This window comes from Hyaena hyaena, unplaced genomic scaffold (genome assembly GCF_003009895.1).
Source record: "Hyaena hyaena isolate Hyena2069 unplaced genomic scaffold, ASM300989v1 scaffold_614, whole genome shotgun sequence".
NCBI classification, from domain to species: Eukaryota; Metazoa; Chordata; class Mammalia; order Carnivora; family Hyaenidae; genus Hyaena; species Hyaena hyaena.
Genome location: NW_024081244.1, coordinates 560,570 through 704,048, shown reverse-complemented (window position 1 = coordinate 704,048; position 143,479 = coordinate 560,570). Strand labels below are relative to the sequence as shown.

The following is a 143,479-nucleotide window of genomic DNA, read 5'->3' as shown; positions in this document are numbered from 1 at the left end:
TCTTCCTTTGAGTCACACTTTTCTTGTTCCAGTGATTCCTAAGAATTTTGCAGTGTTTGTTGCTAGAAAACGTTAAAAACTTCTACTCCATTCCTGGCTGGTTATTTCCACTGCTGGGGAAAGCAACTGATTAAAAGAAAAAAAAAATCTTTCCCGTGTTGGCAGCCAGTTCCCCAAATCCCCTTCCTGGATTTGCACTGTAATCTGTGGTGGTGTTGAACAATCGCAGTCTCCCTCACTGCGCCTCTATGCCTTTGCTCTTTCTAGAAGGACCTTTCAATTCTTCACTGACTCATCCACACCCCCTGGGAAGACTGACAACAGCTGTGTCTCCTCCTGGAAGGCCTCCCCGGAAGCAGAGAGGGCAGGATTCTTATCTACTCTTTCCTGGCATCCCCGTACATGCGCATCCTATTTGTTTTCAAGACTTTGCATCCCGGTTGTCTGTCTGGGAGTAGTCTCACTCATTGGACTCTGAACCATGTGCAGTCATGGGTTGGGTTTTAGACTGGTGTTCTCAGAAGCTAGCACTGCATCTGGAACAGAGTAAAGTCTCAATAAACAAACAAACAAACAAACAAACAAACAAATAAAAGAGGGTGGGATCAAACTGCTCTGACTGGAAGCAGCTGTTAATACCAGGCCCGAGAGACCTGAGTTTCTAAGGACCACCAATCTTTTCTGCTATCTTCCTGTTGCTATTTTTTTTTAATGTTTTATTTATTTCTAGGAGGGAGAGAGAGAGAGACAGCGTGAGCAGGGGAGGGTCAGAGAGAGAGGGAGTCACAGACTGAAACAGGCTCCAGGCTCTGAGCTGGCAGTCAGCACAGAGCCCGACGTGGGGCTCGAGCCCACGAACCGTGAGATCATGACCTAAGCGAAAGTCGGACGCTTAGGCTTAACCGACTAAGCCACCCAGGCGCCCCTTCCTGTTGCTATTTCTAAGGCTGTTACAGATATTCATTCTTTGAAGCGTCCAGCTCCCCGGGTTGATTTAACACTTTGTTTTGTGCAAATCGTGATGGAGGGTAGAGAGCTTCCACCAGCTACAGAAATCTTGATTCTTGGTGGTGAGTGTGACTCAAGAATTCATCGGTGCAACAACTTAATGTTTGATGAACACATACTATAGGCCAGAGACTGTGCCCAGAGCTGTGAATTAAGCAGTTTTCAAAATACGCAGGATCCCTTCAGGGGGCTTGGAAAACTCAACTATCACTGACACTATTTAAACAAAATATGCAGCTTGAAGACTATAGTTTGTCTCTTACTTGTGGCATGGGACACTTTGGGCCAGTTTTCCTTAGTATATTTATTCCTGTTTGGGGAAATCCACTATTGCCTGGTTTTACTACCAGGGTCACTGCTAAGTCATGCTGTGCCTTTGAGCAAATTAGAAAATATCACCTTCTTATGGGCAGACTAAGCAAAAAAAAAGTCCTAATTTGTCTTCTTCTTAACCATTTTTGTTGGCTTATCAGGTACCTGATGACTTTATAGTAAGTCAATAACCAGGATTTTCGTTAAAGGAAGAAAGGAACTATTATTTCAATTCTCCCTGCTACCCCTCCCCACCTTAAAAGTGGACTCAATAATGCCACTCAAAGACTTTCACATCTGGATCCTTGGAGCCAGTGAGTGTGTGACTTTGCAAAGGGCCCATGACATATGTGATTAACTTAAGAGTTTTGAGATGGTGTTTCCAAGTGAGCCCAATATAATTATAAGCATCCTTATAAAGGGAAAGGCAGGAGGGTCTGACTTAGAGAGAAAGATCTAAAGCTGTTTTGTTGCTGCCTTTAAGGATGTAGGAAGTGGCTGTGAGCCAAGGAAAGCTGGTGGCCTCTGGAAGGGAAATGGGTTCCCCAGGGAGAATGTGGCTCTTGCAGACACCTTGATTTTTGGTCATGTGAAACCTATTTTAGACTTTTGACCTCCAGAACCCTGAGAATAAATACGTGTTGCTTTAGGTCACTAAGCTTGGGTTAATTTGTTACAGCAGCAATAGGGAACTAATACAAAGGAACCAAGTAGCTACACTAAGGAGCTGACTCCAGTCGGCTCTTTGGGGGAGTCCTGGGAGTTGGACCTGACAGGAGACTCAACCGAGGCGATTTGAAGCTAATGAAGCAAGAGAGGGCAGGTGCCCGCCTCATTTATAAGGGCAGAGTCAAACTGGAAGGATCCAGTTGTAACCATGGGCCAAAAAATAAGAATCATAACTGAGACATAATCCAAGAATCAGGAGTCAAGCAGAGATTGGAGCACAAAAGGCTCAGATAAGAAACAGGAAGGAAGCGTTCAGGGTATTGGTTCACACCCCACTTGGGGACATCCTGAGCGCAATCGGAAACTGGCTTCTGTACTCAGGGCAGGGAGAGACGGAAGACAGAGGCAGGCCACTCCAGGTTGGTAGACGACGGTTTTGATAATAGCAAAGGAAGTGTACGTATGACGCTTGTCTTGGGCAGCAGCAAAATGAACGGATCTCCACACCCACCTCCAAATCTTAGAAGTTTATAACAAGGCCCTAACTGGTAGCTCTCAGCACCATGTCGCCATCTCAAGTCTCTCTCTGTCCTTGGAGCAGCCTCTGGGAGCAGGAAGGGCAAGCTGGACCCACATTCCCAGGAGAGAGGAGCAGGCGAGGAGACTCTGAGAGCCCAGGTCTAGCCCATGGGTCAGTCAGTGGGCATGGGTTTTTGATGACGTTGCCCACACAGGTAGCTTTGTGAGTAGATATTGGAATAGCCATTACATTATTAGAATGTGGGCACCAGGGGCGCCTGGGTGGCTTAGTCGGTTAAGCGTCCGACTTTCGCTCAGGTCATGATCTCGTGGTTCGTGGGTTCGAGCCCCGCGTCGGGCTCTGTGCTGACTGCCAGCTCAGAGCCTGGAGCCAATTTCAGAGTCTGTGTCTCCCTCTCTCTCTGACCCTCCCCTGCTCACGCTGTCTCTCTCTCTCTCTCCCCTAGAAATACAAAAAATAAGATAAAATAAAAGAATGTGGGCACCAAAAACTTAAGCAGGTCTAGTTGACTTCCCAGGATGCCTGGGAACATCTCAGTTATTGAGGACCCACCTCCAGTCAGCATAAGTATTTCATTTAATTTGTGCAAATGAGTTCGTTATTAGAACCTTGCTCTACTAATGTAGAAACCAATTCACAGAAGGTAAGTGACTTGTCCAAGGCCCCAGATAACACTAGGAAGTGAAGGGGGTTTGACATCATTTCTCCAGTCCCAAGAGCCTTGATGTGCCCTCCATGCCATGGCACCTTCCTTTGAGGAAAAATGTTCGTTGGCTTTTTTGGTTGTATGCACAGCTCAGAGCAGAAAAACATGATGTCACCTTTCGAGACACTCATTTTATCAGTGAGAACTTGAAAATGAAGTTAAAAATTAAGCAGCAGAGTCAAACCCAGGCTCCCTGCTCTGAGAATGTGGGGCCAAACCTGATGCTGTCTGACTGCCACGTGGCTCATTATTTATCCTTGTGAAACTGCAGAATTATTTGAAAGGGAGGAAGGGACAGAAACTTTTTCAAGTAGCCTTTTAGTCTAGGGCTTAAAATACTGGTTTAATGGCGAAGGTAAGTGCTTTTCTTCTTTTGGGGTCGGAGGATAATTACTAATCAATCAGAGATTCATTAAAGGGAGGGAACAGTCTGAGGGGAAGTCAGAGGAACACCATGAAAATAGCCTAAGGATTCCCATCTGGGAATGGTTTTTGGTTCCAAAATGAAGAAGTGACTTTCTAAAACGTGCGATCAAGTCAATCAATATTCTAGAGCATGGCTTGAGAGGCCACCGGTGCCAGTGGACACCGGGCAATGGCCCGTCCTCTGAGGATTCTGTATAAACTGTGGCCCCTTGATGAGCTGGGTGGGTTTCACTGAGGGACAAAATGCTGGATCAGAGCTAACAAGGCTTGGGTTCAGGGACCGTGACGGATGAGTCTTTTCAGATTTTTCTGTATATTTGAAATCGTCTCTAAAGAAAAGGAGAGATGAAGTTGTGAATGAGATAAAAGGGAAGAGAGCTTACATGCCATAGAGCTCCCCTTGCTCATTGCCCTCATGGTACAGCTCAGGGGAAGTGCTCAGAGGGTTTGGGATTAGCGCCCACTGGTGCTCCGATGGGAAGCTCTCGGTGAAGACTGAGTGAAGGTGCCTTCTCCCAACCTGCCCAGAAGGTCCCTAGTCCAAAGCACAGTTGGCCTGGAATGCAAGCCTGAGGCTGTCACTTGGAGGAAAGGATCAAGGGGAATCCTGCGCAACTCCTGGCGAGCCGAGCTGTGAGTCCCTGAAGGCACTGACCCAGCTGCACTTGATTTTGGCATTACCCTGCTTTCTAGGATCACCCACTGTTGTTGCTTGATACACTTTTTCTTTTTCTTTTCTTTCTTTCATGATTAAATCCATAAATGAATCGATAGCATGACATAAATGACGTACTGGAATAACTAGTTTTATTTCAGCACTACCCATCTTTCAGAAAGGTAGAGGCAGGTGATTAAAAGGGCCCTCAGTTTTGCTCACATGGAAGAAATTGCTTCTTCCCACGTTCTCTGATGTTTGCAGCAATATGTTTCCCTTCTTCCCCCATCCTGTGGATTCTAGTTCAGAAGACCCCGTGTAAAAATGCTGTTTTCTTTACTTGAGAGAGAGAGAGAGAGAGCCCACAAGCGGGGTGGGCGGGGGGAGACAAGGAGAGAGAGAGAATCCCAAGCAGCCTCCACGCTCAGCATGGAGCCTGATGCAGGGCTCGATCCCACAACCCTGGTATGGTGACCCGAGCCCAAATCGAGAGTTGTACACTCAACCGACTGAGCCCCCCAGGTGCCCCTGGAAAAACCTACCTTTAGAAGGAAAATGTTTAAAACTCATTTAACAAGGAATCAAAAGCACTTCTACAGAAATGTGTTTTATTTGCTATACATCTTTGCTGATTAGCCCGAGAGCTCCCGAGTGCCAGGCTTATTGTTGCTCTGGTTAATATCAATAGCACTGTACATTTTATTTATTTATTGTATATTTTACAATCAGAAGCCATGCCTCATATCTTTTTTTTCCACTCACAATAGTCCTGTGAAGTCATATTATCCCCATATTTCTTATTTTTTTCTATTTTGTATTCAGTTGAAGCTCTGGTAGCTGATGAAATCTGCCCTGGTTTACTCAGGTTGTGAACGGCAGAGAACATGGTCCCTGGATGCCCTTTGAACTGCAGGCTCATACTGTTTCAGCCACATGTAACATTTACTCTGAGTAAACTGGGGGACTGGACTAACAGATGATGCAAGACAGGCTGAGGATTGGGGGCAATCTAAGGGTGACAGAAAGACCACTCTAATGAAACAGTGAGGTCCAGACTGAGACAGATGGGAAAAAGTGGTTCTTTTGCTTGTGCATAAACCATATTGTCTATATTATTAATTTTATATCAAATACAACTCTATCTTGTATCATAAAATTATCTTTAGAAGACAGACTTTTCATTTAATGTGTATTTAAGTTTTCTATATTTATTTATACTTTTGGCTCTCTGACTCACGAGTTTTTAGAAGTGTCACTATTGAATGGGAAGATCCTCAACAATGCTTACAATTGGACTAAGACTCGAACCACTGTCTCTGAGTGTTTATCAGTCATGACAAGGCTCAGACCCCATTGTTTCATGGGCTTCCGTAATTACTTTAGAAAAATTGTTTCCATTACTACACCATGGAGAGAGCCTAGGTTAGAGTGGGTTGGGCTATCTGCCCGATTTCTCTGTTTGTCCCATGCAAAGGAAACAGGAAATTAACAATTGAAATCGGCTATTGAGACAAAATTCGAAACAGCATGTGAGGGTCGCCTGGGTGGCTCAGTTGTTTAAGTGTCTGACTTTGGCTCAGGTCATGATCTCGTGTTTTGTAGGTTCAAGCCCCGTGTTGGGCTCTGAGCTGACAGCTTCAGATTCTGTGTCTCTCTCTGTCTCTGCCCCTCCCCTGCTCGTGCTCTGTCTGTCTCTCTCTCAAAAATAAACACAAAATATTTTTTAAAAATTTTCTTTTATTTTTATTTATTTCTAGGAGAGAGAGAGAGAGACAGCGTGAGCAGGGGAGGGTCAGAGAGAGAGGGAGACACAGACTCTGAAATAGGCTCCAGGCTCTGCGCTGGCAGTCAGCACAGAGCCCGACGCGGGGCTCGAACCCACGAACCGCGAGATCATGACCTAAGCAAAAGTCGGACACTTAACCGACTAAGCCACCCAGGCGCCCCATCACAAAATATTTTTTAAAAACCAGCATGTGAAGTCGCATAAACTAAGCTAAAGGAAGGTTTGCGATATGATTCCACTCACAAAAAAAGCAAGAAAAAGCAGTCATTTTTATTCTCTTAAATACTCAAAGCTCAGCTGGAAAGTATTTTCACCATCAAACTTCCTTCTTGAAGAAATGATTAAAGCAAGGTAAAGCCATATAAATTCCCCTGTGGAATCTCCCTAAAAGAGGCTACCCAACTGCATTCTAAGCTGTGCTTAAAATATGAGCAGAAAGGGGAAGTGGTGCTAACAGACAGAAGCAGCAGCCGTCTGGGCGTCAGGAGACCTGCCGCTGGCTCGGTAAACGATGTGGCTTGTGCCCGCTTCTCAGGCTTCCCACACATCAGTTTTCTCAGCCGCACCGTGAATAGTTGGGCAGAGGATCTCGGAGTGTCTTTCAGCTCTGGAGCTCAGGGTTGGTAGGACTTATTGGAGAAGTTGGCGGGAAAGCAGTAGGTGGGGTATGACGACTTGTAGTGGCTCGTACAGTGAAAAAGTTGCCTTCAGGCAAGTCTTGGGGTCTTACCTAACAAGGGAAATCAGACAGAAGATGGTCAAAACTCTGGGTAAACGAGGTGTCCATTCCATTTTGCTTCAGCTAGGATCGGAGTGAAAAGCACTGACCCGGGCTCCTGATACTAGCCAGATGTTTGCAAGACTCCAAAGCCCTCCACGCAGGACAAAAGCCAACATGTTACCTGGTGCTGACCTTCTCTCATTTAGCAACTGGGCATCTATCTAGGTCCAGGTAAACAAAAAAAATTTCAAAACTTAGATGGGGAGATCATATTCTTAGAATTCTGGTGACACTTGGCGAGCAGAAGACTGGCCTGTCTATATTAATGAAGCCTAATCATCGATCTTTCCAACTAGCTGCTGCTGGGTATAAAATGAGTATCTACAATTTGTAAAACAAAACACTTAGTAGATATGGAAAATCCTTAAGATTAATGTGACCATCGTGTTCTACTAACCCAGAATTAGCCACTGCTGACACTTGTGTGAATCTGCCTTTCTTTCTGTGGATGTATGGGTACCAACACAGGCACGGTGAACGCTTTGTGCACGAGAGGGCACACATTTCCCTAATGGTAGTCATCATCTTGGGAATGTTATTTTAATAAAGTCCATCATAAGAATCTATTAAAACTGACTCACTAACCCCCTTCTTGTTAAGTTAATTTATCTCCAATATTATGCTGTAATAACTAGTATTGCAAAGAATTTTTTGGACAAAATCCTTCATCTTCTTGCTCTTTATGAGCCTTTATCCTGAAGTCATAGATTATGAATATCCTTAAGGGTGCAGATAAGTTCTTGTTAAATTTATGTGCAGGAAGAATGCAAAGTTTTGAATGATGAAAATACAAGCATGACACGGTATTTGTAAAGTTTAGGAATGGCTGTGAGGTTGACAGCGTTCTCAGGATGAAGATTGTTCCTAAAAGAAATCGATGTGTGTCACCACCAAGGGAGTTTGATTGCTACACAAATATCAGATTTGGGGTTCATGGATTCTCTCTTCCCATCAAAATAACTGGATATATTTGGAATTGTAGTAGAAAGCCTCCCTCAGTGTGATTTCACAGATGGTTTGAAGAACTTTGCAGTCCAATAAAGTGTCCAAATTGTGTGTAGTAAAGGCAACAGTAAACATTTTAGAGCCTCAAAGGTAATACTCATGAGGTGTCATGCGATGTCCCCTTTCCTATTCAGAGAAGACACAATATAGCCTCGTTCTGGTTGTACAGAAGGGACAGAAACATGATCATAAGGAGAGAAAGGGCTCTTCTGGAACTTTCTCCTCAGCTCTTGAGCTTTATTTAACTTTCCTGTCCTCTGACCCACCTTAAGTCACAGCACGCCTCACCTTTGGTTCTCTGTGGTTTGCAGTTTTCTCATTGAATTCTTGTGGCACATGCCAGTAAGAGAAGTGTTCTTGTTGGACAGACAGGGAATGCACGGTTGGAGAAGTTAAATGACGAGGCTCTAAGTCACATAGCTGGTGTGTACAGCCAGATTTTCTTATAAAAACTGAGTCTTTGTTAGCATAGCAATCAAGAGGCGGGCTGCAAAGTGTCAGTCATATAGCCCTGTTGTACCAAAACTCTTACTGATGCTGAGAGAGGACCACGTTAACGCGAGAAAGCTTTTTGTGTGTCGTGTTTCGGATCGTTGTTCACTCCGTAGGTCAAAACCAGTCGTGGGGAAAGCCATTCAGAACAGAGGGAAAGTCAACCCGGGAGCCTGCCACCACTTCCCAGAGGAGCCAAATGGACAAGAAGCCTTCGCCCAAGAAAGGTAAATCTGTCCCGTCAAGACTACTTGATAGAAGGGTAGAAGCTTGTCTCCAAAGCTCATTTTCCTTTCTCTTCCTTTATTTTTTTTTGTCATGTCACCCATGATAAAGACTCTCAGGACAGCATTGGGCCAGCTCTGGCCCCTCACCCTGTTACCTGTTGCTTTTTTTGGGGGGGGGAGGGCCCAACAGAAATCAAGACAAATGACCAACAAAACCTGGGACATAAGGAATGGAATAAGTATAGAAAAAGTCATTTTGTCTTGTGCATAAATTCCTGCCATAATTTGATTGCCAAGTGGCTGCTTATTTTCCTGAGCTTGGAGTCACTCGGAGTCCCTCAGTGGCATGGAAAGAATTCTTTTGCGGATAAACAATCCTGTCACTGAGCTGGTATGGCCATTACAAGTGATTTCTTTCCTTACATTTTTATCTGTTTGTTCACAGGCCTTCTTTCCAGTTCTCTTTAGTTCCATTTCTCCAAATCTACAGAAGAGCTTGAATCCATCATTTGCTTGGAAACCCTTGCAATATTGGTCCCTTGTTCCACTTTGTGGGGACTTTTTAAAGAATGTGTTGTTCTTGTAACATATTGAATACTCGTCCATCACCATATTGCCTCCAAACTCAGTAAAAGGGGCTCTCTGTGTTAGTTCTTTTTTTAATGTTTATTTTTGAGAGAGAGAGACAGTGGGAGAGAGAGAGAGAGAGAGAGAATGCATGTGAGCAGGGACGGGGCAGAGAAAGAGGAAGACACAGGATCCAAAGGAGGCTCCAGGCTCTGAGCTGTCAGCACAGAGTCTGACTCTAGGCTTGAACCCATGAACTGTGAGATCATGACCTGAGCTGAATTCAGATACTTGACTGCCTGAGCCAGCCAGGACCCCGCTGTTAGTTCTTAAAAGCTGGACATATGTGAAGGCAGGGTCTAGTGACACACGACCAAAGTGTTTCCAAGTGAGCACCACACTCAGGGGTCAGGGGAGATGCTCGTTCCCACACACTCTCTCTCTCAGATATTTAAAAGAAATCCTTGGAGATTCAGTCAGCTTCTCTCAAAGGCAGTTCAGTGGTGGCATGAACTTCCAAGCTTTATGGTAAATAAATATGCAAAATGGACAGGACCTGTGACTTGCAGCTGGGGGACGGGTATGTCACCAGCTCTGCCACCATCTCTCCCCTTCACTTTATTTGGGGACAATTTGACTTAAGTGGCTTCACTTAGGCTTTCCTATAGTTACCATCTGCATCTCACACCTCTGGGAAAAGGTCATCTTTGCTTTGCTTGACTGTAAGATCCTTAAAGTCAGTTGAAGACAAAGAGCATGGTAGTCGTGGTCATTTTGGTGAAAGAAGGCAGTGGGGGGGCGCCTGGGTGGCTTAGTCGGTTAAGCGTCCGACTTTCGCTTAGGTCATGATCTCGCGGTTCGTGGGTTCGAGCCCCGCGTCGGGCTCTGTGCTGACTGCCAGCTCAGAGCCTGGAGCCTGTTTCAGTCTGTGACTCCCTCTCTCTCTGACCCTCCCCTGCTCACGCTGTCTCTCTCTCTCTCCTAGAAATAAATAAAAAACATTAAAAAAATTAAAAAAAAAAAAAAAAAAAAAAAGAAGGCAGTGGGGCCAAGCGAGGTCCCTGATGTTTTTTCATGTGTAGCCATGGGAGAAATGGAAAGACCGAGGCCTTGGTCAGGATGCTCATTGCGTCCTTCCGTATTGTCCTCCAGCTCCAGATTTCTGTTCATTACGCTATGGACTGGCTCTCTTCATGCACTTCTCAAACTTCACCATGATAACCCAGCGAGTGAGTCTGAGCATCGCGATCATTGCCATGGTGAACAGCACCCAGCCCCATGGTCTAGCCAACACTTCCACAGAAGGGCCTCTTCCAGATACCCTCACCGACCCCAGCAGACCCATCAAAGAATTTAACACGGGCGTAAGTAAAATGAAGAATGAGGCTCTTTGTTGAGAGGGACAACCCAGTTTGAAAGGAAGGATCTTGGTTCTGTGAAGTAGAGAGGCATGAATCGTCAAGGACAAGCTGAAAAAAGACTGGAGTTTTGTTTTTGAGATATTGCCTACCTCTGTGATAAAAATAATCCTTCACTGAGATTGTTAGGATTACGGGAGGGGGTGGTGAATTATAGAAAAACATTGTGAAAATGTCTGAAAAGGATCAGACCACTAGGTGTCTCCAATGAAAACCTTGGCACATAGTGCACCCTTCTGCCAAATTCGCGTGAGTCTTGGCACCATTCCTTGTCTTTGGGCCATGCTGCAATTCTGTAAGTTCTGTAGAACAAATGGTGCAGGCCATGTTTGCCCCTGGCCCAGAAAATGAATTTTGGCCTGTGGGAAATCAGCTGATACTCTTCTCCACTGCCCTTCCGTTGAATAAGCCAATTTTGCCATGTATTTAAAATCCAGTTCATCATTACTTCCTGCTTACGGGTCTTTCACTTCTCTTTGGACCAGTTGTAACAGCTTACCAATCCTTTATTCATCAATGAGCTAAATAAAATCTTTATCACAAGATTGTATGAGAATCAGGATTATACCCTATCTAAAAAATGTTTCCTTTGAACTATTAATTACTGTAGTTTTTAAAAAATTTTTATTGATTTTTGACAGGGAGAGAGACAGAGCGCGAGCGGGATGGAGGGGGTGGAGAGAGAGGGAGTCACAGAATTGGAAGCAGTTTCCAGACTCCAGCTGACAAAACAAGGCCCGACGCGGGGCTCGAACCCACAAACCGTGAGATCATGATGTGAGCCGAAGTCAGATGCTTAACCAACTGAGCCATCCAGGAGCCCCTTACTATAGATTTCTAATGTTACCTTTGTATTTTATGATTTTATTAGCTTGGACCCAGCCTATTTATAATGACCTCTCTGCCTCCAGTCTGTTTTCCATCATTCATTCTACACATTCACATTCTTGTGCTCATGAATATAGGACAGCTTTGGGGCGCCTGGGTGGCTCAGTTGGTTAGATCTCTGACTCTTGGTTTCTGCTCAGGTCATGATCTCATGGTGGTGAGACTGAGCCCTGCATTGAGCCCCAGGTCGGGTGGGAAGCCCGCTTAAAATTATCTCCCTCCTTCTGTCCCTGTCCCCTGCTCACACACTCTCTCTCCCTCTCTCTCAGTGTGCTATGCTTCTCCAAAGTCTGGTCCCGCTTCTCAGTACACTCATGCCTACTGTCGGTGGCCCAGGGAAGGTCCAGGCTCTGAGTAACTCAGAGTCCTGGGAGTTTCTCTGCATTTGGGGTCCCTCCAAATGCTACGACTTTCCTTTTGCTTTTCAATAAAAATGAACTTTCCTATTTCTCTTTGTACAAATACTAATCATCCCTCAAAGAGTGGTTCAAGCATTGCTTCCTTCCTGGGACTTTTGCACATTGTTTTTCCCCTCTTCTCAGAGTCTTTATTTTACTGATATCTATCCTTAAACTTGCATTCTGATGTGAATCATATATCTTGCATTATTTATAGTTATTATAAGTGGGTAAAATATTTCATATTTTATACTTTTTTCTCTTACTTCCATTTATAGCAGATGGCACATATCTAGTAGGCTGCCAAAAATTATTTCTTGGCTTGCATCATAAGAATGTGATCTTATTATGGGGCACCTGGGGGGCTCAGTCAGTTAAGTGTCCGACTTTGGCTGTGCTGACAGCCAGCTCAGAGCCTGGAGCCTGTTTCAGATTCTGTATCTCCCTCTCTCTCTGACCCTCCCCTGCTCACACTGTCTCTCTTTCTCTCAGAAATAAATAAAAAAAAACATTTAAAAAAAGAAGAATGTCATCTTATTAAAGTGCAGTATGCATTTTGGGAAGTCATCTCTGCCAAGGCAGACCATAGTTCCTAATATTGATTTTAAGGACAGATTTTGATGAGAATTCGGTGAAGTTGTGCTTTTCTAATATTTTTGAAATGAAGTCAATGCGTCACCAAACTTTTCCCAGAAGCACATAGTTAAAGGCAGCTCTTTCTCAGATGAAATCTCTCTCAATGGCTGTTTTTCACATATGTCTTCCCATTGTGTAATCATTCATCTCTTTCCTTCTTCATTTCCTTTGTTTTTCCTCTCCTTCTGAAAGGAGTAAAATAGTGGTATAATTGGTTGTATGTTTGGAAGACGTGAAATATTTGTTAGGTAACAAATACAGATAAGTGGATTTTTATACTAGGATCCCACCAACCCCAAGCAGCACTGGTGTTAAAGTAGATTTTTGTGGGGCACCTGGGTGGCTCAGTTGGTTAAGCATCTGACTTTGGCTCAGGTCATGATCTCAAGGCTCATGAGTTTGAACCCCATGTCGGGCTCTGTGCTCACAGCTCAGAGCCTGGAGCCTGCTTCGGATTCTGTGTCTCCTTCTCTGTCCCCCACTCATGCTCTGTCTCTTTCTCAAAAATAAATAAACATTAAAAACATTTTTTTTAAATAAAAAAATAAAGTAGGTTTTCGTAAAAGAACTTCCTGGCAAAGAACTTTCTTTTTTTCCACTCCCAGGCCTCTGTCTATGAATGGAGCCCAGAGACTCAGGGTATCATCTTTAGCTCCATCAACTATGGGATAATAGTGACTCTGATCCCAAGTGGATACTTGGCGGGGATATTTGGAGCGAAACAGATGCTTGGTGCCGGTTTGCTGGCCTCCTCCCTTCTGACCCTTTTCACGCCGCTGGCTGCTGATTTTGGGGTTATTCTGGTTATTGTGATTCGGACGATCCAGGGCATGGCCCAGGTATCCAGCTACTTTCTCATTCTGAGTGGGGTAAGGGTGCCTGAAGTGTACTAAGATCAAAGGTCTTGATGATTTTCATTTCAGGGAATGGCGTGGACAGGTCAGTTTACAATCTGGGCAAAGTGGGCGCCCCCCCTCGAGCGAAGCAAACTCACCAGCATTGCGGGCTCAGGTAAGGATGTACATGTGTGTTCCGGCTTTGGGATATGGCTCACCCAGACACATCTTTCCTGTTTTGCATGGGACGTTTTGGAGGAGAAGTAGAAAGTGCTACCAAGAAATTTAACATGAGACGGTTGCAGAGCACCTGTAAGAGGGAGCTACATCAGTGCTGTAAAGCCACTGAGGTGTAGAAGTGGCTGTGAGCTGTGAGCTGGGGTCGTCAGAAAAGCATCATGGGAAAACATTTGGAACTTGAATTTGCAGAAATGTAAAAAAATCAAGTACATTTATATAATACTTGTCTAATGGTGTTTAAACACTATTTTAGCAAAGATACACAAGCGAGAAGTAAGACTATGAGATCACACAGTGGTAAGGAGAGAAGTCAGCTTGGAAAGTCGAGTTTAAAGAGCCCGTGTGGTTCTGAGCTTTTTGCTCTTCTGAGTTGATCTTCACCACACCTGTCTGATAACTGAGTATTTTTTTTACATTTATTTATTTTTGAGAGACAGAGTAAGACAGAGGGTGAGTGGGGAGGGGCAGAGAGAAAAGGAGACACAGAATCCAAAACAGGATCCAGGCTCTGAGCTAGCTGTCAGCAGAGAGCCTGACATGGGGCTCAAACCCACGAACCATGAGATCATGACCTGAGCCGAATTCAGATGCTTAACCAACCGAGCCTCTCAGGCACCTGCCCTGTAATAACTGTGTATTTTTTAAGCTCCCATTTTACAAAAGAGGGAATAAGCATATGTGGAGATTAAATGAATTGCCCAAATGCGAATAGCCAGCAGGTGGCCAGAGCGGCTGCCTCCCCACAGCAGTGATCAGGTCATAGGCCTCAAAGGCTTCATCACCGGTTACCCTGACTGGCAGCACTGGGAGTGCCTGCTTGCAGAAGCGAAGCGAGACTCGGCCAAGCCCCTCACTCCCAGCTCCAGTGTACGGCCGTGTCCTGCAGATGTTTTCTCCAAAGCAACCCTCCTGGGTTCTGGTTCCTTCCATTGTAGGTGTCCTGTCTCCTCTGTCTACAAATGCTCTCGGCTAATTTCTCTCCTCCAGCTTTGGGTCCTGTAGACTTCTCTTCCCGTCGAAGCTAAGTTCTCTCCCTAAGGCACAGATAAGGCATATTTGCTCATTTGCTTGGGCTGCAGTGTGTCCGTCCTTGACTGCAGATAAAGACTTATCCTTTCTGCCTCGAGACATATGGGCTGTCATATGGTCCGAGCCTGCTTTTCCACGCAGCGTCCCTCTGTAAGCCACACCACGTAGTCTGCACTTAGCTTCTCTCGGGCTCTACTCTGCTGGCCCATGTTCTTGGAAGCTTCTTTTACCAGAAGTCCACCCTACTCCCTGCTCAGCTCATGTAAATCATCTGTAAGTCTCACTGTCAGCTTTAATATTCTCCACGCGTATCCGTCCATACCATACTATATTATTATATATTATTATCCTAGTTATATTCCACATCCTTTTCCCCCCAAAGTGCATATTGGGACATTCGGGGGGGTCATAAAATCAATTTAGTGTGTCAAGACAATATTTAATAACATAAATTAATAGAATAGAATAGAATAGAATAGAAAATGTTGGAGTGTATTGCCCACAGTAAGGCTAAGTATTGATTCACGAACCTTTTGTTTGTGTGTATAGTGTCATCATGTAAAATGCATTTCTAATTGTGGGTCTCTGTGAAATATCTTCAGACTCCAAGGTCTACACTGTATTGTACTTGTAATAGTGAATTTCGCTCACGCTTTTCTCTCCAACTGGAGTGAAACCTCCTTGCGGACAGAGACTGTATCTTATTGCTTTGTGTAAGACTTTCCTTTCCCGCCCTCAACCCCATACTGTTCCCTGCCAGACTGAACTCTAATTATAAGGGTGTACAGGTGGGCTGTGATTGCAGAGTTTCTATGACAAACTAAGGGATCTGTGCTGGTCTCATTGGTGTTAAGGAGCCACCAAAGTGTCAGGAGGCATACTATGATTAGTGATCAATTCTAATTACTTCACATGACTTAATGGGGCCGATCGGTGAGCAGGAAGAGAGGCTGTCCTCACACAGTAGTTCTGAGTCGGCCTCCCCGCTGCCGGGCCTGTGTCCAGGGAGAACACTCGGACTTTTCATAAGTGTTTTTTCTCCCTCTTCAGGGGTGGCGTTTGGGTCCTTCATCATCCTCTGTGTGGGGGGACTCATCTCACAGGCCTTGGGCTGGCCGTTTATCTTCTACATCTTTGGTGAGTCACTTTCCCTTCTAGCCCGAGCCCTCCGTTTGCTGGCTGTTTGGTTTGATGTGCACATTATCTGTCCCCTATTCCCATATTAGAGAAAATGCCCTTTATGGAACAGAAGGTGACGAAGACCATTGAGGGCCAGTATTTCTGGTCCCTTACTCCAGTCTAGGAGACGATACTCTGCATGGGGTTGGCTTCTGAGGAATGGGGAGCACAGCCTTACTATTCCACATCTGGAAACTTCTATAAAATCCCCACCACCACATCTGAAATGCCGGGGTAGTTGCCATGTGGTTAAGATGTCAATGTCACCTAAAGTTGGTGACACACACTTTAAATGTGTCTCTTTTGTTATAATTATCATTACTTCAAAGATGCTTTAACCTGTTCTCTGCCAGGCAAATCTTGCAAAGCTTGATTTAAATGCACCCTTCCCTCAGGAGACATCCAAGGCTTATCGTGTCAGATGCCGTCTTTCTGCCCTGTGTCCTGCTCACGGATAATTTCTTCTCTAGGTTACACTGGCACATAACATACTTATCTATTTCTCCTTCTCCCTCTCCAATAGACTGTGAAATTTGGGGGCAAGGAATCTATTCTATAAATTTTTTTTTTTTTATCACTTTGGTACTATTGAAGTGCCTGGCTTATCACTTCATAAGTAAAAGAATGGATGGATCCAGTCATTACAGGGGGTTCAAAGAACATTGGTTCCCAGAGACTTTTACCATCGAAACTTCTTCAAATGATCAATCTCAGCCATGAGACACATGTCTGTTCTCTGGTTCTGACCAAATGATGTTATTCAATATGGTTCTGGCTGGTATGGCTTCCTCATGAATGATGCTAATCATGGGTCATTTTGGTCCACACACGTTAATCAGGTACTGTCAAGAAATATTTCTTCTGGAAATCCCTAATGGATGCATTACTTGAATGCAAATAACACCATCTTTTGCAAATGTGCTGGAAATTTGGCCTTGCCACACCAATTTTCTAGTAGGTGATTTCATGTATGTATGATCCCTGTCTTCTTCCATCCTGACTATTCAGATCTTCCAAAGTAAGACAATAATGCATGTAATAAGAAATAGCTGTCAATGATGCCTAACACTATAACCGTGGGGACCCAAGGGTAATTAACCAGCTGTGCAATGGTACGTTCATGCCCATGTTCTCCCATTCGGCTCTGACACTGACAGATGGCACTCTGTTTGAGCGGTGGAGTCTGGAGAGCCTTAGTTAAAAGGAGAATTTTAAAAGAATTGAAATAAGGAGAGTTTCCTCATGGTGGAATAACCATGAATTGATTAAGTGTATTTTGAGGGGGAGGTGTGCCATTTCAGAGGAAACTCCCTTCCCCCAGTGTACAAATCTACCTGAAAATTAACTCAGTCCCTGCTTCCCAGGTGGCATTGGCTGTGTCTGCTGTCTCCTGTGGTTCACGGTGATTTACGATGACCCCATGCATCACCCATGCATAAGTGTCCAGGAAAGGGAGCACATCGTGGCCTCACTGGCTCACCAGGTACAGTGCACCCTTCCTACCTGTGGACCCTAGGTCCCTAGGGTGGGGGTGGGGGGTGGGGGTGGGGCTCACAGGAGAGGTCCCCTTGGGCCCAACCCCACGTTGATGAGGTATTTCCTTTCAGTCCAGTTCTCGTAGACGATCTGTCCCCATAAAGGCTATGGCCAGATGCCTACCGCTTTGGGCCATTTTCACGGGGTTTTTCAGCCATTTCTGGTTATGCACCATCATCATAACATACCTCCCGACGTACATCAGCTCCGTGCTCCACGTTAACATCAGAGACGTGAGTGTGTTTCCGGTCCTCCTGGGGAAATGACGATGGCAATAAGGAGAAATGGCTCCATGCTGCCCACTGCATCCTGCCCTTGCACGTACCCCTCATACAACCTTCACAGTGATCTCAGGAGAGGCGCTGTAATGACTGTCATTGTACACAGGGACCCGTAGAGGTAGGATGATGTGCCTTGGTTTACACGACCCCTGAGTGGTAGATCTGTGCGACACTGCCACTCCGGCTGATTCCTCGGTTTCCCTCAGAGATTAATGTTACTTTTCTCCGGACACCAGTGTAATGCAGTGCGAGTGGCCCTCTCCCCGGAGACAGTGTCCTTCCCCTGTGGAAAAGGATGCTAATTCCCTGCAAATGACTCGGAACTTCGGGAGGGTGGGCTCTGCAGTCTGCTTGCCAGTTGCTGGTGCTCCATGAATGTCCGCACTCACCCAACACGCTTCCTTCCCTCAGAGTGGGGTTCTGTCATCCCTGCCCTTCATTGCTGCTTCAAGCTGCACAATTCTAGGAGGCCAGCTGGCAGACTTCCTTCTGTCCAGGAATCTTCTCAGATTAATCACTGTCCGAAAACTCTTTTCATCCCTAGGTAAGGACAGGGGCATGGGCGTGGTTAACGAATCCTTTTTTCCACATGTGGTCTGCGAGGCCCTGACGCTGTGACTTCATTGCCCAGGGCTCCTCCTTCCGTCGCTGTGTGCCGTGGCCCTGCCCTTTGTGGCTTCCAGTTACGTGACAACCATTATTTTGCTGATACTCATTCCTGGGACCAGCAACCTGTGTGACTCGGGGTTCATCGTCAACACCTTAGATGTCGCCCCCAGGTAAAACCCTACATCTGTTTGTTCCCCTCGCGTACGTCCTTCCAGAGGTGCTAGGCCTCAGTCTTCCTCTTGCAACTCCTCACATTGTGACATCTCGTGATGACACGCACAAGATGATAGTATGATAGATAATGACACATAACTAGAAATGTCACTACATGGCCATGACCTAAGGCTTTTAGAACAACAGTTTCCAATCTTGGCCAGGAATCGTTTAGATGAAAAGCTTCCCAGGCCTCCCCACCAGAGACGGAACTGCATGCCCTGGGACAGGGCCCCCCCAACACATGTATTTTGGAAAAGCTCCCAGAACGTTGATAATATTAGCTCCCTCATCTGTATGCATTTGCCATGAGCCAAGCCCTACTTGATAGATGGATATCAACACACCTGATCTCACAACTGCATGAGGTATGCCCTGTTATTGTCCTCACTTTAAATCATGATTTTTTTTTTTAAGTTTATTTAGTTATTCTGAGAGAGAGACAGAGAGCATGATCAGTGGAGAGGCAGAGAGTGAGGGAGAGAGAGAGTCCCAAGCAGGCTCTGTACTGTCAACACAGATCCTGACACGAGGCTCAATCCCACCAACCGTGACATCATGACCTGAGCTGAAATCAAGCTTCACACGCTTAACCGACCGAGCCACCCAGGCACGCCTACCACCCTCACTTTAAGCTGGAGAAGACTGAGGGACAAGAAGGTTAAGTGACATGCCTCAGGTCACACAAAGGCAGAGCCAGGATTTGGATTCAGGCAGTTTGTTCAGAGTTTGCTGTCCTGTGCACCACATGAACTGCCCGCCGTGCTGAGCAGCCTTGGGATGGGGACCAGGGTGGATCCTGGTCCCCTGAGGGAACTGAGGTCATCCCTGGTTGTTGACTTGGCAGAGAGATGATTTCAGGGTTGGCAAACAGACATCGCCCTGAATGTCATTAGGTGAACAAAACACAGCATTAAGCAAAATAACTTTCTATTATAACCGAACTGCAGTAAAGTTGAGTTGCTGAAAAGTCCTCAGCAGGTTTCTATATAAAATCATCTGTTGGGGCGCCCAGGTGGCTTGGTTGGTTGCATGTCCAACTCTTGATTTCGGCTCAGGTCATGATCCCAGGGTCATGGGATTGAGTCCCTTGTTGGGTTCTGTGCTGACAGTGTGGAGCCTGCTTGGGATTCTCCCTCTCTCTCTGTCCCTTTCCCCTCCTCTCTCTCTCTCTCCCTCCCTCTAAAATAAGTAAATTAATTAACTAAATTAACTTAAATAAAAAATAAAAATAAAACCGTCTGTGGATGGCCACCCCACAGGTACGCAAGTTTCCTCATGGGAATCTCACGGGGCTTCGGGCTCATCGCAGGGATCATCTCTTCCACGGCCACTGGATTCCTCATCAGTCAGGTTGGCCAATTTATTGACGTCTGCAAGTGGCAGGTATTGCTTTAGGCTCTGGGGCATCATGGCAGGGGCCTCCTGCTCTCCACGACCGCGTGCTCCAATGGAGACAACAGGCACGAGTGTCAACACAGTCACTGTATTCACAGAGGACTCTGAAGGACAGCCTGTTAGGTCAGGTTTCCCAGGGAAAGAACAGTATAAGCTGAACTTCTGCGAATGGATGGAGGTTCCATTGATGAGAGTGAGCAGTGCGGGTAGAGGACACAGCTCAGGTGACCTCCTGGGGGAACCGAAGCAGGAAGCCGTTCTTGGTTATGACCAGAGTGAATGGCACATGTCAAGGGATAGTGAGGGATGAAGACAGAGGGGGTAGAAGGCAAAAATTATGAAGCCTGTGCAGATTAATTCTACTTAGAAAAAAATTACAAAATGGAAACACAAGGTGTCCCAAGGCCAGTTTAAAAAGAGAGGTGAAGTCATGGTGAAAAGGTCCTGGCTGGGAGCATGGGCTGCGAGACTTGCTCGGTGGGAAGTGAGGGCTAGGAGGCCTCCAGACAACAGCAGAGCCAGAGGGGGTGGCAGGATGACAAGAGTCAACTTACAAAAAAGTTTTCTTTCTTTCTTTCTTCTTCCCTCCCTCCCTCTCTCTCCCCTCTTTCTTCCTTCTTTCCTTCCTTCCTTCCTTCCTTCCTTCTTTCTTTCTTTCTTTCTTTCTTTCTTTCTTTCTTTCTTTCTTTCAGAGAAAGAGAGAGAGAGTATAGCAGGGGAGGGGGCAGAAGGAGACACAGAGAATCTTAAGCAGCCCCCATGTTTAGTGTGGAGTGCAACACAAGGCTCAATCCCACAATGGTGGGATCATGACCTGAGCTGAGTCAGATGCTTGATCAACTGAGCCACCAACGTGCCTCTCCCGTGTTTCATTTTTAACACATCTCCATGTGATTTAGTTTCTAGGTTAATTTTTTGCCAAATTGCTAGGAATCCACTGTGACCGTCATGGCAGAAATAAACTACGAACTAGGCGAAGGATCATCCCAGCCAAACATGACCCATGCTGTGCTGAGGTGTCCACCTAAGGGGCCATTGACACTGATGTGAACAATGAAGGCCAAAACTAAACAGGGAGAACACAAGGATAAGGTCTTAAACATGTCACTTTAAGGGCACCTGGCTGGCTCAGTTGTGCATCAGACTTTAGCTTGGGTCATTGTCTCATGGTTCGTGGGTTTGAGCCTCACATCGTGCTGTCTGCTGTCAGCATGGAGCCCGCTTTGGATCCTCTGTCCCTCCCACCTTGAGCACTTTCTCTCTCAAAAATAAACACTTTTTAAAATGTCACTTTAGGGGCGCCTGGGTGGCTTAGTCGGTTAAGCGTCTGACTTTCGCTTAGGTCATGATCTCGCGGTTCGTGGGTTCGAGCCCCGCGTCGGGCTCTGTGCTGACTGCCAGCTCAGAGCCTGGAGCCTGTTTCAGATTCTGTGTTTCCCTCTCTCTCTGATCCTCTCCTGCTTACGCTGTCTCTCTCTCTCTCTCTCTCTCTCTCCTAGAAATAAATAAAAATATTTAAAAAAAAAATAAAATGTCACTTTAGGCATAATTTTCAATGAGGAATGTGATATATATATATATATTTTTTAAATTTTCTTTTAATGTTTTATTTATTTCTAGGAGAGAGAGACAGCGTGAGCAGGGGAGGGTCAGAGAGAGAGGGAGTCACAGACTGAAACAGGCTCCAGGCTCTGAGCTGGCAGTCAGCACAGAGCCCGACGCAGGGCTCGAACCCACGAACCACGAGATCATGACCCAAGCGAAAGTCGGACGCTTAACCGACTAAGCCACCCAGGCGCCCCAGGAATGTGATATTTTCATGAATGTTGAGATCCAAATTTCTGGAAAGACGTTAGTGTAGGTTAACTTATTTTGATTTGAAGAAAAATCCATCTTGGCACTGAACCTATTCGTTTTGGTGTCATTCTGTCCCCAACAATTTCACAACACTTTGGCTAATCCATACCACTCCCTAGATACTTTAACAATATTGCGTTACACAAAATGGAGGATTCCTAGAACTGGTGGAGAAGGAAATCTGAGGCTGATAATTCTGTGTTTTCTGCCTCCAGGATTCTGTGTCTGGATGGAGGAATGTCTTTTTCCTATCTGCTGCCGTCAACATGTTTGGCATGTTTTTTTACATCACATTTGGACAAGCAGAAATCCAGGACTGGGCCAAAGAGAAGACCATCACCCGCCTCTGAGGATACGGAGGTGTACACTTACAGTGCTGACCATTAACTTCGCGACATGTTTTACGTACCGTCCTTCCTTCATATTCTTGGCCACGGCTTCAGCGCTTCTCACTCTGGCTGCCTGTTGGGTCTCCCTGGGGAGCTTCTAAGACACACGGATGATGGTTCCACCCGCAGAGACACTGAAGGAGCCAGTCTGTGGGAGAGCCGGGTGCCCCTGGTTGTTCGACACGCTGAGGGGTTTCTTACATGCAACCAGGGTCAGCAACTGCTGGACACACTTGAAATGTCAACCCCCATTGCCTTTGAAGTTTCCACTTTGGAAAGTACTGGATGAATAAAAATCTATGTGAAAATAATCACTGATAAGTACCTTCATGGGGGCGATTATGGACACTGAGAAGACCTGCTAGGAGCAATGGTCGTATGTTATAGAGCTCAGCATGGAACAGAAATTTAAGGCTATAATTCACAGAATTAGCTTTTTTATTGTTTGTGCACATTGTGTGAAATATGGATGTTTATTTATGTGGTTAAATTCTATTAAAATTCACATGATAAAATTAAATAGACCATTTTCAAATTATTTAGATTAGGATTATTTCCATCGGGCAAAACAGATGTCTATTTATCTTAGCTAGATGCCAGGGGATTAATGACCAGGAAATGACCAGGCACAGATTGAATGAAAGAGGTTAACTAGAGATCAAGACAGAATTGAAAAGCTCAACTGGACACAAGATGGGCACTTCCAGAAGGTACAAGGGGCTAGTTTGGACCTTATAATGGGAATTGAAGGGAGATAACAGAAGTGCTTTCAAATGAAATGATGATTTACAAGGAGAAGAATACTGAAGCTATAACAGATGGAAAGGAGCATAGAATGATCTCACATACCAAAGAAGTTCTTTTTTTGGGGTCAAAAAAGATCATTTGAACTTCTTATTTTCCCAGGACTCTCAAATAGTCATCACTGCCTCTCTCAGGAATTGATTCTGTTTCCTACCACATAAAACACATCCTGTAGGCACACTGAGTTGGCTTCGGTTTCGCTGCAACTGTTCTAGAGGAGAAAGTCCCACCGTCTTTCAAAGCCCAGTAGAAGCTCAGGGACCCAACCTTGGGCCACCTTAATGGACGAAGAGAGTTTTCTAATGCAAAACAACAGGTATTTCTGAGCAGGTGTTTTAGGATGATGGTAAGATGAGAAGACTTTGACTCTGTCTTCTGGGTATTTATATTATAGAGAGGAAGGGGTGTTTGTAGAAAACAAAAATAAGAGGAAAAGAGTCTTATAATGGATGGGAAAATTAAATACAGGGGAAAAAAGTAGGAAAAATGGCAGACAACTTAATAGAAAAATGAGTCAATGTCTTGAACAGAGACTTCATGAAAGAGAAATTCTAAGTGGCTAAAGATATAAAGGTGGTCAATTTTGTTAGACAGTAGAGAAATGCAAATCAAAACCACAACAAGATAGCACCATGCACTTTAACAACAGAGAAAGTAAGAGAAGATGGAAGCAGAGGCTGGTGTGAGGCAACTGAAAATCTCACACACTGCGCCTGTGTGTCAGGTCGATCTCCGGGAAGCTGCCATGCAACATGTCTTATAGTCAAATGTAGACATTCCAGCGAGAGGTATTTCACTTAGAAACATACCTACACATTCAGAATGAGATGTACATCGATGTTCAGAGAAGCCCACAGGACACAACTCAATTATCTGTCAAGAGATTAACGAGTCAATAAATTAGGGTCTCTTGATGCAGCAGGGAAGAGAAAGGACCACAAAACGCCGTGGATGGACCTCATAGACACAAGATTAAGTGAAAGGAGATGAAGAACACCTTCTTTAACTTTTATTTATTTATTTATTTATTTATTTATTTATTTATTTATTTGAGAGAGTGTATGTGAACAAGGGAGAGGGGCAGAGGGAGGGAGGGAAGAGAGGGCGAGAGAGAGAGAGAGAGAGAGAGAGAGAGAGAATGCCAAGGAGGCTCCACGGGGAGCCCGACACGGGGCTGGATCCCAAGACCCTGGGACCATGACCTGAGCTGAAATCAAGAGTCAAACTCTCAACCGTCTGAGCCAGACATATATACTTCCTTTTATATGCTTAAATAAAGTTTTTAAAAGCAATCAAAACCAGTTTACCCTACTAAAAATCAAGTTAGGGACTCCCCTTGCGTGGGGGTAAAGTAGTGAGTGGATGGGGGACGTGAAGGAGAGTCCTGGGTACTGGCATCTCCTATTACTTAGGTGACAGTCACATGGTGATTTCACTCTGTGGAAAGGGTACATTCAGGTAGGTAACAAGTAAAACATTCACCTAAAACAGATTCAATGTTTGATCCATCTCAAAACCTCTCTTCTGTCTTTGGCTTAGGTGTGATAAATGGGGCAGGCGGGAAGGAGCCTTGGTTCCTGGTCCTTCCTCTCCTCCTCCTTCGTGGGAGCCTCCAGCATCAGAGCAGAAGCCACGGCAGCCTGACAACCTATGTTGTCAGCTTTTGGGTCAAAGTGTAAGTTCCCAAACGGCAACTTGAATGAGCTCAGGCTTCTGTAGAAACCAGGTCCCTGGACAGGTGTATAATTGATTCCTGACAGGTAGCAGCTGTACCGCACAGACCCTTATGTTACCGGTCCCCATCTGATGGCTGGAGGAAGGGTTACCATGTACACTTCCCAGAGGCTTTAGGAGAGACACAGCTGTGAGCTGATAGGAAACATCTCTGGAAACACCTCCCTCTCTAAAGAGCTTTTTCTGATTTTACCAGTCATGTGAATTAATTCACTTTTCTCAAATTGCTTATTGATATTTCTCTAACAATATGATCTGCTTTTTCTGCTTTAACTGGTAAATATTATGAATGATACAAATACATTTCTTAATGTTGAGCAAACGGTGCCTTGACTATTCGTATGATCTACCACCAGATGTGATTCACTAAGAGTATATTTTGGACTTTGCCTGTTCTACTGATATAAGATACTGGTTCTGAATCATACATGTCACGTCTGGTTATGAGGCTTATACTGATTCCAGAAAAAAGAGAGAGAAACTTTATTTCCCAGTAATCTGAAAAAATTAGGGTGGAAACTTTTATTATTTCTTGAAGGCTTGAAAACATTGCTTGTAAACTATGTAGGCTAAAAGCCATTTTGAGGAGATTCTTGATAACTTTCTCAGTTCCCTTCATGGCTATGGGCTTGTTAAGGGGTTCTAGATTTCTCTTATCAATTTTGACAGTTTATGTCATTTTGGAGGATCATTCATCTTATACATAATTTAAAATATATTTGTAGGATATTTAATTCTTTTATCAAATTATCTTTTTAATAATGTATTCATTGTTTATGGATCTGAGTTGTGAGCTGATTTGGGACCCTGACATGGGGCATTTGGGCCTTCTTTCTGCTTCTTCATCAGACCACTCAGTGATTTATTGATTTTAAAAATAGTTGTCTTTTTATCTTATAATCTATTCGCTTTATTGTTCATTAGTCTTACCTTCTGTTCCCTTTTGTTTTACATCTTATAAATCTTGTTCTGAATACTGCTTTCATTTATTTTCATTTACTTTCACTTAATTATGGAGAGAATTCAAGCCTCGGAAGACTTCTCTAAGTCCGCCTTTGTGGGAAGATTGCATTTTGCTGTAGTAAGTCTCCCATTCATTGTTTTCTTAATGCTTTCTAGGAAAATAGGCACTTGTTGACTCCTACCTTACATACATGAGGGAACTGGCACTGGGTCATCCTGACATCTCACCCAAGTACGTACTGTCCTCCTGGCTTTGATGCTGTTCTCTGAAATTTTGGTCTAACTTATTGCAGTTAATGTATTCATGTTGCATTGAGTACTTTCCATAGCAGAAGCACATTCTGTTAAGTATCATAAATGTCACTACGATTTGGATATAATTTGAGGGCCACTAGGGTGGGGAAGGCCAGGTGCCCAAGAAACAACATTTAAGGGGGCGCTCGTTCTCATGCTCGGGGAAGCACAGAGTTGGCACATGAGAGTGGGCCCCCCTCATTGTTATGCCCTGGGCACGTCTCATGTATCGTAGCCTCGTCCTGGCCACTGATTTTTTTTACAGACCATCCTCCTCCTCCCCCTTCTTCTTTTCAAAATATTCCAATGTAGGTTTTTTTATAGCTTATTTATTTTTTCTCTTTTTAGTAATCTCTGTGTCCACCATGGGGCTCAAAATCACAACCCTGAGATCAGGCGTCCCAGGTTCTTCTGACTGCATCAGCCAGGTGCCCCATTAATGGAAATTATTTTGGAAAAATGCTTGGATAATCCTCTGAGTTCCAGAATATCAAAGAATTTCTTTCTTAATATGCCATACTATCATTATGGAGCCTTAACACAGGAAAATATTAAGTTAGGCAGGCAAAGATTTGTTTCACAAAAATTTCAATTCAGTCTTAACTTCCTACAAGTCTCTTCTGATGTCTAATGCAATGAGGAAGTCTGGTCAGCCAATCGATTTTTGTAGGAGAGGTGTATGTAAACAGAGGTGATAGGGTTCTCACTTTTCCCCCAAACTCCATAGTTTCACCAAGGTCCCCAACGTGTGAATTGTTTTCAATTTGATGTTGCCTTGAATATCATAAGTAATTTGCTTTTCAGCCAGTGGTCTCAGGATTTCCTTCATTTTTTAAAAAAAATTAGTGATTCTTCTCTATCTGTTAAGACTCCCTCATCTATTTATCTCTATGCTATGATTTTGTTCTTTGTCTTCTAGTTTCTCCTGACTTCATCCTTGGATCTTTTACTTTGTTTTCTCCCTGGATTTGTCAGTTCTAGAAGCATAAGGACACATTTCCCAAGCTCTTCTCCATCTTCTGTAAGTTCCAAATTCTTTCTTAAAATTTCCTGCCAATATACCTATGTCCATACTATCCCTCTTCCCATTAAGAAAGAAAGAAAGAAAGAAAGAAAGAAAGAAAGAAAGAAAGAAAGAAGGAAGGAAGGAAGGAAGGAAGGAAGGAAGGAAAGAGAGAGAGAGAAAGAAAGGCATCCGCACCTTATTGTGGAGCAATACTGAGAATGTAAACACTTCCTGGTTGTCAACAAGTAATTCCAAGTATCGGGTTGCAGATTACCTGTTAATGATTAATACATTCACCTCACTCTTGGTTTTCCTGACTTCCCTTGCATGTTGTATGTTTTTTCTTATAGGTGAAGATTGACCAGAGTTGGAACATAGGAAATTCAGAAACAGTTCTTTGAAATGAAGCTGGAATATTTTCCTCAGGGCACTAAATTTCAAGATATATATGATAAAATCCTCAGATACAAAAGTTATGTGATTGCTTCTAAATTTGCTATGAATTATACAATCATGTGGTTCAAATTTCTACTACCATGCAATCAGGTCATGAAATGTTTATTCTAATTGTAATCATGTCTCATCTTATTTATCTTATAAAATGTTTAATGTTTCCTTGTATTTATAAAACAACTCATTTATATTTTTGATGGAAATGTTAGATGTCAAGTTAAAAACGTTCAAGGGGGTAGCTGAAGTTTTCAAAATTCTTGTAATTCAGAACACAACAAGTTTGAAGACTGCTCCTCTATGTAAAATTGTCTATTTTTAAGCAGTATCCATTCTGATGCTTGCTAGTCCAGGTTTCCTTCAAAAATTTCCATAGCATTATTTGTTAATTAGAATCTCTTTCATATGACCCATCCCCTTTTCCTCTAGGTGCAATGTCTGACTTTTATAACTTGCTTCATAGAATATATATTTGTTTTGAGTCCTTTAACAAAGTTTTAGGAATTTACTCTTAATTCCTTAAAAAAAAAATCTCAACAAAAATGTGTTCATCCTCTGTAGTCCATGATATTGATTTCCTTTTTTCATATTGAGAATTTTTTAAATGTTTGTTTATTTTAGAGAGAGACACACAGAACATAAGCGGGAAAGGGGCAGAGAGGGAGACACAGAATCCAAAGCAGGTTCAAGGCCCTGAGCTGTCAGCACAGAGCATGAAATAGGGCTCGAACTCATGAACCAGGAAATCATGACCTGAGCTGAAGTCAGATGCTTAACTGACTGAGCCACCCAGGTGCCCCCATATTGAGAATTTTTGAAAACTGTTTGTGTTAGTGAAGATTTGGGCATTGCAGTTATAGAGTCCAACTGGATTGTATGCTACCATGGGTTTATTCAAAGAACTGTAGTAACTTTGATCCTTGGGGCTGCTCCAAGGATCAAAGTGAAGCCCAAGGAAAAACAGCCACAGAACATATTAGCTATAGCGGCTTACTCCATTGGTGAAATAAATGGTTTTGACTTCTACATTCCCCATTCTCCCATCCCTCTCTCAGTATTTAAATCCTCAGGAGACAACATCATTGATGGAATTAGGTGAAATGCTGGTTTATTGGCTTTAACGAACCCTGAAGACCTGAAGATCTGATGGCAAAGTCTCAGCTAACCTCGCCAGCTTCCGGAGGGAGGTTAGAGCGCCATGGTTCCCTATCACCAGATGTTCTCACACAATGGAAAAGAAGCTAGTTCCCCAACATAAAGTTGCAAAACTAGTAAGAAGGAGCGAGAAACCTAGGCAATGGGTTTATACAAAATCTATTTTGTTTCCTTTGTATTATTATGTTATGTTCTACCTGAGCCAGCCATTCGCCAAAACAAAATAAAGATGGCTTCTTCTTGGGGCTCCTCCTGCTGCTCTGGGTGCCTCTGCAGTTCTTAGGACCTGAACTCTGCCCGAGTGATGTCAGTTTATGTGATGATTAATTCGTATTAACGAGTATGCAGAGGGGGCTGAGTGCATGGACATCCCCAGCAGGTGAATGTAACAGCTTTCTGGGTTGTGTGCAAACCCGGAAGCAAGGGGTCATGTCCAGTTGCTTTTCTGAAACCAGGGGCGTGCTCTTTCCTGTAGATGTGTGACTCTTCAGTTCCAGAAAGTACCTCCTGGTTTGAAGGATGAGTCATCTCCAATGGTCTGACACTATGGACTCAACTCCACCTCTAATCCCAGCTCAGCGAAGCCAGCAGAGAAACTGGGTGCCATGGACAACGACAGAAGTCTCGATGAAGCCGAGAGGCTGAGCTTCATTGAAAACAGTGCACAATATCCTTCCAGCTCTGTTACCACCCAGGGGCCTGGAAACACCAACTGGCCATTTGGAGCTATCAGCCTTGTTGGGGTTCTTGGGACCAATCCTGAGGAATGACAGTGAAGCCATTTCATCGTGTGGTACGAGTAGAGGCTGTCTGCCCAAGGCTGGATGTAACTGGCGTCGCTGGATTCAAGTGCAGATGTGGGGAAGAACTCAAATATGGCAAACAGGTTCAGATTAGTGGCCCAGGGTATTATTTACAAATAAGGTACAATGAAACTGAGGAACTCTTCCTCTCATGCAGGTAACACTACCGACACATGTCTTCAAAGTCCATTATCATCAATATTAATGAGTTCTCTTCAATGGTAATTTAATAGCTCCTTCTTAAGATTAGCTTTCCGTCTTAAGGTTGCTGCTCAACATGTCCTTTCAGAAAAAGATTTGTTGTTTTGTATCTTGCACAGCTCACTCAGAGTAGAGTAGTGAACACACAGGTACGGTCCTTGGGCATGTATGAAGGGGAACAAGGCAGTCCGTAAGTAAACCACTTACTGGGTGGGGGTAATAAATGTTAAGGAGAGAAATTAAGCAAGGAAAGAGGACTCACTGAAAAGGAGACACTTGGGTAAAGTCCTAAAGAGGGAAAGAGAAATAGGGGAATGGGTTTTAGAGGAAGAGCACTGGGGCAGATGTTGAGCAGTGAACTCCACCATCAGCCCCATATTACGTTTAGGATGAGCACTAAGGGAATGCTGCGAAGGACAGGAAAGATTTGGGGGGACACCAGGTGGCCATGGGAGACCTCATCAAGAAACTGACATCAACTTGAGCCGAGCTCTGAAATTTAGCAAGAATTACTGCACAAAGAAAAACAGTGAGTATGTTCCAGGCAAGAGAACCAGAGTATATAAGAAGATGAATAATAAAAAAATAATAATATAATAATAGCCAACGTTTGTGGCATGCTTATTATATGCCAGTTAATTCTCATAACACCCAGCGGCAAGGTAGCATTATGACCCTCATTTTACTTTTTTAACTTAAATTTATTTATGTTTTAAAATTTAAATTTAAGACAGAATCCGAAGCAGGCTCCAGGCTCTGAGCTGTCAGGACAAAGCCCAACATGGGGCTTGAACTCATGAACAGTGAGATCATACCTGAGCCGAAGTCAGACACTCAATCAACTGAGCCACCCAGGTGCTCCCTATGACCCTCACTTTATAATGAGGCAACAGACACAGAAAAGATATCACGTAGTAAGATTCAGAACATAGGCTGTTTGGTTGGATCTTAATGACCGGGAAATCCTAGAAGATGTGAAATGGTTCTTTTCAGAAATTGAAGGCAGCTATGATTCTGAGGAAGACCTAAATTGACACTGTTATGGAAGGTCCTAGCTTTTCATTTAGGATACTCTACAGGGTGCTGAGAACCTTGTTAGTGTGTGCCCTGTGTTCTAAGGAGAAAATTTGATCCAAGGCTAAACTGTTACACATATAACAGCCTCAGCCCTTCCATCTTGACCCAGAGTTTGTCTTCTGGGCCTGCACTCGGAGGGCTGGATGACTATCCTCAGGAGCAGGGAATAAACCAAAGAGGACAAGGGTTAATGTCCCTGTTCATGGTTATTTATGACCCAGTCTTCATACTCTGTCCTTGAGATAACGGCTATTCCCTTGAAACTTCCCAAAACCCTAAGCCGGGCCTTCAAAATAACAAATGTTGCCCTGCATACCAGGATAAGGAAGGCTCTCTTTATCACTTTATAGCCTTTTTTTTTTTTTTTACAATAACTGGTCAATTCTGCTTTGGTACTGCCCACTTGCCTGCTTGCTCATTATAAAAAGCCCTAAGTCCTTGGACTCAGGATCGCACATTTAGAGAGTTCTGTGTTAACTCTGTGCAGTCCCGGTTGGTAATGAAGACTCCATGAATTCGGCTTCCGTGGTGTCGGTTGGTCTCTGTGTCTCTCGGCACAACGAAACCATGTTTCACTTCAACGACTCCCCTTACAAGACAGAAGGTTATTATTTGGCATTTCACATCAAATAACGGCTAATAAGACAAATTCATTAAAAGCTTTTGAAACACAGCGGAGCGCCAAGTAACTAGAGTCACCATGCTCTCCAGGCGTGAACAAAGGGAATGTGGGGGAGGCCAGCCGCCACCTACCTTGTGGGTTGCTCCTTTCCTGTCCTAAAATCAATAAATCCCCAGCTGACTGGTGTATCAAGAGCCCTAACTAAACACAGCAGCCACATTTGGCAGGGGCTGCTGGCGGTGGGCAGGTGCCTGACTGTGCTGTGAGGCGGGCAGGCTCTGGATCCTTCATGGCCAAGGCTCCTAGTTCCAGAGCTTCTGGAGTGCGGAAGGGACCCTGACACCCAAGTAAGCTGAGTGGGTTCTCCTGTCTGCTTTACTACTGAAAACTCTCTTCTCTGGGTCTGGGCTTTTCTCCACCTCTATTTGATTTGTTTTCCATTATATAATTTGGCACTGGCTAAGTCACTGCTGCTGGCTCAACAATTCCTGGGTCATCGCCCCAATGCCACCTGGAAGGTTTTCATACCATCGGCCACTCTCCTCCTTATTTATACTCTGATTTCAGCACTGCCGTCTATGCCGAGATACCGCGGCTCTCCTTCCCTCACTCCATGTCTTAATTGGTCCCTCACCATCCTCTTTTCCCTTGACTTGTATCTTGCTTGCTTGCCAGTGTCACATGTGTCCAGAAGCACCCACAAACCGGAATTCTTCGCAGGCGTCAGCCCGGGACTGTCCGCTCGGTGCGGCATTGACTCCCTGATGCCCAAGGCAGCCAGTCATCCGCATTTATTCCCCCTTGCACGCGCTTGCCCACCCAGAAAACTCTTAGCAAACACTCCCTAGCAAACTAGGAAGCCAGGCAGAATCAGTGACCCTAGATAGTCTCGTCACATCTAATTTTAAAGTTCTGGTCCGTCATTTGTTCTGTCTGAAGGTAAATCTCCTAGAGGGTGGTGGCCACGTTTTTCCTCTTGGTTCTTAACGAATAGCTCAACACAAAAGAGGTGTGAGCGACACAGTATTTTGAATGATGACTAACTATGAATATTTTAAACTTCCCTGGTGCTCTCAAAGTTTTGTAATAAAAGGGAAAAGGGAACATCTTAAAGTAATTGCCTAAAGTTTTATCTGTACTGTGATTTCCAACCCACTAAAAAAAACCAAGGAGGGCAAAAAAGCCAACGAGGGAAATACATATAACTGATAACTTCTGGTGTGTTAGGATGAGGAGTTTGGGGCAATTTTTTCTGTTTCCCAAATTTATTTGAAATGACAATAAAAAGAAAAAAAGGTATGTATATCAATCTACTGAAAAAGAGATAGCGTGTCATCCTTTGTGTTAAAAAGGAAAAACTTTTTGTCTCTGAAAAGATATGAGGAAACATTGCCCTGATTTTTTCAAGAAGAAAATGAAGGACTAGAGAACATGACTAAGCAGAATTTGTTTGCTTTTATTTTGTTTGCTTGCTTTTTATTTATTTTTATTTTGTAGGTTTGAATTTCAAACCATAAGAATGTGTTACATGCTCCAAACAAGAAATTATATTTATGATAGAACTTTTGTTTCAAAATAGGTAGTATTCACTACTGAACAAGTCTGAATTTCAGAGCTGAAAAGTACTTAGAGAGTTAACAGCAATGATCTTGTTTAAAATAATTTTGTTGAAGTATAATTTATATCCAGAAAATTAAACATACGTGCAAGCCCCGTAGAGGTGGCGATTACATGATACTGATCATGTATGATTGAGATTTACCCAAAAAGACAAGAACTGTATAATCTCACTTACATGTGGAATCTAAAAAAACCCAAATTCATAGAAAGTGAGTAGATTGGTGGTTTCCAGGGGCTGGGGCATGGGAGAAATGAGGAGATACCAGCCAAAAGCTTAAAAACTCCCAGTTATAATAGGTATAAATTCTGGAAATCAAATGCACATTATGGTGACTATTGTTAACACTATGAACTTGAAACCTCTAAGAAAGTAGATCTTAAATGTTCTTACACACACTCACACACACACACACACACATACACATACACACACACAAATGGTAATTATGCGAGGTGATGATATGTTAACTAATCTTATTGTGGTAATAATTTCACAGTGTGTACGTGTGCCAAATCATCATGTTGTGCACCTTGAACTTACACAATGACGCATGTCAATTATATTTCAAAGCTGGAAAAAATATCGATAAGGTGACTATTTCAGGTCTATTAGCCAAGGGAAGTTCTAAAACATTTTCAATTTAAGTTGCTTGTGGATTTCAGAAGTAATAAAAAGTGATACAATGTGTGACTAAGAATCAATTAAATATTCTTTTAATGCAGACTCTTAATTACACTCAGAGTTTCATACAAACCATAGTATAGGAGAGAGATATGCTTGTTAACACATATTCCAAGCAAACCAATAAACAAGAGACCAATTTTGAAACACTTTTGTGATTTAGGCTGTCTTATACTTGCAGTCATGTCAGACTAAAGTTCTTGGAGCTCAGAGAATAGGCATGAGCCATTGATGAGAAAAGTATATTATTTTTCCCCACACTTTAATGCAAAATAAATTTATAATAGAATAAAGGGAAATACAATATAAATTGAGGTGGGTGATAGAATAAAGAGAATGTAGAAATAGGCATATAGACAAGTGAATTTGGTAAGGAATCAAATGAAAATAAGATTTAAATTATAAAAACAGAGAAACTAGTATATATATTTACTCCATCAAGGCATGCAATAAAAGCAAAGAGGTTATGTGACTGAGTACTTATTTGATAACACAATCTTTGTGAAAGACTAAATAAAAAATGGCACCATTTATTGTAAAGAGTACATTATAAGTGCATTAAATGTGGGAAAGTATTTTTTTTTTTTTGGCTTCATGCCTAGCACAGAGCCCAATATAGGGCTTGAACTCAGGACCCTGAGATCAAGACCTGAGTTGAGATCAAGAGTCAGACACTTAACCAACTGAGCAACCCAGCTGCCCCAAGTATGGAAAGCTATAAACATACTGAATTATAAAAATTATATGCATCAGAGGAGTTTTAAAACTTCTTCTGACAATATTACACAGTAAGATACATAGTATTTTATTTCTATCAAGATGTGCTTATAAAGGCAAATATAATAATAGAAAAAAATGTATTTATAAAACAATTACCTTTATTACATGAGATATACTCTGAGATTTTCAATTCTATTGAATAAAGCCTTGGTCTATCCTACTGTATTTCATTCTCCATAGGGGCGCCTGGGTGGCTCAGTGAGTTAAGTGTTCAGCTTTTGATTTTAGCCAAGGTCATGATCTCACAGTTGTGGGATTAGGCACCTAGTGGGGCTCAGTGTGGATGGTGGAACCTGCTTGAGATTCTCTCTCTCTCTGTCTCTCTCTCCCTCTTTCTGTCTCTCTCTCTCTCATAAATATAAACATTCTCTTCGAGTACAAGTCTTCTTACCTATCATTATTATCAAGATCGATACTTGGTTAGGTTTTTCTCAAGAAAAAAATATATACACTTTATATATTACTTATATTATATATTTGTATATAATATGTATTATTATATACATATATAAAAGAAGGTTTTATATATATATATATATATATATATATATATATATGAAGGTTGTTCATAGCCATGCAAATTGACTTCACTGGTGTGTCAAGATTAGTGCTTTATAGTATTCTGGCTGTGTGGTAACAGCTAGCCAGAACCCTCCAGGTCACCATAGCCACATATCAGACAGACTTGGCTGATGGGAGAGCTCTACCTAATGGCCCAGCCCTGGCATTAGGTCCCAGAGCCGGGGATGCACCCAGAGCTGGGACAACAGAAGTCCTTTGCGAGACTCTCTGATCCGGTGCCTGGACAGAACACCTTTTCTTGTCTTATGGTGATTCAAGTGTAAGGTTCCAGACTTCCAGGGAAAAGCTCTTTTCCTCTTGGAGACTAAGAGAAGGAAAGGGATGTGTAGGAAGGCAGTGGAGATGAGAGCCTGGCGGGTTGTGGGGGAGAAAGAAGGAGCGGGGAAGGGAAAGGAAGGCGAGGAAGAGCAGGTGGGAGAGAGGCAGAGAGAGGTATGAGGAAACGGGAGAGAATGGGGTACAAATCCTGACCTCCAGGCACGTAGTCTCTGGAGCTGTGTTTGTTCACCCCATTGTCTTTCCTGTTCCAACCGCTGTCCCGCTCTGGCTATTTGCTGTCCTGGTGAACATGGCTTTCTGCGTGGTGCCTCCATGTACATCTGGCATACGAGCTCCAACCTTTCACTTGATACCATCCAAACCCCACCCCAGACACAGCAGCCCATGAAGTGGTCTTGGCCTGCAATCCTGACCCTCCTCCTCCTCCTCACAAGGAGATTAATTTTGTTCTCAACAATCTCGCTGCTCTGTCACTGGATGATACACGGAAGAAAAGGGAGAGATAGAGAGGAGGCTTAACATGCAGTAAAAGGATGAATTTTTGCTCCTTGTCGAAATAACATAAAAAATTTAAAAGACAAGTTTATGGTTAAAGACCAACATGGCTAGTCTTGTCAAAGAGCTTGGAGATGTACCAGAGCATTCCTAATTTCACCTGAATGGGCAGAGTTCTTTAACATTTGCCTCTCTGGTGATGGATTCATCCGAGGGCATGAAACAGGTAGCCTGCCCCTTAGGGTTCCTTATTCTCTTACTATTTTTGTAAAATTTATCATGACTACTACTTCAAAGGCCCTCTTTATTTGTCTACATTCTGACCAACAGTGTGTCATCAGACTTTTAGATTTCTGAGATCTGAATGGTGAAAATAGTCTTGCTATTTTATCTTACTATACGTTAAGTTAAACCTCCTTCCACGAGTTGTAAAAACATTCCATCTTTATCTAAAAATGTCTGTATTTCACCTACACCCTTACATTATAGTGCAGCTATAAAGAGAATTCTAGATTGAGAAGTGTTTTACCTCTTTTCAAAACAAAGTGTCTTTGCCTTTTTCAAAAGCAATTTTAGGGTCACCTGGGTGGCTCAGTTGGTTAAGTGTCTGATTTCAGCTCAGGTCATGATCTCACAGTTTGTGGGTTCGAGCCTCGCGTCGGGCTCTGTGCTGACAACTAGCTCAGAGCCTAGAGCCCACTTCAGATTCTGTGTCTCCCTCTCTCTCTGACCCTCCCCTGTTCATGCTGTCTCTCTCTCTCTCAGAAATAAATAAAACATTAAAAAAAGCAATTTTATGGCTTTACTTCATTGGTTTGGCTCCTATTGTTGCTGATGATAAAAATCGTAAATGCAGCTCATGATACTAATTAAAGAAGAGTCACATGTCACTTGGTAGCTGCTAAATGGTAGTTGCTAATATTTTATATTTAATTTTAATCAAAGTCTGTTAGTAACATATGTCGAATAAGTCTGTGTATTAATTATACTTGAGAAACTCAAAGTCACTACTGGCAAACCATGCACTTTGGGAAGAAATTTAACTACTGAAAACAATAAGGCAAAATAATCCCACAGTTTGAGTAGAAATGTGGCTCCACCGTGCACCCTGGTGACTCTGCAAGTCCCCACATGCCCAGAACACGGAAGGAGGCATTCATGAGGAACCGCCACAGGCCACTTCTCATCAGCCTCTGATCCACAGGGAAGTCGCCTATATTGTGACAGGTTCTTCTTGCCCACCTCTCCGGTTCCCGGGGGCCCAGGACGGTCAGTCTCTACCCTCCAGGGACAGATGCAGGCTGTAAAACTGTGCAGCCACAGCTCAGCTGACTCTTCAATAACAGACCAACCCACCATTTCTATCATTTGTCAGCTGACCCCTGCGGGTCCCTGTCATCCTGTAAGCTAGGAAACAGGAAAGTGACGCCATGTTGGTCTTGCTTCTGGTATCTGTATAAGCACTAAAGTGTTTAAACTGATTTGGGCTTTGTGTCTTTTTCCTGCCCAAACACATGAAAATGTGGCGAGCCAGCAGGACCACGTGCCGCTGCTCAGGGACTGCTTACCTGCTTGACGGTGTGCTGCTCGGAAAACCCTTGAGGAAAACCTGAAAAGCTGAAATGATAGAATCCAGCGAAGCAGCCAAGTACACTATGACCACACAAATATCAACAGTGGTCTTGCGTGGAAAGCGGTGAGAAAGTATAATGGGGAAATCCTGTGTTATGGTTACACCTAGAGAAGTTAATTTTACACCAGGTAAGATCAAAGACATTTTAAAGTAGAAAGGATAAGCGTTTTACCAAATAGGACAATGTTATAGGACCCTGGACAACCCACAATGCTTGGAAACAACAAAGATTAGAGATACAAATACATTAAGTGATGACTATTAACTGAAAATGTTGATGCTTCTGAAAAGAACCTTTGTCTTAAGTCTTTCAGGCCTTCTTAACAGAGGCTCATTTGTATAAGGCTGGGGTACTTGCTAATGGCCTTGATGTCCTCAGATACAGCCTGCCCACAGACAAGGGGGTCTCCCGGGACAGCACAGCACCCATTACAACGGGTCAGGTGGGAAACATCCCCTACTATGTGCTTGAAGATATCTTTGACAAAATAGTTCTCCATACAAACAGCACTGGATGAAATGGCCATGTTGGGGCACATCTGTGTCAACGTGTTATTAAAGTTGATGGACATCCACTTATCTGGAAAATCACTCCTGTGAATCTTCTGAGTTTAGGTGGTGAACATTTTCTTAGAGTCCTTTTTAGAAGTGGTAAAAAATCCCTCTTTGAGACATTTATAGAGAAGGCAAAATCCTTAAGTGAAGACCCAGGCATCATAAATCATAAAGAGAATGACAGTTGGTACCAAGTGGGACCGATATATAGTTGCTGTATTCAAATGAGGTATTGGTGCCACTCAGTCTCTGATCGGATAAGAAGTAAAGAATGACTACATGTAAATGAGCTGCTTGAAGTTCACTCTGATTGGATAGTATTAATACTTGCCATGAACCATTCAGAAAGCAAAAGGCAACTGGAAAGTTATACACTAGCAGCGGAGGGTGGCCTCTACCAAGAGCACTTTGTACTCATTTCCTTGACTGAAGTCCATGAGGAATGATGTTGGCCTAGTTCAGATCATATATCTACTTGCCTACAGTCAACTGTTGGTAGAGACTGGGCCACCCCTAGACTGAGCAAGAGCTATTGGATGTAGGGGAAGAGAATGACCTGGGCCAAGACCCCAGCGTCTCCAGGACTGATTGAAAACCTCAGTAAATTGGAAAATTCTGAAAAATTTATAGTTGGACCAGCACAGTAGGAAACATCTTAAGCCAGGATACCATAAAAGGTTGAGGAGATTATGAAGATGGGACTTAAACATGGAAGAAAAGCCGTAAACATGGCAAGAAATAATATTTAAAGCCTCTACTCAAAAGTAAAGGCTAGAGGGGCGCCTGGGTGGCTTAGTCAGTTAAGCGTCCGACTTTCGCTTAGGTCATGATCTCGCGGTTCGTGGGTTCGAGCCCCGCGTCGGGCTCTGTGCTGACAGCCAGCTCAGAGCCTAGAGCCTGTTTCAGTCTGTGACTCCCTCTGTCTCTGACCCTCCCCTGCTCACGCTGTCTCTCTCTCTCCTAGAAAAAAAAAAAAAAAAAAAACCAAAAAACAAAAGTAAAGGCTAGAGACTACCATGTCCTAAGTGGTGCATAAGAGTGTGAATACGTACTTACTGTGCAACCTTGGAAACAAAAAAACTGCAAAAAGACCTATGTGCTCATAAGGAAAGGTGTGAAAGCTGAGGACAAGTTGTATTATTTACTAGCTGACTGGGTGAATCATAACCAATGAATTATTAGTGGAAAAGGCATTAAGTAGAACTTTAATTTTAAAACCAAAGATGGCTGTAAAACATGTCTTTGGTTTATGATAATCATGTTCTGATGAAAGAAACATTTTTAAAAATCTTTATTTATTTTTGAGAGAGAGACAGAGCATGAGCAGGGGAGGGGCAGAGAGAGAGGGAAACACAGAATCCAAAGCAGGCTCTGGGCTCTGAACTATCAGCACAACCCAATGGAAGGCTCAAATTCACAAACTGTGAGATCATGATCTGAGCTGAAGTTGGACAGTTAACCAACTGAGCCACACAGGGGCACCAATAATCACTTCGACACAGGGCTCTAACCCACAAACCATGAGTTCATGACCTGAGCCGAAATTGGACACTTAACTGACTGAGCCACCCAGGCGCTCCTCTGACGAAAGGAACTTTTGAATGGCCTGGAGGTAATGGCAGTTACCTGTGGTAATGCACTGGGTGATCCACTCAAAGACCCATTGCAAAAGGAACTGATGATGCCTCTGACCTTGGACAAGGTGCTAGAGCACCTGTTACCACATCCTGAAACATCTTACAAGTGACCCCTCCTTGCAGCTAGCCTCTGCTTCTCTCTTCCTTCTTGATCTTAACTCAGGTGTCTTGTTGGAAATTGTCCTGATGCAAGAAGATTCCCAGTTGGATACAAGGCGGCAGACCATCCACAAAACAGAATCTCACAGAATCTGCAAAATTTTACAGGCCAAATTAAGATACTAGATTTGCACAATTGGAACTCACAGCCAGAAGCAAGGGGAAAGAGATGGAGTGATTTTATATACAGACACTAGGGAGCAAATGGGATGGAAGGACCACAGTACTGAACCCAGGAGTATTTAAACACCATGTTTCTCTCTCCACCTTAACTTACCCAGCTGATGGTGTGGTTAGAAGGACTAGAGTCGAGATTCCAACCAGGGAGCCCACAGATAAAAGATGTCATATGAACGGACAACACACACTTGCTCAAGAGGAAAGACACTGAGGCAAGCCCTCTTGGCCGTGGCTGGTTGCTCTCCAATGAGCCTGCTGAACCGCCGTGGGTTCTTTTTGTGCTTCTTGAGCAGAGGACACGTGGTGCCAGCATGGGTGCCCCAGTCAGTGGCTGAATCAAGGGCTCAAATATGAATGACCGTAAATGCAACAAAGCATAACCTGAATCTTTAGTGTTTCCTGTGTACACGTTGCCCCTACTATCCTATGAAAGCTTTCATAAGCCAAAATGGCATAAAGTGAAGAAGCAATTACCATTAATTTGTATGGGAAAATTTTTTTTTAGCATTTCCAGACCCCAAAAATAACCTGTCTTAGGCTTCTTGGATACCTTAGGACACATCCTGCTGGCAGATGTGCTACCAGGTCAAGGTTACAGCACAGAAGATCACGGACCCACTTCGAATGGAGGGCGGCTTGGTCCTTGGATGCTGTGGCTCCTGGAACAGGGACTCAGCGAGACATCTCTAGCGGCTCCTAGCGGCCGGCTGGAGAGCGGACACTGAACGCTATTCTCGCTTTTCACCTTTTGTACCCATGAAAGTGAAAATCCTCTTCGGACTTTTCAGTTAGCCAAAACAGGTACCAAGGCAGGTCTCTTATAATAGGGAAGTGGCACAACGGAGTGAACTTTCGAAGCGCAAGACACACTTCTGTTTAGGATATCATGACTATTTGGGACCCAGGTGCGTGAGGTCTGTGTCAGGCCTCACGAGTGTTAGGTATCTCTAGGTCCTTCTATCCTTAACCAGCGCACGATCTATTTATTAACCACTATGAATACATAGCATATCTTAGGCTCATGCATCTACATACCATTTGTATTTCAGTCTTCTATAGAGAAAATGAGGATCCTCAAGTAATACAGAAATGCATATTACACATGGTTTTCTTGGTCTCCTTTTCAGAGATAATAGAACACTTTAAAACCTCAGACATATTCCAAACCAGCTCGACTGCCTTGAAAAGGGAAAAATTATTTGCAGGTGACAAAATGAGTCTTATCTTTAGACCTTGTATTCAGATGAAATCTTAGAAACACTCATGCCGGATAGGATGAATTGCAATGGAAAAGCATGGAAAGATGCTCATTTTTTGCTTGGACGAGTCACCAACTATATATCTATGGTGTATTCTAGATCCTGTGCTGCTTAAGGAAAGAAGGACCAAGATATACATACATGTATATATTAGTTTCCCTTGGGCCGCATGACCATTCCGCAGGGCAGCGTCCTGCCCAACATCCAGGCCATACTCCTGCTCAAGAAGACAGAGTAGGGGCGTCTGGGTGGCTCAGTCAGTTAAGAATCCAACTTCAGCTCAGGTCATGATCTCATAGATCGTGGGTTTGAGCCCCGTGTTGGGCTCTGTGCTGACAGCTCAGAGCCTGGAGCCTGGAGTCTGCTTCGGATTCTGTGTCTCCTCTCTCTGCCCCTCCCCTGCTCATGCTCTGTCTCTCTCTCAAAAATAAATAAACATTAAAAAAATACAGGATCTGTAAAGTGCAATAAAATGAGGTATGTATGTGATTAAGTAATAATTTTTTAAGCTGGCCTTTTTTTTGGTTCTAAAACTTCATTTTATTATTCTTGTATGAATAAATCGAATTTTCCTGAATCCACAGGGTTTTTTTACATTAAATTTTTTAATAGTTTATTTGTTTTTGAGACAGAGAGAGACAGAGCATGAGTGGGAGAGGGGCAGAGAGAGAGAGAGGGACACAGAATCTGAAACGGGCTCTAGGCTCTGAGCTGCCAACACAGAACCCTATGTATGGCTCGAACCCACAAACCACGAGATCATGACCTGAGCCAAAGTTAGACGCTTAACTGATTGAGCCACCCAGGCGCCCCAACAGGCTTTTTTTTTTTTTTAATTAAAGTATAAGTGACATATTAGCTTCAGGTGTACAACATAATGATTTGATATTTGTGCACATTGTGAAATGATCATGACAATACATGTAGTTATCTGTCCTCACAGAAAGTTACAAAAAATTTTTTTTTCTTCTGATGAGAACCTTCAAGATCTAGTCGAGCTTACCCTTTCTGAAATGCTAAACAAAAACATTAAATCTGGGAGATTTAACAAACAAAAGCATTATCAATTAATAGAAATAAAAACTTATCAAATGTGTGTACTACAAAGAAAATTTCAACCTTTTTGACCTCCAGTAAGTAATACACATTTTTACACTGTGTTGTGATACTCGTATACGTGTTCATTACATAGATACATACATACATATATAATATACATGTGTTTCAGAGTCAGAATTTCACAATGTAGGATGTGCTCTAACTTACTCCATTCTATTTCTTCCTAGTCTGTTTTGTTACTGATGTTGTTTTTTTTAAAAAACAAATATCCAAACATGCCATTCATGAGGCCCTAATTTGATTTCACAAGAGAATAGTGACCTGTAGTTTGAAAACTCTCGGAATGATGGGAACAGCCAATGAGAGCACTTTACACTTTGGTTCAAATGGTGGCCAGTGTCCTGTGCTGAGCAAATGCCAGTCTTTCTGGGATTTCAGACCTGGAGTTTGACCACAGCTGCTTTTTCTTTCCTTGTGTGAGGATGAAGAATGAGGCTGCAGAATTGCCTGCAGACACGTCTGTTGCCTCTTGGAGAAGACTAAGAAAAAGGAGTGGAATTGCAAGACCTTGGAAATGACTTTGAAGGGTTTTGTTTTGTTCGTTTGGGAGAGAGAATATTCTAGCTGCCTCTCCTTCCCATCATTGGCCTATTGCAGTTTTCACCTTCTCTTTTCTTTTCTCTCAGTCATTTCAATTGGGATTCCTGTCATTTCTTCTTTTTCCCCCAACGTTTATTAAGTTTTGAGAGACAGAGAAAGACCGAGTGTGACCTAGGGAGGGGCAGAGAGAGGGAGACACAGAATCCTAAGCAGGTTCGAGTCTCTGAGCTGTCAGCACAGAGCCCGATGAGAGGCTCAAACCCACGAACTGCGAGATCATGACCTGAGCCGAAGTCGACTCTCAACCAGCTGAGCCACCCAGGTGCCCCAGGATCCCTGTCATCTGTAAGCACAAATGTCTAACAAATAGAAGCCACAAGTAATTGAGTATAATCAAAACTTAACCTTGCACTGCCACGGTCCATAAATGAGTTTGTCCCCTAATCCTCTTTCATAGCAACAACTGAGTTCAAGGATCTTGCTCCTGATCCTGAATCAGCACTGACAAAGAAAGGAGACTGAGCTCTGAGAGGGAGAGGGATGGATCAAAAGGGAGTAAATCAAATTGAAAGCTTTAAAGTACATTTTGGAACCTCAGAGAAGCCAAGTCAAGCCTGAGGCAAACTCCTCATCTTCATAAAGGTAGCAGAGGGCAAAGTAACAAAAGAAAGAAGCGGACAGAAAGAAGATGCATTGTTCTCCAAGATTTGTAATCTAGCTACGCTTCAAAGGATTGACTGGTCACTGAGGGCTAATAAAGAAAATATTTCAGGGGCGCCTGGGGGTCTCAGTCAGTTGAGCGTCTGACTCTTGATTTCAGCTCAGGTCATCATCTCATGTTTGTGGGTTGGAGCCCTGTGTTGGGCTCTGTGCTGACAGCTCTGGGCCTGGAGTCGGCTTCAGATTCTGTGTCTCCCTCTCTCTCTGACTTGTGCACGTGCACTCTCTCTCTCAAAAATAAATAAATAAACATTCAAAACAACAGAGTTGGATGGGCCCCTGGGTGGCTCAGTCAGTTGGGTGTCCAACTTCAGCTCAGGTCAAAATCTCCTGGTTTGTGGGTTCGAGCCCCGTGTCGGGCTCTGTGCTGACAGCTCAGAGCCTGGAGCCTGCTTTGGATTCTGTGTCTCCCTCTCTCTGCCCCTCCCCTCTCTCTCAAAAATAAATAAACATTTACATTTCTTTTAAATAAAAAATTCTTAAAAAGAGTTGGAAACGAAGAGATAGCCACTGTCCTTATTGGCAAATGCATTTAGCTAGCAAGTTCTATGGAAAACCATGTTGGAATGGTGACTGGAATTCTGACAGAAGGCAGAAGAATGCAGAGGACGTTCCGCTAGGAGCCTGATGACCAGATTGATCCCCTTTGCTGTAGAGACAGTGAGGCAAAACGGGAGTTTGACTTAGAGAAAAGAGGATTAGTCACAACCACATGGAAGATGTAAGGCTGTAAGCAAATGTAGCAACAGCATGGGGGTTCTTGGTTTCGAGTGTGTTTGAAAAGCTGCCAAGCTCCGGAGAAGGACGGTTACCATTAGTCAGGAGTTACACTCATCTGACGCATTTGCTTGACAACTGTGCCTGGATCCCGGGTCACTGCCGGCCCCTGGGAGGCAGCATGTGCTCGTAAGGCCCACCCTGGCCATCTAGACTAGATCTTCTAGGGTCAACAGGCCTTGTAGGATCACAGTAGGGTGGTGCACTGGAGTCCTCTGAAATAGTCCCCAGAATCGGAGCCGTCACCCTGCTTCATTGTCACGTGGCTAATTATTAATGACAGCTGTTTACCGTCTTATGGAAACCACTCTGAGGGCAAATTGAATGCGTGCCAAAGGAGAAAGGTGCACTAATTCTCGGGACTCAAACAAAGTGATTTCAAAATCAACATTTTTCAAAAAGAAAACATAAATTTAAGAAAGGTGGACATTACTACCTGAGTCAAGGGAATATTTTAATGGATGTTTGCAACACTGACTTTTTCTCCCACACAAGGACAACGTGAGGCTTTTTCTGTCAAATTTGTGGACGGAAGGACAAACAACCCATGGGCATCTTAAAATGAAGTTAAAAGTTAAATTGTAAAACCAAAGCCACATTTTCTGGCTTGGATAATGATTCGGGGTTAGTGACGTTTCACATGATAATTGAATTCAGAAGTTGCTACTCATTTATCGTAGAGTCCAGAGTCCTTTGAAAATGACTCAGGGGAAAAATCTGTTGCGCAGGAAGTTGAAATTTCACCCCCTCTTCCTGCATCATGAACTTCAAGTGCCCATGCTTAAATCCCCAAAGTGCAAAGGGGCAAATCCATCTTTCTTTTCTCTTCTTGTCTCATAAAGAATATAATAAAGTTACCTAAAAGAAGGGTGAGGATGACATATAATGAATGCTAGGTAAAGAGTAGCTCTGAATCTCCAAGACTGGACCCCTCCTTCTGAATTCCTGAGCTCACGAATGCTGTCTGCCGGGATCCCACTGCTCCTCCGGGGTGCTGGGAGGTGGCTTACTCCCCACTCAGTCCAGTTCAAGGAGGTATAAAGAGCCCAGCTCAAAATCAGAAGAAGATCTCCTCTGGGGCCATAAACCAAGAAGGAGCTCAAAGTCAAGGCGATGAGCAGGATTTGAAGCAAGAGGGCTCCCAAGCACCGGTTTAATTTTCCATGGCTGGAGATGGGCTGGAACATGGTCACGGGAAAAGGGTCTGGTGTGCAGGCACGGAGCATGCGGAAGGCTGGAAATGACCATCTACAGGAAGCGGGGGATAGGCATTCCACCTCCTCTGTGAGATGAGCACAAGGAACTACAGACAAGTGACGAGGTTTGCAGCCACGTAGGGGTATCGATGAAAACGAGTCAAGCAAAAGAAATTGAGAGGCGATGGGTTCCACTGTGTCCATGTGGCTGTTCCAAATTCATGTTGCTTATGGTCCAAAGTGAGTTATAGAATAGTCCATACTGTTCGGCAGCAGGTGTGTGAACTTATAGAGAAGACAAAGCATTGCTTTATATAGTTTAGGAACACACCGACAGATAGGAAAAACACAAAAGTATGAGAAACTTCATTAAATTTATGGGAAATATTTTTGTTATTATGGTGTGTGTGTGTGTGTGTGTGTGTGTGTGCATGCACACATGCCAAAAGAGAAAGGACCAGGGAAAACAACAGAGAAGGTCAAGTTTATCTGCAATACTATCATTCATATATTCCAAAGAAAAGACTTAACAAAAATTCGAAGGGAAACAACACAAGGAAGAAAAAAAGTATTCAACTTTTGCTATAAATCTCCTCTGATGAATCTCGTTAATGATTAGCAGTTCAAGCCCCAGGGTAGCAAAGAAGCCTCAGCCTTCTGCTGGCGAGTGAGGGGAGAGAACCCGGAGAAGCCATTTCTAAGTCTAAGTCGTCCCTCAGACAGTAAGTCGGTAAGTCACTTATCCTGCTGTGGATTCGAAGCTCTCTCAGGGTCCTTTCTGTGTAAAATGTGACAATTTTTATACACTCCCAGAGTCCCAGGTTTTTACATACTGATTTCAAAAAGGGGTGAGGAAACATGTAAAAACCCCTATCTTCTTTTTTAAAAAATGTTTATTTATTTTTGAGAGACAGAGCATGAGTGGGGGAGGGGCAGAGAGAGAGAGATACACAGAATCTGAAACAAGCTAGGCTGCAGGCTCTGAGCTGTCAGCACAGACTCGGACGCAGGCCCCAAACCCATGAACCGTGAGATCATGACCTGAGCCGAAGTCAGACGTGAAACCCCTATCTTCTTAACAAGCAGAGGGAAGAGAGATACACGCAGGGAGCTGAAGCCTTGTGCCTGATCGTCTACAAACGTGCTTAAAATGTCAACCCTGGAAGACATTTTCAAGAAACAGGCATTCTGGTGAGAGGTTTAGAAGCTGAATGGGGGGGGGTGGGTTTAAATTCAGGGGCTTGTGAAACAAGTATCGGCTCTTTTATTTACCAACTGGGTGACCTGGGAAAGAGGGCCAGAATCTCCACCTGGAGTGGCCATAGCTGTGCGGTGGCTCAGAGCAGCAGCTGGAATGAATGATGTCACACCAACAGTTGGCGGGACGCAGGGGACGCATGGAGGGGAGCCGCTGAGAAACAGCTCAGGTAAGAAAAATGGCCGCCATGTCTCCATCCCTTCCACGAAGATTTGCTGCTCCCGAGAAGTCTGTACTGGGCTTTTCTCTTGAACGGATTCATAGCAGCCACAGGCTATTCCCAGTGTCCTGAAGGACTCCAGCTTCTTGTAATCAAGTTCATCCCCTTGGTTTCCCTCCCGGATCAAAGAGGGTCCAGGGCTTTGACACCAGACAAGGCTAGGGACAGCTCTGGTCCAAGATGGCATCTAAAAGAGCTGAGTCATGACTCATGAGATGGTGAAAATGCAACCAAACCAAGACGGGTGAGGAGAGAAGAGGAAGCGGAGACAGGGAAGACACGGGGGAGGGGAGGGGGTCAACCGTGGATGGTAGGTGGGCTGGAGGCAGGTGACAGGACATCATCAGAGAGAGTCCTCAAGGCAGGAATATAGGAGCTGCAACTTATTTTTATTATTTTTTAAATGTTTTATTTATTCCTGAGAGAGAGAGAGAGAGAGAGAGACAGTGTGAGCAGGGGAGGGTCAGAGAGAGAGGGAGACACAGAATCTAAAACAGCCTCCAAGCTCTGAGCTGGCTGTCAGCACAGAGCCCAATGCGGGGCTCGAACCCATGAACCAGGAGATCATGACCTGAGCCGAAGTAGGACGCTTAACCGACTGAGCCACCCAGGCGCCCCAAAGGAGCTGCAACTTTTTGATGGCACTTGTGACCTCACAGGTGTGTAAGAAGGACACGCATGGCTTTAAACCCTCAGGGAGCTAATCTTCAGTGCGATCCCTTGCGAGCATTGCCTGGAAAGAGAGACATCTCAGGATGCCATAGACAGTCTGTGGCCCAGGCAACCACACAGTTCTCTGGACCAATACTGGAAAACCAAGGTAGCTGTTTAAGAAAAAAAAAAAGATTACGTATATACACATATGTACATATATGTGTATATCAATACATACACATGCACATATATACATACACAAAACGTGTAACATACAACACACACATATAACACATTGATATATAATATATGTGTGGCAGCTGAAGGTTTTTCTTGTGTACAGCCCTAGGCCTTGGAGGCTAGCCAGGGTACAACTGTGTTACTCTTGCAACCCCGCACTGGGGCAGCCAGCCATAAAACCTGCCAGAGATCACCAAGCTTTCCTGGAGTTCACAGGCTTCCCCGGCAGCCAAATGCTCTCAGAACTTTCCTTTATGTGAATTCCTACTCACCACCTGTGCCCAACCACTGGCTCCGCTGTGTGAGTAAATGCTTAGAAAATCTCCTGAGAGAATTGGGCACTTGGGTGGCTCAGTCAATTAAGCATTCAATTTCAGCTCAGGTCATGATTTCACAGTCCATGGGTTTGAGCCCTGTGTTGAGCTCTGTGCTGACAGCTCGGAGCCTGGAGACTGCTTCCGATTCTGTGTCTCCTTCTCTCTCTGCCCCTCCCCTACTTGTGCTTTGTCTCTCAAAAATAAATAAATGTAAAAAAATTTTTTAAAAAAATCTCCTGGGAGAATGATCATATATATGGTCCCATCTGCTGGGACTGGGCAGTCAGGTTTCCACAACAAGGCATGTCTGGTTGTCTGGAATAGAGATGATAGAAAACTAAAAGTACCTGAAATTACTTTACCAAAGTTGTTATTTAGGTGTCTGCTTCCAAGAGAGCTGATACCCTGAGAACTCGGTTAATAAATACTGAGACAGGATTTCATGTTTATAAGTCTTGAAAGTGACTTGAAAATGGACAAAAATATCTTCTGTGGAACAGATAAGTTTCACTAGGGGTGCTATCCTGGATACATAGACTCAGAGCTGGAGAGGTCAAGAGCTCCGTCCCACCATGACAGAAAGGTCCCAAATAGTTCAGGTTGTGGGAAAGCAGGGATCACTTAATTTCGAGATCACTCTAGAATTGCTATATGCTGTTGCTTGTCTGTGAAATGATTATGGTCCCATGTGCAAAGTTTGGGTGGATAGGATATCACAGACGAACTTCGGTGCATGAGGCTCAAGCACACAGTTGTTCTGGTGTTGAAGAAAATGGGTGTCCAGGCAGTCAACAAACTGATTGTTCACAAAGCAAAAGGATGCCCAGGATATCACAGATCAGACAGCATCAGTCCTGGGGAAGCCACCGAGCCACACGGAGGGAGCCTTGGCTCCTAAGACTGGTCCAGGAGCCTCCAGTCAGTGGAAGTGAATAACACTTGGAATTTAATTGTGGGACTTGTGTAGGATGGAATCCCTCTTTATTGTTCTTCTCAGTGAGAACCACCACCTCTGTGGGAAGTTGGAGGGCCTAATGAATCTCCCAAATATACTCATTTTTGTAGAGGAGTTTGGTCCGAGGGTTTTATGCTAGGATGTAAAATGGAAATGAACGTGGATCCTAGACACCAGATTTCATGTCCATTCTTTCAGCAGGGAAGCTGGCCCTTGGCTTCCTGAGGAGACAGGGGAGGCCCCTGTAATTGGCTCTCTGGAATTCCTGGAACAGGGGTGTCACGTGATATAAATCACTCTGGGAAAGATTTTAAATGCTGACGGCAAAATAAAAAATGTGGGTTCATCCATTAATGATTGCACCAAGTTCAGAGGCCCAAGGGGAAGATGTGTGATGATTTTCTTTGTCCTGGTGGTAGGCTGGTGAGTACTTCACAGCTGGCTTTCCAAGGTGGGAAAAACCCAAGCACAAATACATCTGGGGATATTGTAAATTGTACTGAGGCACCTGGGTGGCTCCGTTGTTTAAGCATCTGACTCTTGATTTTGGCTCAGGTTATGACCTCAGAGTTTGTGGGATCGAGCCCCACATTGGGCTCTGTGCTGACAGCGTGGAGCCTGATTTGGATTCTCTCTCCCTCTCTCTTTCTGACCCTCCCCCCACTCACACTCACTCTCTCTTAAAATAAATAAATAAACTAAAAATATTTTTTTAAATTTTACCGATAGAATCTGAGACACGTGGCTTGTGAATAATAATATACAACGCTGTTATTATAAGTTCTATATAGTCAGCTGATTATCACGTAATACTGTCCTTCTTCAGGTTTATTGAGATATAATAAATGGACATTTTATGTATCTAAGGTATAAAACTTTCATGTATCTTTGCTAAACTCTGTCAGTGGCAATCTATGGCTGAAACTCAACAACAGTTGGAGAAATGAAATTGAATCTCAATCTGCCAATTCTTCCCAATATATTTGTTGTCATGAAATGTCATAGATGATCCGCTATTGGATTATTTCTCTCTCATACAGATTATATTCATCAGACTGGAACCATTTTCAGCTTCTGCACACTGAACACAATAGTCCAAAAAAATATTTTTATTGTTGTTTAGCAGGCATCGGAACTGTTTGATTCTACATCACCATCTACAGAATGCATAAATTTTCCAAATTAACTCCATGTTACTAAAACTTACAATACCACATGAGAGCTAACATAAAATTTCTGATACTAATATCTTTATATCATTTTTTAAAGGGAGAATTCCATACATCGCCATACCTCCTTCTCTTCCCCCTTTATTTATTTTTTATTTTGTGTGTGTGTGTGAGAGAGAGAGAGAGAAACTGCAAGGCAGGGAGAAGGGCAGAGGGAGAGAGAGAGAGAGTCCCAAGCAGGTTCCGTGCTGTCAGCCCAGAGCTCAACGCGGAGCTCGGTCAGACTCAGGAACCGTGAGAGCACGACCTGAGCCAAAATCAAGAGTCAGACACTTAACTGACTGAGGCACCCAGGCCCCCTTAACATAATATTATTTAATAAATTTCTTAGCTCCAGGAAATCAAAAAATCAAGCCCAGGTTTGTAGCGTTTCCCTTTTTAAAATTTTTTTTCCACGTGAAAACTCCAGTTGTGGCCAGTTTCAAGCTACAAACATGACATCACCAAATTCAGAGTCAGGAAGAAATAGGCAGCAGCATGTCTTTATATAGTATTCCCACCATCTAGATGCAGGAAACAGGAACGAGCCCAAGAGCATACCCGAGAGTGAAATGCAGTGAAGTAATTATGAAGTCATGAGCTGTAAATAGCTCTTACCTTTTTAAACTAGAATTTATTTAATTCCAAATTTATAGAATTGAATTGCTGTTAATGGCTGTTTTCAAGAACCAGCTTGCAAAACTCCTAGAAATGTAACAGTCTGCTTTTGCAGGCCCATGTGACCTGACTCCGATATCCCACTGTCTCACCCTGTACCCTCCTCTCTGAAGGAGCCACCTTTGCTTTCTCTTGTTTTCCTATCTCAATTCAAGTTCAGCCATACCTTCATCTGTGTATATAATTTTTCCCTACATAGCTTGACATTTCTGATGATGCCTGTTTGGTTGTCTTGTGTTTTTTATTTTTGTTTGGTTTGTTTTGTTTAGGACTTCTATATAAGGTGCTCCTACAAAAAGCCAACCACCTCCCATCCAGAAATCATTGTGTTTCTTGATGAGACAACTGTCAGATGTCATATAGCCCTCATCAAAGAGTCTAAGGAAGGAGAAACTAAGAACATAATCCAACATCAAAAGTTGAGAGGACTCAGAGTCTTAAGCTTTCATCTGTGGCTGCTAAAATAAGTATATTCAAACATGTGGGCGTTTTTTCCCATCTCAGACCCAACTGCTCACGAAGCACGTTTTGATCATCCATTTTTACCTCCATTTTCCCTGCCAGGTTATATACACAGTTTCACTTTTTCATGTTATGGGCCAGTTAAAACCAACTTCACAATCCCAACTACCTGTTAGTTAAACAACAGGATATTTATAACTTTAAGCCAAACAGATCCTGCTTACTTACAACAGAAACGTTGTGCATTTGAGGCAGTCATGGATCCAAATTGTAGGGATCCCAAGCAACCACTAGTGTCAAGATTTCCATATTAGTTATTTCCAGAACCTCATAGACACATTATCATCTGTGGCCATAAATAATATGGGATTAAAATTGTATCATCACAGGCAAATATGGTCCCTAACTGTTAGTGACATACATACAGCAACCCTCAGAGCGGGTCAAATGGGGAGCAGTACGGGAATCATGGGGGCACTAGAACCCAGGTTCTCGGTGCAGTAGAATATTCCAGAGGAGCACAGCTCTCAAGTGACCCACATCTGTAGTGGCTCCAACAACAATGACAATAGACTATGCGACAACCACTTGTTGAGTGCCAGACATGTGCAGTCTATTTAACCCTTGCAATCCTTGATGACAGTGCTGCCGCTGTCGTGGCCGTGCGTATTATCATTAACAGCAGAGAAGAAGCTGAAACACACAGATTTGCTTCTGGTGACTCTTGGCACATTAGGTAACTCATGAGTCTGCATTTGAACTTGGAAATGCCCAGCTGCAAAGCCAGCACTCTTACCCTGGTACACAGTGAGCACGCTAGACCCTAATAATAAACAGTTCCACACCTGAGGCTTGGCGCACCTGTTGTATTAGGCCAAGAGGGGATAACGGTCCTCCTCGGCCCCCACCGAGATGGAACGGCCTAGCTTCAGGTTGCTCGTTGACCGCTGTGTATGCATATCAGAGGTGTCTCCTTCTCTTGGCTGACACCTGTGTATTTTGCCCCAGTAGGTGAGAAACATCAGGGGAAAGAACACAATGGCCACCATGACAGAGCTGAGTCCCACGGTGGAGAAGAGTAAATTCTCCCAAAACACACAAGTGGATGAGAATCTCGTTCCCAAGAAAGGTAAACTCAACCTTGATGGCTTGGGTTTAGGATTTTATGGTGGATTCTTTATGTGCAATGTCATAATACAAACAAATGAATTTATGTCTTATAAGTTGTTGAATTCTGTTTAACAATCAGGTAATATTAATATGTGCTTTTCAAATATATGAAGGAAATAAATATCGCTATTCTTAAAAAAAGTCTTTTATTTTTGATGATTATCTTCTAATCTTTGTCCATGTGCATTTACATTTTTGACAATTGCAGGCAAATTTGTATACACCTAGTATTGTATATTCTGATTGCCACTGCATGTAATATTGTAAATATAATTGTATTGCTTAATTAGGTAAAGTAAGAAAAGTTTAATTTGACCACACATACTTTTCCATACTCCTTTATAATACTCACAAATGTTCTTCTTAAAGGATGCATATTATTGTTTTAATATGTCCAACAGATAAAGCATTATTTATCCGGAAAATCCTCATGTGGTTGGATATTTAAGTTACAAAGTTTTGCTTTGCTACTAAGCTATTTTTATATACATTATACATATGCAAACATTCTTTAACATAGCACTTGTCTCATTTTCAATTATTATTTCTTCAGTGTTTATTCCTAAGAAATTAAAATTTTGATACAAAAGTTACAAATATTCCCTTTGCATTGGCCACCATAGAGAGCTTAGTACTTAATCTGAACAAAAGTGAAGACATACAGAAGATTTTAAGTGGAAGAAGGGGTGATCTAACATATGGCATGACTAGAGCAGTTCAACTGTTCTATTGAGAATAGATTGGAGGGGAGCCTGGGTGGCTCAGTCGGTTGAGTGTCTGACTTCTACTCGGGTCATGATCTCGCAGTTTATGAGTTCGAGCCCTGTGTCGGGCTCTGTGCTGACAGCTTGGAGTCTAGAGCCTGCTTTGGATTCTGTGTCTCCCTCTCTCTCTGCCCCTCCCCCACTTGCACTCTGTCTCTTTCTCTCTCTCTTGAAAATAAATAAACATTTTAAAAAACTAAAAAAGAAAGAAAGAAAGAAAGAAAGAAAGAAAGAAAGAAAGAAAGAAAGAAAGAAAGAGAGAAAGAAGGAAGGAAATTGGAAGCAGGAATTCAAGTTAAAGTCTAATGCAAAAATCCAAGCAAGAGGTGTTGGTAGCCTGAATCCACTGGAAGTAGCTCTAAACCAAGTGGTAGCAATGGCCCTGGTGAGAAGTGGTCGGATTCTGTACACATTTTCAATGTAAAGACAAGAGTATGTTCCAGACAGATTGGATCTAAGGTGTGAAAGAAAGAAATCAAGTATCTGGAAGGATAGATTGTCCATCATCTGAGTTGGGAAAGAATCTATATGGAGCAAGCTTGGGAGGGGAGTTCAGGCATTCAGTTTGATGTTCAGAATCTATTAAGTTTGATATTTTTATTAGCTTATCAACTGATTTTTAGTGGAACAAAAAATGACACATCTTAAAATCAATGGCAGCTTTCATTTGACAAAATGCACTGCTACAGTATTGTATGTTAACTTTATTTTTATTTAAAATATAAGATATTGTTCCAACTTTATTTTTCCATATATTTAACCAGCTAGCTCAGAATCACATGTGTAATTTAGCTTTTATCCATGAATTACCGTAAGTCCTTTACTCACTGTATGACTTTTGGGGGATGTTTTTCTGTTGTTCCTTAGAGTTTCTTTCCACTTACTGAGGTCTTATTTTACCTTCGTAACAAATATCAATGTTATATAATGCAAATATCTTTCAGTGTGTGCCCTCCCCTCCAAAAAAAGCCTCTTGGGTGGTCTGTTAATATACATACCTCTTCTTTATTATTTGTTTCCAACCATATTCATTTTCTATCCCTGCAAACATACTACCACAATCTTAATGGCCTAAAGTGACTCACGTTTATGATGTCACAATTTCTGTGGGTCAGAGGTTAAGACATGCCTTGGTTTCCTTGGTTGTTCTCTGCATCTCACAAGGCTGCATTCGAGCAGTTGTCCAGGTTGTGTTCTCATCTGGAGGCTAGACTAGGGAGGATCCCACTTCCAAGATCATTCAGGTTGTCAGGGAATTCATCTCTTTACAATTGTGCAGCTGATGGTCCGGGTTTTGGCAAGATTTTGGCTGGAGACCACTCTCTTGTCCTTGAGGCAGCCTATAGTTCCTTACTGTGTGGACTTCTCCAACTTTCTGCTTCCTTTCTCAAGCCCATGAGTAAAGTATCCAGCTTCAGGTTGGAGTCTTATGATAGAAATCATGAGAGTGCATCCCATCACTTGCTGGCCAGAAGCAGCTCATAGGTCTTGCCCCTATTCAAGCGGAGAGGATTATACACATTTGTGAACGTCATGAGGTGGGAACCCCTGGAGTCACCCTAGGATCTGTTTGTCACATCAAGTTAAAAAACTAGTCTCCTGGACTCTAACTAGAGTAGTATCGAATTCTTCCATAGATAACCTTCAAGTTTCAAAAGTCTATGATTTCATTGTGTCAGTACTCTCTTCCAGTGCTTAAATACTAGGCCTAAAAGATATTTATTAATTTGTACACTCTCACATTTACATACAAACTCACACACTTTCATGTAGCTAAGGGTAATCCTTGAGAATTTTTCAGCCAGCATGACACTGGCACCAACCTATAAGAGTGGACATGGCTGGAACAACTCATTCATAATGGACACAGGACAGAAACACTTATTATCAAGCAAGCACCAGGCTAAGCCTTTTAACATCCTCTAGTTAATCTTTCAGCAAACTGAGAAGGCAGATGTTCAACCCACTCATTTGTGAGCCATTACTCCCTTGGCTTGCTGATGCTACTTTTCAGTAGCCTTTGGTCTCTTAGACCCCAAGGCAACTTGGAGAAATCAGAGAACACAAGAACTCACAAATTATTAGTTGACGTGGTTGACATAAGAAGTCATCACTGAGCCTTGAATCAGGCAGGAAAACCTTTACAAAAATATTGTATTTGAACTTCTGCTTTAATTTCAGTATATTTTACAGGTTTTTTCCCCTCCAAATTCTGTCCCCAGCCCCATTCACTAAAAGAAAAAACAATATGTCCTTGTGGGGAAAGACTCTTGTTATCTCAAGGCACCTCCTTCCTTGAAGTTTTGAGGACATCTTGAAGACACACAGGGTGCTGACCTCCTATCCCACACCATATAAACCCCACAGCTGAGTGCACTTGGCTTACCACAAACGTATTCTCATGGGGTCATCCAGGACAAAATAAAGGCCATCACATCCTTGCTATACAATGGTTATGAGCATAGACACCTGACACAGCGGGTCTCTGTGTATCTATGTCCTTCTCAGCCATCAAATGGGGACAGTAGTGGTAGCTGCCTCAGAGGATTTAGTGAATCAATTCTCAGTCATTATGTTCCATGACCTATCAGAGCCATCTGACCCACCTGCTGACTCCCTCCTCCCTGAAGCCCTTTTCCCCTTGGCTTCCAGGACACCACACTCTCCTAGTTTTCCTCCAAACCCACTGGCCATTCCTTTTCAGTTTCTTTTGTTGGTTTCTCCCCACTTAGTTGTCTTCCTAAACACTGGAAATCTCCAGAGTCAGTCCTTGGTTCTCTTCTTTCTGTGTTCTCATTTCTCAAATATCATGGCTTTGGGTATCACGTGCAGAGTACTAACTCCCAGTCCTGCACCTCAACCCCTACCTCTTTTTAAACTCTGGAGTTGTGTATCCAACAACATTCTCAACACTCGGAGGCCCTAAAAGGGAGTTCTGTTGGTCCACTAGCTCTTGACTCCCCCACTCCCCAAGCCCCTGCTCTGGCCACAAGACTCCCTTCCTCAGTGAACCTCAACTCTACTCTTCTAGTTCTTAGACAAGAACCTCTCTGATGCTCCCCCCACCGCTGGTCTGTAAAACCTAAAGCTTGATTTTGTGTGGCTTCCTCACACCCCAGGGGTCCATCTGGGATCTGATTACATTTCCCCTCTTCTGCTGCTCCCACTGCAACCCAACCCTCCTCTCTTCTCTTCTGCATTGTTGCAATTGTTTCTTCCTGGGAATAGCCATCTTTCCCAGAAATATAAAAACAGCTTTGGATGCCATGCTCACTTCTCTTTCCACTATTTTTTCAATATATTTTTTCATAGTTTGCAAATTTTTTCATAGGTTGTCAATTTCTCTAATGAGAAAATCTTTCTAAGAGTTTGATTCCAAACTTTAAATGAAAGCTTGTCCTCAATGACCAGATATATGAGGAGGACAATCATCTACCTCAGTGAACAATTCCTTTAGAGTTAAAAAAATTACATTATTTATATAGGACATATGATGTAAATTATATGATTTAATGAATTAAAGTTAGTTATTTAAATTATGTAACTTAAATAGGTACATATACATATTTTTCTTTACATGTATATAAAATGCATATTTTACCATGTATGTATTGCATCCATATATGTGTTTATTTCTGAGTAATTTCATCGACTATAGACTACAATAACCCAAGAAGGGGAGAGACAAAATCATCAGGTGGACAGATGCCTCAGAGCAAGTCAGTCTCTATACCACTGTGGTATGAAAACAACCTTTCGTTCAACTCTGTGATTTCCTTCTTTTGCATCTTTCCTGAAACCAGTAGCAAAGCTATTTAACTCATTAGGTGATGGTCTGCGGTACCTTCTTATAGTAGAACTTGTGAGAAGCAAATGATGGCTTGATAAGGAAAGCACTAATGTCGTAATATTTCCAGTTCCAAGCTTCTGCTCCACCCGCTATGGTCTAGCCCTCATCACACATCTCTGCAACTTTATGGTGATGACCCAGTATGTTGCCATTAACATCACCATGGTAGCCATGGTCAATGGCACAAACCATCAGTCCCGGTTCAATGGCTCCACCGAGATGCTTCCCATTGACTCATTTAGTGGCTCAAATGATGTGCCCAAGAGTCTCTCAGCAGAGGTAAGTAATACGAGATTTAAGCTGTGCTCTTGCTTTTGCTGTTTGTTCATTTGTTTAGAGCTTATATGTTAAAATGTTTTATTTGGGGGGTTCCTGGGGGGCTCAGTCAGTTAAGCGTCTGATTCCTGATTTTGGCTCAGGTCATGATCTCACAGTTTGTGAGTTCAAGCCCTGTATTGGGTCCCATACTGACAGCATGAAGCCTGTTTGGGATTCTCTCTCTCTCTCTCTCTCTCTCTCTCTCTCTCTCTTTCTCTCTCTCTCTCCCTCCCTCCTCCCTCCTTCCCTCCCTCCCTCTCTTGGCCCCACCCCTGCTCATGCTCTTTCTCTGTATCAAAATAAACAAATAACACTTAAAGATGTGTTCAGTTATGTAAGAACCTTCTTGTACATGGCTTACTATCGCATTCTCTGTTTCTTTAAGGCTCCTGTGTATGACTGGAGTCCTCAAATCCAGGGCATCCTTTTTGGTTCTGTCAACTATGGCATGATGCTGACGGTGGCTCCTAGTGGGTACCTGGCTGGAAGAATAGGAACAAAGCGAGTGGTTGGTGTTTCTTTGGTTGGATCCTCCCTTCTCACTATCTTCACCCCTCTGGCAGCTGACCTTGGACTAGCCTTCTTCATTGCAACTCGAATAGTCCAGGGCCTAATGCAGGTATCCTGGCAGTTTATAAATATGAGACGGATATGAATTTCTACATGGCATCACATACCAAGAGCTCTAACTATTTTGATTTCAGGGATCGATATTTGGGGGCCAGTTTGCGCTTTGGGAGAAATGGGGTCCTCCACATGAACGAAGCCGACTCTGCACCATCACTATAGCAGGTAGAAACACAGAACTGAAAAGAGTCCACTGAATCCAACATTCTCACACTGGGGTATTTGATAATTTCTCTGTTGAATGTGTTTTTGTTTTCTCCTCAATGTTGACCAAATATTTATAAATTAAGGAAATGGATCCTTTGTGCCATGACTTTCAGTTATTTAAAAACAAAATTTTTAATGCTTATTTACTTTTATGAGAGAGAGAGAGACAGAGCATGAGCAGGGGAGGGGCAGAGAGAGAGGGAAACATAGAATCCGAAGCAAGCTCCAGGGTCTGAGCTGTCAGCACAGAGCCCTACACGGGGCTCGAATTCATGAACCATGAGATTATGACCTGAGCCAAAATCAGATAGATGCTCAATGGACTGAGCCATTTAGGTGCCCCATTTTCAGTTATTTTCCCCCAAGTTGATATTTGTAACATGACTTTGCTTATAATGATTTTTCCTATTCTTAAAAATACATATTCTTGCATATTTGAATTGATCATTCTTTTATGGCTTCTGGGCTTTGAGTCATAGATAGAAAAGTTATAAAAGCATCCGCCCATGTTTTTCCTTGAACTTGTGTGATTTCATTTTTATACCTAAGTGTCTAATATATTGGAATCTATATTAGTATTCTATGTATAAGGTATGGATCCAATTTAATCTTCTTTGGAAGAGTTTTCAGTTGTTCTGAGAACTGTTTTCTGATTATGATTTGCCTGGTCAGTGTATCTGGAAGGAATATACTGAAGAAAGAAGTGTATATAATATTGGGCAAAAATGAAAAACAGAAAGAATAGAGCTAACAAACAGGAGACTGATGAAGCAGTTTCTGGATAAGGAAACAGGGGTAACTCCCCAGCTAACTTATGGATATCAAGAGAGTCAGGGACTCTTCAAGCCCAGAAAACAAGACACACACACACACACACACACACACACACACACACACACACTGACTGATTTCACACCCCTCTAGATCCTCTAGAGCCTTTAACAATCGTGGAGGATTATTTTCTGTCACCAGAGCTCATATTCACCGATAGGGGAGTAGTCCACAGATTTGGACTATAAGGAAATTCACATCCATTATCACAGCTGACTAATGGGACTTGCCAAGCATAAATCAAGATTGACCCCCACCCCACACAAATCCTCAAAAACGTTTTAAAGAAAATGAGAGGACAAAGAGAGAGACTCAACTCAAAATCTGTAAGAACAAACTCAAATGAAAAAGAAATTAAAAGAAACTTTTATGTGATTAACAACTAACATGGAAGAGAGCTAAGGGAATATGTGTCATAACATTTATTTAAAAAGAAAAAGCTGTCAGAATGGCTAGTATCAAAAGGACAAGAAATAATAAGTGTTGGTGAGGATGTGGAGAAAAGAGAATCCCTGTGTCCTATTTGTGGGAATGTAAATTGGTGCAGCAACTTTGGAAAACAGTACGGAGGCTCCTCAAAAAACTAAAAATAAAAGTGCCACATAATCTAATAATTCCATATTTGAGTATTTACTCAAGAGAAATGAAAACACTAATGCAAAAGACATCTGGACCTCTGTGTTTACTGCAGCATTACTTACAATAGCCAAGATATGAAAATAGCCCAGGTGACCATCAATAGATGGATGGATGAAAACGATGTGGTGTAGATACATAATGGAATAGTATTTGGTCATAAAAACTAATGAAATCTTGCCATTTGCAACAACATGAATGAACCTAAAGGCTATTTTGCTAAGTCATGTAAGCCAGACAGAGAAAGACAATTACCATACGATTTCACTTGTATGTGGAATCTAAAAAAAAAAAAACCAGCCCCCCCCCCCAAAAAAAACACACCAAATAACAGTTAACAACAGGAAAGAGAAACAGGCTCAAAAATATAGAGAACAAATTAGTGGTTTCCAGACGTGGTATGGGGAGGGAGGGAGATGAAGAGATACAAACTTCCAGTTATACAATAAATAAGTCATGGGAATAAAAAGTATGGCATAGAGAATATATTCAATAATGTCATAATTTAGTATGGTGATAGATGGTAACTATGCTTACTGTGGTATTTTGTAATGTGTATAATTGTCAAATCATTAGGCTGTATACCTGAACCAAATAATATATGCTTCAATTAAGAATTTAAAAAAATAATTTAGAAAATAGACTGCTATAAACATGGTTGTTGGTAATTAAAAATATAATTGCTAATATTTTTAACTGCAATGAGTGGTCCGGGTACTTAAATGAAGGGAGATGACCATCAAATGAGCAAGTTGGACAATTGAAGGATTACCCCAGAATACAACAGAAGAATCAGGAGATGGAAAGCATGGAATACAAGTTTAAAATTCTGGAAGGAAGGCAGTGACCTTACAGAAGTAGCAGCTCCCTTCTCTCTCTCATTTCCTGCTCTATAGGCATAGAGCTACTGGAGTAGGTTAACTGACTAGAACAATCTTGGGAATCTGTAAGACTGCAAGTTCCAGAGGCTTCCTTGTTTTGAGAGTTAAGGGACCATCTTAGTGGCCCCAAGAAGGTGGTCTTCACTAGCCTCTAGAAACCTTCCCTGCTTCAGAGAACACAGAGCCAATGGCTATCTGAGGGGGCAACAGAAAGCCATTGGAGGGACCCGTCGGCAGGTGAGGTGGGCTAAGCCTACCCTTCTGCCTCAGTAGTTCTTAAAGAAACAGCCATTTCTGGTGATTCTAGGGCTTCTCAACAGGCTGCACTGGTGAACAGAATGACTCATCCCATGAGGTTGAAGGAAGACTTCCCACAAGGACACTAACTGTGGAAGGGCCACGTACTGCCAGCCTCTGGGACACAACATTCTATGTCTTTCTCTCCAAGGAACCACAGAGGCACATGTAGAGGCAGGAAACTTTGTAGCCACTTAAGGGAGGAAGACTAAGCAGACAAAATAGAACTGGTATCTCATATTTGAGGCAGGTCTCATAGGTGATAGAAATACACACACACACTTAATCTGAAATGATGCACTATCATACAGCAGGGAAAATTTCTAAAAAATCCTGCAATATTCATACAGCCACATGTGTGGTGGTAGAAACACAAATGTTGACTGAATAAAGCATGTCTGTTACAGGGGACCTTGCCAAGATGCCATGTCAGCCCCGAGGACACCACCTGGCACCCATCCCAGAGGCCATGAACAGACAGGTTTCTGGGCCAAATGAGGTGCTGTAACTGTACAGTTAAACAACGTTAAAGCACAGAGCGAGAAGTGAGATGGAAAACCGGGCAAATTAACATGTTTAAGATAAAGCAGGTGGAAGGGTCACCCTACGTGACTCAAGTGTGCCAAGTGTTAGAACTCTTTTTCTCTCTCTCTTTGCTGCATTACTCTGCCCACTGATGGTGTGGATATGAGAACAAGGGCTGAGCTTCAAGCAAGGGAGCCCACATAGGGGAGGCATCCTTGGCCAGTGACACAAACTTGCCCTATGGAGAGACACAGGGTTGGGGCCACAACTCAGTTTGCTAAAGAACCTATTACTGCCATGGTTGTTATTTCCGTTTCCAAGCAGAGTGCCCTTGGGGCCAGAACCGGGATTCCCAGCAGATGGCTGAATTGGGCCACACTGTCACAAGTCACCATCATTCTGCTGGTAAATGGGCTTTTTTTTAGGAAGAAAAAAAACTAATTCAAAATATTTATCAATCTCTGGGCTCTAACTACCACCACCGCGGCTGATTTAAAGACAGCAACTTCAAGTCACTGAATGCCCAGTTAGGAAGAGATGTGCACACATTTCTCTGGCTCCTGCACACCACCAACTGAATGCCTCGTGTGCCCATGAGTAGCTGGAGTCTTGTGTTGGTAATGATTGCCTACCCAGTGTTATGCGTCTGCTGGTCTTTTCATCGTTTTCTATCCATATTCCAAGACAAACATGTTATTCTTAGTGAATTACTTTTCTTTAACTAACACGGCTCATGAATCCTGTCTCTCTCTCGAAAATAAATAAACCTTAAAAAGTAAAAAATTAAATTAAATTAAAAACTAAATAGATAATAAATAAATAAATAAAAACTCACACGTATATAATTTGACAAGTTGATGTTAATGTTCATCTGGAAAATAAAAAAATTCAATAGCCTAGTTTTGAAAAAGTTGTGAGAAGGAAGTGTGGCCTGCTGTGGATGAAAATACTCTGTGAAGTAGGGAAATTAAAACAGTGTTATTAGCACATGAACAGACAAATCTAGCTTTCTGTCGTATGTCGCTTAAATGCCTTTATGAGGAGGTAAGTGTTTGTGTAGATATGTATTGTATATGTTTGCAGAGAGGAAAGGTATGTAACGATGTACTGCATAATAGGTAATTGTTAACAGCAGACAAGAGTGGGAATGGATTGAGGTGGCATGTAGCAGGACTCTGTGCTTTTTCCAGAAGCATATGTCGCATGACTTGTGTAATTAAAAGTTAAAATAACATGGAAGGAAGAAGAAGCATGGCTTTTGTCCCCAATGTTATCAAGGAACTGCCAGAAAAAATGGATCCTCAGGAGAACAAGTGATAGATCTCAAGTTCAGGTATTCTACTCTGCTTGCCTGGTTATGGTGGGTGACACTGCATTAACGTACCATCCATCATTCATTTGGTGTCTAGCCAGTGGCGGTCCAGAGCCCCACAGCTTACTCTGTCTCTCTGCAGGAATGCCGTTGGGAGCCTTCGCCATCATCCTCCTGGGTGGCATCATCAGCCAAAGCCTTGGGTGGCCTTTTGTCTTCTATGTCTTTGGTAAGCACCTGTCTCCCCGTTCCAGGGTTTCATATTCAGGGTGAGTCTCCAGGTATCATATCTCCAAGTATGATGCTACCAGTCTGCCATAAAACATCATTAGCACAAAGTGGTTGGGTGTGGCCTTCCCCCCCCACCCCCCCCCAGGCTGTAGGTGACAGGCTCGCAGAGCAGTGGTTTGAGAGAGAGGAAAGAAAGATGCGCAGAGAGCAAGCCACCGCTGTGGGCCTTGTCTCTGATTAGGTGCATCAGGTCAGGGTCCCGGGTTAGATGCATGCTTCTGAAAGGAGAGAAAATGCTAAACACCAAAAGGGTAAAGACAATGAGGAACAAGGACCTGTGAGGAGGGAGGTCTAGGGCGGGGCACAAGAAGAGGGAAAGGAGCAGAAACAAAATTGAGGAGACAAATTTAAAAGCCCAGAGACTGTGAGGCAGGAAACAACACCCAGTAAAGGCAACTGCACATGGAGAAACCCGGTTATTTGTGGGACATGCGTGTGAGCACATCATCTGAGCCCGAGGTGGGGAAAATCACTGAAAAGATTAAAGAACGGAATCGTGTACTTACAGAGAATCAGAGACAGTGCCCGTTTCCACAAGACAGACTGAAAACACTTACAATTCAGAGGCAGTTGGGCAGAATGCCCACCACCTTTTTTCTCCAGTAGTCCCCAGAGGAGGCCTCGCTGGGGGGCCTTGTGACAAATGACGACGCAAGACCTAAAAGGATCAAACTATTTCCACGTAACTTAACTGTACCGCAGACAAAAGCTCAAAAATCTGTAGAGGAAGACACAGACATTCAGCACCCAACTATCATCCACGAATGTCTGGTTCCCATTGTAGATTACCAGGCACAGAAAAATAAAAGCAGGAAAACACAACCTGTAAGAAGAAGAATACAAAGATTGATCAAAACCAACCCAGAACGGACACCATGTTAGAATTCACAGACAAGGGCATTAAAATAGGCAGCTATTATAACTGTGGTATTACAGAAGGCTATTTGTCCAGAAGTGGAGACATGGAAAACCTTTTTTAAAAGACACAAATCAAACCTCGAGAGATGGAAATTATAATATATGCATGGAATTAAGGACAGATTAGATGCACCAGGAGAAAAGATTAAGGAACCTAAAAAATAGCAGTATTCATCATCCAGAATGGACCACGTAGAGAAAAACAACAATAATGAATGAGAGCACCAGCAAGGGCAGCACACTGAGAGAAGAGTGGTATGGGGGGGAGACAAGGTCTTTGAGGAAATAATGGGTGAAGGGTGGCCAAAGTCAATGAGAACTACACACTCACAGACCCAAGAAGGTCGATGGATCTCAAGGACCGGAAACATGAAGAATATGACACTAAGTTATAGGTAATTGGATGGTTGAAAGCCAGTGATAAAGATGAAAATTTTAAAAGCAGTAAAAGCTAAACACACATTATGTACAGAACAACGGAGACAACGAAGAGGGTAGCTTTCCTGTTGGAAGCAATGCAAGGAGGAAGGCAGTGAAATAACACTTTTCAAGTCCTGTGAGGAACAAAAAACTAACATAGAACTCTGGAGCCAGAATGGGGGGAAATGTCAAAAACAGAGACAAAATAAGGACATTTTAAGACACACCAACGTTGAGAGACTAAGAAACGTAAGTTAAAAATAGCAGTACCATTTTCAATAGCATGGACAAACATATAATGTAAGAATAAACCTGACAAAAGATGGGAAACACCTATGCACTGAAAACTGTTCTCATGAAAATAAAAGGACTCTAGAACAGCCAAATAGTTTTGCAAATGAGTTACAAAGTTGGAGGACTCACACTGCCCGATGTTAAGACACAGAAGATTATGCCATCAGGACATTTCAGTGTTGGCATATCTATCCGTGGAAAATAGATCAAGGAGCAGACGACAGTCCTAAACAGACTCACATAAAAGGTAAACTGATTTTCGACAAAGAGCAATGAGAACCCAATGGAGAAAGGAGTAGACTTTTTAATAGCTGGTGCTCAAAAACAGGGGCGCCTGGGTGGCTTAGTCGGTTAAGCGTCTGACTTTCGCTTAGGTCATGATCTCGCGGTTCGTGGGTTCGAGCCCCGCGTCGGGCTCTGTGCTGACTGCCAGCTCAGAGCCTGGAGCCTGTTTCAGTCTGTGACTCCCTCTCTCTCTGACCCTCCCCTGCTCACGCTGTCTCTCTCTCTCTCCTAGAAATAAATAAAAATATTTAAAAAAAAACAAAACAAAACTGGATACTTTAGTCCATTATCTTGTACCCTACAGAAAAACCAACTCAAAATAAATCCTGGACCTGATTTTAAAATCTGAAGTTATTATCCTCCCAGAAGAAAGCCTATGAGAAAACCCTTGTTCTTTCGTGGGGCAAAACGCATATTTAAGAAGGACTTTTATCCAGAATGTGTAAATAATTCTCAACAATCAATAGTAAGAAAGCAAAACGAAAAATGCTTTAACAGTGTGCAAAGACACTTCACCGAAGAAAATAGAGGGAGAGAAAATAAACACATGGTAAGGGGCTCAACATCCTTAGTCACTAGGGAAATGCAAATAAGAACGAGCAAACCTCTGTATGCCTGTTACAATGGTTAATTGTGACGCAGTAAGAAATGTGTATGCCATCTCTGTCCCCAGTTTCTGACACAGAGTAATTTCCTGAGCATTAGGAGCATCTTCTCTCCTAAAGAGACAGCTCTTGGGGGACCCGAGATAGCTTCACAATGAAGGACAGGCCCCAGAGAGAACAAACCGCGATTAGGAACTTGGAACCTTCAGCCCTACCTGCATCCTCCAGGAGGGAAGGAGGCTGTAGAGTGAGTTAATAATCGATTATGTCTATGTGATGTCACCTCCCTAAAGATACTGAAACTACGGGATCTTCCAGACTGGTGAACATATCCGTGTGCTGGGAGGGTGGCTGATCCCAGCTCCACAGGGGTCCTGTGCTCAGAACCTTCCAGACCTTGCCCTGTGTATCTGTTTGTCTGGCTGTTCATTTATATGCTCTATAATATCCTTTATAATAAACTGGTAAATGTAAGTAAATGTCTCACAAAACAGCTTTTGTGAGCTGTTCTAGCAAATTATTAAAACTGAGAGAATTATCAAAACTCAACTTTGCAGTTGAGTCAGATGCATGCATAACCTGGGGACCCACTGCTTGGGACTGGCATCCAAAGTGGGGGCCGCCTTGTGGGACTGAGCCCTCAGTCTGTGGGGTCTGTGCCAACTACCAGTAGTTAGTGTCAAAACTGAGCCAAGCTGGTGTCTACAGAGGACTCGGAGGGTTGCTTAGTGTCATAAACCTTCGCATTCGCTGTCAACAGTATTGAAAGAGATAACTTTCCTTTGATAATATTAAAAAAGTTGAAATACCAAGTTTTCTGCCATTCCTAAGGTCTGTGATTTCCATACATACGAATAATCATGAGACGTAAAAAGACAAAAGAAGGTTCTAGAAAGTTGCAATATTCATGTGCATTTTTTTTTTTTTTTTTTTTGAGAAACAGAAAGGGGATATTATGAGCAAGGGCTTTTTCCAGAACTTGTGCTCGAAACTGTGCCAACCTAAAAGAAGTTCCCACAGAAAGCAGAAACTGGCGTGGTTACCAATGTTATCCTCTGCTTACAGGAGGCATTGGCTGCATCTACTGCCTTCTCTGGTTTGCTCTGGTGTATGACAACCCCATCTTTCACCCGTGGATAAACGTCACAGAAAAAGAATATATCGTAGCCTCCCTGGCTCACCAGGTACAGGAAGTGCTCTGACAGCCTGCTGAGAGCTCACAACCGCCTCTGCGTTTCCAGGCTGATTAAGCTGCACGCATGCACACGTCTCAGAGCTTACCATCCTAATCAGTACGCTTGTTTCCAGGTCATCCCTCAGAAGCAGCCCCTTCCCATCAAGGCCATGCTCAGGTCTCTGCCTCTATGGTCCATCGGTGTGTGCAATTTCAGCCATCAGTGGCTAGTCACCATACTGATTGTGTACATGCCGACTTACATCAGCTCTGTGTTCAACATTAACATCAGAGACGTGAGTGCCTAGCCTTCCGGGCCTTCCTCCAGCCCGCACGACCCACCAATCACTTCATCTTCCCAAATCGTTCCATCCAGGAAAGTGTATCCTATACTACTCACCCCGAAATAACCCAGTATTTAACACTCATACTGGTAGTTTCCCTTAGGATATGAATAGAAAGGCTACTGACTTCCTTAAGAAAGTATGATTTCAGTGACGCATGGGTGGCTCAGTCAGTTGAGCATCGGACTTCAGCTCAGGTCATGATCTTGCAGTTCGTGGGTTCAAGCCCGGCTCTGGGCTCTGTGCTGACGGCGTGGAGCCTGGAGCCTGCTTCAGACTTTGTGTCTCCCTCCCTCTCTGCCCCTCCCCTGGCCACGCTCTGTCTCTCTCTCTTAAAAATAAAATAAGCATTAAAAAAGAAAAAGAAAAAAAAAGTACGTTCTCAGGAGTGCCTGGGTGGCTTAGTGGGCTGAGCTCAGGTCATGCTCTCACAGTTGGTGAGTTCCAGCCCTGGATCCAGCTGTCTGCTGTCGGCCTGTCAGCATGGAACAGAGCCCACTTTAGAGCCTCTGTCCATCTCTCTCTCCGCCCCTCCCCTGCTCACTCTCTCAAAAAATAAATTTAAAAAAGTTTTTAAAAAAAGAATGTGTGATTTAAGGGTTGTCTGTGTGATTATCAGTGGTTTCTCAATAAAAGGTGTGGGCTCACTGCCCCTATTATGATGGTTTACTTGATTTTTCCCTCCTCAGAATGGGTTCCTGTCTGCCCTCCCTTTTATCATTGCCTGGGTCACTAGCATCCTCACTGGCCAACTGGCAGATTTCCTCCTGACCAAGAATTTCCGGCTCGTGACCGTGAGGAAAATTGCCACATTTCTTGGTAAGGACAGGGCTTGGGGGTCAGGTGCTTCAAGAGCATGCAAATACAACAGCCAAAGATGTATCGCAATGTTTAATTTGTTTGTTCCTCGTTCCCAGGAAATTTCCCCTCTTCAGCTCTCCTTCTGGTTCTGCCTTACCTCACCCCCAGCTACGTCACCACGATGACCCTCCTCATGATCACGTGTGGGCTGAGCCCCATCAGTCAGTCAGGGATCTATGTCAACCCCTTAGATATTGCTCCAAGGTAAGATGGTAACCTCCACTCTCATATTTCACCTATTCTGAAAAAGATTTGGCCCGAAGCTTTCTGGGAGCCCCAAACTTTGGGACATAATAAATCACAGGCAAGGACCACAGATGAGCCTGTGGCCATTTATTCAGGTATGTGAGGGGAGGGGTTTTACTGATTTGACTCAGTGCCTCTCACTGAATATACACAGTGCAAATCCTTTCTGACATAATTACATGAGCAAGGCTGAAGGATACTGTGAAGCAGCTCTGGATCTAGCCTGGAACATTCTTGTCATCCACAGACATTCCAGTCTCCTCATGGGAGTCTCAAGGGAATTAGGATGCGCAGCGGCCATCGCGGCACCCACCGTCAGCGGGCTTCTCCTCAGCCAGGTAGCGTTTTCCTCTGAAGGACTCTCAAATGCTCGGCCACATCCATTCGTAGGGTAGTAGCATCCCTAAAGAACTTATTCATGTTGTAGAAAATACAACTAAGTTGTGGGTAGCTTTGTCATGGGATCAACCTGGCAAAAAGAAATGTCGAGCAATTCCTCTCATGACCTCACTCTCTCCCGTTCTGAAGCCAAAGAGGTGATGATCCTCGGGCGATACTCAGTCTTTGAAACTGAAACCACATGGCCACACAGATGTCATTAGATGTCACTTCCGTGCCTACATGCCAACTTGCAGCTACATGGAGACCTGCTAGCAAATAGGGTCCTCTAAGCTATGAATATGGTTTCATAGAGGAAAAAAATGGATGAAAGGGGTAATATTTACTTGAGGTTTTGTGTCCTCAGGACCCTGTATTTGGATGGAGAAACGTCTTCTTGTTGCTGTTTGCCATTAACCTATCAGGACTGATATTCTACCTGGTATTTGGAGATGCCTCCATCCAAGACTGGGCTAAAGAGAGGAAGCTCACTCGCTTATGAAAGTAAAGGATAGTAGTTTCATCTACGGAATTAGCCAGAGGGGCACTATTTCAAATTTTAATTCGATGTCACTTTTCTTCCTTAGTTATCCCACCTCGGTAGTGATGGAAAGTCACTGGGCACCTCACTTCACAAAAGAGAAGCCTTTGGTGATGAGCATAGCAGCAGAAAGAATCTTGTTTGCTGAGATCAGTTCTTTATGTCCCTAAGATTTCCTTCTGAGGAACATAGTCGATGAATGAAAATTTAAATAAAGTGATAGCTACGAACACAGTTGTCATCTTCGTGGAGTTCACAATGGATTTAGAGGAACTGGCCAACTGACAACTGGCCAGGCTCACAGTTTCTGGATCTCAAAACAGGAATCAATGGTTCAAAGCTCTGAACCCAGGGAGGTAACCTCATTAGGACAATGATTTTTCCTATTCGTAGCACCGAGTATCAATTTATATTTGTTGGATTGGATACTGTCCACATGACCCTGCCCTTGTGTGTTCCCCTCCTCATTCTGCTTAGGCTCCGGGAGGCTGACCTACCTGTTTTGTATCCACACTCCCTTGTCCACTGGCCTCTACTGGGTTTTCAATGGAGGCCCAAGAGTGAGGACAGGTGTCTATGGTCCCTCCCTGTGGGGTCTGCCAGTGGCTGATGCTTACACTACTGTTCACAGCACCTGGCTGCCAGGCCCTCCACATGTTCTGGTTGCTTCTCTCTTCCCCTGTGCCTCCAGGCCTTTTTTTGGCTTTCACTACATTTCCAATGCTGTGTAAACTGTCTCTTTTAACACTGTCTTCAAATTACCTAGTGTGCGTCTGCCGTATGTATGTTCCTCCTAGGAACTGACTAATTCAGTGGTTCCACCATATATAAAGTTCTCAACATGAAATGGATCAATATTTTTGTAAAATGGAAATTTATAGGGGTCAGTGTGTCAGAGCATGAGCAGAGTGGCCAGGGCTTCTGGTGGTGATCTTTACTGTGTAGACAGTATAGCCATCAAGTCATTTCATACAGAGGTGATGTGATGGGCACAGTTCTGAATGAAGAGACAGGACAAGAAGGCAAAAACAGTTACTGAGATCTTGCTTTAGTCTCGAATCTAGGCCCTTGGGATGTAAGAGCACTATTCTCCAGTCCAGTGTGGAGGACAGACATAATGGCTGCCAGCACATTGTTTTAGGCACCACAGCAGGGAACTGTCCCATCTGTGAGGGGGAGACCTCACAAGTGGTTACGATCCCATGTGCAAGAGCATGGTGGGGGAGGAGGGAAGATCTCCTTCTGCAAGGAGCAGAAGCTATTCCGTAGCTAAATAGAGAGTTTTATGGTAAGATTTCCCACATTGGAGCCCAACTCATACAAAGCATGGATACAAGAAACAGGATGGATTCTGGGGAACCCAGGTGGCTCAGTTGGTTGAGTGCCCGACTACTGATTTTGGCTCAGGTCATGAGCTCATGGTTTTGTGTGTGTGTGTGTGCTTGTGTGTGTGTGCACTCATGCTCTTGTTGTCTGTGTGTTAGAAAACAAGGACACTATCTCACACAACTAGCTCAGGTCTTAAGGACACTAGTGGCTTGAATAGCTTCCTACTGGCCAAAGAAGGGACAATTTAAGCATCAAAAAATAGGGACTTGACAGATTGAAACACATCCAGTAAAACTCATGAAGTCATAATTTTCCTTGATCATCTTGGCTAAGGCACTTGATTATTATTCTCCAACTTAATAAAGCATCCTGGCTTTCCTACGAAATTTGCATTTCAGGGTAGCCAAATATCAGATTAGGCAAATTTCCCGATTCGCTCCTGATTCAGCTCCTACCTGAAGAAGGCATGTTGGAATTACAAAATCACTGTTTTGCAACTAGCAATAAAATAATGGATTGTTTGGCAATGCAGCATTTACCGACAACCACCAAAGGCCATACAGGTTGAGAACTTCATTAGTGGACAAATCAAGCTGAGACTATCTGAGCCCACTGAGCAATCTTATCTCACTCAAAGTGAGACACGCTGCCACCGTGCAAGTCTCCGCACCCCACGAATTATTCTTGTCCTGGATCTAAGCCAGCCTCTCCATACACGGGCAGTTTTCAGGACATAAGGGATAAAGAAATTTATCAAATGACACAAAAAGGAAGTAATTAGCCAAATTGGATATGAAAGCCACTCTGCAAATGGCCTTGTTTTGTTATGATTGCTGTTGTTGTTTTTAGGTAACAGCAAATATGAAGTGAATGAAGGAATGGTCACAAAATGAAAGAGGCGAGAGTCCTAACACTCAAGTGCCACATGTGCATCTTGTTTGGATCCTCATTTAAATAAATCAAGTATAAAAGGACGACTCTGCAGGGATCGGAAACATTTTCATAATGACTGGCTATGCAATGATATTAAGGGACTATTGTTTATTAGAAGTACTGATGGAGTGCTAGTTATGTCTTTTTTTTTTTTAAAGCACTAATGAGCAATATATCCATGCTGTACTTTTTATGGGAGAAATAACATAATACCTGAGATTTACTTTAAAATAGTACAGAAAATAACCACTGGAAATGTATCTATATATGTCTCCAATGGCCAAACATTGATAATTATTGAAGCTAGTTAATGGGTCCACGGTTATATTAGACTGTTCACTTTTCTCACGTGTTTGAAAATTCCAATATCAAGCTAAATTTAAAAACTTAATAAGAAAAGCACAGAATGGAACTGTAGACCCAGAAGTGATTTCAAAGGATGTCAGAGTGCAACAGAAAGCTTTGGACCCAGCACACAGAAGGACCGTTCCCTCCGGGTAATCAGTAACCGCTACGGGAGACGTTGACAGCAGATGGGCACGCTGTTTATTTAAAATGTGGACATTGAACACCTGGTGATCTGGGGCTTTCAACCACTAAGTGGCCAGAAAATGCCAGAAACGGCCAGCCTTGGCCTCAGACTGTACAAACACGCGGGAATAGCCCGAATCTGGAATTCTGACAAGGAAAAAATTCCCGCTGAATATATAAGACATCAAAGTCTCCTGGGTAAGCAAGTTCAAGTTTTCATCACTTTCTGGGGTACTTGGGTGGCTCTGCTGGTTAAGCGCCCAAGTCCTGATTTCATGGCTCATGGTTTATGCCCCGCATCAAGCTCTGTGCTGACAGCCGGAGCCTGGAGCCTGCTTCAGATTCTGTCTCTCTCTCTGTCTCTTCTCTGCTCATGCTCTCTCTCTCGCAAATATAAATAATCATAAAAGAATTTTCAACATTTCTTTAGAGAGATAGTAACTGTTTCAATTTGTAGAGTATCTGTTATGTGCCAAGCATGTATTAGGCACTTGATAAGCATACTCACACATCTTTTAAACAATAATGTTATGTATGTAAGAAGCTTTCGTGCAGAATCCCTGACTCAAAGGCTTAGATATTCCTATCTGATCAATAGATCACAAAATTCCAAGGTAAAAGCACTCTTGGATATATCTACAGAGAGGTGGTGGAACCAGGAGAATTCAGCCATTGCAGAAGCCATGGTGAAGTCCCTTCCTTTGGAGGACGTGCTTTAATAAAATGCATCTCTCTCTGAGTAGCTTGAATGTCAGACAGATGTGGTCTTTGCAAAAGAGAGGAGAGGGAAGGGAAGGGAAGTTGGACAGAGAGAAGGAAAAGGAAGGGGAAAAAGAAGGCAGGAAGGCAAAAAGCTAATTGGGCATTTACGGGGCACATAAAAAGCCATCGCATTCCTGTCGGAATCGTACTGTGTACCCAGAGCCATCCTCAGTAGAAATCATCCATCCTGGGAGCACTTCCCAGCAAGCTGGTCATCTCCTTCCCGGCAGGAGGAGACTAGCAGCGTTGTCTACTATGGTCATGAATTTGATGGCAGATTTCCAGGAGGTTTCTAGTCCACTGGAAGATTGTAACACTCCTACTCCTCCCCTGAAGACGCAAGGAAAGGTGAAAGTAAAGTTAAAAATTAAGGGTTTAACTTTGACATGGTGAGGTCATAACAAGGATTTGGTGAAGGATTAATGGGACTAAAATTGGTAAATCCAGAAATTCAGTACTTTTGAAAGTTCAAGGTCTTCAAAGGGAAGAAGGAATTGCTTTTCTGTCCTGAATCAGGTCAGTCTTACTCTTAAGTTGCTACTCATTAAATGAAATTAACAGTTCCTCAGAACGACGGGGGGCGGGGGGGTGGGGGGGAGGCTTCTCTCTTAAAGATCCTATCAAAGGTGTTTAGTCGGCTGGGGAAATCTGGGGGGAAAATCTATTTCCACAGATTTTTCCCAAGGGAGAGTAAAAAGAGCCTATTTCTAGGGATTAATGTGAGGTGAGCAGTTGTGCGGACAGACAAGGAAAGAGAAGCATATGCTGTGTGTTGCGTGCTGCTTGCATATCTGTGAGTGGTGCGGGGTGTTGGTGGTGTGTATGGTGGAACGTATGCGTGAGTGCGTTTGTGACGTGTGTGCTGTGCGGAGCTGGTGTGTGTGTGTGTTGTGGTGGGATGTGTTCGTATGTGTGGTTGTGTGTGGGTGCAGAGCCCATGGGTGTTTGTGTAGCATGAGTGTGGTATGTGGGCATGTTTGTGCATGTGTATATTTTGAAGTAAACAGCAGCCAAGGAGATATTTCAGCAGATGATAATGGTGGTTGACCAACCGTTCATTCAAAACCAGTTTGCATATCCAACCTTAGGGACTTGTTTTTCAAGCATCCGGTCATCTAAGGTGATGTGGCCACATCTCAAATCATAGACGGGCACTGGACCAGTGTCCTCGGGCGGTAAGTGCGGACCGAGCAGTGGTGGAGGCACTGTGGGCAGAACGACCCGCTTCTCTGTGGGAAGGCAAGACTAAGAAGCAGAGAGTTCTTTTTCAGCTGTCAGGATATATGAAAAAATAATTTATTTTACCTTTACGTGTTCCTTTCCCGATGTTTTTTGTACATTCCCATTTCTGACCTTCAGCAATCTCTTCCTGCCTAAAAAAATCTTTATTTTCTTGCTGTAAAAATGCAGTCATAAGACATCTTTTAACACCCTTGTAGGCCAGGTCAGTTTATTCTCTTGGTTTTTGCTTGTTTGATTCACTTTTGAGGGGTATTTTCACTGGACATAGAATTATGGGTTAGCAGGGTTTTTCTTCTTTTTAAAAATAACTTCCAGGGGGTTATAGATTTTTAATCAACCAGGAAGGCGTAAAAGTGCAATGTCAAAGGAAACACATGATTATGTTAAGTGGGTTCTGGTGTATGGAACAAGCTTCCCTTTGATGCATGTTTTAAGTCAGAAGGGAGTAGTGGGTGGTTCTGGTGGGTTCTTCCCTGGGTTATGCTGACACCAAATGTTTTGCCCTTGTACTGCAGACCAAACCCTTCAGCAAGAAGAGAAAAAACTGGAACCCCTCTGTGCAGATGGATAACCAGTTCCCTCCTAGGAAAGGTAGAGATTATTCTCTGTCCCACTGGTTATGCTTTCTTCTTCTTACACGACATCATAGGTTCTAGGTGAGCGCATTTTCCCATAAAAAACATATAAAGGGTCTTAGAAATGTTCAGGAAAAGAGGTGAAAAAGTTAGTCCTGCTATAGTTTTCTTTAGAAAAACCCTAGGGGCACCTGAGTGGCTCAGTTGGTTAGGCATCTGACTCTTCCTTTTGTCTCAGGTCATGATTTCGCAGGTTCGTGAGTTTGAGTTCCACATCGGGCTGTGAGCACTCATGGTTTGGAACCTGCTTGGGGTGCTCTCTTCCTCTCTCTCTGCCTACTTCTCTCTCTCTCTTTCAAAATAAATAAATAAACATAAGAAAAAAGAAAAACCCTAAATAAAAACCATTCATATTTTTTATTTCAATTCTTATATACTTATCCACTTAACCATGTGACGGAGAGGATCAGAAAGAGGTGAACTATTTTTGCTTCATCTCAAGGAGAAAGAGACAGAGCCATGGATGGAAGTGACACAGGATAAATGTCCTTGAGTCACTACATCCTTGGACATCAACGTGTGCATATTGACTGAAAACTTTTGCAGACAAACTGCTTATTTTGAGCAGAGCAGAGGGAGGACAAGAAGAAATTAGCACTATGGTCTAGAGTTGCGTATTCGTCACGGGGAACACAATCCCCGGAGAGGAGGTTGGCCAACGCATAATTTATGTAAAGATGACGGGTCTATACATTTCAAATTTCTTCTTGTATTATTTGTGTTTCTTATGATTCGGGTCTTTTTTCTATCATCCCTTTAATCGATATTCAAATTTACATATGAATGTATAAAACATATAAGCATAAAAGCACATAAGCATATAAACTGACATGGATCTATCCTTGATTCTGCCCTTATGTTTAAAATTTCCTTCCTGTTAGGCTCTTGGGGTGAATTCCTTTGTTAATTTGCCCCAAGTCCTTGAATTTTCTCTTCTTTTCCTGTAAATCTCCTCGGGGCTGTACCCTTTGTTCTCACTGTCCACGAGCTGGACAGGCAGGCCCTTACCTTTGCCAGGCCCGAGGACTTCAGAACTTCCTCGTGGTTTATTTTTTAACTCGAGACCTAGAAGTAATTCACATTCTTCCTGGACCAAGTGCAGAGACTGAAAGGGTCCCCTAGCGGCCCCTGACTGGATGCCCTCCTCTGCATGCGGTGAGGACACTTCCCCCTTGTTATCTAGAGGCTTTCCTCCCTCCTCCAGGGATTTTCTTCCCTTAGTGTTTCCATTCATTTTCCAGGTCCATTCGCTTTCCTTTCAATTTTATTAAAAAAAATTTTTTTTTAATTTTTTTTAATGTTTTATTTATTTCTAGGAGAGAGAGAGACAGCGTGAGCAGGGGAGGGTCAGAGAGGGAGTCACAGACTGAAACAGGCTCCAGGCTCTGAGCTGGCAGTCAGCACAGAGCCCCACGCGGGGCTCGAACCCACGAACCGCGAGATCATGACCTGAGCGAAAGTCGGACGCTTAACCTGACTAAGCCACCCAGGCGCCCCTAAAAAATTTTTTTAATGCTTATTTATTTTTGAGAGAAAGGCAGAGTGTGAGTGGGGTAGGGGCAGAGAAAGAGAGAGACACACAGAATCGGAAGGCTGCTCCAGGCTCTGAGCTGTCAGCACAGAGCCCGAAGTGGGGCTTGAACTTACCAACGGTGAGATCCTGACCTGAGTCACTTAACCCACTGAGCCACCCAGGTGCCCCTTTCCTTTTGATTTTAAAGATAAGGTTTAGAAAACTTTGGAGCAAGCCATTGTCAGGGTGTGTGCATGCATATGTGGTGGGAGACATTTTTCTGATGGGCCCCGGACAGTCAGTAGGGGGCTGTAAGCCAGAGGAAGGACTGGCTGATGACCGGTGTTCTTCTCCCCGGCAAGCTTCAGGCCTGTTCACACGGGGAGACCATTTCAGAAGGGCCCCCGTCCGTGTGTTGACCCTTCACTGAGCCAGTAGGTGTTGGGCATCGAGTATCTGAGAAGAGGGTCTCTTCCTAAACCCTCCCACTGCCCGGGCGCTGGTATTTGACTCCTGTTGTCCCCGAGCCCAGGGAGGCAAAACAAAAACAAAACCAAAAACAAAACAAAAACAGAAACAAAGAACACGGAGATCGAATGCCTTCAGGGACAAATCTGCCTTCACTGCTCAGTGTATGCCTTGAGGAGCCCGTTCTCACTAAACTCTTGGCCTGAATATTTCATTTTTTCTGGCAGATCAGACACACTTCTAAGGACATATTTAATTTTGAATATATTTCACCTAATAGTTTTATGTTTACAAAGGTAAATAAGTGCAGAAAACTAATTTTCCAGCATTACTGCCGTTTTTTTTTTTTTTTTTTTTTTTTTTTAACGTAGCAGCAAATCCAACATTTGTTTAGCTGAACTTCAAAACATTCCGGAGTCAGCAATGCCCTTTTACCCTCTCTCTCCCCCTTTCCGGACTGGAACATCTGTACAACTACCCAGTGTCTGCCGCAGGGTGTGTGACAGGAGGAAGGGGAAATGTAACTTGCTTCCCCCTTCCCTAAGTCCACAGACACAGAAATATTGTGCCCCATGGGGATTATTGCTAGGACCCTCCTTCACCTGGGTTTGAGATCACTTCGGTGATGAGATCTGTGACTTTGCGCTAATGAGATTTTGAGGAGGCAGTGGACTTGAGCAGATATTGTATTATGAGATGAGACTTTTAAGGACCCATGGAAGGGGGCGAATGTGGTTTGCATGGAGGATGAACATGAACCTTTCAGGACCAGAGGCTGGACCGTGGTGGCTAGAAATCTAAGACTCTGGCCCCTGGTGTATACGCACCTTCCGCCAGTCATTTAAGCAAACACTAAGCGAGGTGCTGCCTGAAGGGATTTAGCAGATTTAAATATGGTCCCAAATGAACTGGTCTTAAGGTAGGGAAATTATCCTCCTCAGCGGGGAGATGGAGACCTCAGTAGCAGGCCCATGGACAACTGAATTCTTACAATAACCTGAATGAGAATGGAAATAGGTCCTTGCTTAGAACCTTCAGCTGAGAGCTCAGCCTGGCCGATCCCTTGATTTTAGCCTTTGAGACCATGAGCAGAAAGCCTAGCTGTGCTGTGCTAACTCTAGGCTAAAACGTCTCTGCTGCAGAGCTGTGTTTGTAAATGGTTGTTGTTTTAAGCCGTTAGGTTTGCAGACTTTGTTTTTACATAGCAATAGAAAAGGAGCACGCTTAGCAGGCACATCTGGGACAAAACCTTCAGCAAGCAAGCGTTATCTCAACTGTAGAAACGTTAGAGCTACTCGGTGTCAATCAGGAACAGTGGTATGAAAGCCAGGGAGGCTAAGTGCAGTCAACAATTCACTGGTGGTTCTGATCCAATGAAAACAAGAGATTAGAGACATGAGGATAGCAGAAGAGCCAGTAATATCATCAGGTTTAAATATTCCCCACATAGAAAACCTCCCCAAATTAGCAGATGAGTTTTTAGAAACAAGAGTGACTTTTGGCTAGCTGCCTGGATACAGTATCAATTTTTAAAAGCTTAATTCCTTGCTTTTTAATAAAAATTTTTTTAAAACATTTATTCATTTTTGAAAGACAGAGCATGAGCAGGGGAGGCGCAGAGAGAGAGGGAGACAGAGTATCCGCAGCAGGCTCCAGGCTCTGAGCTGTCAGCACAGAGCCCGTAGCGGGGCTCGACCCATGAACCAAGGGATCGTGATCTGAGCCGAAGTTGGGCACTTAACCAACTGAGCCACCGAGGCACCGCCTAATTCCTTTCTTTATACCAGCCACAGGCAATTAAAAGATGAAACTAAAGAGACACCAAATTACCCTCCATTGGGTTGTAACAATTAGGTTCTCTCTTCTATTCTTTGGAGCTGGCCAACCAATGGGCTTTGGGATCTATGCCAATCTGATATATGATCATGGTTGCTCAGTACCTTTTTAAGATTGATTGAAGTACAGTTACATACAATAAAATCACAGATCTTAGGTGTACCTTTAGATGGGTTTTGACAAATGGCTAGATTTGTCAACACGACTTAGAATATTACATTACTTTAAAAGTGTCACCAAGTCCCTTTCTGGTTCTTCACCTAGAGGAAATTGCTATTCTAATATCTAACCACCACAAATTAATCTTGCATGTTTTTGAAATTCATAAGAATAGGTATCGCTAGTATGCCCTCTTGGGTGTCTATAGATTCTTAAACTGAGCATATTTTTGTTGCGATTCATCCAGATTGTTGAGTGTGTATTTCCTTCCTTTTTATTTCTGAGTAATGCCCATTATATTAATATAACCCGGTATATTATAACATTATAATATATTATTCATCCATTCCAAACATTCAGCTGCTTTGAACAAGCTGCTATAAACATTTTGGCATGTCTTTTTGTAGACGTATGTTGCTATTTCTCTTGGGAAAATGCCATTTGTTGAAAAAGACTTTATTTGGCTTCGCTGAATCGCATTAGTGCATTTATTCTACACTGATTATTTTCACCTAAAACGACCTCAATAAGTAAATTTTTATTGCGATTTTTAAATGCCAGTTTTCTCAGCAGTGTGCATATTTGAGTTTCTCAACCAGACTATTCATACAACTTAAGAGAATGAAGCAGTTTCCTTGAGAGAAAGTCTTTGCTCTTATGGGGTGGGAGGGTGGTGGGGGCTTACTTCCAAGACTAATGCAGAGTATTTGTAAGTGCTCGCTATAAAATAGGAATGAGCCAAAGTATCTGGAGGGCTGGTTTAATTTTCTAGGACATTCTTGTTGGGATTATATTTTAGGGAGGTATGGGATTATTATTTCAGTCACACAGCTTCTGGTTGTATCATAATTTCTTATAACATAACATAACATAACATAACATAACATAACATAACGTAACGTAACGTAACGTAACGTAACATAACGTAACGTAACGTAATGTAACGTAACATAACATAACATATATGGCTCCCAATTTCTGAGTTCCCTTCCTGAAGTTACCGCATGTTTTTACCTCAGCTATGTTAACGATGGACACTCTCTGTTTTACTTCTTAGTCCCAAGTTTTTGTTCCTTCCGCTATGGACTGTCTCTTCTCTTGCACGCCTGTAACAGCATCATAATGTCCCAGCGCATGTGTCTGAGCCTCACAATGGTAGTCATGGTGAACAGCACAGACCCACACGGTGTGCCCAACAGCTCCACGGAGGAGAACCTGGATGTCATAAAGGTATATGAAAGATCTGCCCGTCTCTGTAAGTTTAAAATCCTATCTTCTAATTAAGTTGTGTAGAGACTGAATGTTATCATAATTGATGGGACAATAATAATTAGAAAAAGAAGTTTAAGTCTTCACCCCTTGCTGATAATAACCTAACTAAACATGCCCCATGATTACAGCATTCCTCAATATTCATAAAGGGCTTTGGTGTGTGAATACTTCTATGTGAAGAAGAAAAAAAACAAGCATTAGGGTGTATAGAATTGAGAAGTTTGGCCCAGCAAAAAAGAAGAAAAAAAGAAAGCATTTTCAACCAGAGTGGAGTTCAAGATACATTTTTTAAAAAAGTTTCTGAATATACAGTATATTTACATACTATTCCACTAATTTCATCTCTGGAAGGTAATAAGGTCATGAATGGCTAGCTGTCAGAAGATGTAGAACAGGGAAAAAATGGAAATGAATGGGGAGAATATTTTTTCACTAGATTCTTCCTATCTTCTTTTATGAATGCATAGGAAACATGAACTTTTTTTAAAATTTTCACCATTTTTTACATTAAAAAAATACCACACTACATGCAATGTACCACCCCTTAATTTTTTTTAGCATCATCATCATCAGAACCAGGCTTAGGTATGACACATATGTAGGCACTCCCAGCCAGGGAATTTTTTTTTTAAATGTTTTATTTATTTCTAGGAGAGAGAGAGACAGCGTGAGCAGGAGAGGGTCAGAGAGAGAGGGAGTCACAGACTGAAACAGGCTCCAGGCTCTGAGCTGGCAGTCAGCACAGAGCCCGATGCGGGGCCCGAACCCACGAACCGCGAGATCATGACCTAAGCGAAAGTCGGATGCTTAACCAACTAAACCACCCAGGCGTCCCTCCCAGCCAGGGAATTTAAACTGACTATTAATTAATTATATTAAGAGCGCTAATGGAAAAAGTTGGCATGCCACCAGATAAGTAATGTCAGCAGAGATGGGAACTATAAGGAAGAATTAAAAAGAAATAATAGAAATCAAGGCAACTGTAATAGAAATAAATAATGTCTTAATAAGCTCGTAAGTAGTCTCAACACAGCTGAGGAAATAATCAGTGAACTTGAATATGGGTCAAAAGAAACTCCCAAAGCTGAAATGAAAGGATGGAGAGTTTGGGAGGGAAGCTTAATAGACTATCCCAGAATGGTGGGTAATATCAAGATGTATATAACATATGAATGGCTAGAATACCAGAAGGAAGATAGTGGCAAGAAGTCACATTTTTTAAAATGTTTTTATTATTTATTTACTTATTTTGAGAGAGAAGGAGAGAGCACACCTGAGTGGGGGAGCGGCAGATAGAATCTCAAGAAGTAATGTTTGACAAACTCATGGCTGAAAACTTTCCAAAATCACTGGCAGGCACCAAATCACAAGTCCAAGAAGCTCAGGGAACACCAAACAGGATAAATATGAAAAAGGCAAATAACTAACAACAAGAAAAACAAATTAGACATATTTAAATTGCAGAAAACTAAGACAAAGAGAACATCCTAATTGAAGCCAGAGAGAAAAATATCTCACTTACGGAAGAACAAGGATATGAATTATAGAAGACTTCTTATCAGAAACCATTCAAACAAGAAGAGAAGGGAAAAAAAAAATATTTAAAGTGTTGAAAGAAAAAAGAGTCTGCCAAAATAGAATTCTATATCTGATGAAATTACCCCCAAAGTGAAAGAGAATAGACTACTTCAGGCAAATAAAAACCAAAGTAATTTATTGCCAGCAGGCTGGCCATACAACAAATGTTAAAAAATGGTAGATTTTAATCTAACTATAACAATAATCGTTTTAAATATGAATGGTCTACACAGCCCAGTTAAAAGACAGAAATGATCAGATATTGATAAGAAATAAAGGCCCTAAGTGGGGATGAGCACTGGGTGTTATATGGAAACCAACTTGACAATAAACTATTTAAAAAAAAAAAAAAGAAATAAAGGCCCTAAGATATGGAGACTACAAGAAACTCTTCATAAATACAAAGACTCAAATAGATTAAAAGTAAAGAGATAAAGAAAGATGTAATCATTATCCAACCATGAAAACACTAATCAAAAGAAAACTTAAGTAGACATATTAATTTCAGGCAAAGCAGAATTTATAGTAAGGAAGATGATCAGAGATAAAGGGGTATTACCTAATGATAAAGGAGTCAATGTCCAAAAAGATATAATAATCCTGAACATGCATGTCCCTAACAACAGGGCAGCAAAATACAGAAGGTGAAAACTGTTAGAACTGAAATGAGAAAGAGACAAATATAAAATTCATAAATGTTTTCTATTTGTTACATCTCTTCTTTGTTTCTTTATTTTAATTCTCTTTTTTGCCTTCTCTGGGTTTAATTATTTTATACATGATTCAATTTTATTTTTTCTTTTCATGCATCTTTAAAAAAACACCTGTTTCATTTTATTTTTTATTTTTTAAAAAGTTTATATATTTTGAGCAAGAGTGAGTAGGGGAGAGCAGAGAAAAAGGGAGAGAGAGAATCCCAAGCAGGCTCTGAAATGTCCGTGCGAGCCTGACATGGGGCTCAAACTCATGACCTATGAGATCATGACCTGAGTCAAAATGAAGAGTCAGATGCTTAACCAAGTGACCCACTCAAGCACTACCAAAAGACACCTGTTTTAGCAGTTGCCTCAGCATTTACAATATACATTTTTAATCATCCAAATCCACTGTCAAATAATAACAAACTGCTTCATGTGCATTGCAGGCACCTTATAACACAGTATTCCTAAGTTTGCTCTCCCATCTCTTGGGAAAGGTGCTGTTATTCATTTCACCAAACACATGCAATAAATACATGATTACATTACTGCTTTAAACAAATAGTTATCTTTTAGATTAATTCAAAATAAATTATTCTTTTTATTCATTTTTAGAGAGAGAGAGGCAGAGGGAGGGAGAGAGAATCCTAAGCAGGCTCCATGCTCAGCACAGAGCCTGATGCAGGGCGGGGCTCAATCCCACAACCCTGGGATCATGACCTGAGCCAAAATCAGGAGTCAGACACTCAACCAACTGAGCCACCCAGGCACTTCCAAAATAAAATATTTTATCTCTTGATTTATACTCTTCCTTTTTAAATATAGATCCATGTTTCTGAGCTCTTTCATTTCTTTCTGCAGAAAGAACTTCTATTAAAATTTCTTTTGTGGGTAATGCTTTCATTTTTATACCTAAGAAATCTTTGCAAAGCACAAGGCAGAAAACTACTTTTTTTGTTGTGTTTTCTTCTAGAACTTTTATACTTTTAGGTTTTATGTTTAAATATATGATTCATTTAGACTTAATTTTTATATATGTAGTGTTGAAGATTCTTTTCTACATATGGCTATACAATTGTTCTAGCACCATTTGTTGAAAAGAGTCTTCCTTTTCCACTGAATTGTTTTTGAATGTTTATTGAAAAGTCAGTATTTGTAGGACTAATACTACCTACTTGATTTTAAGACTAATCGTAAAGCTATAGTAATGAAAACAGTGTGGTATAGCTCACAAAAGACAGTCAATGAAATAGAGTAGAGAGTTAGGAAATAGACTCACACAAATGTAAACTCGTAATTTTTTCATGATCCACAAAAGAAAAGACATAAAATTGGACTCCACTCCATTCCAAAGAATGGAATAAAATGCCAGAATAAAAAGACAGACTAAAATTGACAGAATAAAAAGACAAGAGACAGGGATAAATGTTTGCAAATTCTATCTAATAAAGGAATTCTATCAAAACTCGATAAAAATTAAACAAAAAGATGAGAAAAATGTGAACAGTCTTTTCACCAAGGAAGATACAGGCATGGATGGCAAATACCCACAAAATGATGTTCCACATCATTAGTCATTAGGGACAAGCAAATTAAATCCATATAGGTTTACTACTATACACGAATTTAAATGGCTAAAATGATAAAGATTGCACATACCAAGTGTTCCCAAGAATGTGGAGGAACTGGAAGCTTCTAACATCGTTGGGGAGGATGTAAAATGGTATAATCACTTCCGTTAAGCATGCACCTACAATATGATCCCCCCCATCTCATGCCAGGTATCTGCTGAAGAGAAATGAAAGCATATGTCCATACAGAGACTTGTACACAAATGCTCACAGTAGCTTTATTTGTAATAGCCCAAACTGGAAACAATAGAAAGGTTCAACAGATGAATGGGCACACAAACTACAGTACAGTCATAGAACAGAGGACTACTTATGCTAAAAATAAATGAATGATAAAAATAAATGGATAAAACTCAAAATGAGTAAGCCGAATTTATAGAAAATAAAAACTACATCAGAGTGACAGGCAGGAGGTCAGTGGTGGGAGAACAGGGTGGAGGAATTACAAAAAGAAGTAAGGAAACTTTTGGAGGTGAAGAAGACATTCATTGCCTTGACTGTGGTGATGGTTTCATGAGTGTGCACATAACTAAAAATGTATCAAGTTGTACACTTTATGCCAAAGATTAAGTATGCAGTTTATTGCATCATTTGTCTCTCAAAAATCTGTTGCAATCTTTTTGTCCAATTTTTTTCTTGAATTATGTTCTAAAACATTTGTAGTATTCCATTGTTTTGGTTTAAATATTGAGAACCCCATAGTCTAGAGAAAATGGGTACTCAGGGAGGAGGGTACTGAACCCTTTGCTATAACAAAAGAGCCCCTCTAGAAGATCCTGCTATAATCCAGGGAAACTGATCTCCTTCAAATCAGAGTCACACAAAAGGAATTCTCTTCGCTGTCATACAAAGGTACTAGATGGAAAAAGAGAGAGAAAATACAGCGTGTCAATATCCCAAACCATGAAATCTCACCCGAAAATTGTTTCCACAGTGCAGATCTGAATTGTAACCTGAAATTACAAAATGCACCTAAAAACTATGGAGGCCATTATATTTATGGGTGGAACACCACAGGTCAGTAGGCACAGGAGCTCAGAGCAGAGATGGCCCCACGACAGGAGGGTGGCTCAGGCAGTAGAGCAGCGAATACAAGTGGATTGACAAGACTCAGGGGAAGATTTTGGAAAAACAAGACAGAACATTCTAGAAAAAGAGAGAACCAAGCACAAAAAGAGAGTTGACCTTCTTCCTTCACTGTCTCATCTAATGATCTTCACAGTTCAGCCTGACACCTTTTCTTCAAGATTTGATCAATGACTGTTTTTCTCCTCAGGAATAGTATGTATGTGGGGAAATGTCTGTTTGGGGAATGAGGGTAAGTTAATAGAGGAGTTGGAGGAAGACAGAAGGCAAGAGGTGATTAATGGTTGTGCGAAGTATAGTATTCCATGGAACACTTGCCATGCAGAGTAGCAGTGTTCCAGGAATATAAGTATTAAATGTCTACACTGTACTGACGGTAGAGATGGCATAAGAACTTGACATTAGACTTGAAGAGACCAATGTGAAATGTCAGTACACATAGGAAATGATGTTATAAAGGAGCAGCAAAGGTCCCACGATAGAGAATGAGGCAGAGGTGAGCTCCTTTACCCCAAGGAAGCCTGCAGACCAGTGTCCCTCTCCAGTATGCAGAATGCCTCCACGTGTCTCCTCTTTCTTCCCCCCCAGAACCCTGTGTACAACTGGAGTCCTAAAACACAGGGCATCATCTTCAGTTCCATCTTCTATGGCATACTCATCATCCAGATTCCTGTGGGATACTTGTCTGAAAAATACTCCATCAAAAAAATGATTGGCTCTGGATTGTTCCTCAGCTCTCTATTTAGCCTGATCCTGCCGATGGCCGCTGAAGGTGGAGAAGTTTGGATCATTGCATGCCGGGCAGCACAGGGAGTTTTCCAGGTATTAAAATAATGCAACAAGTGAGCACGGTTTAAATTCATAGGAAGCATCAGAGATCAGATGTCCTAATCCTTGTAATTTCAGGGGTCGGCATTAATAGCGCAGCACGTGATATGGGTCAAGTGGGCTCCTCCCTTGGAACGAGGCCGACTTACCTCCCTGAGTCTATCAGGTAATGACCTTTACCTACAAGGTTTGAGTGCCACAGCCATCTCACTGTACCGGGTTCTTCCTAGAGCTGGAAAGGACGTGTGTTTTAAACTGTCCAGGGCTTTGTAAACCATCTGTGGCAGCAACTTCGCTTTAAAGATGTGGAGACTGCCTGGGATGAAGAAGAGACTTCTGTATCTCAAGCAACAGAAAAAGAGAGAGAGAGAGAAAAGCAAATATTTTATTCGTTTCTTCTGCCCAGTGTTTTGCTCTACAAATGTATTTTACCAGAAATTGTTCACTGCTACTGTGATGCTACATTATCTCTATGTTCAATGCCTGTGCTCCTTAGGTGTGTTCTTTGTGCTTTCTGATTAGGAATTCTGCTGGGGTCTTTCATTGTTCTGCTTGTGACTGGGTTCATCTGCCAATCCCTGGGCTGGCCCATGGTCTTCTATATTTTTGGTGAGTCTCTGTAAAATCCCAGTCATTATTCAGAATTGAAAAAATCTAAAAAAACCTGACTATAATGTAATAATTAATATAAAGTTAATGACATTAAAAATTATTAATCTTATTGGGGGTAAGAGGTCAGCATTCATTAATTTCACATTCCAAGCAGAAATATACATGTGTTAGTGTACCTCACCTCCACAATTCTGTAATGTACAGATTCATACCCCTTATATGAAACTCTTGGAGAAAGGGATGAACAGAATAGATCATTTTTCAGATTCCAGAAAGATAATATGATGACTATACTATTTATGTTAATTATGATGAGTAAACATGATCTAGAGTGCCATCTCATAGTCAATCACATTAACTTCTCCTTTTTAATTTTTAAGACAGAGAGAGGAAGAGAGAGTGGGAGAGGGGTAGAGTAGAGAGAGAGGGAGAGAGAATCCCAAGCAGGTTCCATGCCATCAGCACGGAGCCCAATATGGGGCTCGATCCCACGAACTGTGAGATCATGACTGAGCTGAAATCAATAGTTGGATGCTCAGCCAACTGAGCCACCCATGCAGCCCCTCGATATGAGGTTTTATGTTTATTTGGCTTGGCTAGAAGTTAGGTGTTGCTTACTGTTTGCAATAGCTGTAAGTTTCAGAGGCTACAATTTCCTCTTTGTTTTTGTGTTTTCATAGGCTACTTAAATAAAGTTTGAGACATGCAGTTTTTTCCATTTGATTCCCATTTGCATACAGGGAAAGAACCGATGGGGTGGTAAGATGTGTGGAGGATAGAGTGTTCTATAGTCATAGGATTAGTCTCAATCTTCCAGTGAGCTATGCCTCTGGGCTTCTCCTTTACAAGTCCGTCTCAGTTTTCCATCCATTGGGTGAGACAGGAAGGCCAGAGGGGGTTGGAGGTAAGTATTTCCCTTCCCTTAAGTTGGTTAGGCTCAGTAAAAGTTTCCCTTGACAACTGGCTTTGCTAAGAACAGAATGCTCTAGGCATAATTCAGACTGCCGCTCTCCCTTTCCCGGCTATTAGGAGGTAGGCATTTTTCTTTGATCTCCACTTCTGGTCTCCTGGAGGTAAAACTCACAATAAGCATGAGGGTCCCTCTAGAACTCCTCCCTACCCCAGATTTTTTAACCTCTTAAATTTGTCCACACAGCCTACCCCAATTAATCCTTTAATCAGTTTTCCTACCCTGGTACCGGTTCCCATGCAGTTTTATGCTCAGGGCTCTCTTCCATGGAGTTGTAATTCTCTGTATCCACCTATCCGTCTCTCCAATTTGGGAAGCCATAGCTTGCCTTATGACCCCAACTCTTGAGGGATCCAAGAAGAGTTGTTGAGTTTTGGTCTGTTAAACATTTTTCTTTAACAGATGGGAGGGATGACTTCCAAGTTTCTTAACATGCTGGATCAGAAACCAGAAGTCTCTATCCAGGTCATTCTGAAGTTATCGTGGTGAACACAGGATGGGAAGACATATTACATTCAAGTGTATTACCAATCAGTAGCTTTATTTACAACTTCTAAATGTGTTGTGTCTTGCCCCGGGCCTCACGAATATTAGAGCTGGCCAAGCCTCCAGGCCCAGAAATCAAGGCTTCAGCCCACATCTGACCTGACCTCTCAATCATACCCAACAATACCGTAGGGGCCTCTGCCTGACTCTCTGTCTGGACGTCATTCTTCCGGCCCTTCCTGCTCAGTCTTGTGCAAACTTTTGCTCTTCTCCTTGCCATGAACTCGTCCTTCAAAGCTCTGCCCCAGACTAATCCTCTAGATCATCTTCCCTCTCTAAAACTGTAATTCATGCTAAGTGTCAGTGACCACTTACTAACCACATGTCCCCACACAAGCAAGCTTGCCTTTCTGCACATCAATATTCTCATTTTGAAAAAGAGCTAACAGCACCAGAGGAGTTTTCTGAGCGTTGAAGATGTTATATAGAAATGTATGTATTGCACATTTATTAGGTGTTCACTTCTCTCCACTAACATTTCACCTTGAGATTAGGTCCTCAGGCCACAGAATGAGGTGGGAATTGTATATTGTCAATATGCTTTAAAATTTTTTTAATGTTTATTTATTTTTGAGAGAGAAGGCAGAGCACGAGCAGGGGAGGGCCAGAGAGAGGGAGACACAGAATCCGAAGCAGGCTCCAGGCTCTGAGCTGTCAGCACAGAGCCTGACGCGGGGCTCAAACACATGAACCATGAGATCATGACCTGAGCCAAAGTGGGACGCTTAACCGACTGAGCCACCCAGGCACCCCTGTAAACAGTGTTAATGTTGCTGAAACAGTGTTGTAAAAGTCTGAGATCTTACCACGGCTCCAGCTTTCCATGTGGTCTGATCCCATTACCCGTTATTCTCATTATCCAACCCCCATACCCCTTGCTTCCTCTGCAGTCATACTGACCTCATACCCTAAGGTTTTGGCGCTCTCTGCTCCCTCTGCCTGGAGTGTCCTTGTCCCACATCCACGTCCCAGCCTCCACAGAGCACAATACACCTCGCTTCCTCCCCCACAACTTCTTCCTACAACTCTTGCCACTGACATTTAACACCTTTTACTTATTTACTTTTCCTGCTCTCTTTCTCATCCACTAGAACCTAAACTGCACAAAGACAAATTTCTGTCTGGTTGACCCACTGCTGCATCCCCAGGACCTAGAATAGTGAGCACATAGTGAGCATTTAATCATTCTTTGTCAAATGAAAGAAGGCACTTCTGGAAGACAGACTGATGGGCACTATACCCCCTGTCCTAACAGACGATTCCTAACGGAAGTCAATAGTATAAAACACTTGAAAATGACAAATCATTTGGCAAAGTCATGGAGGACTTGTATAATCCCTCAGGCCTGGGCTATATCTTGGGATGATGGCCAAGATGCAAACTCCCAAAGCCAGATGACTGTCGAGCCCTTTGAGGGCTCGGCTGTGCCATCTTCTCAGTGTGGAGCCTGTCATAGAGCTGCAGGGGTGAGGGCCTAAGAGCAGTGAGGCCCCTCTCATGAGCAGAGGGATACAGAGGCTCCATCAGAGAGGCCAGAGGGCTTACTGCCCTTTCTGCAAAATTCATTCTGGAGGCAGAGGCAGCCTTAGATACAGAGGACAACCAAAAACGCAAGTCTTGTTGTAACGTTGTAAAGAAGAAAGAGGAGGTCCAGGACCGATAATGAAAAATGCCAGTGTGGGAAGGACACTTCCTACAGACAGAAGCAATTTCAGTTCCAACTTGTTCTACTTCGATAGGGGCCTGTGGCTGTGGCATAAGTCTTCTCTGGTTCCTTCTGTTCTACGACGACCCCAAGACCCATCCATGTATAAGCGTCAGTGAGCGGAACTACATCCTGTCGTCCCTCCACCAGCAGCAGGTAGGACACAGCTGCCCCCCGGGGCCAGCTCCCAGATTCCATGCTGGAAGAACCGTGGGCCAGCTTCTCCTAATGTGCTAACAGTTCATGTTTGTCTGTTTGTTTGTTCCCAGAGCAGCTCAAGTACACGGTCTCTGCCAATCAAGGCCATGGTCAAGTCTCTCCCACTCTGGGCCATTGTGGTCGGTACTTTTAGTTTTCACTGGACAAATACCATCATGCTCTTCTACACTCCGATGTTTGTTAACTCCAACCTTCACGTGAATGTAAAAGAGGTAAGTATACCTTTGTTCTCCTTACAACTTGATGAAATTTCTCATGACGCTAGTCCTGGCTCTTGGCCTCTCTACACTATCTAGCTGATGCTCTGAACCTGGGGACTCACTGTTCCCAATTTTTGTGTCAACCTTTCCCGGAACAAAAGGTGGGGGCACAGTTTCTGGCCTCCACAAAACACACTGCTGTTCCCACAGTGCCTTACCTGCCATTCACGTCCAAACATAGTACTGAAGGCTCAACACCATCGTTCCCTACAGAGACTACTCCTTCCCTGCCACCCTGCCCAGCTCACACCCATCCTGTCTCTTAGGATAAGGCGATGAGTCCTGGGTTGAGAACCCATGATTCAGGTCTTGCTTTGAAAGGATGGGCACTATCATTGCTTGTCTGACTCAGAGAATCGTTGACGCCTGGAACTTATGTTCGACGCCATGGTAACCAGAAAAGAGTCTTATAGAAATGGAATGTTCAGAGTGGCATTCTGCAGTGAACGTCCAGGAACCCAGCCTAGGGGCCAACGTAACAGTGAGGTCATTTAAGCTCTTTCTGATTCAATTTTGTCCCTTCTGAGACCATAGAGGGATTGAAAGGATTAATAGCAGCCATCCCAAATAAGCACCCAAAGAATGTTTGTAATTGTTATATTCACTCTTTCTCCCCAGAGCCTGCTTTCTCTATTCCCAAATGTAGTCTTCATCTCTATTATCCAGAACTTTCAGTTGCCGTGATACTAAAAATAGAAAACCAGACATACTGTGACAACTATTTATGTATTTATTTATTTATTTTAGAGGAAGAGCGAGAGCACAAGCAGGGGAGAGGGGCAGAGGGAGAGAGAGAGAGAATCCCAAGCAGGCTCCATGCTTTGCGCAGAGCTGGACGTGGGACTGGAGCCAAAATCAAGGGTTGGACACTCAACCCACTGAGCCCCCCAGGTGCCCTGTGACGACTGTTTTGACCTCAAAACTATTTTCCTCTTTTGGACTGTGTGGCCCCAAGTCGGAATTCTGGGGTTGCACGCTGATGGGTTCTCGAACGGCAGTCCAAATGTCCAATGTGGGGACAGCTCTCTCCCTCACACCTGCCCTCATAAGGACGTTGCCTCCTCAGAACGGGCTGCTGTCGGCCCTCCCCTATTTGTTTGCCTGGAGCTTTGGGATCCTCGCTGGTCACACTTCAGACTTCTTCCTGTCCAGGAACATTCTCGGCTTAAATACCATCCGGAAACTCTTCAACACGCTAGGTAAGGGACAGTGGGGACATTCCAGCACTTGGGAGTTCATGCCGCCTTCGGGTCGCCCCTAACTGTGTTGTCCGGATCGCTTTCCAGGGCTTCTCCTGCCTCCTTTCTTCGGCCTGTGCCTGATGTACCTGAGTTTCAGCTTCTACAGCACCGTCGTTTTCCTGATACTCACTGCTTCCACAGGAAGCTTTTGCATGGGCGGGCTACTTATAAATGGCTTGGATATTGCTCCCAGGTAGGGTTGGAAACATCTCTTTCTTGTATTCAGGCTCTCAAGGGTGTTTTAAGGTTTCCACTGTTTTGGAGCTCATGGCCAGCAGGCCAGAATGCTTCCCGAAGAAGCATCAATATAGTTCAGACATATGCCTGAAGTAATGATTATGTACCTAATGATATATTAATATTTGCAACTTAGTGATTTGGAGCACAGATTCTAAAGTTGGAAGGTTTGCTTTCAATAATGACATGAACACTCTGCTCAAGCAAAGTGCTTACCTTCCCTGTGCCTGTTTCATGCCTATATAATGGGGGCAATCAGAGAATGCTTACCTCATAGGGTTATGAGATTAAGTACATTAGCATAGGTTAAATACACAGACGAGCACCTGTCACATTGTGAACACTGTATAAAGGTCAGTTGCTCCATTGCTATTGTGGGTGTATACCCGTGTATACATTATGAATCTTCATGACCCCCCCCCCCAGTTAGTAAAAATACATATTTAATAAGGAAACTGAGGGTCCGATACTTGTCAGCCTAAGATCTCACCACTGGTTTGGGATCTTAATTATGATTTTAATCCGGATCTGTCTAGCAAGATCTTTTGCTCTCTTTACTGTTCTGCCTATTTTATTTTATTTTATTTTTATTAAAAACCTTTTTTAATGTTTATGTATTTTTGAGAGAAAGATAGAGTGCAAGCAAGGGAGGGAGGGCAGAGAGAGAGAGGGAGACATAGAATCCAAATCAGGCTCCAGGCTCTGCACTGTCAGCACGAGCCCAACGTGGGGCTTGAACTCATGAGCTGTGAGATCGTGACCTGAGCCAAAGTTGGATATTTAACCAACTGAGGCACTCAGGTGCCCCCCTTTTAATAATTTTTGACTTGATGGATTGTGCTCCCTTGAATTTCCCTCCATGTCAGAATCTTATTTGGGCTCTATTAAATCATAATATGTCAAAATATAAAACTAATAAAACTGAAAGTCTACTTCAGTGGCTATTTAAACTTCCCAAATGCTTTTGACCACAGACTGTTGCAGCTCAGGAACGAGCAAGTTTAGAGCAGATAGTTGTCCAGAAAAATATCCTACATTAGAGCAATGTCAAGGTTGTTTTTGTTTTCCATACCGGACACTTACTGTTTGAGAACCGAATGGCAGGACGATGAGAGCATAACACATTTTCCCCTTGCCACTCTTGGCTCAAAAAACCTGCTTTATCCTACGGATGGGACGTGTTCTCAGAGGAATTGTCAAGGCATTCAGGATTCTCGACACTGAGGATTCTGTTTACTTCTCCGACTAGGGACTTCATTCACAAAATGAAGACAATATCATTAGGGTATAAAAATATGTAAATTAAAATGCACAACAATAAATAGCACAAAAGATAAAAAGGCATAAATGAATATGTGAATATGTGTTCTAAGATACTTTCATTAGTGGGAATTTGCAAAAATATTAATTTATATTAAACTAAAATAAGTCAAGAATATATATTTTAACCTCTAGGGTAACTATTGAAGGATAATAAAAGTGTAAAGAAAATATTTTAAAAAACAATGAAAAAGAAATAGTGAAGTTTAAAAAGGAACATAAAATAGGTGGAGAAAAGAGAATGATGATCATTTTAAGTCAAATGTATCAGAAAAACAGAAAACAGAAAAGGACTATATCTTCCAAATTAACTTAATCTGGATTAAAATAAAAACAAAACCAAAATATAATAAACTAAAAGCAAAATAAAGGAAAACAGGCCAGCCAAAGTAGACTTTAAGTCAAGATGCATTACTAGAGAAAAGAATTTTTAAAAATTATTTTAATTCACTAGAAGATATAATTCTCTAAGTTTCTATGCACCTAACATGTTCCAACTGCAAAGCAAAATTTGAGAAAACTGTTCAGCTTCCACATACAATTGAGCAGCTGTGGGTGACTGACATTCCAGGTGGGAAAAATTTGAAGACCAAATAAAGTACCACACGTAGAGACTCCTGGCTGGCTTAGTCGATAGAGTATGCGACTCTTGATCTTGGGGTTGTAAGTTGGAGCCCCATGCAGGGTGTAGACATTACTTTAAAAAAAATCTTTAAAAAAATACCAGAAGTACTCATTAAAAGACATCAGGCTATAGCTGAGGCCAATAAGACCAAAGACACAGGAGGCAGCGCCCCCAAGGTGAGCAGACAATTTCTGCCTCTTTTTCCTTGGGGCCGCCTGCCAATCAGCAAATGGCTGATAATCCAGGTTGGGCCCTGGGAGAAGGCGGCCGCTCTGGATAGAGAAATTAGCCAGGCATCTGGCTGCATGGGCTGGAGTGACAGACAGCATTGGAAATTAAGAGAATGTAAAGTCCATTTCTCTCCTTGAGGTATTTGTTGAGCTCTGAAGTTTGATGGGACAAGTGACGGAATTTGCCGTACTACCTGTACAAAGGAGACAAGATCTACCAAAGCCTGGAGGGAGCTGGCTGAATATACTGAGCTCTCCATTTAACAACATGGAGTTCAATACCTAAGGGGCTCCTAGAGATAAACCCTATCTTAGCAAATTGAAACCTAGCCTCATCTTAAGTTCATTCCGTAATTAGATTTGTGACCCATTCCCTCCTCTCCAAATCTATTAGAGAAAAAGGTGAATCTTTTCTCACCAAGTACGACATATTCTTGGAGTCCCTATAGCTCCTATTCACAATGTCCAGCATTTCATAAACACTACTAGGCATGACAAGGGATAGGGCCATGTGATCAATAACCATAAAATGCATCAGAAATAGTCCTATAACTGATGCAGATATTGAAGTTATCAGGTAAGAAAAACTTCACAATAGCTATGATTAATATACCCAAGAAACAAGGGGGAAAAGCTCGAGAAAAGAGATGAAAAGATAAAGAATTCAACCAGCATTAGAATCTAAAAAAACAATCAAGTGGCAGTTCTAGAGCTGAAAAATAAAATGTCTGCAATTAAAATCTTAATCGATAGGTTTAATGACAAATTAGCCACAAGAGAAGACAGGATTGGTAAATAGGAAAACATATCATAATAAATATCCACGTTGAAATAGACAGAAAAAAAAAAGAAAAGAGAATAAATGGAAATGTGGAATGAAGTAAAAAGGCTAATGAATCTGTACTTGAATCTCAGAAGCAAAGGAGAGGTAAAATGTGACAAAGCCGTATTTTAAGTGAAAATAGCCCCAAATAATATGAAAGTAATGAAAGACAGCAAACCAAACACACACACAAAGCTCTGTGAATTTCAACTATGTGAAATGTAAGTTATAATATATATATATATAAAGAATGCCGGGGCGCCTGGGTGGCTTAGTCGGTTAAGCGTCCGACTTTCGCTTAGGTCATGATTTTGCGGTTCATGGGTTCGAGCCCTGCGTCGGGCTCTGTGCTGACTGCCAGCTCAGAGCCTGGAGCCTGTTTTAGTCTGTGACTCCCTCTCTCTCTGACCCTCCCCTGCTCACGCTGTCTGTCTCTCTCTCCTAGAAAAAAAAAAAAAAGAATGCCAAAAAACAAAGACAAAGAGAAAAATCTTAAAAGGGGGTAGAGAGAAAAGACATGTTTCTTTCAAGTAGTATAATAGTCAGCCTGACATCTGGTTTCAATAGAAACCATGAAATCCAGAGGTGATGATATGAGCTCTATAAAATGTCGAAAAACAAATAAATGTCAACCCGGAATTTTATGCCTCGTGAAAATACTCTTCAGAAGTCAGAGCAAAATAAAAATGTTTTCAGACAAAGAAATTGCCACCAGTGGAGCTTCACTAAAAGAGATCCTAAAAGAAAATTTTCAGCTAAAAAGAAATTATCCCTATTGAAACCTGATTATGTTAGAAGGACTTAGGAGCAATTAGGGAGAGTAAATATATGTGTAATTATAGAGACTATCGATTTGCAAAACAGTAGAGAATACCTTGTGAGCTGAAATGCATGTCAAAACAAACTGCATTAAGGAATTAAAATAAAGATGCAATAATGCAAAGAGGGAGATATACAGAAATGTTAAAATATTAAAATCTGAAAAATGTTTTAAGCTTCTGGTGTTACAGAGAAAAGAGTAAAAGTATAATTCACACTAAACTTAAGTAAAAAGGAAATGCTATAATATCTTCAATGCTTGTAAACAACAGTGAAATAATGTCATAGAAGGAAAAACAAAATAAAACAGTTGAATCCAGAAGAAAGAAAAAGTGGAATGTGAAAGAGGAGGTCAAAAAGAAAATAAATAGTGAACAGATAAAGACAATCACAAGTATATCAGTTATTATATGAAACCAATATGGATGAAATATTCCAAGTAAGTATCAAGATTGTCAAGCTCAATAATAAAGGAAATTGCAGCCTGCTACAAATAAAAGCCACACAATAAACATAAGGACGTAGCACAGATGCAATTAAAGAATAGAGAGAAGTATCCCAAGCAAATATTAACCAAAAGAAACCTGAAACAACTATGCCAGTAGCAGAAAAAATAGAACACTACTAGAAATAAAGTGTTAGTTCACGATGGTGAAGAGAGAAATATCAGAATTATATCTCTGTTTGAATCCAAGAATACAGCTTTAATTTATATTCATTACAAATTCAGAGGACTCAAAGAACTACACAAATATACAATAAAGGGAGAAATTTTCATAACCTCTTTCAATAGCTTGTACAAAATCAGAGGGAGGCACCAGGTTAGTAAGGACATGAAAGACGAGAATGACAAGAACAAAAGGTAACAGGCTTGACCTAGTTGACATATATGGAACATGACACGATGTTCAACGAGGAGAGGACCGTTGCCTACGGTACAATTATTGCAACTGACAAACTCGCAAACCAAGGTCTTATTGTATATTCTTAGATCGCAGTGAATTAAGGTTACCATGAAGACCAAATGACACATAACCCATTGCTTTCAAATTAATGTCTGAGGCAGAGAAGAAATCACCACTGGAATTAGGAAATACTTTAGGGGCGCCTGGGTGGCTCAGTTGGTTGGGCGTCCAACTTCAGCTCAGATCATGATCTCACAGTTTACGGGTTTGAGCCCTGCGTCGGGCTCTGTGCTGAGAGCTCAGAGCCTGGAGCCTGCTTCGGATTCTGTGTCTCCCTCTCTCTCTGCCCCTCCCCTGCTCACACTTTGTCTCTCTGACTCTCAAAAATACACAAACATTAAAAAAAAATTTTAAAAGAAAATATAAGTTATAATGAAATATGACATTTCAAAGCATGTCCTTTTAAAATCATGCCCAGAGAGAGATGTGTAGCTTTAAACATATATATTGAAAGACAGTTAAGTCTTCAAATCAAAAATCATGTTTTTATCTCAGGCAGCTAGGAAAAAAGCAGCAAATTAGCCCTCTCTCCCAGTTATGAAGATTAGGGAAAAAAGTCATAGAAAATCAACAATGTCACACATTGGTTCTTTGGGAATTAATAAAATCAATAATGTAATGAAGGCTGATTAAGAAAAACAGAAAAATTATCGATATCAGTAATATCAAAGTACGCATTATGGTAAGTCACAGCATATAAAAAGGAAACAATTTTATGAACAACTTCAAGCTGTAAATCTGACAATCAGGTGAAACTGAAAATTCCTTCAACACACACACACAGAGTCATAAAATATAATTTTTAATTTTTTTTTAATGTTTTATTTTTTTATTTCTAGGAGAGAGACAGAGAGAGAGACAGCGCGAGCAGGGGAGGGTCAGAGAGAGAAGGAGTCACAGACTGAAACAGGCTCCAGGTTCTGAGCTGGCAGTCAGCACAGAGCCCGACGCGGGGCTCGAACCCACGAACTGCGAGATCATGACCTAAGCGAAAGTCAGACGCTTAACCGACTAAGCCACCCAGGCGCCCCTAATTTTTAATATTGTTATGGGGAGAGGACTCATGATGGCAAATGTGACAAAGGCTCACAAAAGTCCTAAGTGGCCCAATTCCCACTTATGACCCTGGGGGTCCTCTTGCCAAAACGAAACAGGGAACTATAAATTTGGGTACAGTTGGAGGTTTCTGCCCCGATTTGTACCCGTGGCTGCTCATACCCGTAAATGTTCTCGTTTGTACATTAGGACACACTCTCTAGCTGCCCGTAACCAGCAAGTCAAATTTCCGCCCACTGACTGTATACAGCTGCAGGCGGGGCCTCTGGGTCCGTTGGTGATTCCTTTCTTAAGACACAGAAACTAATGGACAAACTATATACTGCCTCCCACATCCAGCACGTAAAGGCAGAGTAAGAATAAAACCGAGCCAGGGAAATAAAACCAAATGAACAGAACAAAACCAACAGAAAACGCTCAATCTCATAAAAGGGAAGAAAAGAAAACACAGAACCTTTACTGGTGAGATCTGTCAGTCAGGAAAGGCAGAGATGCCCCGTCCAGGAGAGAACTCAATTTTTGGTAAGACACTGGTTCTGCTCTCTGAACGGCACCCCCTTGTTCTCTGTGGCTTGATGGATTTGACCCCTAGTCTATTGGTCATTCTCGGTGGCTTCCCTGCTTTTGTGGCTCACTTTCTGCAGAACCGGGTCTGGGTACCCAGGACTGGCTGAGCACTATTGTTTGGAAACGAAGCTTCTGCCTTCCTTGTCTGAGGTCTGGGAGCAATCGCTGGGGCCAGGACCTGGGGCTGTGGGAACAGACCAGGTGAACATAGAGTCCTTCAATTCGGTATTGACCCTAAGCCAGTTGCCATTACCAATAAACGTCACTTTCTGAATTTCTCAACCATGTTTATAGATTTCCTAATCCTGCTGGCTTTCACTCGGCTATGGTCTCATTTTCTCAATCTCTTAATGTTTTTTTTTACTATGAAAGCCAAGTTTTCTGACTTTGTACTGCAACCGAAAGTTACTTATATCGACATACTTTTTTGACATTTTAATGGAATTTGAGAAGGAGGAGTGAAAAATCCAGGAAATCAACGGTTAGCTCTCTTACACGTCATGTCATTAGGCTGGCTTTCCCTGTAGCGTTTGTCTGACTTTGCAACTGTGTTGTGTCGTTGTTCTTTGCACAGTTACTACGGATTTCTTAAGGCAGTGACGACTGTAATTGGAATGGTAGGAGGACTGATTTCCTCCATTCTTTGTGGAATGATCCTGAATGAGGTAAGGAGCATTCAGACATGGGCGGTTACTTCTCTAACAGTAGTTGTACAGAGAAAGAAGGTAGTGTATAGACAAACAATTGTAGAGGTAACATCGGCCGGAGCTGATGAGAAAAGGATGCTCATACCTACACTATTTACCAACTTTTTAAAAAATACTGTCCTGGAATTTCTAGACACTGTTTTAAAAGAAAACAAAAATATAGACTTAAGAATCAGAAAGAATAAAACAAGGCTTCAGTTTTTCAATGATTCTATAATCATCCACTTAGGAAACCCAACACAATCAACACAAAATAGAAAATGAAAAAAAGTAAGAACAGAGTTCAGTAAGTTTGCTCAAAATAAAATCAACATACTTAAATAGCGTTTATAAATACCAGAAATGTTATCTAGGAAAAAAATGTTCAAGCCCCATGTTGGGCTCTGTGCTGACAGCTCAGAGCCTGGAACCTGCTTCAGATTCTGTGTCTCCCTCTCTCCCTGCTGATACTCTCTCTCTCTCTCAAAAATGAATAAACATTTTAAAAAATACTGACTTTATAAAATATTGTTAACAATATGACATGTACAATTATAAGTAAAAACAAGACAGAGCTAAAGTATAAGAAAAAATAGTTATATAATCTGAGAGACACTTAATAGGAAACTAAAGAGCTCAATTTTTCTTTTAATGAAGGAATATTTATTCAGAGGCTATAGGATTCTTCTTTGACTTAAAAAAAATTATTGTGGTAAGAAAACCACATAAATGTATCCTCTTAATTTTTAAGTGTACATTATAGTATTAGTTAAGAGTCCTTTTAACTACGTATACTTTGTTGTACATCTTTAGAACTTGTCATCTCGCATGACTGAAATTATTTTCCTCACTGAACAACATTCCCTGTTTTCCCCTCTTCCTAGTCCTTCTATTTTCTTAAAATATAGGAATTAATATTACTTTTTTTTTGGTATATGGGTCAAAATTTCAAGGGTAACTATTCAAAATAGGCAGAATGTGAAAGTTTCAAACCAGGGTAGAGGAGAAAAATGCAATGGGGAAAAAATAAAAGCAAACCCCCTCAATTTGAAAGAAGAAATGATGTGTAGGGGGATGAGTAAGAATAGAGGTAAAACACAGGACAGATTGAAAACACAGAGATTTAGTAATAAATGCAAAGAGAAAACACAGAGATTGTAGGAAATAAATGCAAATAAACTCTGTGGTTAAAGGACAAAAATTTTAAGACTGGATTAAAAACTAGGGATGCCTGGGTTGCTCAGTTGGTTAGGCAGCCGACTTCAGCTCAGATCATGATCTCACAGTTCATGAATTTGAGCCCACATTGGGCTCTGTGCTGACAGCTCAGAGCCTGGAGCCTGCTTTGGATTCTGTGTCTCCCTCTCCCTCTGCCCCTCCCAAACTCACACTCTGTCTCTCTCTCAAAGATAAAATAATAAATAAAATAAAATAAAACAAAAGAACATTAAAAAATAGTTTAAAAACTCAATCTGTTCATAGGCCATTTATATATAAGATACTTACCTAGAATAAAGAGACAGGAATACTGGAAGTTGTAAGGATGCATAAAAGAGAATGAAGCAAACATTAACCAGAGAAAGATGGTATTATTATTAGGAAAAAAGTTTTCTTTAAGTAAAAACAGTAGAAACAATTGAGAGTCAGCCACTTAGGTGTTTCAAGTATGTATTTCTCTGGCAAAACTATGTTATGCAGCTACTTCTAAGCTATGTGACCCAGAAACATTTCTCAGTCTAATTCTTGGGGTCTCCAGCTATAAATGGCTAAAATGACATAAAAACGTCATGGGTTTAAGGGTTTACTGAATCTGATCATGTATGTATCAGCAAGTATCAGACGCTCATGTATTTAACTCATAACAGCTATTAGTAGCATTACATGTCGACCCTTTGAAATCAGGAAAAACAAACACATGTTTGCTATCTGACTTATCCTGCAGGGAAATGCTAGCAAACCCAATTGGTCAAGAAAAGTAAGTTACAGGTATATATAGTGTAAATGCAGAAGAAAAAGTAACATTGTATACACAGAATAGATTGTCCTCCTGGGGAAAAATAAAGATGCAAATCAGTATATTGTGGAAAAATCTAAAGCACAGTATCAAAATTCCTATGGGGGGAAAAACACTGAAATTCGTGCAAAGTCCTGTATGAAGAAAACTGCACACCTAGTAAGCAACGTCGGTGAAAATACATGAAGAAAGAGGCATGTCAAGTTTCTATGCTGGACTTCAATTCCAAATCACAATGAACTCTATTAACTTCAAATCATTGCGAGCTTTATTATTTATCGTTAAATTTCTGGCCATGTCTTGCTCCTTTTTATACTTTGTCAATGACCTGTCAAGTATGACATGTTTTAACTAGTATAATTAAATATATTTAATGTCTAGTCTGGAAACATATTGTTTTATTTTCTCAATGTCTACTCCTAATTATATTTTAAATAAACTGATGATGATTTGGTCAAATTGGAAAAAAAAGTACATTCTTGGATGATAATATTTCATTTTAAACTGAGGCATGGATTTATTTTTTTAAAAAAACATAGTGGCAAACCCACTTGTAGAAAAATACAATTATACTCTGTTCTCATACCTGACCCCCAAATTCTAGATGATTAAAGATGTAAATGAAGAAAGGAACAATAGAGATACTAATGTAAAATAGGACTTAATAATTATATAAACTTCTGGTTGGACATCCTTCGAAAGCATGGCTCCAGACATTTTTAAACCCAATCACAATGCACTATACCTTCAACTACATAAAATTTAATTTTGGCTGATAAAAAAGTTAAAAGGCAAAATGGCAAAACAGGTCTCAAATGTAATTAAAATTCAATGTCATCTTTGAATATAGATACAAAAATGAAATAAATTACCTGTGCATGGCATCCACCAGCAGATTAAAATATATGCCTATGACACCATGATTAAGTCAGCTATTTTCTAGGTTAAAGTGGCTGAATATTACAAGATCTCTTAATGATACTGATAGAACTATAGGCTTAAAGATAAGATGTTTTATAAATAAGGAAAAGGTACTTGATAAATTGTATTCAAAGTACTCAAATTTTTATCAGCAAAAAGTGAAAAACACCTTAAATATAAAGAAAGAAGGGATGTTTTGTAAATTTTATAAATCTATACTCTGCATTACTAATCTGTCAGTAAAGGTTATATTTCAAACATTTCTTGATATGCAAATGTGTTAGATATATATTTTAAACATGGCTATATTTCTTTTTTTTACAAATAGTTTATTGTCAAATTAGTTTCCACATAACACTCAGTGCTCATCCCCAAAGTGCCCTCCTCCATGCCCATCCCCCCTCCCCCCCACATCCATCAGTCCTCAGTTTTTGTCAGCTTTCAAGAGTCTCTCATGGTTTGCCTCTCTCCCTTTCCCCCACCATTTCCCCCCTTCTTCTCCCCCTTGTTCCTCCGTCAAGTTCCTCCTAATTCTCCTATACGTGCAAACATATGATATTTGTCCTTCTCTGCCTGACTTATTTCGCTCAGCATAACACCCTCAAGGACCATCCATGTTGCTACACATGGCCAGATTTCATTGTTTCTCATTGCCATGTAGTATTCCATGGTATAGATAAACCACATCTTCTTGATCCATTCGTCCGTTGATGGACACTTAGGCTCTTTCCATGTTTTGGCTATTGTGGAGAGTGCTGCTATGAACATTGGGGTCCATGTGCTCCTATGCCTCAGCATTTCTGTATCCCTTGGGTAAATTCCTAGCAGTGCTATTGCTGGGTCCTAGGGGAGTTCTATTGTTAGTTTCCTGAGGAACCTCCACACTGTTTTCCAGAGGGGCTGCACCAGTTTACATTCCCACCAACAGTGTAGGAGGGTGAAACATGGCTATATTTCTAAATAAAAAACATGCAGCCTTAGCTTGGGCACTATGTCCATCATAATGCCATTTTTATATATGAAAAATTATATGCACATAGACATAAATCAAAAAGAAAGATACATAGTAATTATCTTTGTAGAGTGAAATTATAAATTTTTTTTGCTCCTTATGAGTGTGCTTTTCCATGTCTGTTAAGTGACCTGTGCTGCACCTCAAGCCCACGAATTTATAATTACTTTGCACTATAATCCTCAGGATCCAGAATCTGCCTGGTTTAAAATTTTCTTCCTGATGGCAGGCATTAATGTGATAAGCCTACTTTTCTGTCTCATATTTGGGAAAGCGGAAATTCAGGACTGGGCTAAAGACCGACAGGAACACACACGCCTCTGAAGGTAAGAAGTGATCGGCTTGAGGTCCAATTTTGCAAGTGGGGGTGCAGGAGTGGGCAGGGTTGAGGGTCCCCCTGAGCAGACTGTGGTGCTGGCGAGGGACAAGTTTGGGTTTGGGGGGAGAAGGGGACCATGTAAAATCTAAACTCTGGTGTCAGGGGGCACCTGGGTGGCTCAGTTGGTTAGGTCCCACTTCGGCTCAGGTCATGATCACACAATTCGTGGATTCGAGCCCAGCGTCGGGCTCTGTGCTGCTGGCTACCTCAAGAGGCTTGAGCCTGCTTCGGATTCTGTGTCTCCCTCTCTCTCTGATCCCCCCTCCCCCCTGCTAACACTGTCTCGCTCTCAGAAATAAATAAAAAACATTAAAAAAAAAACCCCTCTGGTGTCAGGATGGAGATGGCACGCAGCCCAGTTGTTCTGAGATTCTGGGGAACCCGTGGGGCTGGGACATATGAATTTGGGAGCCAGGCCTCTCTAACATTAAGGGTGAGGAAGAGAAGGGGAGCTTGCAAGGGGCACTGGGCAAGGCCCTCCGTGGGGCAGGAAGAGCAGATAGAGGATGTGGCATCAGCAGCGCTTCCCTGAAACTCTATGAAGCAGTCAAATTACACAAGGTATGGGTCTGTTGAGAGGTACCTTTAAGGTGACCCTGATTAGAAGGAATGATGGAGACTTGAACTTGAAGATTCAAGTTCAAAAGAGAATCTGATACTGTGCCTTTCTTCTCTAAACTCTCTCAATGGTAAATAAAGAGTAGACATGTGTCTTTATAGAAGTATTTCCCCTAATGCATAAATAAGAATTGATACAGGTAGGATATCCTCACTGTGAAAACTCCAGTGAATTAAGGGATCTGTTTTTGTTTTTGTTGTTTCCCCCAACAGCGGTGAATGTCACAAAGAGACATCCAGACACACTGTGCACACCCTGAGGCCAGAATGCACCACTGCCAGGGTCTTGCTAAGAACATCAACGGAGTACAATCAAATCTGTAGATAATAGTGCTGTTTTGCAAGGAAGACAGAGACTAGGGAATAGGGAATGCGTTCAACAAAATCCTAAGGACATCGTCAGCAAATCTAAATGGTGGGAATTTTACAAGTCAAAAGCCTTATTAGATTTTTTAACAGATAAATTATAAAGAAAAACAAGGGACAGAAGGGGAAGCCTCTAGATTAAAAGCGACTTTAATACTACATGGCAATGAGAAAGAATGACATCTGGCCATGTGTAGCAACATGGATGGACCTTGATGGTGTTATGCTGAGCGAAATGTCAGGCAGAGAAGGACAGATACCATATGTTTGCACATACAGGAGGATTAGGAGGAACTTAACGGAGGACCATGGGGGAGAAGAAGGGGGGAGATGGTGGGGGAGAGGGAAGGAGGCAAACCATGAGAGACTCTTGAATGCTGAGAACAAACTGAGGACTGATGGATGTGGGGGGGAGGGGAGAGATGGGCATGGAGGAGGGCACTTGTGGGGATGAGCACTGGGTGTTGTATGGAAACCCAGTTGACAATAAACTATGAAAGAAAAAAAAGTGACTTTAAAAGCATTAAACTTTTAAAAACTGGCAACACTATTGGGGGGGAGGGGTGGGTGACATCGGTGACAAATCTGTAAAGATGGGCAGAGAAGTCATTGCTCTAAATGTCAGGATAGTTATTACTTGTAAGCCAAGGGAGCCATAATTAGGAGATACCACACAGAAACTTCGAGGGTTCTGGCAACGTTCTACTTTTATGTCCATGGTGGTGATTAAAAAAGTGTTCACTGAATCATAGGTTTGTTTCAGGCACTTTTCTCTACCTGTGTTTTATAGGGAAGGGTTGAAGGGGAGGGGGAGGGAGGGAAAGAAGGGGGAGGAGGGAATGTGAGTGGAGGAACCGTGGACAAGAACATACAGCACTGTAAGAGAGCAGATGAATGACAGTCCCTGCGGGGGAAGGTGGATTATCTGTCTTAGAACTAGGTGCTGTCGAACATAAGCTGAGGGCATTATTCAGGCACGTGGTTTCACCACGGGAGAGGAGGGCACGTGCACAGTGAAAGTGTTCGAGTCATCCAGAGGGGACGAAACCCAAGCACAGTGCAGGTGACACCTGGGATATAACTTAGAGCTAACCCCCAGTAGCCCAGAGAAGGTGAGATTTATGGGCACCCATGTGGTGGGTCAGTACATGGGATGGCATTTCATCTGTGCAAAAAGCAGTGAGGTTTTCACTTAAGAGGAAGGGGTTGAGAGAGAACGAAATAAAGTAATCAAAGAAAGAGTAAAATTCACGTTATGGGTGAATGACATGACTGCTTCCTTAGAAAATCAAAGTGGGTTGACTGGAAGCTATAGAAACAATAAACACATGTAGTAACTTTCCTGACCAATCCATTAATATAGAAATAAATTTTTTTCACATTAAGCGATAACAACTGGTTGGCAAATTTATTGAAAGAAATGATCCAAATGATGGTTGGAGGGAAATTTGGTCAGTATCAATCAAAAATTCAATGGCCTCAGTATTGCCAGTTGTAAGAGTTTCTGTAATGGTGGAAATTCATCAAGATGCAATTATATGCAAGGTTGCTGATTAGAAATAGCAAAACTCTGGATCTGGAATGAAACATGTCTTTGTTAATAAGTTTTGTGTAAGTGAATGAAATACAACCAAAAGCTGAAAAACATGGGAACTCATACCAATATCTTAGTATCGAAACTATTGAGGTTGTCCTTATGAATCAGCCCATAACAGTGCTAGGAAAGATTCTACAGGTATCAGCAAGGGTTTATTCTCTATTTCCAAGATATGGAGCTGGGCAGTAATCATGTTACTTTATTCAGACCCAAAAATCTTACTTGCTTCTACATAGTTGACCTATTGAATAAAATCTACAAGGTATAATGAAGTTTTCCATTATTTTTTTAAATTTCCATTTATGTCCAAGCAGTTAAAAAATTTTAATGTTTATTTATTTTGAGATAGATAGAGATAAGAAGAGGCAGAGAGAGAGGGGATCCTAAGCAGGCTCCATGCTGTCACCGCAGAGCCCAACACGGGGCTTGACACACAAATCGTGACATCATGACTTGAGCTGAGGTCAACTGCCCTCCAAGCAGTTTTTATTGAACACCCTGATGTTATGTTACAATATCAAAAAAGATTTGGTAAGTATATCTCCACTAGAAACTTAACTTTGGTTTTCTAAAATTATCTAAAATTGTCGCACTCTTGTGTGTACTTGCTTCAGATTCTCTGGAATACAGCTCCGTTGCCTTTAAATTCTACCTTTCTGAGTCATTTCACTTAATCCGTGTTTCTTACAAATATTTCCCCCACTCTGAACGCTGTCTCCTTCGTAGGGATGCATTCAACCCAAAAGCCTTTGTTACCACTACAAATACACTTCATTTTTGTCACTGTATTTTATTTTATTTTTTTTAATGTTTTATTTATTTATTTCTAGGAGAGAGAGAGAGAGACAGCGTGAGCAGGGGAGGATCAGAGAGAGGGGGAGACACAGACTCTGAAACAGGCTCCAGGCTCTGAGCTGGCAGTCAGCACAGAGCCCGACGCGGGGCTCGAACCCACGAACCGCGAGATCATGACCTAAGCGAAAGTCGGACGCTTAACCGACTAAGCCACCCGGGCGGCCCTTGTCACTGTATTTTATATTCCCCTAAAACCATGGCCTCTTTATCTTTGTGGGCCCCGGCCCCTCGCCCCCTAATAATTCAGAAGGTGCAGGGAATATTTCAAAATTTGATTGTGCTTACATGCTCTGATTATATCCTCTAGGAAAATGTGTCTATTTTTCACTAGCATGTAAGCATCTTTTGCTGCCTTCTTTTCCCCTCCAAAATCTCTCTCACACCTTGGACTTTTCTAGTAACTTTTCTCCTGCTAGGTCGGCATCTCTCTGAGGATGCCATGCCCCAAGCACAGCATAAGTGGAACTCCCTGTTTACCTTGGTGGCCTTGAATCCACTTTGCAGACCCAAGGCCAGGTGACAGCCAGCGAGGGGACCCAGTACAGGTGGCCGGGTCCCAGAGGCGCCTTCCTTGGCCCTGCTCCCTGTTAGGCTGCGCTGGCAGGAGGAAGGAAGGCTTCTTCAACACCCTGCACCCTCCGGGCTGTGGGCCACTAGGCAGCCCTCAGCCAGTTTACAGAATCCGCAGTATTTGCTGGGCTCTGTCAGACTGACACACTGTCGCAAAGTTGGTCCCAGTCAGTTTTCCATCTGGATCCAAGCAGCAGGGAGAAAATGTCAGAAAGATCTGTCATAGTCATGTGTCTCTCCTCCAGGGCGGAGCCTTCATGCGCCCAAGGCCTGGGACCCGGAATTGCTAAGGTGCTTCTGGTTCCCAGGTGCACTTGCTCCGCCCACTTCATGCTGCTGGAAGGATCCAGAGCCCGGGCGTGCGGCGGTTTCCTCTCCGGCTAGAGCCCAGGAGTCCCACAAGGAGCTGTGAGTTCATTCCGGTGCCACCTAATTTAGCAACCAGCAAACGTCAGTAGTTCCCCAATTTCTGTCTTTTTCTAGGTTGGCTGTGGTTGCCTTTGTTTGCGGGTGAGGTGGGGGGGACTCAGTCTGGTGAGACCACACAGATTTCATTTAAGGCCCCAGCACTGGCTGCCCGCCTTCCCAGTAAGGCTTTGCGGTGCTTTAGGCAGCAACACCAACCTGGCTGATGCTCTGTAAACTAGAGGCCGTAATTATGTGATCCTAAAATCTTCAAACTTTGTGTATGTTCTGTTTTGCTGCTTTAAGTGGATTTTACCGAACTGATAGATTTAGGTGAATGTGTTTGGGTGTGTAAGGTGTGTAACGAGACGTGGACGGTATGATTCTTCAGAATGAACAATGTCACAGGGTGAAGCCACACGAGCCACAGGAGAGGTCCCCATTGCACCTGTGGGCATCACTGCACCGGCCTGTCTCCTTCTGACACGATCACTGGGAACCCAAGGCTGGCGGCAGACTTTAATCTCCAGAAAGCTTTTTATTTTACTTTTTTTATTCATTTTTGTGATTTTTTACTCTACTTCCAGTACAGGTAACATACAGGTTATGTTAGCTTCGGGGGTACAGTGCAGTGATTCACCGCGTCCACGTGTTACCCCGAGCTCCCTCCCGCCAGCTTTATGAAGGGGCTGCGTCAACCAGGTAGGGCGGTGGGTGACCTTGCCATCCTTAAGTTCACAGGGAGGGGAGAGGGAGAGAAAGAAGAGAAACCGCGTAAGCATAGACGTTTCCTTCCTGAAAGCTCACGGTTTCTTTATTGGCTACTCCATCTACAGATGTTGATTGCACAGTTAAGTTGGGGGTGGGCTTGTTTTCCAAGTTACTGTGTTTTACCAAATTCTTTTTTTTCTTTTTGAATACTTCACATTTGTTTCTTCTGATTTAAAATACCTACTTTTGGTAAAATAAACTATATATTTAGATGTGTTTCTGGGCTTAATATATAGTTTAATATCTATTGTTACAAGGACCTGTTCTTCATATATTGGTTGGTCCAAATTTTTAATAGATGTAACTATCAGGCTGATCAAACAACCTTTATCTTTTTTATTTTTGAGGATGATAATGTATAGTATCAAGTGTTTATAATTCCAGGAAAGTTTATAATCACTGGGCCATTTTAATAAAGACTTAGTGTGCAGTATTTAAGTCACAGCGAATCTATTTGGGAGAAATTAAGATTGCTGTAAGGGCATGATCTCCCATAAGAGAACATTATATGACCCCCCGCCCCCATTCCAGATGAGGGTTTAGTTTTTCTTGAGCCCAGTGCTGCAGTTTGCTTTCTGTATTTGCTATGCATTTTTTATCAAATTTAGTTTATATTTCCTGAATGTGATTTTTACTGACTATGCATTCTTACAAGTTTGGGCTGGGATACAGGGAAGATATTGTTTGAACATATTTAATTTTTTAACTGGGAAACTTAACTGTGGCCAAAAGACCTTGCTAGGATGGTGTGTGAGCTGATTCTCTGGTTTGCAGGCAGATAATCGTATCATTTGCAAATGATTTTCCTTTCTCCCTTTTGATATTTTATCTCTTTTTTCTCCCCTCTTGTTAGTAGTCCTTTCTTCTTTATGGTTTTTAAATGCATAAACTCTAGTTTTACTCTAAAAAGTTATTTGTTAGTTTATTTTTATTTAATTAAAAACATTTTAAATGTTTTATTTATTTGTTTTTTAATTTTGAGAGACAGAATATGAGCAGGGAGAGAGAGAAGGAGACACAGAATTGGAAGCAGGTTCCAGGCTCCGAGCTGTCAGCACAGAGCCCGACACGGGACTCAAACCCACTAACCGTGAGATCATGACCTGAGCTGAAGTCAGATGCTTAATCGACTGAGCCACCCAGGCGCCCCTATTTATTTAATTTTTTCCTTGAAGAATAATTGACATACAGTGTTATAATCAGTTTTAGGTATAAAACAGTAATTCAAAAAAGGCCCATAGTGATTCAGTATTTATGCACATTACTGAGTGGTCACCACAGGAAGTGTACCTACCATGTGTCACCCGACAGCGCTGCTGCAATGTTACTGTTCCCTGTGCCACATGTTACACCCCTGCGTCTTAGATATTTTATAATCGGGAGCTGTATCTCTTAGTTCCTTGTCCTTGTTTGGTCCAGCTCTTCACCCCCCTTCCCTCTGGCAACCATCCTGTTTGTTCTCTGTATCTATGAATCTGCTTCTGGTTTGTTTTGTTGGTTGGCTGGTTTTGTGTTTTTGATTCACAAAGAAGTGAAATCATATGGTATTTGTCTTTCTCTGTCTGACTTATTTCATTTAGCATTTGGCTCCATCCATGTTCTTGCAAACGACAGGCTTTCATCCATTTTTGAGGCTGCGTAACGTCCTGTTGTCTGAACACGCCACATCTCCTGTATTCATTCACCTGTTGGTGGACGTTTATGTAGCTTCCATGCACTGTGTATTGGCAGTAATGCTGTGACGAACATAAGGATGCGTGTGTCTTTTTGAATTCGTGTTTTTGTTTTCTTCAGATAAACACTTCGATGTAGAATTGCTGAATTCCATGATAATTCTATTTTTAATTTTTTGAGGGATCTCTTCACTGTTTTCCATGGTGGCTGTACAATTTATATTCCTGCCCATGGTGCATGAGAGTTTTTTTTCTATCCACATTCTTGCCAACACGTGTTATTTCTTAGCTTTTTGATAATAGCCACTCTGACAGGTGTGAGGTGATACCTCATTATAGTTTTGACTTGCATTTCCCTGGTGGTGAGTGACGATGGTGTCTTTCCATGTGTCGGTTGGCAATCGGGATGTCTGCTTTGGAGAAATGTCTATGAAGGTCCTCTGCCTATTTAAAAAATTTTTTTAATGTTTATTTATTTTTGAGAGAGACAGAGAGAGAGAGAAAGTGGGGGGGAAATGCAGAGAGAGATGGAGACACTGAATCCGAAGCAGGCACCAGGCTTTGAGCCGTCAACACAGAGCCTGACGTGGGGCTCAAACCCATGAACTTCGAGATCATGACCTGAGCTGAAGTTGGACATTTAACCAACTGAGCCACCCAGGTCCTCCCTCTGTCTATTTTTTAATTGGATTGTTAGTTGTTGTTGTTGTTGTTTATTTTTTATTTTTTTATTTTTATTTTTTAAAATGTTTTATTTATTTCTAGGAGAGAGAGAGAGAGACAGTGTGAGCAGGGGAGGGTCAGGGAGAGAGAGGGAGTCACAGACTCTGAAACAGGCTCCAGGCTCTGAACTGGCTGTCAGCACAGAGCCCAACGCGGGGCTCAAACCCACGAACTGCGAGATCATGACCTAAGCGAAAGTCGGATGCTTAATGGACTAAGCCACCCAGGTGCCCCGTTGTTGTTTTTTTAAATTGAGTTGCAGGAGTTCTTTACGTATTTTGGGTGTTAAGTTCTTATCTGACACATCATTTATGAATATCTTCTATTCAGTGGGTTGACTTTTCCAACAAAACTTGGTGGATTCCTTCACTGTGCAAAAGCTTTTCAGTTTGATGTCATCCCATTTGTGTGTGTGTGTGTGTGTGTGTGTGTGTATTTGCTTTTGTTACACTTGCCTGAGGAGATAGATTTAAAAAAAAATTGGTAAGACCAATGTCCGAGAGTTCATTGTCTATGTTTTTCTCTACAGGTTTTGTGGTTTCAGGTCTTACGTTGAAGTCTGCAATCTACTTTGAATTTACTTTGTGTGTGGAGGAAGTGGTCCAGTTACATTGTTTTGCATATGGTTGTCCAGTTTTCCCGGCCCCACTTATTGATTTTTTCCCCCTTGTATAGTTTAGCCTCCTTTTCTAACCAGGCTTGGACACCCCACCCTAGGACACCCCACCCGGGCCATGGTAACCCTCCTCATTTCTCTTGGGTGCTGACATCCTGCACCAATAGCCGAGATAAAGCTAGACACTATTTAAAGTGGTGAGAACAGATTTCAGTCAGTAATATGCTATTGACAACAGAGAAATTAGTCTAGAGAGATCTGAACTCAATTTTTATTCATGCAGAGGTGAGGGGCATCCTAAAGGGAGAATTAGGGACCAGGAAGAGCGCAGGTGGGGACTTGGAGTTAGAGGTGAAAAATGACATATAGCAGGAGGGGGAGGCTCATGTGAAACCCCCCTGGGTTTGCTCACTGGTGCGTAGGGAGGTCAGCCTTCCTCACTTGCTTCAGCTCCGGACCCTGTTCCACTCTGTCACCCAGCGCAGACCCCCTCTGCACCCTGATCAACCTCTAGCACGTAGTGCTGGCCCTCCCCTTGTGTGGCCTCAGCCCTCCTCACCCCGTCCCTGCGGGCAGCACCAGCCAGTCTTCCATGTGGAGGAAGGGTGCCTTTCCGGCACTGAGTAAAGGGGGCACCAGAGGTTTCCTTCTCACGGTCATGGTCTTAATGCTTTCCCTGCCGTTCTCAGCCTGCATAGAATTTTTTTCCCCATTGTCTAACTTTGGTGTTTGGCTTTAATGTAAACTATTTAGGAAACAAAAGTTTTTTTTGACAAGGTGAGTGCCTGGAGCTTAAATGCTTGGTTTGCAGCTTGTCCATCCTGTGGTTTGAGGGTTTCACATCTTCGACAGCAGGGGGCTTGCTCTGCCGGCCCTGATCTATCAGTCCATCCGTGTTTTACATGGCTTTAAGCTCCTTCTTTAAAAAAAATATTTTTTGTTTATTATTGAGAGAGAGAGAATGAGCACGGGAGAAGCAGAGAGAGAGAGAGAGACAACAGAATCCAAAGCAGCCTCCAGGTTCTGAGTTATCAGCATAGAACCCAAAGTGGGGCTCAAATCCATGAACTGTGAGATCATGACCTGAGCCAAAGTTGGCTGCTTAACCGACTGAGCCACCCAGGCTCTCCTATACTATTTTATATGAAAGTGTATTCTTCAGTTTCATTTCTGGGTTATTCATTGCAAGTTGTTAGAAATAGGACTTTGTAGGGGCGCCTGGGTGGCTTAGTCGGTTAAGCGTCCGACTTTCGCTTAGGTCATGATCTCACGGTTCGTGGGTTCGAGCCCCGTGTCGGGCTCTGTGCTGACTGCCAGCTCAGAGCCTGGAGCCTGTTTCAGAGTCTGTGACTCCCTCTCTCTCTGACCCTCCCCTGCTCACGCTGTCTCTCTCTCTCTCCTAGAAATAAATAAAAATAAAAAAATAAAAAATAAAAAAGAAATAGGACTTTGTATATTGAGCTTGTATCCAAAAACCTTGCTAAACATATTTGTTCTAATAGTTTTTTAGGGCATCCCTTATGACTTCTCTATGTAAGATTTTGTCATCTGTAAATATAGTTTTACTTCTTTTCCAGTCTAGATGCCTTTTATTTCTTCTTTTTGCCCACTTGCCCTGCCTAGAATCTAGTGTGATTCTGAACAGAAGGGGCATGAGTGGGCGTCCCTGTCTCACCCTTGGGGTCAGGAGGAAGACACACATGTAAACATTTGTTCAAAGCCTCTCTCCATTTCCACTCTCCTGAGACGTTCACTTGTGTATAACCCTACGTTGTCTTAGAGCCACGTGACTGGTGTTCAGTCACACCCTGAACAACCACTGTGAGGTTCTCACGTTTCCTCGCTTCGGAATTTTACGTGTGTTACATGTTGCCACCTCCGCCAGTCTTGGATATGACACGGTCACACACCCTGCTACAGAATTAGGCACCGAATTTGGCCAACTGTAGATCCCAGAAAGGAGAACTACGGGTACCTTCTCCCTTCCAGCGGACCGTGTTTGCTGAAAGCGGTGACATTTTGGTGCGAGGGGTCGAATCGGCTCGCAGTCGCCCGGCATCTCCCCGCGCTTGGACAAAGTGCAGCACGGCCGCCCAGGTTGCCTGTGTACACGGCCCACGTGTAGAAACACCGTGGGGGCCCCACAACCAGGCCTGAGTCAGCGACAGCAGCTGTTTTACTGGGAATTGTCCCTGTGCGTGGATGACACGTGGTGCCGTCCTCGCTGTTCCCCCGGAGGGTCCCGCCGCTGGCCCCCCGCTCTAGCGCCCTGGCCGCTTGCCCTCCTGGGGTCTGTCCCGGGGCCGAGCGGGGTGTCCATGCAGCGTGCCAGGAGCGCTCTGCCCGCTGGCACAGGAGACGCCAGCTCGTGCTTTCAAAGCACCCGGGTGCTTCTAAGCCGGACCGGAGGACGTGGTCGCAGAAGGAAATCTTTCTCTTCACTTTCTTAGTAACAGATTAGTTACAAAAATGGGAATTTGTGCAAGTACAGAAAGCGCCTTCATTGTTGCTGTAGAGAAAACACGGTCCTACTCGGGAGGGCGGCAGCTCCACGCCGGGGCTCGAACCCCCAGCCGAGCAGACAGTCGGGATGCGGCACCCACGTCCGGCGAAGGATGGTGGGCCTCGTCCCGTGCGCGGGCCCTGGCGCCAGGCCGAGTCGTTCGCCACGCCGTCCCGCGTCCCTGTACGTCCGGAGGAGGGCGCCGTACCGGAGGCCCAGGAGAAGTGTCCCTGGGGCGAGGAAGCCAGTTTGAGAAGAACTTACTCAGTCAGCCAGGGGCGCCCGGGGGCTCGGTCGGGTAAGCGTCCGACTTGGGCTCAGGTCATGATCTCACGGTTGTGAGTTCGAGACCGGCGTCCGGCTCGGTGCGGGAGGCTCAGAGCCTGGAGCTGCTTCTGCGGATTTCCGGATAAAGGACACGCACTTCCCGGCGCCACAGCATGTTCTCGCGAGACCCGCGGCTGCCGCCGCCTCTCACACCGCACGCCGCTCATTCCCTGGCCTCCGGATCCTGGATCCTTCGCCGCTGCCCTCGTCCTCTGGGGGCGCTCCCCAGCTGCCCCCTGCGTCTGTTCCCTGTTGTCCTCAAGTCTCAGCTCCGTTGAAAGCGCGCGGAGGGGCTCCCTCCCCCGCAGAGCCGCGTCAGCCATGCTTGCAGCCAGCTAGCGCTCATTTTCCGTTTCCCACAGTCATTGTGCCGTCCCCTGTATTGAGACACCGTCATCCCTGAGGCCAGCTCTGACTTTGGTCTCTGTCGTGCCCCCATGGTCTATGTTCCCTAATATCCATCTGGTGCTTTGGCCCCCCGCTCATGGCCCCAGTATTGCCCACCTGGGGGTTAATGAAAGCGGACACACCACACACACTCCCCGGACATTTGGAAGGGGGGTCAAGCCCGCATAGCTGTTGAACACACGTCTTTGGAGGTGCTAAGTGTGACGTTAGTGACGTGATTACTGAGAGAGACTTGCTGAGGGGAGGTAGGATCCCAGCAGTCAGGGGAGCGGAGGAAGGGCATCGACACAGGTGTGGGGCATGAACACACTGAGGGCGCAGGACGGACACCAGATGCAAGGGGCCTCCGTGGATCCACCAAGCAGATGTGGGGCTGACTCAAGACGGCCGGAAGGCAGGCAGCTGTGGGAAGTGCAGCCGGGGGAGGCCCGAGCACCACCCACGTTGCGGAAATGGCTGATTCCAGCGCTTGCGTCCGCAGGAAGCAAGTTATCTGAAGTGGTTGACGTTTCCCCTGCCGTTGGTCGCAGGCACGTGCACTGCTCGGGTCGCAGTGGATTCGGCCTCTGCTGTCCTTTCCTCCTTGGTATTTTCCACCCGGGCAGCTTGCTCGCGTGAAGCCTCGGAGTGGCGCTGTGTCCCCCCTCACCTGGCGGCAGACAGCCGGACCTGCTCTGGCCTCGTGGCCGAGGCCTCTGGACGGCGTGCACTACGGCTTCCGTTGTCTGGGGCTCGCTGCGGAAGGTCGTTCCCGGGTCGTCTTCCGGAGGTTTGGACACAGTTCCTCCCGTTCTGACTCCCATGGTTCCAGCCTCCTGCTGTGTTTGGATGAGACACTGTCTTGTGGCCCCTGTCGCTTTTACCCAGATGAATAAGGAAAGTAGTGTCTACACTCAGAACACTTGTGACGCCAAGGGTGTGGATTTTCCGCACCTAGCAGTTCTCTAAATCTCCGTGGGCACCAGCGGGCATCCTACAGGGGGACTCAACTCTGACACTAACTGCCTGGAATTAGTGTAGACCCCACCGGTTAAGGAGGGCTCAGCCCACAAGGCTGCACCCACCTCGGACACCGGTTAAGGCAGCCGGTGCCCGAGGTACCCACGTTCCTGTTTGGCCAAGCTCCAAGGTTGTGGGTTCTCACGACCCCGTCCTCGGTTTGAAAATGTGCTGGAATGATTCACAGAACTCGGGAAAACAGTTTGCTTACTCTTGCTGGTTTCTGAGAAAGAATATACTTGCAAGAAATGTGAACCTGATTGAATACAAAGATAATAAAATGTTTAACTTTCGTTGTGTTTTAATTATTTATTTTTGGAAGTAAGAAACAGCCTCTCTTCATTTTAGGGTCTAAATTTTATGGGATTTGATCTGCATAGATAGAATATACTTATTAAGTCATCCTCAAAGCTTTGGATAAGTGAAAAAAGCATCTAATCATTGAAAGGAACTTGAACTCAAGGGAAAAAAATCCACGAAGACTTGGCCTGGAAGAATATAATTAAATTTGTGATTGGCTTTGAGGGGGCAAGTTGAGAGGGGAGGAAAAGAGGACTTCTGTTTTATCTGTCATTGTAATAAAAGAGGTTTTATTAAAAAAAAAAAAAAAAAAAAAGGTTGTAACCCAGAACAGCCACATGGGAAAGCTGCTTAGGGCGAGCAGGGTGGGGAGGGGCACAGAGCTCCCCTGTCCCCTCCAGGTGCCCCACTGCTCCCGAGCCTCCAGATGCTCACCAAACCTGATGCTCTTGGAACCCCGTTGTTTAAGGTGCTCCCAGGGGCTTTATTGTGTAGAGGTGATTGATGACATGATTGGCAGTTGGTGAATAACTCCATCCTCCAGGCCCTCTCCCCTCCCTGGGGGTGAGATGGTGGAGCTGAAAGTTCTAACCATCCAGTGGTGCCTTGGTCTTTCTGGAGCCCCTCCCAGTCCTGAGGCTCTCGGGCACCCCGAGCCCCCAGCCATCTCATTAGAAACCCACAGACACGGTCATTGCTCCACAAAGTCCAGTCCAAAGGTCTTAGAAGCTCTTTCAGAAACCAGGGACTGAGTCCAGATCTGATGATGGCAGGTGCCCCCATCCTCTCTCTCACTCGGGAAATTACTAACCTGAAATTCTGGAGCTCTGTACCAGAAAGTTGGGGCAGACACAAAATATGTATTATTTTTAAAGTTTACTTTTTTTTTTTTTTGAGAGAGAGAGAGAGAGAGGGAGAGCGTGCACACAAGTTGAGGAGGGGCCGAGAGAGGGAGGGAGAGAGAGACTCACAATCAGGTTCTGCACTGATAGTACAGAGCCCGACACAGGGCTCCAACCCACAAGCCATGAGATCACGACCTAAGCCAAAGTCAGTTGCTTAACTGACTGAGCCCCCCAAGTGGCTCCCCAATTATATATTTTTTCTTATGTCACTATAATAGTGGAAAGAGTGCAGAGCACTAGAAATTCAGTGCTTTCAGGAGCTCACACTTAGATAACTAGCCTTTCCCCACCTCCTACCCACCCCTGTAAAATATGCAAGCATCACCTTCGGTACTACACAGCCAAGGTCTCTGAGAAGATACTGGAAACAAAGCAGTTCAAATTAAATGACTAGCCCGCCGGGCAGGTGCCATGGGGGAATGCCCATGAGGGCCAGCTGTGAATGGCTGGACATTAGGAGTTCAGGCATCCTGTTTGCTCAGAACTGAGTGAGCGTCTGCTCTGTGGCCCAGTCCTGGACCTCTGCTTGGCTGAAGATGAGGTAGAAGACCAGGCCTAATAGGTTCATGGAAGCTGAAATCAGGAAGATATTTCTCCAGCCAAACTCAGCATCCTTGAAGCAGGAAGTGACAAATCGTCAATGGTCCCCTCCGTCTTGCCCCTCTGGGTCATGAAGGCTTTGGGACATGTCCTCCTCTCCCCACCCTGGCTCTGCTCCCGCCGCTATGGGCTTCCTGATCTGTCCTGGAATACTCAGGTCATTTCCTTGCCCTGGCCTCTTCCTCTGCTGGAATATTCCTCTCCCGGATAACCATTTGTCTCTCTTATTTGCTTCTAGTCTTTAGTTAAATGTTACTTCTCAGTGAGTCTTTCCATGACCACCCTATTTGACAGTGGAATCCCAGACTTTCTCTGTGCCCTATTCTCTCCTGCTTTATTCTTCTCTGAGCACTTGGCCACTGTTCCATAACCTGTGCGTTTTACTTACATCATTAGTTTTCTGGCCACTACAATATAAGTTTCACCAGAGCAGGGACTCTTGTTTGCTTTGTACCCTTAAACAGTGCATGGCACGTGCTAATGTTGAATTACTGAATGGATGGGTGAATGAATGCATAACAAGGGAAACAAATTCAATTTGAGGATATCCATATTAAAAGCTGTTTCCTGACCGCATATCAATCAGTGGCTGGAAGGGAAACTCCCAGTCACTGGCACACCAGAATGGTTGGCCACTGGATACTTGGCAAACAGTGCCATGAATATTGTGAGAGATTTTGATGATTAGTAGGAAAAGCTCATCTTCTAAAGACTCTTTCTTAGAGCATAAACTCATAACACGGAGACTTCTCCATCACTCCACACCCTCAACATGGTAATTGTCCCGCAAGAGCTGAGCCTAGAGTTACATCATGAGGGGGGTTAGATCAGGAGTAGGGTTAGATCGCGAGGGGGGTTGGATCATGATGGGGGTTACATCGTGAGGGGGGTTGGTTCAGGAGGGGGGTTGGATCACGAGGGGGTTGGATCGCGAGGGGGTTGGATCATGATGGGGGTTACATCATGAGGGAGGTTGGCTCTCAAGGGGGGTTGGATCTCGAGGGGTGTTGGGTCATGAGGGGGTTTGGATCACGAGGGGGTTGGATTAGGAGGGGAGTTAGATCACGAAGGGGTTAGATCATGAGGGGTCTCAGGACTCTTGAGCTTTAAGTTGAGCCACATTGAGGGGGGAACAAAAATGTCTTCGGTCTGACTTCGGCTGGGTGACCTCTATAGGTTTCTCTCATGCATATTTTCAGCAGAGCGTTTGACCTCACCTGACTTATTATAAATCCAGTAACAGTGGGAGAAATGGCTCCTGAGAGGTAAACAAAGATTTGTGATAGTCCCTTGAGAAAGCCAGTGTACCTGAGACGGAAAAGAATATTCCAGCATAAGCAAGCCGTTAATCTCTGCTTACTTGCTGCAACCCCATGCTCATGTCTAGGCGTGCCTGGAGCAGACCCTTGGCTCAAGCTGGTGACGTGCCTGACCAGTGATTAGCACAACCCTGTTAGAGTGCCCGGGGCAAGTTGCACGCACTGCTCATCATGGTTGATACTAAACGTAGATGGACGGTTCACACCACGTTTGTGTGTTCCCTTAGTGTCTGCTACAGACCCTGATCTTGTGGCCTGGTTTTCGGGTAAAAAGGACTGGTCACTGGATGAGATGTTGTCTCCCCGGAGACCAAGGCCCCAGTGTCTAAAGCCAGCGTATGTTCTGCTGACCGGGAAAGGGTCCCGGAAGCCACATGTGGGAGTCCCAAACATTGTGGATGCCACCTCTGTGCGAGGCCCCTGTCTCTCTTGCTGTCCTGTCATTAGAGCTTGGCCTTTATTAAAGCTGCATGTGACCAGTCCCTGGGGACTCTCACAGGGCTGTACTGATCACTGGTCAGCTGTATGTGGGCCTCTACCCCTCCCCTGACTGACCTGTGAGTGTGACCACTGCCTCCCCCTGTTCTCCCCTGGTCTTCCTTGGAAAACTAAGTCCCCAGGGGCTGACCAGCCTTGGGTCCCTTCTGAGAATGATTTATGTGTAGAGCAGGCACTGACACCTCCTGTGAGCTGTCACACGCATGGCTCACACCTCACTGGTGCGTCAGAGCACGTTTGGGGAGGCTGGGCCTGAACTGGGCCTGTGGGAGGATGAGGCAGAGGGGTTCCTACCGAGGAGCAATGTCCAGTACGTTAATCAAGGCTCCTATCTGGCAGAAAGGGATGGCAGCATGACACAGTACCAGGAGGGCCATGGTGACGCTCAGGCTGGATCTGACCCAGTGCAGGCACATGAGGACTGCCGACGGGATGAGAACCCCTGCATCGGGACACAGAGGGACTGAGCAACTGCCCCGAGCCTCCCACCTCCATCCCCGTGCCCTCGGTCCTCACCTATGGCGGAGGACAGTTTCCTGATGGCGGTGAGTGTGAGGAGTTTTCTGGAAAGAAGGAAGTCTGCCAATAGACCTTCGAGGATAGTGCAGATAAAGGTAGTCCCTACCAGTAGGGACGTGAGGATCCCTATCTGAGGACGGGAGAAAGGTGAGCAGCGTGCCTCATTCCCCGCACTATGACACAGATTGACAAGGGGCTTGTCTACATCTACAGGTTTTCACTTTCTTTTTAAAAATTTTTAATAGTTGTTTATTTCTGAGAGAAGGAGAAGAAAAGAGAGTGCAAGCAGGGGGTGGGAGGCAGACCGAGAGGGGGACACAGAATCCGAAGAAGGCTCCAAACTCCGAGTTGTCAGCATAGAGCCCGACGCTTGAACCCATGAACTGCGAGATCATGACCTGAGCTGAAGTGTCGGACACTTAACCGACTAAACTACCCAGGTGGCCACCTCTTTAAAAAAAAAATGTTTTTTAAATCTTTTGCTTTTCTTAAATACATATCACCTTTAATATGGATTTCCTGTTACTGGACTGAGCCAACACAATTCTAGTGCCTAAGGAAAAACATCCATGTAGTTCAATTAAAAAAAAAAATACTAATGTTCTCTTTACATGTAAAGGTCACCTGGAAATAGGTTTTAAAAAGAACAAACCCAATAGGCAAAGGATAGGAACAGTTTATAAGGAAAGAAAAATGAGTGATTCCTAAACATATTAAAAGATATCTGACCTCAAGGTGAAACAAAAACAAAAAGCTGTCAGAATCCTATTTTTTATGGATCAAACTGGCAAAAATCCAACAGTTTTTCGACATGATCAGTGGTGATGCCATAGGTAATCAGGTACTCGAAAATATTACCAGCGCCCTGTGGGGACAATTTGATAACAGTTATAAATGTTTATGTGGGGCATCTGTATGGCTCAGTCAGTTAAGCACCCAACCTAAGCTCAGGTTACAGTCTCATGGTTTGTGGGTTTGAGCCCCATGATGGGCTCTGTGCTGGAGCTCAGTCCAGTAACAGGAAATCCGTATTAAAGCCTGGAGTCTGCTTCAGATTCTGTGTATCTCTCTTGCTCTGCCCTCTCTTGATCACACTCTTTCTCTGTCCCTCAAAAATAAATAAAAACATTTTAAAAAAATAGGAAAACAAAGACCTCCATCTTATAGGAATTGAAAGGCTCCTACCTGACTATCACAGCATCTGTTCATTTTCTGAATAGAGATCTGTACACATACGTGCACTTTTCTCTTTATGTGTCATACTTGAAAAAATATTGTTAAAGAACATTACCTGCAAGTTTCTGGTAGAAGTCTCATTTGGAACTTTATGTCCTATTAACACTCTCTTGTGTTCAGCATTTGTTGTATATGCTCCCCGTGAACCATTCCCCAATGGAGAATTTGCTTTGTTAATGCTGTATTGTTTATGCTGCCAGCAGAGTGTCTTGTTTGCAAATGTCAATTGTTTTGAACATAACATTTTTGCATGGGTCCCTTAGAAATTATGACATTCTGTGAAGGTCAGGCTTACATAGAACCCTACCAGTCTTCCCCAAAAAGCCGTAGGTCACAGTGAGATGAATTAGAATTCAAGTGAACCTGATTGCATTTCCTACACAAAAGTCCTGGGTCCATTTCCCCTGCTTTTGTGGTCATACGTGGGACAGAGATTTACTTAATGAAGCATTTAAAACAGAAGAACAGAATGGGCTTTCTCTGTACTTACGTCTCTGAGGTTAGCCTGCAGTATGGTGCTAAAGTATGTTGGTAAGTAGTCCATAAAAATATGAAAAGTCCAGAATTCAGTGAAATGAAAGACTAAAATGGCCCAAACTGGTAGGGATCTGATCATAGCCTTAATGGGTAGAGACCAGGCTCGTGAACAGTCCTGGAAGAAAGCATCTGTCAGTACCCTTCCATCAGAAGATACGAGCTTTGCTCCCATGCCCTCTCCACTCCTGAGATACCCAGACAGACACCGGCAAATGGTACAGAAGTTCATCAGTGCACCTGTTGAGCCAGTGAACGCACGATGTATTCCTTCTCACCAGCACTGATGAATGGATGATGTATGGGGTCGTCATAAACAAGAGGAAACCAGAGAAAAGAACAGATGCAGCCAAATCCACCTAGGAGGAGAATCCAGTTAGCCCTTGATGAAAGGGTTTGATGCCACACTGAGATGATTGCTGTGGTCGACAGAATGACTAACCCCAAGACTCCACTCTTCCCTGTATCCCCACTCTCTTGGGTGGCCCTGACATTGGTGGAGGGTGCTTCCTCACCACTTACATATACATTAGGACAGTGTTGGACAACCCAGCATGATTAGTGTTGAGTGGAAATAAAATTCATCTTAAAATTGTCTCTTTTAGGGTCTTAAAGTCTCAGTAGCTCTTTTTACTTGCTCTTTTTACTTGCTAGCTTGTCTTTTACACATTTTTTTTTTTCACGAATACAGTGTGAGGAGCTATCATTGAGTACAGAACTACCATACACTGGCGTTTGGCTAGGTTTTGAGAAGATAAGAATACAAAGAGACAGTTTTGCCAACAAGGAACTTAAAATCAAGTAGGGAGGAGCAGATACGAAAATGACGCCCATTGTTCATCGAGGATGGAGGAAGTCGACAAATAGTGTACCGAGTTACTGCTTTGTAGGTAGTGCTTACTCTTTCTGAAAACCTTGAGCAGAGTAAGCCTCTCACATCGCTTGAATAATTTTTGTAACCTACCCTTTGAAGGTTGCCACGGTATCGTAATCCGTCTTCACACACTGTTTTCTAGTGAATATATTGACCTGATACAGGCACCCTTGATCTAAGAGTCTTCTCCTCAAATGGAGGAGCCTGTGGGGCTCAGTGGTCTTACAGGAATCACGCAGGTTGCGGGTGGGGGTTCAGAGAATGTTTTAAAAAATCAAACACAAACATTAACTGAGAGCAGCCCAGCGGATCCCAACCAGGGCGGGGCAAAGGTAATATTGTGAAGTAGTAGAATATTGCTTCTGGAATGGCCTGTGTATCTCTGGAACCTTCTGCAGCTTCTCTGAGTGCATTACGGCCACCCTTGAGCCTCACAGAGTCTGCCCTGCCCTGCAGGTTCTACTGGTTGACCCTCTATGCCCTTTGGCATTTTGTGGTTAGGTCACAGTCTCACAATTTTCTGGTTGTGATAATAGGAGACTTTTAAAAAATGAATTAAATAAATAAGCGTAACTAAAAATATAATCCCACCAAGATAACATTCTCAACATCTTATGGAAGGAACCTCTCTGGGTTCTTCACGGGTTCAATTTAGAAGCAGGGTGGAATGTTATGATGCCTTTAAAGTCATTCGGTTTTTCTAGCTCCACATTCAGGCTACTGAGGCTTAAGTGTCATTTTGCAAGATTCACAACATGATTAGCTGTGAGCATTATCCACTTTAGTTATATAAATATTCCTATCGAGATTTGCTTAAAACAGCAGATGATTTGCAACACGAGAATCATGCCCAGCATTCTCTGTCATAAAACAAAATCCCGAGATTTGAAAACCCCCCACTCACCAAAGATGTAGAAGACATAAGGCCAGCCTATGGTCTGGCACAGCAAACCACCAACGAGGAAAATGATGAATAATCCCAGCATTTGCCCTGAACAGAAGATGTGAGGATGCTCAGGGTGAGAAAGTCAGGCTTGGGACTCTGACTTCCTCCAGACTGACCCCTTCCCAAAGCTGAGTTGCACAGCAATTAAAGTTACGAGCTGCAATCCCGGCTACCTTGGTTTAAACCCCGCTCCTTCACTCAGGAGCTGTGTGATGCTGGTCAGGGTACTAGTCTATTTGTAGCTCAAATTCCCTTCTGTGTGAAAAGAAAATAATGACATACAGCTGAATTATAAGATCGTTCTGAGGCTAAAATGGAATTAATATGTGCAAAGCACTTATAACAATGGCTGGTGCATAGTTGGCATCCAGTTATGATTTGAAAAAAAGATACTGCAGGGTAGTGGTGCTTGAGAGCAAGGAGACAGGGTAGTTGGAGTGTAAAGTCTTGCTTCTGGTGATAGGCCATTCGTTGCAGAGTACTCTTGGACAGTGCACATGAGCCGACAATTTAAGGTATCAGTTACCTGATATGGCAATGTTGATGAGTTGACTCTTTTCCAGTGGGGGAGCCCATTTGACCCAAACTGAATACTGACTTGTTAATACCATACTCTGAAAAAAACAAAACCATGTTCCCTTCTTGGCTATCTGAGGTCATTTGGGAACCTATCTATTCCACTTATACTTAGAAAGCGTCTTGGTACCTGAGCTATGCCTTGAATGCTCCGAATGACGATGAGCAAGTCTACTCCAGCATCAGCTGCCAGTGGAATAAAGAAGGTCAAGACCGAGGAAAGAAGCAGGCCAACACCAACCAAGTACTTGGCTCCAAATACTCCAGACACGTAGCCAACAGGGATTGGAGCCAGGAAGGAGCCATAGTTGAGAGAGCTGAGGATGATCCCCTGTGTTTCAGGACTCCAGTCATACATAGGGGCCTAGGTGACAAAAAGAATCTCATTGTTTATCTTTGGCCACCTCTCTCCAGTGCCTCCAGTCTACCAAGTTCATTAAGAAAACCCAAACATATGCCCAACGTACTCTTTGCCTTTATGCAATTTCCCTGGCTACACAGTTAATGACCAATCACAATATAGGGGATCCCATAAAGAGGGAAAGGCTACAAAAAAGTAAGCACTATAGGCAAGGTGATTTTTAAAATATGTGAAAGAAGAAAGCGAAAGGAACATGAATCTGTTGAACTTAATTGTGTGGTGATTTTCATCCTTGTAGGGGGAAAATGTGTGTCTGCTAGTGAGTAGAAGTTTCCTGCACACTAGCTTAGTCCTTGGTTGCACTCCTAGACACCAAGTAGAGATATAATCTGCTTTGTGATATTGTATGTTCATGCAAAATAGAGTTCATTGAACATAGAAGGTGCTTAATAAATACATGAATAAATAAATAACCTTTTAGGTCAAAGGGTCTAGAGTCTCATTAAACTTACCACTGGCTTAAATTCCTTTAGAGTTTCATTCCACCTGTCCTGGGAGGCAGTGGGAGGTGTTTCCATAGAGGTGTTGGGTGAGCCAGCCAGGGCCGTGCTGTTCACCATGGCTGGGAGGGCAACGCTCAGGTTCATATTTTGGGTTCCAACCGATACATTGCAGAGATGCATGATGAGGGCCAGTCCATGTCGGACTGAACAAAAGCCTGAGAAGGGGAACAGAAAAGTCTTAAAATTGGGGTGCTTTTCTCCCACCTTTCCTAAGTCTGGAAAAGGGAGAAGATTGCAGTCTGTCTGTGAGGCAGAAACAGAGAGGAGGTGAGGGGGTCAGGAACTTCCTCAGAACCATTCCTTGAGTGGAGACTTGGAGAAGGTGTGGAACTGGCCAGAGCAAGTGTTAGGAAAGTTTTCCAGGCAGCTCTGGGATGAGCTCATGAGAGAGGCTGGAAAGAAGTAGGATTGGGGGGTGCCTGGGTGGCTCAGCTGGCTGAGCGTCTGACTCTGGCTCAGGTCATGATCTCACAGTTTGTGGGTTTGAGCCCCACATAGGGCTCCGTGCTGACAGCACTTTGGATCCTTTGTCCCCCCACCTTTGCCCCCCAAAACAAATAAACATTTTTAAAAAAGAAGAAGAAGTGGAATTGGACAAAGAACTGGCTGGAAGCCGTGGTTGATGGGATAGGAAGATGGCATGGTTGATAGTAAGAGAGAGGAATTGTTGGAAATGACTCCCTCGAGGCAAGAGAGTGCCCCGTTTCCTGGCTCCTGGCAAACACCAGGTCCAGATGGCCAGCACCATCTCCTGCTATGTGGGGATCCTCCTGTCGGGTTCCAGGAGCGGACAGATGGATTGCCAGGTTTAACTCGGGCGACATTTAGTTGAGACTCTCCACTCCCCCATCCACAAGAATTGATGTTGGGAGTTTGAGCGACATCAGATAGATAGGGCAGATTAAATAGAGAGGGATTGCCATGTTTATAGATTGTCTTCTCCCAGACAACATAACGATGGCTCCCTGTGGATCCACGTCTATTTCTCTGGCCCAAGGTGAGGGTTTACAGTGATCTTCAGTTAAGTGTCACACAGGTTTCTTAAGGGACTCTTTATTGTTTCCACAACAGTCCTTTTCCCTATTATTTTCGTATTCTCTTCCTTTGAGCTTAGACCAGAAAACCAAACCTACATACATGTGAAGTACTAATACTGGAAAAATCAATGGGTGATTATTTTTGTCATATGTACTGTTTATTTCGTTCTCTTGGGTAATCTATTGACCAGCAATTTCTACCCTGTTACATAGGAGCAGTGAGAGTCCTGGAGAGAACTCCAGCCATCTCTGGGTTTCCTGGGAATGTTTCTCACATCACACCATTAAGTAGGCTGGTGCTACTTGCACTTTTATTGTATGAAGCTATCCTGGTCCTGTTTCTTGTTATTTCTATGTGAATACATGAGTTTTATGAAATGTATCTGAATCACACAGTCAGATACCCGGATCTGCTCTGGTAATAGCTCTGTGCTCCTGGGAAAGTTACTGAACTATCTGTAGCCTCAGTATTCCATCTGCAAAATGGGGCTAACAATAGACCCTACCTCAAGGCCCTGAGTAAGAATTGAGTTTATGTAAGTTCATTATAATTATTACAAATAGCATTTGAGTCTCCTTACTTTCTTGAAATGGTCTCTTCTTAATAGGATGTTTTGATGAAAACACATGATTTATTTTGCAAGCATTGTGGCTAGAATTTTACATTAGCACATATGATTGAATTCGGGTGAATGTTATTGTGAATAATTGTGTGTGTGTAATTTTTGACCTGCTAGCTTTGTAAAGAAAGTTAGTTTTCGGTTTTCCATTTCAGTCTATATCCCGAAGTATTTTAGGTACATAGCTGTTCTGTTTTTTCTTAATACACTTTTTATTTTTGAACAGTTTTAGACTTAACAGAATTGCTGCATTCCTGTATACTTCACACCCACTTTCCTCCTTTACAGACATCTTTTTTTTTTTTGAGAGAGAGAGAGAATGACTATTAAGCAGGGCCCATGCTCAGTTCAAAGCCTGACATGGAGCTCGATCCCATGACCCTGAGATCACAACCTGAGCCAAAATCAAGAGTCAATGCTCAACCCATGAAGTCACCCAGGTGCCCCGTTACAAACATCTTCTCTTACTATGATACGCTTGTCACACTTGATGAAGCTGCTGTGATGTGTTATCACTAGCTAAAAGTCCATACTTTGTTCAGACTTCTTGGTTTTTACGTGATGTCTGTTTTCTGTTCTAGAATCCCATTCAGGATAGCATAGTACATTCAGTAGTCACATGTCCTTGGAATACGTATGGCTACGACACTTTCTCAGACTTTCTTGGTTTTTGACGACCTTCACAGTTTTGAAGAGTAGCTGTAAGATAGTTTGTAGAACGCCCCTCAACTGGGATTTGTCTGATTTTGCTTCATGATTGGACTAAGACAATGTGCTTTTGAGTGGAAGACGGCCATTCTCATCACATATCAAGGGTCCATACTATCAACATGACTAATCACTTAGCCTTCACTCACCTGGTGTGAGGTAGTATCAGTTTCTCCACTGGGCAGTTCCTCCTGCTTTCTCCCTTTCCAGACCATCCTCTGGAAGAAGTCACATGCACAATCTCCACTGAAGGAGTGAGGAACTACACTCCCCCTCCTTCACGTGGCATGTACACAAATATTTTTTATTTCTTCTGCAATGGATACACACACATTTTCTGTTCTGTAAAATCTCCCTGAATTTTTCTAGTGAAACCACCAAGATCTACTTTGTTTTAAAAGGGGTCAAAAACTTTTTGACAACTTACTTCACTTCTTACATGTGTTTTTTTGACATGAATGATTTTTCTTAATTCAAATTTAAAATTATATTTTTACAGAAGTTATGGATATTCTCTCTTTCCCTGTAACTAATGCCTTCTACATTTTAAATGCTTCTGTTTCCCTTGTCCCCATCTGCTCCCAGAGAGTCAGCTCTCATGTGTAGGTTCCACTGCAATTTCCTTCGTGATCTGAGTCTACTTTTTTCTACATTTATGTTGTCTATTCTGTTCCTCCACATATTTTCCTTGAAGTTGTAGACACAGTGAACTGGATTCGTAATTAAGTTCTTTCATTCATTCTTATTCAATCTTCATTTTCTTCCCTTCTTCATACCGACCATCTTCTGCTCCACTTGGCTTGCTACCCCTCTGCCTCTTCCATGACTTTTTTACACCTTGGCTCTACATCACTGATCCGATTTTCTGTAGTGATGATTTCCTTCCTTGCTGCAGCTAATTCCGTTTTCACTCTGAAGTAATGTATTTTTCTCTTTAGTGTCCTTTTACATCTACAGTGGGTGGTTCTTTCACATTCTCCTGTTGATCTACTTCCTACTCTCTAAGCTTCTTCTTATTCTTGAGAACTTAAGTTAGAAACTTCAGTGTTTCCAGATAAGACAAGGACAGCAGTGTTATAATGGTTAGCAATCAGACTGCTCAGCTTTAAATCCGGATGGCGCCTCTTTGTGCCTTGACGCTTTAAACCCTACTTCCTCTGTGCTTGAATTCTGGCTCCAGTACAATGGGGATGATGTTAGTAGCACCTTCCTTGAAGGGTTGTTGTGAGGATTCAGTGAATCAATCCATATAAAGTGCTCAGAACAGTGCCTGGCACAAAACATGCACATACTATGCGATGATCGCTCTTTTGTCTAATACATTCTTTATATTTCTTTTTGTGCTAAAGTATTTACCTGGGCCCCTCGTGCTTCATCCCTGCAGTTGTGGACCATAAAGGTCAATCATTTGTGATTTTGTGCCCACGTGTTGAAACTCTTGCCGTGGGCCACCTTTGTGGTCTGAGGTGTCATGTGGTGGTGACAGCATGTGTGGGGGGAAGGGGGATGGTTTCTTGGAATTCTTTCAGTAATTCAAGGGAAGTAACTACTCTTCCATTAAAAATTGTTTTTAATGTTTATTTATATTTGAGAGAGAGAGAAAGAGAGAGAGAGCTAGCATAGGCAGGGGAGGGGCAGAGAGAGGGAGACACAGAATCTGAATCAGGCTCCACGCTTTGTGCTGACAGCACAGAGCCCAACGCAGGGCTCAAACTCATGAACTGTTGAGATCTTGACCTGAGCCAACGTCAGATGCTTGCCTGACTGAGCCCCCGAGGCGCTTTGGAACAGTTCCCTAGTTTTAACCTAGATGGAGATACTTTTTCAAGTGGTGTGTGTGTATTTATTTCTGTGACTTTCAGAAAGGGATGTTATTGTAGACTGGCCTTTTGGTGACATTCCTCCCATGGGCTGGGGCTTCTTGATAGTGCTCCATATGGGTTCTTGATAGTGAGGACAAAGCTGTGCCTGGTGCTGTTTGTGAAGATTCTCAGTGCCATCCTTGCCCTTCCAAGTTCTCCACAGTAACATAGAGACAGATACATGGAAATAGCAGCTCTCAATCTACCATGCAAACAGGATTCCAACAATGTGGGCATTCTGGCAAGGTTTGGAAGGGTGGACACGGTGAGAAGCCATGATGCCACGAGGCGGCTATGGGCCCCTGTATGAGGCTCATTGATGGTAGACATGGGATTTCTGCCTGTGACGTTTGGGTGTCCCCTTGAAAATCACTCACTCAGGGGGGCACAGAGTCGTCAGAGGGGCCCATCTGTCCCGCACTCCTGGGCTTCCCAAGAGGGGTTGATATGATTCTTGCTCCTCTAGCCCTCCGAAGCCTGTGGAGCCTCCCAGTCCCTTATATTAAGCCCCTTTTTTCTTGAACTATATAGAGCAGCTTTTGTTTTTCTTACTGAACCCAGACCGAAGCTCACAGGCTTCTGGGAGATAGGGGATAGGAAGTTCGATGTGGTGTCTGTCCCATTCTGCCCCATGAACCTTTACTTGACCCTATTAGAGACATACCATTGACTTCTAGAAGAACCTCACCATCCAGGTTTTCCCGGGGTCTCTAGGTGGACAGGAGCAGAAGCAACTCCATTATGTGGCCAGGTGACTGGATGTGACATGTAATGGGGGAGGGGCATTTCTATGTGTCCCATGGAATACCAGGGTTTGGTTCAGTGAGTCTCTTAGAAACACAGTCATGCCAGAGCCCCTGGGTGGCTTAGTCAGTTAAGCGTCCGACTTTCGCTTAGGTCATGATATCGCGGTTCGTGGGTTCGAGCCCCGCGTCGGGCTCTGTGCTGACTGCCAGCTCAGAGCCTGGAGCCTGTTTCAGAGTCTGTGTCTCCCTCTCTCTCTGACCCTCCCCTGCTCACGCTGTCTATCTCTCTCTCTCCTAGAAATAAATAAAAATATTAAATTAAAAAAAAAGCACAGTCATGCCCAGCAAAGATGGTAGTACCTTTGGTGGCACCAGCACCCAGAGGAAACCCCAGCAGTGCCCTGAGGCAGAGGACCCAGGAGCGTCCGGCAAGTGTGGGCCAGAGAGAGAGAGAGAGAGAGTTGGATGGAAACTGATGTTGGCCAACAATGGATGAAACAGCCATCAGGGTCTATTCATAAGCACTGTGAGAAATATTTGGAAGCTCAACAAATAGCCAGGTGGGACAATGAGGAGTAGTTGGGGTGCTGCCTCATCAAAATCTAAGAAATTATTATTATTAGCATGATGCCATTTGTAATGACAGGTCAGATGGGTTACAAAGGGATTTCCTGATATAGCTGTAGCTCCTGGGGTGCTCAGCACAAGACTAAGCAAGATGATAGGGTGGATGCCCTAGAAGACTGTAGAAGAAACCAGGAAGATCACCTATGAGTGCCACCACTGCCAAAAAGTAGGTTAAGCACAGAACACTGTGTGAGAGCTGATGATTATCAACTGTATATAAAGTTTATATATTTTTTACTGTGTGCCAGGCATTGTTCTAAATGGTTTACATATTATAAGTCATTTAATCCTCATTAATTATGATATGAGGTATATACTACTATTTTGTTTTTACAAATAAGGGAACGGAAACACACAAAGTTTAACTTCCCTAAGTTCACACAGCTCATAAATGGCAAAATCGGGATTGCAAACATAGGTTTATACATAAGTTCCTTATATTTCTGATCTTGGAGAGAGAGAGAGTTAGGATTGGAGAATTTGGCCAATGGTATAGTCCTATAGACTCTTAAGTGTTTAGAAATGGATGAGGTCTTAGAGATACAAGAGTCAAGCTCTCCCATTTTGCAGATGAGGAAACTGAGGCATTGGAATAGTATTCATTCCAGGTCAAATGGTTCATAGTTAACTGTGGATGGAGTATTGGAAGGCACATCTCCTGATTTCTTCTTTGGTAGGTAAGATTCGGAGAATCCTCTTGTCCTTGAGATATGCCCACTTCCCAGCAGACACACTGGCTAAAATGTTAAGTATTGCAAAGCATCCCATCTTGGTTAGTGCTTTACTTTTCAAAGGCATTATCTATTTTTAGGTTTATTTATTTATTTTGAGAGCAGGAGAGAAGGAGCATGCACATACATGGGGGAGGTGCAGAGAGGGAGAGACAGAATCCCCAGCAGCCTCTTTGCTATCAGAGAGCCTGCAGAGCCTGCAGTGGAGCTCGAACTCATGAACCTTGAGATCATGACCTGAGCTGAGATCGAGAGTCGAATGCTTCACCCACTGAGCCACCCAGGCACCCCCTCAAAGGCAATATCTTATGAAAAGGTTATATCCATAAGAAAATTAATGAATCACATAGCTATGAGTCATTAGGAATTTAGAGTAAACTAAGGTGTTCAACAATTTTTCTGAGTGAGAAGCACTCAGTTGTGCTATAGACAACATGGAGGAGAGAACGCAACTTCTAGGATATGGTGGAAAGGAAAAGCCTTCTCTCTTTGAGGCAGGTCTGGATCTGTTTGGACAGAGGGATCTAATGGGATGCTCCAGGGCTTAGAATCAGAAATACCAAGACTGATTTCCATGGTTTGTACTTAGCATCTGCTCTGAATTTTCATTTATCTGTAAATAATGTCTTGATACCTACCTGTCCTATGTACCTTCAAGGTTTCTTGCAAGAAGTCAAATAATTCTCAGTAAAAAAATGCTTTATAGCAACATGGATGGACCTTGAGGGTGTTAAGCTGAGCGAAATAAGTCAGGCAGAGAAGGACAAATATCATATGTTTGCACGTATAGGAGGATTAGGAGGAACTTAACGGAGGACCATGGGGGAGAAGAAGGGGGGCAATGGTGGGGGAGAGGGAGAGAGGCAAACCATTAGAGACTCTTGAATGCTGAGAACAAACTGAGGACTCATAGGTGTGGGGGGTGAGGGGAAAGATGGGCTGGAGGAGGGCACTTGTGGGGATGAGCACTGGGTGTTATATGGAAACCAACTTGACAATAAATTATCTGGAAAAAAAAATGCTTTATAGCTATATAGAGTCCCTGGCAGTTGGTGGTAGCAAGAAGATGCTGTGTGTCATCAAAAGGGAAGTCAAAATGACACAGACCCCAGTATGTGAATTTACCTTTCCTGGAGGTTTGCGCTTGAGCCATATTGAAATTACGATCACTGGAAATATCGCCCGCTGCCTTTGCTTCTGCTCGACTGGACATTTTGGTTGTCTTCTCCCAGGGACTGGTGTTCGCCTCCTGAAATAAAAAAACACAAAAGCAAATATAGGGTGAAAAGTGTCCAACATCACACATGGCACTGCCCCAGTTCTAAGAAGTAGGAGGAAATATTTGGTGGGAAAGGTACTAGACCAGGCTTCAGGGGACCTGATATGTTGTCCCGGCTCTATCAGTAGCCAAATGTGTGGACTTAGGAAGGCCACGGTTACCCTGGTCTTAGTCTCTGCTAAGTCTCTGCTTCTCTAAAATGAAGGGTCCTGCATGGGTTACCTTAATGGATTGTAATATTCTTTCTAGTTCTGTGTTCCCTTGTCTCTCAACTGATATATGTATAGACTGGATGTTAAAATTGACAGTCTGAAATTTCATCCAGAAGATCCCAGTTGATTAAATTGCCCCAAAACCTGTCTATTATAAAATCTTGAAGATACAAGATAAAATACGACAAACATCTTTTTAAAGACATAGCTCCAAAGATAGTAAGAGATATCCCCATGGACGTAATGAAAAGTTTGCAGTATGAGCTAACTTTTCAGTGACCCTGGGACTGGGGTGAGGAGCTGACAACAGTTTCAGTCTTGAGCTCGAGGTCCCTGGGAATGAGAGATGGAGGCTTGGACCTCTGCCAGGAAGGCGATTATAATGGAGATCCTAGTATCTAGCCAGAGCCCTCGCAGGAATTCGGAACTGAGTTACAGAGGCTCTGTGCCTTGCAACAGTGAGACAATGATGACTTACACCGTCCTGAGCTCCTGTTTGAAAATAAAGAGCCTCTCCTGAAAATTCTGAAAATTCATCACTATGTCATGGAGAGTCGGGGGTTGGCATTTACACTGTTTTTATTGTCTGAGAACTCTTTCACAGCTGAACAACTCAACTAAGAACTGGGCCCAGGCTGATTTCCTCAACACAGATCCCATGGAATTACTGAAGGTGAAGCTCCGCTTAATGACTTCGAGATCCAAAATTGTAAACAGTCATGGAAGCAACCATCCAAAGCGAATTCTCAGATGCAACCTGTAGCCAGATCAAATTGCTGAGAGCTTCCAAGGGTAAAATAAACTGATAAACGCATTATATAAGCCTGCTTGAAACAATTGAAGAAATATAGTATAGACTCTAAAACATAAGAAAAGACCCAAAAGAACAGGCAGATTTAAGAAAGACTACTTGAAATACAAATGACAAACTTAGGCATTAAAACAGGAAACTAAGTGACTAGATGTAGCTAGAAGACTGAATGAGTGAAATAGAAGGTAGAGCTAAGTCAATGAGACAGAATAAAGCTCAGGGAGGTAATGAGGAGTAATAGCAACGTTATGGGGCCTGGGAAATGGAATGAGAAGGTCCAGAACATGATCACAATGAGTCTAAAGCCTGAGAAATGAAGTTAAAGCTACATCCAGCTACACCTACGTCTACTCAGAGGGCTCCCGTGGGATACAGAAAGCATGAAACCGATCTGTAACGATGGATGCCATAAGAGGTCATTGGCAGGGATGAGAGGGTAGAAATTAATAACAGTATGGTATCAGATAAAGGAGTGGGGCTTTTTAAACTTTAAGATAATAAATAAAAAGACAAAGTATGAGAAAGTGGGTGAAGAGTGTATTAACTATCAGGACAACATAAACACAGATGAAGAACAGATATGGGAGCATACACCCGCCTGCCTATCAGAGACATGGACGTGTGAAGAGCAAGATCTTGTTATTTCTTACCTATTTGCTTGCATAAATATTTAAAAGACTTCACCCCGAGTTTAGGCAAAAGTGTAGGGAAATAAGCTGTTGTTGGTGGGAATCAGTGCATTTTCCCACTTGTTATCGGTGCTTCACAGCGTCTGGTGGAGAGTAATATGCATGGCCACACGCAAGTATGTTCCAAGGCATCTTTGTCGCACTTTTTGAACAAGTAAATAATTAGCACCTAATTAAAGGTCATTAATATTTAAGTAGTTAAGTAAAGCACATATTTTTTGGAATACTATACAGCCCTCAGAAGGAATTAATAAAATCTCTCTATATAAGTATATAAAGATTGAAAAGGCGTGCCTGAGTGGCTTAGTTGGTTATACATCTGACTCCTGATTTCATCTGAGGTCATGATCTCACAGGTTTGTGAGTTTGAGCCCCACATCGGGCTCTGCTCTGACAGTGTGGAGCCTGCTCAGGATTCTCTGTCTCTGTCTCTACCTCTCCCCTGCCTGCTCTCTCTCTGCCCCTCCTTCTGCCTCTCTTCTCTCTCTTTCCCTCTCTCTCCTTCTCTCTTAGAATAAATAAACTTAAAAAAGAAGAAGAAAAAACATATTAAGTGAAACAAGCAAGTTGTAAGTTAAAAGGGATACATGAGCCCCGATGTTTATAGCAACATTATTTACCATAGCCAAGATACAGAAGGGCCCGAGTGACCATTGACTGATAAATGGATAAAGATGTGACGTATACGTACAGTGGAATATCAGGCAGCCATAAAAATGATAAAATCTTGCCATTTGCAATGATGTGGATGGAGCTAGAGAGTATCATGCTAAGTGAAATAAGTCAGAGAAAGATAAATACCATATGATCTCACTCATATGTGGAATTAAAGAAACAAAATAAACAAGCAAAGACAGAGAGAGAGAGAGAGAGAGAAACCACGGAACAGATGGAGAACACACTGATCATCACCAGAGAGGAGGCAAGTGGGGTGATGGGGGAAGTAGGTGATGGGGATTAAGGAGGGCACTTGTCACGATGAGAACTGAATACAGAATTGTCGAATCACTACATTGTACATAGTATGTTAACTAACGGGAATTAAAATAAAAACTTAAAAAGAAAGGACAAAGCAAGTTATAGAACAGTAAGTACCACGGAAGTAAAATAAGTAAAACATACATAAACATAACATTACATTATGTATTTTGTGTGTTTGTAAGTGAACAGAAAATTATGAACAGAAAAAGCCTAACACTGATACAGTGACAGCTCTCATCTACATTGTCCTACATTGTCTGGTCTAAAAAAAATTTTTTTTTAATGTTTATTTTTTTGAGAGAGAGAGATGGAGTGTGAGTGGGGGAGGGGCAGAGAGAAAGGGAGACAGAATCCAAAGCAGGCTCCAGGCTCTGACCTGTAAGCACAGAGCCCGACGTGGGGCTTGAACTCAGGAACTATGAGATCAGGACCTGAGCCGAAGCCAGACGTTTAACCGACTGAGCCAACTAGGCGCCCTCTGAGCTCTGGTTTTAAAATTAAGCTACATTAATCTGGAAAGAGTGGTCATTCCCTTGGGAAGGAATGGACACCAGGGAACTTAGCTTGATCTGTGGTCTTTAAATGAACGACATTAATATATTTATAAATTATTACTGTGATTCAATATATTTAAAACAGCAGCAACAAAATAAGTGTCATGAAACCTGTGGCTACCATGTCTTGAGCCTGGGAATCTTTCATTCTGATTGATGCCATCACAGATTGTGTGCCCCTGTGTACATGTGTGGTTGTGTGTGTGTGTGTGTGTGTGTGTATGTGCACCTGGCTGTTAAAATGGGACTCTTACTTGGGGCACCTGGAGTGGCTCAGTCAGCTAAGTGTCTGACTTCGGGTCAGGTCGTGATCTCACGGCTCGTGGGTTGGAGCCCTGCATCGGGCTTGTCGGCACATACCTCGCTTCGGATCCTCTGTCCCTCTCTCTCTCTGCCCCTCTCCCACTTGTTCTCTCTCTCTCTCAAAATGAACTTAAATAAATAAACAAACAAATAAAGTGGGACTTTTACTCAATTTGACTGAACCCAGACTATTTTGAGAAGAAAACAATGGGTGCTGCCTCCATTCCCGAGTGATGGGAGACCACCATCCAGGTCCTAAGAGGAAGGATGTTGAGCCCACTTCAAGGGCACAAACTGCCGAGATGAAGAAGCTGAGAGAGAGATTCTCAAGAGAAAGCTGCTCGTTTGGTCTGTCACTCATCTGCCCGCCTCCACGAAAGAGGGGAGGCGGGCGCTGTCCTGCACTTTGTGTCAGATGATAGGGGCTGCCTGCAGGGGACCGTCCATAGAGCCTGCCTTGTGTCCCCTGGAAGTTTGGGTGTGCGCCTGCGAGCAAGAGAGAGAAGGGGCTGGTGAGCGACACGTGCCTCAGCCCAAGGGCAGGAGGCTATGCAGAGAGGAGCAAGGGTCCCTGCACCGCCCGTCGTGGTCCCCGAAGCCCTCCCGGTAGCAGATGCAGACTCCTTCTAGGCCAGATGTGGATGACTCGGAAGGGCTCCAGCCTACAGCCTTTCCAAATCCTGCCCAGGAGAACTGTCTATAGGGGCCACGGGACCCCAGAACAGGGGAGTGGGCTGCAGGATGCCTGGCAGCTGACAGAGGCATGGTAAGTGTGGGGACCTCTCTCAGGGACCCAGCATTGAACGCCCACCCAAGCCCAGAGACCACCAGTGCGGGACCACATGAGTCCCCATCCCAGACCACTGCCAACCTCTTACCAGCCACCCCTCTGACTCTCTAGCGGCCAGCCCTAGAAGGATCAGAAGCCTTAGAAAGGTGAGGCTAGAGGCTGCCTGAGAAAGGGAACAGGAAGCCACACCAAGTGACCACCCACTGTGCTAGGGCCCAAGTACAGTTAGGGAGACACTCTGGTGTTTACATGTGTAGTTAACACGCAATGTTGTGTTGGTTTGGGGCCTCTCTACCTGACTTGGCGCTCATCACCATCACCGTACCCTCAGTCCCCTTCATCTGTTTAAGGAGAAACTCTACTTTTAGATGAAGTTTGGAGTCATGGCCTTTCCATCGGACCATACCTCTTAGTTATGACCTGCCGTCATGCGAAAGCTGAAGACACAGCCAGCGGACTGTGTATTCTGCGTGGTTCTGGTAACCCCGGGAGCAGTCTTGTCAAATGAAGGGAATGGGATATTTTGTTGTAGACCTAACTTGTGTATCATGTCGGCCCCTGAGGGCAGTTGGCTGAGCTGAAAGGAGATGATCTGTCACAAGGATCCAAGTTGTGGCTTTCAGACTAAGGTTTTTTTCCCAGCGGTCAATGCCTGCAAGGACTCTCTGGAGAGGTCAGTGCCCGCTAGTTCGTTCACTGATTCAGTAAATGTTTGTTGAACCAGCGAATGGAATGTTATGCATCTTTAGCTCTTTCCCTTGCATTTGTGGCCAAAGGGCTTTGTTCTCATTCAGCTGCCCCCTTGCTGTACTTGTGAGGACGGAAGCACATGCCAGTTTTTCTGGTAACCAACACCCATGTCTCACGCATCGTCCCCAGCACCATCCCTTGCCCCCCATCACATGCATCCTGCCCTTGTCCTCCACTTTCAACTTGGACTGCCTTATCGACTCCAGCTGGGTCTCCAGGAGAGGCAGATGGAAAAAGAAAACCCTTGCGGCGCCTGGGGGGCTCAGTCAGTTGAGCGTCCAACTCTTGGTTTAGGCTCAGGTCATGATCTCACAGTTCATGGGTTTGAGCCCAGAGTCTGGCTCCCTGCTGACAGCGTGGAGCCTGTTTGCAATTCTCTCTCTCTCCCTCTCTGTCTGCCCCTCCTCTGCTCATGCTCTCTTTTTCTCTCAAAATAAATAAACTTTCCAAAAAAAAAAAAAGAAAGAAAAAGAAAAACCTGAGAGTGACATTTGTTATGAAGAAGATGAGGGTCACAGTGACAGCCACTGGATAACTAGCAAGAAGAAAGCAACTGCTTTACCAGGTTTTGTGGAAAGTTCCATGTGCACTGGAATGAGGATGGTGAGAAGAAATTAGTCCTGAGCAAGAGCATTCCGGGCCAGTAGGTCTGTCCAGTGCCAGTGCGGAGTTAGTGAGCAGGTGCATGCGGGAGGGGAGACCTAAGTGGTGGTCAGAGCCATACCACATGGGGTCATGCTGGTCAGGTAAGGGGACAGGATTCACCTGACTGCTGAGTGATGCATGGTCTCTAAGGGAGCACAGGCAGAGGCTGCAATCACCTGTGCAAATGTTGACCACATCTGGGCGAGGCTGGTCATGGGTTGTTTTGGAGTTAAAGCCAACAAGAATTGCTAAGGAGGTGGGAAAGGGAGGAGAGAATGGGGCAGATCTTTGGAGATTTCTAGATGTATGGCTTGAACAAATGAGCGAATGGCATTGTGTTCCATAGAGATGGCAAAGTGAGAAGCGGGAAGGAAGCAGGTTTCCAGAAGAAAAACGAGTTTCATTTTGGACTGGTGGGTGTGAGATGCCTGTTAGACCCAGAAGAGAAGATGGCCCGGGAGACACTGTGTCTACGAATCTGTAGGTTGGGACAGGGGAAAGGGTCAGATGGAAATTTGAAGGTCAACCCCCTTCCCTATTTATTTACAGACTAAGTAGATGAGGAACAACCTGTAAAGATGCTGAATGAGTCATCCTTGTATCCATTTACCGTTTCCCTTGCCGAGACTGATTTTCTGTCCATTCCCTTCACGTTACCCCTGTCTTCGTCTTCTACACTTCAGGAGTTCACTGTGGAGTGAGAATTTTCCTGAAGGTCCCATGCTCAGCTGCTAGTAGCTCACATGTTTTTATACCTGGTCTCAGCATTGAACATTTCCTCCATGTACAAAGCAGCTTGTGACTTGTATTCATAGCTCCAAAATCAGTCTTCTGCCCTAAACCCTTCACCCAATAACTACTTCCCAAAGCCATGGGATTCCATTTTGTTTTACTTCTCCCCAAGCATAAATTCATTGGAGGGGTCCTGTCTGTTGTGATTAATTCGATCTTTTAGCCCTGATAAAATCTTCCTTTTCAGAATTCAGCTTTTACATTTATTATCTCACCATAGATGGGATCAGTGCTTTATTATTATTATTATTATTTTTGTTGTTGTTGTTTTTTTTATTATTATTATTATTATTATTAATGCATTGTACAAATATAAGCCCAATAGATGACTCTTAAGATACAGGTATCTAGTCTAGTTCCAATATATGGGTAATACTCACCCTTAAAAGCATGCTTTAAAATTGCTGGTACACCTCCATATGCTTCAGATAGTTTAGACTCTCTCTCTCTCTCTTTCTGCAGCTATTCTTTAGGGTGTTTTTTAAAATGTTTGTTTGTTTTTGAAGGAGAGAGAGACAGAGCACGAGGAGGGAAGGAGCAGAGAGGGAACACAGAATTGGAATCAGGCTCCAGGCTCTGAGCTGTCAGCACAGAGCCTGACACGGGGCTTGAGTTCATGAACCGTGAGATCATGATCTGAGCCAAAGTTGGACGCTTAACTGACTGAGCCCTCCAGGCGCCCCTCTTTCTGCAGCTATTGTTTTGGATGATTTTATTCTCTAAAGTTTTATTTCCTGGGATTCTGGGGCTCTTGTTTCTTCTAGGAAAAGGTGATATTCTCTTTCACTTTTCAGAATTATCTTAGGAAAGAGGAGTTCTCTTCTCCACCCCACAATCTCTACCCAATAACAGCAAATGAGAAAAAGACCCATCCCCATCCTCTCAAAAGCAGAATATTGAGGGGAAAGCCTGAAGACTAACCTGAGAGAGTGCAGGGTCCTGATTTCTTTCTGGTAAATGCCTCCAAGTTTTTCAAAATTTTCCATATAGCCTTACACCCCGGGAGGTAAATGATTACCTCAAAACCTTTAGACTTATGTTACCCAATGGGAAGATTTTACTGGGCCAATGGTTTAATCTTTAACTTTAATTGTTTAATTGACAAGTAGACCAGGGTCATTAGCTCTTCCTCATGCTTCAGGGCCAGCAGAGGTCTCTTCCATCTTCCCTAATCTTCCGATCAGAATCCGTGTTCCTTCTTTGTAGGATCCTGACACCTCGTGCCCCCTGTTTACAGTGTTGTTCATTCTGTTCTTCATTTGGCTGGGGTATGTCCTGTCCCCTTGAGTCCTGTCTCCACCAGGACTGTTTGGAAGAACTAGGCTATCCACAGAGTAGACACTTAGGATCCACTTCGGTTGACTCAAGTGACTGTGGCTTTTGATTATAGCTACTGGCACAGAGACCACTGGGCTTTCTATGAAAACTAACCACCTGTGATTCTGCTCCCTTTCGTAGCAGAACATCTCAGAAGATGCACGCATACCTGTGTTCTGTTCCGTTGCCTCCAGTTCTCTCTGGAGCCCACTTGAGACGAGACGGCCCTTGGCGAAGCCATCATGACTTTCCATGCTGGAAGATAAGGTTTCATCTGATAAGCCCGATAGCTTTCATCACTCACTTCTTCCCTGGATTGTTTCGCTTGATTTTCACGTGAGATTTGGACCTAATTTTCCTTGTGTCTCATTGGTTCCTCCTTCTGAATCCTTTTAGCAGGTTCTCATGTTTTCTCTAACCTCCTATGTTGGTGTTCATATTTCTTCTCTATTCAGACTCATTCCTGAGATGAGCTTGGGCTCCTTATGCGCCCTTCCTCTGACTTCTTCCCTCAGCTCAGAACTTCCCCTCCTCAGCTGCCTTCATCTCTCCTTGAGTATCCAGGAGTTGCCTCGGTCTTACCATGACCACAAGAACCCTCTCCATCTCCACCCCCACTCTAGGGGGGCATTACATTTCCCCAGTTAATCTTGCCCCAACCTCAGAGGCTTCCTTAATTATCTGCTCTTTCCATAGGTACCGAGTGTTCATTCCACCAGCATGTTCTGTCAGCTCTACCTTCAGACCTTTCCAAATACCATCACTAACCGTTTCCTCCATTCCTTATGCAATCACCTGTGTCTGGGGTAAACAGAATGGACTCTTACCTGGCCCCTTCTTTCTCCTCTCTTTTAGTGCATCTCCATCTGGCATGCAGAATATTGAAAATGTAAATATGATAATACTACTTACTAGTTTAAAGTCTTCCAGAGGCTTCTCCCTGAAATTAAGACAAAATGGACCAAATTCAGTGTCTTGCAGGTATTTCCAGACTTCATAACTTGGCCATGCCACTTGCCGACCTCCAGTCCATCCACTTCCTCTGCCTTCCCTGTGGTGCTCTTTCCTGCCTCAGGGCCTGTATACTTACAGTTCCTCCTTCCAAAATGCCCAAATCCCCAGGTTGATTTCAAATGTTTTATGATGTTATTTAAAACAACAAACACTTGAAAATATTTCTTCTAAGAAACCTCTAATGTGATGTTTGGATAGTAATCCCAAAAGATTATTAAGAGAAAAAAAAAGTTTGAAGAAAACAACTCCAAACACCAGTCTAAAGAAGTCAGTTCAAAAACCCTGAATGCACTTCTGTGACTCGGGCGGATGCCTGGCCACGTTGCCTGAGAGCCCTGCAAAGTGAATCGTAGCAGGAGGGCCAGAAAAGACTAGATTGGAGCAAAGAATTTTATTTAAAGTACTTTTACTTCTAATAAATTATAAAAATTACTACTCAGGGGTGCCTGGGGGGCTCAGCTGGTTAAGTGTCTGACTCTTGATTTCGGCTCAGGTCATGATCGCACAGGTCCTGAGTTCGGGCCCCATCTCTGGCTCTGCACGCTCAGTATGGGATTCCTTCTCTCTCCCTGTCTCTCTGCCTCTCCCCCTCTTCTCTCTCAAAATAAATAAACTTTTAAATAAATAAATAAATATTACTACTTATAAGTAGAGTCTCTGAATTTCTGTGTCCTAGCTTTCCTCTCTACCATTAATGGCTATAAAAACAAAATCCTCATCTTTGTGTTTCCTCGGAAATACACATTTCTGGTCATTGATGTAGGCCTGTGCCTCGTCTTTTTCCTCCCTTTTTCCTGTCGTGGCTGGAGGTGTGAGGTCTGGAGGTGGGAAGACCAAGAGCTGGATCAGAGTGAGGTATGAAGTGACTCCCAAATCTCAGCTGCTTCTAACAACAAAGGTTTATGCAATGTTTGCAAGCCCTGTCCATTGCGTGGTGACTGTCACTGTGCACCAGTTACCATGACTCTGGGGCCCACCCGACAGATGGGGCGCATTGTCTGGGGTGTGGGTGGTCTCATGGCAGGTCTCGTGGCAGAATCAGAAGATAAATCATGGTGACCAGGGCGCTGGCTTTAAAGAGTTTTAAAGGTTTTGCCTGGATGTCAGTTCCACTCAAATTTCTTGGGGCAGAGCAAGTCATATGGCCAAAAGGAGCAAAACTAGTCAGAGATGTATAGCCCTTCCCAAAGGAGGGCCAGGGAATTTTTTTTTTTTTCTGAGAGACAGAGAGAGTGAGGGAGAGAGAGAGAGAGAGAGAGAGGGAGAAAACCCCAAGCAGGCTCCATACTGACCATGGGCTTGATACAAGGCTCGATCTCAGGACTCCAGGATTATGACCTGCGCTGAATTGAAGAGTCAGACATTCAACCAACTGAGCCACCCAGTCATCCCTCCAGGGAATATTTTTGGAACATGAATATAGTTTAACACAATCTAGGCTTCCGTTAAACTGGCTTCAGTTAAGGCTCCTTTTTGCACACAAAACATGATTCCTTCCTTCCTTTTTTTAAAAATTTTTTTAATGTTTTATTTATTTCCTAGAGAGAGAGAGACAACGTGAGGAGGGGAGGGTCAGAAAGAGAGGGAGACACAGAATCTGAAGCAGGCTCCAGGCTCTGAGTTGTCAGCACAGTCTGACACGGAGCTCGAACCCACGAACCGTGAGATCATGACCTGAGCTGAAGCTGGATGCTTAACCGACTGAGCCACCCAGGTGCCCCTCCTTCCTTCCTAAGACAACGGGCTCTCAAGTCCCCTGAGCCATAGCACCAGGCCTGATTTTCGACATTTTTATGGCATTATCTCATCAGTCGGAATGCGGCTTCTGTTGTTCCAGAAACCCACGAATTAACAAGATGCCTTCTGTACGCACACCCCATGTGTGAGGCTAGAACACAGACAAGGCAGCTGCTAACAGGGGAAACACGGTAGATGCTACTGGAATCTGAAATCGCACAGGAGGCAGACAACAGTCCCTGAAGGTGGTTCTGCACCCAACGGTGAGGACAGCAGAGCCCTCAGAACTTTCTTCCAGGCTCTTGGCTCTACCCTCTGGGTGCTTCTTCTTTCTCTGCCATCCTTTTTGGCCATATTGAAGAGTCCTTGCAAACCAAGCATATTTCTTGACGTACCTCTGACAGTACAAAAAACGGGAGGACACCAAGTGACGTTTTAACCTTTGATCAGTCACAGTCTCCTGTGGCCTCTTTATTCAGGTTGGTAGCTCTTTGGTATCACATGACCCAGAATGTTCGTCAGTTTCTTATACGGTTGGGTACGTGCATCAGTAGCCACACCCACATCTCCTCTGGAGATTTGATTCTCCATCTCTCTCTCTGTCTCTTTTTACCCCCCACTTCCCTTCCCACCTCTTAATTTTGGATACTTTGAGTCTATCAGGCTTCAATAGGAAGCCATTACTGTAATTCAATTTCCTTGGGCCATTTTGCCAACTAAAGTGTTTCACAGG

At 43.3% G+C, this 143,479-nt stretch overlaps 4 protein-coding genes and 1 long non-coding RNA gene across 8 annotated transcripts; 3 read left to right on the top strand and 2 right to left on the bottom strand.

Annotated features, from left to right (window-relative positions):
- Positions 1–8,580: 8,580 nt before the first annotated feature.
- On the top strand, positions 8,581–22,393 carry SLC17A2 (solute carrier family 17 member 2). 3 transcript variants are annotated; one of them, XM_039257322.1, is made up of 12 exons: positions 8,581–8,608; positions 10,328–10,537; positions 11,376–11,380; positions 13,121–13,354; positions 13,439–13,526; positions 15,671–15,757; positions 17,164–17,282; positions 17,407–17,568; positions 18,028–18,160; positions 18,248–18,395; positions 19,701–19,791; positions 21,909–22,393. In XM_039257322.1, the coding sequence occupies exons 1-12, from the start codon at positions 8,581–8,583 to the stop codon at positions 22,041–22,043; spliced, it is 1,440 nt and encodes a 479-aa protein (XP_039113253.1). In that variant the 3' UTR covers positions 22,044–22,393. The 3 variants fall into 3 exon arrangements, with proteins under 3 accessions (XP_039113253.1, XP_039113252.1, XP_039113254.1); XM_039257321.1 differs by lacking the exon at positions 11,376–11,380 and having other exon boundaries at positions 10,328–10,539; XM_039257323.1 differs by lacking the exons at positions 11,376–11,380; positions 18,248–18,395 and having other exon boundaries at positions 10,328–10,539.
- A 30,041-nt stretch (positions 22,394–52,434) lies between these two features.
- SLC17A3 (solute carrier family 17 member 3) lies at positions 52,435–69,382 on the top strand. Of its 2 annotated transcripts, XM_039257334.1 has the most exons (11): positions 52,435–52,525; positions 57,248–57,459; positions 57,884–58,117; positions 58,203–58,290; positions 62,957–63,043; positions 66,693–66,811; positions 66,936–67,097; positions 67,835–67,964; positions 68,063–68,210; positions 68,500–68,590; positions 68,998–69,382. In XM_039257334.1, exons 1-11 carry the CDS (start codon positions 52,435–52,437, stop codon positions 69,130–69,132), a joined length of 1,497 nt encoding a protein of 498 aa, XP_039113265.1. In that variant the 3' UTR covers positions 69,133–69,382. The 2 variants fall into 2 exon arrangements, with proteins under 2 accessions (XP_039113265.1, XP_039113266.1); XM_039257335.1 differs by lacking the exon at positions 57,884–58,117.
- Positions 69,383–72,770: 3,388 nt separating this feature from the next.
- LOC120248828 lies at positions 72,771–79,670 on the bottom strand. Its single transcript, XR_005532689.1, has 3 exons — positions 79,594–79,670; positions 73,810–73,997; positions 72,771–73,056 (listed from the first exon to the last, which is right to left on the bottom strand). It is a non-coding gene; the product is annotated as an uncharacterized LOC120248828 (long non-coding RNA).
- On the top strand, positions 74,517–104,065 carry SLC17A1 (solute carrier family 17 member 1). The gene is made up of 12 exons (XM_039257320.1): positions 74,517–74,559; positions 79,637–79,809; positions 85,433–85,666; positions 85,751–85,838; positions 86,195–86,281; positions 89,540–89,661; positions 89,775–89,936; positions 91,051–91,183; positions 91,271–91,418; positions 98,442–98,532; positions 102,687–102,826; positions 103,711–104,065. Exons 1-11 carry the CDS (start codon positions 74,532–74,534, stop codon positions 102,822–102,824), a joined length of 1,404 nt encoding a protein of 467 aa, XP_039113251.1. The 5' UTR covers positions 74,517–74,531; the 3' UTR covers positions 102,825–102,826; positions 103,711–104,065.
- Positions 104,066–116,677: 12,612 nt separating this feature from the next.
- On the bottom strand, positions 116,678–132,085 carry LOC120248836 (probable small intestine urate exporter). Its single transcript, XM_039257327.1, has 11 exons — positions 131,998–132,085; positions 124,491–124,696; positions 123,748–123,981; positions 123,568–123,655; positions 123,000–123,086; positions 121,462–121,580; positions 121,178–121,339; positions 119,449–119,581; positions 119,227–119,374; positions 118,333–118,423; positions 116,678–117,128 (listed from the first exon to the last, which is right to left on the bottom strand). The coding sequence occupies exons 1-11, from the start codon at positions 132,083–132,085 to the stop codon at positions 116,994–116,996; spliced, it is 1,491 nt and encodes a 496-aa protein (XP_039113258.1). The 3' UTR covers positions 116,678–116,993.
- Positions 132,086–143,479: the final 11,394 nt, after the last annotated feature.

Coding starts and splice junctions, on each gene's coding strand:
- SLC17A1 (XM_039257320.1), top strand. CDS start 74,532: ATGGATAACCAGTTCCCTCCTAGGAAAG. Junction 91,419..98,441: donor GGCTTGGATATTGCTCCCAG/GTAGGGTTGGAA, acceptor TTCTTTGCACAG/TTACTACGGATTTCTTAAGG. Junction 98,533..102,686: donor GTGGAATGATCCTGAATGAG/GTAAGGAGCATT, acceptor TATAATCCTCAG/GATCCAGAATCTGCCTGGTT.
- SLC17A2 (XM_039257322.1), top strand. CDS start 8,581: ATGGACAAGAAGCCTTCGCCCAAGAAAG. Junction 17,569..18,027: donor TCCACGTTAACATCAGAGAC/GTGAGTGTGTTT, acceptor TCCTTCCCTCAG/AGTGGGGTTCTGTCATCCCT. Junction 18,161..18,247: donor AAAACTCTTTTCATCCCTAG/GTAAGGACAGGG, acceptor TTCATTGCCCAG/GGCTCCTCCTTCCGTCGCTG.
- SLC17A3 (XM_039257334.1), top strand. CDS start 52,435: ATGGCCACCATGACAGAGCTGAGTCCCACGGTGGAGAAGAGTAAATTC. Junction 67,098..67,834: donor TCAACATTAACATCAGAGAC/GTGAGTGCCTAG, acceptor TTCCCTCCTCAG/AATGGGTTCCTGTCTGCCCT. Junction 68,591..68,997: donor GCGGGCTTCTCCTCAGCCAG/GTAGCGTTTTCC, acceptor TTGTGTCCTCAG/GACCCTGTATTTGGATGGAG.
- LOC120248836 (XM_039257327.1), bottom strand. CDS start 132,085: ATGTCCAGTCGAGCAGAAGCAAAGGCAGCGGGCGATATTTCCAGTGAT. Junction 124,697..131,997: donor AGCGCAAACCTCCAGGAAAG/GTAAATTCACAT, acceptor TCCCCTTCTCAG/GCTTTTGTTCAGTCCGACAT. Junction 121,581..122,999: donor TTATGTCTTCTACATCTTTG/GTGAGTGGGGGG, acceptor TTCTCCTCCTAG/GTGGATTTGGCTGCATCTGT.